This window comes from Lactuca virosa, chromosome 2 (assembly GCF_052849685.1).
Source record: "Lactuca virosa cultivar CGN04683 chromosome 2, Lactuca_virosa_CGN04683_v6, whole genome shotgun sequence".
Classification (NCBI taxonomy): Eukaryota; Viridiplantae; Streptophyta; class Magnoliopsida; order Asterales; family Asteraceae; genus Lactuca; species Lactuca virosa.
In genome coordinates, this window is record NC_136427.1 from 206,539,644 (window position 1) to 206,683,822 (window position 144,179).

At 36.8% G+C, this 144,179-nt stretch overlaps 10 protein-coding genes across 30 annotated transcripts; 6 read left to right on the top strand and 4 right to left on the bottom strand.

Moving 5' to 3' along the window:
• Positions 1–17,017: 17,017 nt before the first annotated feature.
• LOC145156743 (putative protein phosphatase 2C 47) lies at positions 17,018–19,112 on the top strand. The gene is made up of 4 exons (XM_079076003.1): positions 17,018–17,686; positions 17,787–17,972; positions 18,074–18,279; positions 18,370–19,112. The coding sequence occupies exons 1-4, from the start codon at positions 17,483–17,485 to the stop codon at positions 18,923–18,925; spliced, it is 1,152 nt and encodes a 383-aa protein (XP_078932129.1). The 5' UTR covers positions 17,018–17,482; the 3' UTR covers positions 18,926–19,112.
• Positions 19,113–21,734: 2,622 nt separating this feature from the next.
• CHX15 (cation/hydrogen exchanger 15) lies at positions 21,735–24,788 on the bottom strand. The gene is made up of 3 exons (XM_079077103.1): positions 24,582–24,788; positions 23,134–24,129; positions 21,735–23,036 (listed from the first exon to the last, which is right to left on the bottom strand). The coding sequence occupies exons 1-3, from the start codon at positions 24,786–24,788 to the stop codon at positions 21,735–21,737; spliced, it is 2,505 nt and encodes an 834-aa protein (XP_078933229.1).
• An 11,718-nt stretch (positions 24,789–36,506) lies between these two features.
• On the bottom strand, positions 36,507–40,293 carry LOC145160076 (cyclin-D3-2-like). Of its 16 annotated transcripts, XM_079079162.1 has the most exons (9): positions 39,897–40,293; positions 39,261–39,796; positions 38,917–39,121; positions 38,720–38,806; positions 37,967–38,319; positions 37,801–37,882; positions 37,119–37,213; positions 36,667–36,871; positions 36,507–36,584 (listed from the first exon to the last, which is right to left on the bottom strand). In XM_079079162.1, exons 2-4 carry the CDS (start codon positions 39,753–39,755, stop codon positions 38,787–38,789), a joined length of 720 nt encoding a protein of 239 aa, XP_078935288.1. In that variant the 5' UTR covers positions 39,756–39,796; positions 39,897–40,293; the 3' UTR covers positions 36,507–36,584; positions 36,667–36,871; positions 37,119–37,213; positions 37,801–37,882; positions 37,967–38,319; positions 38,720–38,786. The 16 variants fall into 16 exon arrangements, with proteins under 16 accessions (XP_078935288.1, XP_078935278.1, XP_078935287.1 ...); XM_079079152.1 differs by having other exon boundaries at positions 36,667–37,882; positions 37,967–38,063; positions 38,200–38,319; XM_079079161.1 differs by having other exon boundaries at positions 36,667–37,213; positions 37,801–37,874.
• Positions 40,294–45,532: 5,239 nt separating this feature from the next.
• Positions 45,533–47,512, top strand: LOC145160077 (amino acid transporter AVT3C-like). Its single transcript, XM_079079169.1, has one exon. The coding sequence runs from the start codon at positions 45,874–45,876 to the stop codon at positions 47,170–47,172; it is 1,299 nt and encodes a 432-aa protein (XP_078935295.1). The 5' UTR covers positions 45,533–45,873; the 3' UTR covers positions 47,173–47,512.
• A 3,058-nt stretch (positions 47,513–50,570) lies between these two features.
• LOC145160078 (uncharacterized) lies at positions 50,571–55,005 on the bottom strand. The gene is made up of 11 exons (XM_079079170.1): positions 54,535–55,005; positions 53,581–54,307; positions 53,248–53,451; positions 52,890–53,164; positions 52,635–52,805; positions 52,478–52,546; positions 52,287–52,401; positions 52,094–52,162; positions 51,733–52,006; positions 51,552–51,633; positions 50,571–51,482 (listed from the first exon to the last, which is right to left on the bottom strand). Exons 1-11 carry the CDS (start codon positions 54,673–54,675, stop codon positions 50,799–50,801), a joined length of 2,811 nt encoding a protein of 936 aa, XP_078935296.1. The 5' UTR covers positions 54,676–55,005; the 3' UTR covers positions 50,571–50,798.
• Positions 55,006–59,689: 4,684 nt separating this feature from the next.
• LOC145160080 (uncharacterized) lies at positions 59,690–62,241 on the top strand. 2 transcript variants are annotated; one of them, XM_079079178.1, is made up of 4 exons: positions 59,690–60,190; positions 60,562–61,350; positions 61,575–61,622; positions 61,737–61,908. In XM_079079178.1, the coding sequence occupies exons 1-4, from the start codon at positions 60,011–60,013 to the stop codon at positions 61,776–61,778; spliced, it is 1,059 nt and encodes a 352-aa protein (XP_078935304.1). In that variant the 5' UTR covers positions 59,690–60,010; the 3' UTR covers positions 61,779–61,908. The 2 variants fall into 2 exon arrangements, with proteins under 2 accessions (XP_078935304.1, XP_078935303.1); XM_079079177.1 differs by having other exon boundaries at positions 59,691–60,190; positions 61,724–62,241.
• A 4,932-nt stretch (positions 62,242–67,173) lies between these two features.
• MLH3 (MUTL protein homolog 3) lies at positions 67,174–73,194 on the top strand. 5 transcript variants are annotated; one of them, XM_079079172.1, is made up of 26 exons: positions 67,180–67,292; positions 67,359–67,628; positions 67,751–67,933; positions 68,010–68,061; positions 68,152–68,199; positions 68,336–68,490; positions 68,599–68,656; positions 68,764–68,821; positions 68,920–69,012; positions 69,105–69,270; positions 69,340–69,355; positions 69,440–69,651; positions 69,749–69,806; positions 69,890–70,831; positions 70,907–70,991; positions 71,073–71,164; positions 71,324–71,397; positions 71,476–71,670; positions 71,747–71,791; positions 71,863–71,916; positions 72,002–72,108; positions 72,209–72,257; positions 72,375–72,434; positions 72,546–72,618; positions 72,721–72,806; positions 72,910–73,194. In XM_079079172.1, exons 3-26 carry the CDS (start codon positions 67,808–67,810, stop codon positions 73,072–73,074), a joined length of 3,069 nt encoding a protein of 1,022 aa, XP_078935298.1. In that variant the 5' UTR covers positions 67,180–67,292; positions 67,359–67,628; positions 67,751–67,807; the 3' UTR covers positions 73,075–73,194. The 5 variants fall into 5 exon arrangements, with proteins under 5 accessions (XP_078935300.1, XP_078935297.1, XP_078935301.1 ...); XM_079079174.1 differs by having other exon boundaries at positions 67,174–67,628; positions 71,884–71,916; XM_079079171.1 differs by having other exon boundaries at positions 67,175–67,628.
• A 2,532-nt stretch (positions 73,195–75,726) lies between these two features.
• Positions 75,727–81,686, top strand: DAW1 (Transducin/WD40 repeat-like superfamily protein). The gene is made up of 19 exons (XM_079079179.1): positions 75,727–75,977; positions 76,958–77,088; positions 77,167–77,251; positions 77,325–77,470; positions 77,575–77,678; positions 77,756–77,828; positions 77,933–78,302; positions 78,387–79,028; positions 79,101–79,289; positions 79,372–79,618; positions 79,699–79,841; positions 79,959–80,077; positions 80,167–80,290; positions 80,375–80,521; positions 80,610–80,790; positions 80,877–80,978; positions 81,056–81,180; positions 81,260–81,319; positions 81,407–81,686. The coding sequence occupies exons 1-19, from the start codon at positions 75,936–75,938 to the stop codon at positions 81,512–81,514; spliced, it is 3,138 nt and encodes a 1,045-aa protein (XP_078935305.1). The 5' UTR covers positions 75,727–75,935; the 3' UTR covers positions 81,515–81,686.
• LOC145160082 (uncharacterized) lies at positions 81,493–82,700 on the bottom strand. The gene is made up of 6 exons (XM_079079180.1): positions 82,589–82,700; positions 82,392–82,479; positions 82,211–82,301; positions 82,057–82,141; positions 81,840–81,996; positions 81,493–81,747 (listed from the first exon to the last, which is right to left on the bottom strand). Exons 1-6 carry the CDS (start codon positions 82,628–82,630, stop codon positions 81,638–81,640), a joined length of 573 nt encoding a protein of 190 aa, XP_078935306.1. The 5' UTR covers positions 82,631–82,700; the 3' UTR covers positions 81,493–81,637.
• Positions 82,701–91,300: 8,600 nt separating this feature from the next.
• LOC145156744 (uncharacterized) lies at positions 91,301–93,545 on the top strand. Its single transcript, XM_079076004.1, has 6 exons — positions 91,301–91,493; positions 92,434–92,514; positions 92,606–92,700; positions 92,808–92,997; positions 93,081–93,175; positions 93,265–93,545. Exons 2-6 carry the CDS (start codon positions 92,450–92,452, stop codon positions 93,285–93,287), a joined length of 468 nt encoding a protein of 155 aa, XP_078932130.1. The 5' UTR covers positions 91,301–91,493; positions 92,434–92,449; the 3' UTR covers positions 93,288–93,545.
• The last annotated feature ends 50,634 nt before the right edge of the window (positions 93,546–144,179 follow it).

The following is a 144,179-nucleotide window of genomic DNA, read 5'->3' on the forward strand; positions in this document are numbered from 1 at the left end:
AAAAACACGATCGTGTTTATGAAGAAACACGATCGTGCAAGTCCTTCGAGGTCCCGAAAATCGATATTTGTCTTGGAAAAGTTGCGAAGATGAAGCATGATCAAAAACACGATAACATGTCCAAAATCACGATTGTGTAAACTCAAAAATACGCGTTTTGGATGCGAACTCTTCTATTTCAGCAAATCTAACCTAGGTTCCAACTTCCTCAAGTACTTTAGCTCCATTAAGTTCCAAGTATGCCTCCAAGTTGTTTCCAAATTACTAGTCCACTCGAAATATCTGAACATGACATAAAACATGAGTAGTATGAGAATTCTGACAAAATACATGAGCTGAAAATTATTTAAACTAATGCACATGAAAAAACATAAAAAATGATGCAAAACACTAAAAAAAACTACTATAAAAAATGCATAAAATGACATTTAACACTATTGTAGCAATAAAGGGTATTATAAACAAATTTGACTAGTTTATGTGGCAGAAGTGAAGAAAGGAAAGGCTAATGAGACGACACGTTAGACATAAATATATGTTAGATATAACTATATGATATGATTTTCATTTTTACAATTCTTGAGTGTATGATATTGTCATATATTGATATGTTCATGAATGAAGAAGTTTTTATCGATTTCGAAGATGGTGGAGAGTTACCAGTTGTTTATTTTTATTTCAACTTCCTGGTGTTTTTGAAATTGGGAAACTTTTTAAATTTATGTTTGGATGCACTATTTTTTATTAATAGTCATTCGGTTGATTGAAATGATATGTGTGTGCTCAATAATGTTCAAATATATATATATATATATATATATATATATATATATATATATATATATATATATATATATATATATATATTGAACATTATTGTGCGGACGTGTGGACAATGCTATTCTGTGAGAATGACAAAGAAAATATGTTGTTTGATAATATGAATACGTTTAATCTTACATAACTATTGTCATTATCACACATTCTCACTAATTAAATCGTCTATAAGGTTATTATAGAGTTTTTATTATTATTCTCATTCTGTCAGAATGTTGTCAGAATATTTATTGAGTCGTATTCTGTCAGAATGAAAATGAGTGAAAAACGATGTGTGAGAACAAAAATGAATAAGAATTAGTGAGAATGCATGAAAATGACGATATTTTTGTAAGGTTGAACGTATTCGCATTACTAAACAACGTATTCTTTTAGTAATTCTCATAGAATATCACTGTCCACACGTCCGCACAATAATTGTCCATCCACATTATAACCTCGCCCTATATATATATATATATATATATATATATATATATATATATATATATATATATATATATATATATATATATATATTGTTGTTGTTGTTGTTGTTACGAGGGCTTCCGGATACATTTATAATTTACCACTGATGGATCCCCAATATTTCTCTCTGATGCCTAAGTTAGATGCCAACTTGAGGTATAAGAATGATTTCTTAAGGTTTTTTGCTCGAGTGTTCCCCTTACCTGTTTGATGAGTACTTGGTGTTTTTATAGGTGGAAGTCGGTCCGATTTTTTTTCATTCATATCTAGGTGTTGTTTTTGTCCACAAGTTGTAAGGGTAGAACCCTTTTAATAAAATAGCGTTACTTTTTCCATGTTTCCCTGGATAATGGTCGGAGATATATACACAAGACTTTTATCTATTGCTTAATGTGGATCGATACGATTGGTTTGTGTAGTCTTGCTAAGAGGCCTGTGTGGGTATTTGGGCTCTATTGTTGCTGTTTGATTTGCTTTGCATGCATGTTCTTGTGTGTGGGCCTATACCCACACACCATTAAGTTCCCCAACCTAATTGTTAAAAGCGGTTGAAAAGTTGTTTTTAATAATTAAGCTTAAAATGTGTACTAATTTGGCCGGGCAATGAAGCATTCAACGTGTTTGTCATGCGCCTTGTGGTTGTATGGCCTTTGGTTTTCCTGATGTGGTAGCGACTCCTTTTTCCCGCTTCTAATATGTTATATGCTTGTCCATCGGATTGTCTTTCCCCCTTTTTCCTTTGCAGTTTATCCATCATTTTACTTTGTTTAAGTTTCTTTTGATTAGTAGAAGTTGTCTCGTCCGATAATGCCTCCTCTTGTTTCTACTGTCACGGACGAGCGTCTAGATCAGATTTCGTTGAAGTATAATCTTATCGAAGATTATGGTGTCGTTATTCCTAGCACCACAACAGTTATTGGTCCTCTTCTGTGACAACCCGAAAATTTTTGCCTTGCAAGTCCAGCTATTCAATTCAACCGAGAGTCATACTCGTTTCTGCTATCAATTAGCATGGTTAAGGATCATTTTAAGGGTTCTAAGCTCAGTACATTCAAGGATTTGGTATAGGATTGAGTCGCTTAGGTTCTTCGCATTGAAATCAAGCCGAACACTCCATCAAAGGGACTGTACGGCCGTACACATGGGTGTACGGTCGTACACCCATGATGGCCGTCAACTATCCCCCATATATAAGCCATCACCTCATTTTCATTCATTTCTTCAATTTCCCAGTCAAGAAATCGAATTCTCTCTCAACTATCATCAAGCCTTTTCACCTAGATCTTCAAAGAAAGTAAGTATTCTTCCATTGTTAGTTGATTCATTGCTATATCTAGTAAGGATTCATGATTTCATCCATGAAACATCTTCAAAACTCAAGAACATCAAGAGTGTACGGTCGTACACTCTATTTATGGTCGTACACCCTTGTTAAGTCCATAATATAAGGCTTTGAGCACTTGCTAGGTGCTAGTTAACCATTAGAACTCTTGAACCCTTGAACCCCTTTGATTTAAGACCCAAAAATGCATCCATCTTGGAGAGTGTACGGCCGTACACACTTGGTGTGGCCATACACACCTCAAAACCCTCCAAATTGAAAGCCTTGTCCATCATTTGGTTATGCATTTGTCACACTAGCTTCCCCATGGTTCAAACACCCTTATTTGCATGATTTACCATGAGTGTAGGGACGTACACTCCATGGCCGTACACCCCTTGGCCGTACACTCCATGGTGTGGCCGTATACACCCTATAGTGAATCACATGTGATTCTAACACTTAGACCAAGTGTTTCCTAGTCCCTAAGGGTGTTTCCTTGCATGCTAGTTGCTTTTAAACACTAAATTCATGCCAATATATGCCATTATATGTCATTTAGGACTCGTTTGTGTCTCGGGAATTCATTTGTGGAACTCCTCATCCTTACACGAATCTGCAATTGAATCACCCACATAAGGTGAGTTCATACCCCTATAATCAATCTTTTAACTGTTTTAAATACATCTAAGGGGGGGAATACAAGTTGAACACAATGATAATTGTGTAAATGTTTTGTTATAAACATCATTTTAAAGGATTGCTTATGTTTTCATGAGTGATCAAAACATTTCAAAAACTCTTTTTAAGTTATGTTACTTTATAGTTTATAAAACTCCGTTTTTAAAGTACAATCATAACTTAGTAGATAAATGAGTCTTTTATTCAAGTCAGTAACAGTTCAAGTAAACATACTAGTAAACTATAATAGGTATAGTTTAGGGGTTCAGTTTACACTAGAACAGAAAGAACATACTAGACACTAGAACAGAGAGAACATGCTATAAAGAGAAACAGGGAGGAAGATACAATACACTAGAACATAGAGAACATACTATAAAGAGAAACAGGGAGGAAGATACAATACACTATAACAGAGAGAACATACTATACACTATAACATAAGAACAAATCATGATTAACAAAATTATACCAATGATCACTAACTCATTGTTCTAAACAAAAGGTGATAATAAAAGTGGTATACAAGATCAAGATAACTTTAATGTGAGACTATTTCACGGCTTAGCAATTCGTTTGTTGAAGTCGCGTTTTGTAACCAGAGTCTCTTGCAGGGAGAGCGTATAGTATGGTTACAACCACATCACATTATGACCTTAATAAAACAAACTGGTTTTTAAGGTAGTCAGTACTTCAGTATGTCAATTTAAAAGACTACTGTATACTAACATTTTCCCATTACTTTCATATTGTGATATTCTCACTTGAAAGGAAATGCAAACTATTTTCAAGTAAAGATAGTTATAAACTAGGGAAAACTTACATCATTACAAGCGACAAAGAGAACAGTCGAGTTATAGTACATTCAGTAGAAAGGGGCCTATAATGCTAACTTTATGATTCCTTAGTTTATACATCAGAAATATATATTAATCGGATCTGACAGGTAGTAGGATGTGTGCTTTCCGCTTCATTTCATGTTCCTTGTTTGGTTGTGGGTTTAGAGCAGATTCACCCAGCCTACTATCTATCCGATCTTAGTTGTATATATATTCTGTATACACTAAGTAATCATAAGGAGTACCAGGTATGGGTCGGGTCATAGTACACAAATTCAATACACCGTTTTCTAGTACAGAACATACTTTCAAGCAGAAGATTTGGTAAACTAAACTAAAAACTTACTAGTAAAGGGTTTAATCCATTTTATTAAACCAGTATAACTTAAAGGACCTTTAGTGGTTAATTCTATAATACCTTAGTTTATACATCAGGGTTATATATAATTAATATCTGATAGATAGTTGGATGTGTGCTTTCCGCCTCATTTCCTGTTCCTTGTTTGGTTGTGGGCTTAGGGCAGATTCATACAATTAACTATCTGTTCGATAGTAGATTATATATAGCTAGTATAAAGTAAGTGATTATAGAAGGAACTATTGTGGTTACTACTTTTACTAAAAGAAATAAGAGTTTTCTTAAAGAATCTTTTCATCAATTATAAAGTAACTATTACAGTTAACTCCGTGAGTACCAAGTGAATACGCCAGGGTTATATACAACGATGATCTAACAAACAATGGGATGTGTGCCTTCCGCCTCATTTCATGTTCCTTGTTTGGTTGTGGGCTTAGGGCAGATACACACAATCGATTGTTTGTTTACTCTAGGTTTTATATAACTTGTATCTATTTAGTACTCATAGAAAGGATTGTAGAGTCATTTTTACTTATCTTTCATCAAAGCAGGAAATATAGGATTTTCTGGAGGAACATACGAACTTTTCTAAAAGAACTTTCAACTTACTTACATCACTAAAATCTTATGAACTCACCAGCTTAAATGCTGATCTACTCTTTCAAAATAACTTGTATTCTCAGGTAACTAGTAGACATGTACGCGCACTGGGATTCAGAAGATGGAGCATAGTAGCTTCATGTCTTGTTTTGTTAGTTACTTTTGTAGTCTATCTTATGTGAACCACATACTTTGTAAACACTTCTTTCTAATGAAATGGTTGTTTGTTACTTTGATTACTATGATGCATGTCTTGTGATACTAAACATGACGTCCTCTGCCCCCGAACGTTTCCGCCGTTCCGGTTTGGGGGTGTGACAGATTGGTATCAGAGCATTGTTTATAGTGAACTAAGTATATCAACCGATAAAGGATATACAACTATAAATGCAATGGGGCCGAAGTGCTCTGGATAATAATATATTTTAAAAATATAACAATGCCATATAAAAGTATGCATACATGCTTATACATATATACATACTAGAACAAGTATCACAAGAAGAACATAACTGAAGTATATAAAGGTTGAACACTGCGGTCAAACCTGGACAGTTATGTAATCATATCTGGGATCAATATAGCCTGATCAACTATATTCATTTGAGATGTGACCGACATGTGTTTGGGAGTGATGTGGTGTTGCAACAGTCTTAAAACTTACCTAACTCTATTCAAGGGATTTCTAGATCAGAACATCAAGTTAGAATACTATGGGAGTATTTTATGATGCTATAACACGATAACAAGTTTAAAACATACCAAGTTCATTACATTAAAATACTATAGGAGTATTTTAGGCACCATAAATAACTTATGTGATAATTTAAAAGACCCTTACGTATAGGTCTATAATTTTGGAGTGTATACTTCCAAGGTTTTATATAATTGAGATTTTATAGACTTAGAATTTGTGATCTATGCTTCACTACCTGTTCCTTGTTTGGTTGTGGTTTTGGAGTAGGATCACTTATTCGAAGGTCTATTTAATCTTAAATTATATACAACTTGTATACATTGTGCAATTATAGGAGGACTCTGTAAGGATCACCCCATAATGTTTCACTAAATCTCATAGATTCTTTAGACACTTCCATTCTCGCACGACGAACCCAGATAGATGTAACCACTTCCTCATAGCAGTTAGCAGAAGAGTCAAGGAGGAACAAGGGCAAGTTCATGAGAAGTTTTCAAAGAAGGATCAGCCGAAGTAACCAAAATGTCTTATGCGTTACACTAATAAATAATAATCTTGTTTGACTTAGTGAGCTGGTGGAGACACTGCTCACATTTTGTGTTAGGATTATTTTCTTTCGTGCAACTGGTAACAATTATTCAATTCATAGATATTCATTCGAGGATAGCCACTTCTGATTCATAAAGTTTATGTTACATAGACTCTTTTATGAATTGTTTCCAGAACCTTATGAAAGTCAGAACTAGATACACTCAGAACTAGGATAACCTTGTCTTTCAGCTTTTGGCTTATAAACCACTGCTATAGACTTATTTCCATCTCCTCTTTGTATTCTTTTAGCAAAGATGCCTCCTCGCAGATCAAACAGGGGCACTACTCCGATAACCCCATCTCAAACTCCACAGTTCGATCATGCTGCTCTCCAAGCAGCGATATCAGCCGCAGTGGCAGCTGCTCTATCTCATATTAGCGAAAGTGGTACCATCGGATCTGGTAGTGGTACCCACTTAACCGACCCCGGAGTTACCCATGAACACCCACGAGAGTGTTCGTATAAGGACTTCATGAACTGCAAACCCAAATCCTTTAATGGAAATGATGGAGTCATTGCTCTGATGCGATGGTTCGAGAAAACAGATTCGGTCTTTGCAATCTGTTCGTTCCCAGAAGGGAGCAAAGTAAAGTTTGCTGCCTGCACCTTCTCCGACAGAGCCCTAACATGGTGGTATAGACATGTTAAGTCACTGACCCTACCAGTGGCTAACTCAATAGGTTGGGAGAACCTAAAAGAGATGATGTTAGAAGAATATTTCCCGAGGGGCGAAGTTCAAAAGCTGGAACAAGAACTATGGGAGCACACCATGGTCGGTTCGGACATAGTGACCTACACTGACCGGTTTAGCGACCTGGCAGCACTATGCCCCAGGATGGTTACCCCGGAAAGCAAGAAGATAGAAAGATACATTTGGGGTTTATCTACCCCGATCCAAGGAGATGTACTGTCTTCTAACCCAACTACATTCGATAGTGCCAAACGCCTGGCCCAGCGACTCACTGACCATGGAGTCCGTCATGGCGTGGTAGTCCCCGTTCCCGAGCCATCAAAGGGAGAGGACTATAAACGGAAGTCGGGGAACAAGAGGAAGAAGAAGCGAACAACACAGGAAACCCCACAGGAGCAACAAACGGGTACTATATACGCCGCCACAACACCTGCTACTCCAGCATCTGCCAGTCGATATGTTGGAAATCTCCCGAAGTGTGGAAAGTGCAACTATCACCACACCGGAGTATGTCGGGAAATGCAGTGCCTGAACTGCCACAGAAAGGGACACACTGCCCGGTTCTGCAGGGCACCGGCTCAACCGATCTCCCAAGTCCCCGGAGTCGAAGAAAACCAAGCCTGCTATGGTTGTGGTGAGAATGGACACTATAGGAGGGACTGCCCGATAACAAAGAAATCAGGAGCGGATGGACGAATTATGATGATCACCGCAGGAGAATCTACCCCGGAGTCGCCAGCGAGCAGCGGTACGTTTTCGAAATAAAATAATTACTTTAAAAATTAATTTATATTTATATAAGATTAAAACTTGGGGAAAACATTTAAAAGTAATTATAATAATTCACTTATCGGAACAAGTCATAGTATTCAAGAGAACTAAAGGATCCATTCAGAGAAGCTATGATGGCTTAGTATGTACATCAGGGTTGTGCATAGCTAAGATTTTGCAGACTTAGAGTGAGTGATTCCGCCTTAATTCCTGTTCCTTGTTTGGTTGTGGATTTTGGGCAGAGTTACTCAGTCGACTGTCTTATTCATCTTAATTATTCATACTTGTATATTCCAGGTGATCATGGTGGTACCGAGGAGATCGTAGTATAAAGTATCGACACTAGTTATCAAAGAACTTTCATAGTATGTACTCGCTCATCGCGGTACGATACGTAGAAGTGTTAACATCAAGGAGAAAACAGAAAGCACTAGAAAGTATACACAGAGTACATTGTCGAGCACACTAGAGATACATCATCGTATAACACAACGTTTCTTTCAAATCGGCCAAACTTTTGTTCAGTAAAGAGTCTGTTGCTATCATTCATCATGAATTGGTGTGGTCCTCACCATACTAAGTTCATATGTTTCCATCGCCTTGACCGTCAAATTCACGAAACCTTCGTCATTCGTAACGACAGTCCGACCCAGACCTCGGAATTGTCTACCTCGTATTCTAAACCCCGAAGTACTCATGCGAAGAGTACTTTTCCCTCCGAAACCTCTGCACCGTATAATCAGCAAGCCTTCCCGAAATACCACTCGTTCAGCAGACCAAGTTCAGGCACAGAGGCTAAGGACAAATACAGCCCACCTATCACTAATAAGTGTATACGCGAGGCTGGTATATAATTATGATTATGCAGATTTAGTATGTGTGTTTCCGCCCTATCTCCTGTTCCTTGTTTGGTTGTGGACCTGGGGCAGAGTCGCTTAGGTTCATTTTAAGGGTTCTAAGCTCATTTCTGCTATCAATTAGCATTTTAAGGGTTCATTTTAGGTTCATTTTAAGGGTTCTAAGCTCATTTCTGCTATCAATTAGCATGGTTAAGGATCATTTTAAGGGTTCTAAGCTCAGTACATTCAAGGATTTGGTATAGGATTGAGTCGCTTAGGTTCTTCGCGTTGAAATCAAGCCGAACACTCCATCAAAGGGACTGTACGGCCGTACACATGGGTGTACGGTCGTACACCCATGATGACCGTGAACTCTCCCCCATATATAAGCCATCACCTCATTTTTCATTCATTTCTTCAACTTCCCAGTCAAGAACTCGAATTCTCTCCCAACTATCATCAAGCCTTTTCACCTAGATCTTCAAAGAAAGTAAGTATTCTTCCATTGTTAGTTGATTCATTGCTATATCTAGTAAGGATTCATGATTTCATCCATGAAACATCTTCAAAACTCAAGAACATTAAGAGTGCACGGCCGTACACTCTATCTATGGTCGTACACCCTTGTTAAGTCCATAATATAAGGCTTTAAGCACTTGCTAGGTGCTAGTTAACCATCAGAACTCTTGAACCCTTGAACCCCTTTGATTTAAGACCCAAAAATGCATCCATCTTGGAGAGTGTACGGCCGTCAACACTTGGTGTGGCCGTACACACCTCAAAACCCTCCAAATTGAAAGCCTTGTCCATCCTTTGGTTGTGCATTTGTCACACTAGCTTCCCCATGGTTCAAACAGCCTCATTTGCATGATTTACCATGAGTGTACGGTCGTACACTCCATGGCCGTACACTCCATAGTGTGGTCGTATACACCCTTTACTGAATCACATGTGATTCTAACACTTAGACCAGGTGTTTCCTAGTCCCTAAGGGTGTTTCCTTGCATGTTAGTTGCTTTTAAACACTAAATTCATGCCAATATATGCCATTATATGTCATTTAGGACTCGTTTGTGTCTCGGGAATTTATTCGTGGAACTCCTCATCCTTACACGAATCTGCAATTGAATCACCCACATAAGGTGAGTTCATACCCCTATAATCAATCTTTTAACTGTTTTAAATACTTTTAAAGGGGGGAATACAAGTTGAACACAATGATAATTGTGTAAATGTTTTGTTATAAACATCATTTTAAAGGATTGCTTATGTTTTCATGAGTGATCAAAACATTTCAAAAACTCTTTTTAAGTTATGTTACTTTATAGTTTATAAAACTCCGTTTTTAAAGTACAATCATAACTTAGTAGATAAATGAGTCTTTTATTCAAGTCAGTAACAGTTCAAGTAAGCATACTAGTAAACTATAATAGGTATAATTTAGGGGTTCAGTTTACACTAGAACAGAAAGAACATACTAGACACTAGAACAGAGAGAACATGCTATAAAGAGAAACAGGGAGGAAGATACAATACACTAGAACATAGAGAACATACTATAAAGAGAAACAGGGAGGAAGATATAATACACTATAACAGAGAGAACATATAATACACTATAACAGAGAGAACATACTATACACTATAACATAAGAACAAATTATGATTAACAAAATTATACCAATGATCACTAACTCATTGTTCTAAACAAAAGGTGATAATAAAAGTGGTATACAAGATCAAGATAACTTTAATGTGAGACTATTTCACGACTTAGCAATTCGTTTGTTGAAGTCGCGTTTTGTAACCAGAGTCTCTTGCAGGGAGAGCGTATAGTATGGTTACAACCACATCACATTATGACCTTAATAAAACAAACTGGTTTTTAAGGTAGTCAGTACTTCAGTATGTCAATTTAAAAGACTACTGTATACTTACATTTTCCCATTACTTTCATATTGTGATATTCTCACTTGAAAGGAAATGCAAACTATTTTCAAGTAAAGATAGTTATAAACTAGGGAAAACTTACATCATTACAAGCGACAAAGAGAATAGTCGAGTTATAGTACATTCAGTAGAAAGGGCATATAATGCTAACTTTATGATTCCTTAGTTTATACATCAGGAATATATATTAATTGGATCCGACGGGTAGTAGGATGTGTGCTTTCCGCTTCATTTCCTGTTCCTTGTTTGGTTGTGGGCTTAGTTTATACATCATGTTAAAATACATTTTAATTTAGTAATGAAATATAAAAATGAAATATGTTAATTCATTAAATATAACTAAAAACTAAAAACCTAAAAAAATAAATTAAAAATTATTGGTTATGATTTTATAATATCAACCCAAAGATAAAAGTGCAAAAGGATCTTTGTATTATTTATATGACAATTTTATTTATTTATTTTCTTTATATTACAAAAGGATCTTTAGTATATCCATATGCATCAATCACCTTTCAAACTTTCTCATCTATTTGAAACATCATCATACATATTTCTTATAATAGCAGAGTTAATCAAAGAGGGATAATGCATTATTTCATTGTTGGTGTGTGTTGGTTCAGCATCAAGGACCACTACAAAATGCCAAGATTCATTGCTTTTTGTGAACTTAATTCGCATGTTTTCACTTAAAGAAAGTCTTTTATTCTCTTTACCATTTGAAATTGATGGGTATTAATTCGCATGTTTTCACTTAAAGAAAGTCTTTTATTCTCTTTACCATTTGAAATTGATGGGTATTTTAGGTTGGTCACCCAAAAATAAGAAAACTTATTTTAAATAGAAAAATTTGTGGCTACAAGATACCTTAATAATTACTAAATGTTTATAAGAAAAATATATGTATTATATCATATTTTTAAATCTATATATTTTATTTCAAACTATATTTAAATTTTTAGTTTTTGATTAAAGGACATCTATTCGTCAACATCTTGACATACATTGGTTAAACTTAAAACGCAACAGCAGACTACCAATAAAGTCATTATTGGAGGTGTAGGAAAATAAAATCGGGGTAGGAATAACACCATACCTTTATTTCTATTCCATCTCCACTTATCTCTACCCTTTAATCATTTTTCTAATCATTGTTTTTATTAATTTATTTAATGATTACATACTTTACTAATCATTAGTAGTTTTAATAATTAATTTATGATTAATAGTTTTTTTTAATTTACAAATAAATCTAATTATTATAATATTATTTAGTTTAATATAGATAACTTATTAAACACTATTTTTATAAATAAAAATATATATAAATATTTTTATTTTATTAAAAAAATACGACACAACAATAATAGATTAATATTTCGACGTAACAATAATAAAAAAGTTAAAAATTAATGTTTTTTTATAATTTATTTTTATATTTTAAAATTTAAACAATCTATTAAAAACTATTTTAAAATTAATGTTTGTATTTTAAAAAAAGGTAAAGAAAAAAACATGCAAATGATTATATGATTATGAATAAAATGCTTAACGAGATAAAAAAGAAAAAAAAAATTCATCAAACAAAAAGCAGGTTATTAATATTTAATAAGATTGTTATGAGGATATTTACATATAATATGAAATTTAAAAAATATAAGTGTGAGGTTATAAAATGTAATATCATAAAACTAGATAGGCTACTAACTTCATTTCTTCTAACCCTATGTATAAAATTGACGTTTTTATTAAAAAAGTATAAAGAGTACATAAATTATATTAAACAACTTTTTGATAAAAAAAAGTCAATGTATTTTGTTAAAATAAATATATGCATGCAGTAACTATAAAAGATATAAAGCTAAAAGGTAAAAAATAAAATATCGTCAAAATACATTAGGCTCTTAATGTAAGTTTGAAGGGTATAAAAAGTTTGCTTTCTATTAGTGGACTACCAATAAAATCATTATTGGATGTGTAGGAAAATAAAATCGGGGTAGGAATAACCCCACCCTTTTTGTTGTTCATTCTTACACATTCTTCAATATAATCACAAAAATGTTTATGATAAGATTTCTAGGAATCGTTGCATGTAATCCTTAGAATCAAAGAGGTTGTAGGAGGATCTTAGCTATTCAAACCTATCAAACAAAAATGTTTATGATAAGATTTCTAGGAATCGTTGCATGTAATTCTTAGAATCAAAGAGGTAGTAGGAGGATCTTAGCTATTCAAACCTATCAACAATTGTAGTGGGTCTTAAGAACAGTTATATATCTACGCCCTCATTTTTTTACTATTCTATTTTCATACTTTAGTTTTATCGGCATATGTAAGATTGAAAAAATTAAAAAGTACTTTGACATACGATCTCACCAACTATGTCTCATTTTATCAACATAAAATGCTACAAGGTAGTAAAACTTAATATAATAATTATTACAAGTCTTTTATTTAACATCCAAATGATAAAATTATTATGCTTATAATTATAAAAAACGATAAAAATAACAAATGATCAATATGAATTTAATATGTAATATTGAATATTAAAATGGTAAAAATAATCAGATAAACATTATAAAGCTTTAAGTTAAGTAAAATAGAGAAGTAAAATGGAAACATTGTTAAATAAAAGGGGTTAAATGTGTTAAACTTAAAACTAAAAAAAAATCATTTAACAGAATATAAGATGTTAATATTATTGACCGAAAAAAACATGTCACTGTAATAGTAAAAAAAAAAAAAACACTTTGAAATTGATTATTAAATTTTGATCTCTCGATAAAGTTTTCATTGAAGATGCTCCTAATTTAGATGTTTGTTTAGGTATTGTTATGTATAGTCTCCGTACACGACCCATTATCTTAGGCACCATTGAATATTGTATTCTTATATTGGTCCGATTCATTTCTTCATGTGCTCCAACATTTGATATAAATAATGTTTGAGCATGACATCGGTCGCACTGCCACTATCTACATATAGGTTGAGAATTGGTGATTAAACACAGTTTAATGATAGGGGAAATAACATAAATGTCCTATGAGCTTTCTAGGGTTTGTCCATTTAGTCTCTAAACTATTTTCGTGGTTTTATGAGGGAACAAAGTAATTTTTGTTGGGTCGATTACGTCCTTTTGACTAAAGTGAAGGGGTCACCCGGTTACATTGACATTTGTTGACCAATTCTCCCATATTGACTTTGAATTTTGCTTATGCATCAATATTTTTGTTGTCTAGGTACAACCTATTGAAGCACATGACCACTTTATCCCTCCAACAACCAAGCTCACAAACTCCTCTTTATACCACCATTAAACCATCCTTACACCACCCTTGCCAAACCCGTGAACTCCAGCCGAACTCCACCCATTGACCACCGCTACTACCACCCCAGATCAGCCGAACCCCACAACTGACAACCAACTCGACCCACCTGTTCCATATACCACCCCCATCAAAACCCATTTAAACCGAAAACAACAACCACCTTTAACCATCGCATCAACCACCAATACCGCCAGCACCATCGATGGATCTTCACCCCATCGCAGCCCCTCCTTATCTCACCCTTGTAAACCACCATAGTCAAATCCTACCACCTATCGTTCCACTCTCCTCGACGAACACAACAGCCGAACATCTCAACTCCATCGTTTCACCTAGCCACCACCTTCATGGCTCCCTTAAACCAACGCCTCCCAAGAACATCCGTCATCACCTTCGTGAAAAACCACCACCAACACCATAGCCAAACCTCCAAACAGGAAACGACCACCTTATATCACCTGATGTGACCGGAAACAAACATCACTGTGAATTCTATCTCCGCCAAACCAACACCGGTAACCATTGTCGCCTCCGGTTTAACCCAAAGCTACCACCATCAATAAAGCCACCTGTTGCATTCCTGTTTCTCACAAAACGAAACCACCACCTCTACATTCGTTTTCTTACAGTCGGGCATCACCAGACAACCACCACCCTTTCTATCGTTTTTCACAGAACCGAAAACATAAGGCATCGGTTTGTTTTTGAGAAAAAGAGAAGAATAAAGAATGAAATATTTGTCTCTGTGTGTGTTGACAAAACTCCAAATTTGGTCCTTGTGGTTTGCAAAAATCTTTGGATGGGATCCAAAAAGTTTTCAGCTTGCACAGAAGGTCCAAAATCAAGGTTTATCTGAGTTTTTGGTCCAAAAAATTTGAAATTACCGATTTACCCTTTTAATTTCAGTTTTTTTTATTTTCTTTTCTTATTTAATTTAATAATTTATGAAATAAAAATAAGAAAAACAAAAAAGATAGATGCCCACTCCACCCCTACCGACACCCCTCCCTCACACACACACACACACACACTCTCTCTCTCTCTCTCTCTCTCTCTCTCTCTCTCTCTCTACAAAACCCATCTTCATTGTTCTTATTTTCAGAAAAATGGAATATCGCCATTACCATCTGAACAATATGAAGATCTGGAAAAAAAATAAAGATGAAGAAATCAGGGGAAAGATGAAGATGAAGATCTTGTGTTCATCTCATAGCTAATACACAAATGCCAGAATTCAGGGGATAGAAATTGATTTCTTGCCTTCAAACACGAACATACACATACACTCCAGAAATCGAGAACCCTTTCAAATTCTGTCAAAATTTCATTTGTTTCTTCGATCTCTCTTCCAATAGGTTCAAAAAGATGGTGGTTTTCCTCTAAATTCTGCAGTACCAAAAGAACCCCAATGTTGAATTTTAGCTCAATGGCCACTCGATCGAAGCAATCAGTTTACGACTTTACTGTTAAGGTTTGATATCTTCAAATTTAGGGGTTTTAAGTGATTTTGATCGACTAAACATTCATTTCTAGTTGTTAGTGTGAAAAATTGATTGCGGTCTTGTTATCGGTGGTTTGTTTGCTTCGTTTTATCTTGAATTTTAGGGTTTTGAAATGATCTCTATCGATTACGCAAGGGTGAGCACGTTTTGATGTAAAAAAATTGTTCTTGATTTTGTTAGTTGTGTTCTCTTTTAAGGGTATCTTGAAAGATTGTTTCTTGAATCAATTATACCAAAGTATGCATGTTAATTGATGATTATATGAGAACTTCCAGTTGAAGCAAGATTTTCGATTATGTTCCATCAATTTCAGAAAGACTGAACAAAGTTATAAACTTTCTTATGAATATCGTCTTTTTTAATCTGCGTGTTTGACAAATTTTGTTCTTTTTTTCATGATCGGAACGAGATGCAGATCTTAGCACTTACACCAAAACATTGATTATATTCAGAAATCAACGGCCCTTTCATTCATCTATTCATACAAGATCTAGAGAGAGAGAGAGAGAGAGAGAGAGAGAGAGAGAGAGAGAGAGTATCGGCGGGGTGGGGGTGGGCCCAATTCTTTTATTTTTAATTTTTAATTAATAAATTATTAAAGAAAACATAAAAAAAATACAAAAAAGAAATAAAATGGGCAAAACAGTCTTTTCAAGTTCTCCAAGGACCAAAACCAAATGAAAACCTTGATTTTGGACCATCCATGCAAGTTGGAAACTTTTTGGACCCTATCTAAAGTTTTTTGAATACCACAGGGACCAATTTTGCAGTTTTGTGGTGTGTGTTAGATCTCTTTTCGAACCAGAGAAAAGGAAGAAAATGTTGATTGTTTTTTGTTGACTACATAAGAGAGAAAGAGAGGAATATGGTAGTGCACAGTTGTTGTTTGTCATCCAAACCGGCTAAAACGAGTAAATGGACTAAAAGGACAGATTGCCCACAACTTAGTTCCCTCATAAAATTACGAAAAAAATTAAGTGACTAAAATGGTCAACCCTAGAAAGTTCGTGGGCTATATATGTTATTTTCTGTTATGATCATATCAATGGAAGCAAAAACAAGAAGATAGTTTCTAATTTTTTTTTTAATCCCTAAGAACTTTATATTCGGTTAGAAATAAACTAGATCAAAAAAATCAATCATAACATGTTTAACAAACATACTTAAATAATTATATGATTCTTTGATGTTGTTGGAGAAAAAAAATACCAAATATACAACTTCTTTAGTGATCCATGCAAAAGAGAAATAAACACACTGCTAGACTAAAAACAAGATCAACACCTCATTTACGTTTTCCCCTTGCCTTTAAACGTTGCCAATTTACGAAAGACTGGAGCTCTCGTCTGCCTCGAATACATTTCCCCAATTTTGGCAATGGGGCCTATTTTGAGGGCAAAAAAAGTTCTCCGTGTTGGTTGGTTAGTGGTTACATAATTACTTTCAATCCACGCGTCAGATTTCCCTTGCCCTTTCCTATAAATCCGACCTTCCATGAATGAAAAGGGATGCAATCTTGGTACTTTACGCACATAAACGCAAAAGCGCTCTTAAAGATCCTTCGTTTTCTACTACTTTGTTTCCGTAATTGATTCACCTCTCTCCACTTTATTTCCCCATTTTCTTCTTGAATTCCGTAACATTGCATCTTCCCGTTGTCGGGTTTTTCATAATTTCGATTGACAAATCTGTTTTGCTTTGATCTTCAAATAGAAAGATTGATATTGGTCAAGAATTTAATGATCTTTGGCATGTGGCTGTGCTTGACGCTTTACGAATTCCAGGAAATGGAAGGCTACGGTCTAGGATTATCTAATGAATTCGATTCTTGGGCTAGTGTTATCTTTATGATCAAGGGTTAGTTACTTCGAGGTTAAAAAAGAAAGAAAATTGATATGCTTTAGAGACCGAAATGGGTTGTTGATGAACAACTGTCCAGATTGAATAAGAGAAGAAGATTTATTGTATGCATACGATCGATCATGGATTGAGTGAAAGGGAGAAATGGGTCCTGGGACTGATGTGTGGCCTCATTGTACCTCATTGGATAATCGACATTCAAGAGAATGTATGCCTGCTATGATAGAAGATGAAGATCCCGAGGATTTTGATCATTTGAGCGAAACAAAGTTTGCTAAGCCTCCAAGAAATGGTCCACCTGTTCGACATAGTCTCAGCGAGGCTTTATTGGTTGACACCTCTAATCTGGTGAGTAAATAAACGTTCATCGTTCATCAATCATCACCTTTTTTCTATCTTGATCAATCTTTCAGACTTTCTGATTATTTTTTGTTTCCTCTTTTCATAGAAATCACCAAAAGGGCCGCTGTCACCACAGAATGTAAGTTGTATGTTTTTACCTGTGTTTCGCTCAGGAAGCTGTTCTGAGATTGGTCCAAAACCATATATGGAGGATGAGTTTATCTGTGTTGATGATCTTCAACAACATTTACATGCAAAACCGGATCACACTTTAACTGGAGCATTTTATGGGGTAATAATTAATGAAACCTTCTTTAACTTCTTGATCTATATAGCTTCTTGATTCTTGGAGAACATTAATGTTCAAGAACGCTTTTGATCAATCTATTTCAGGTGTTTGATGGACATGGCGGCGTTGATGCTGCATCATTCACAAAACGAAACATTCTTGAGTTCATAATCAAGGACTCTAATTTCCCAAATGGGGTACAGAAAGCTGTCAAGAATGCTTTTGCAAAAATCGATCACGAATTAGCAGATCATAGTTCTCTGGATAACTCATCTGGAACCACTGCGTTGACTGTTCTTATATTAGGAAGGTAAGAAAAACTTTCAAGATCCAAATATTCACATTCATTCACATAAAATAATACTGTTGTACCCATTTATATATGATGCGATATTGACAGAAATATGATAATTGCGAATGCTGGTGATTGTCGAGCTGTTCTTGGAAAACGAGGAAGAGCAATTGAGCTTTCAGTTGACCATAAACCAAGCTGTACATCTGAGAAAATGAGGATAGAGAAACTTGGAGGTGTGATATACGATGGGTACCTTAATGGTCAACTATCAGTGGCACGTGCACTTGGAGATTGGCACATGAAAGGACCAAAAGGTTCAGATTGTCCATTAAGTTCTGAACCGGAGTTGAAAGAGGTAACCCTAACTGAAGAAGATGAGTTTGTGATAATTGGGTGCGATGGATTATGGGATGTGATGAGTAGCCAATATGCGGTGACAATTGTAAGGAAAGAACTTATGGTTCATAATGATCCTGGGAAATGTTCTAGAGAACTTGTTAGTGAGGCTCTGAAGAGAAACAGTTGCGACAACCTGACGGTTGTCATTATCTGTTTCTCATCAGAACCTCCACCGAAGATTGAAATACCGAGATCGCGGAATCGGAGGACAATATCGGTTGAAGGGTTGGATGTTTTGAAGGGTGTTTTGCATCACGTTTGAATGTTTTGAAGGGTGTTTTGCATCACGTTTGAATGTTGATGTGTTTTCTTGTGTAAATGTTTTAGTCCTAGGGTTTTGGCGTTTGTTGATTTCGGTTGTTTTAGGTGGAGATTAGTCGAATTTCTATGCCTAAGTAGCTTCATTTTGTTATTCTTTTATTGTGTTAATTCTACAAAAGCCTTCTTTCTTTTGCATGTTAACTTGTGATATAGTTTCTTAAGGATGTTTTATGTGAAGATAAGGGGTTGTTTTTTCCATTAGTCATTGATACAATGGCTACCGATGAATATAGTGTTGTATGTATAATATTGTTTATTTTTGGATGGGATAAACTGTTTGACTCTGGGTAAATCATTAGTTAAACTTTCTATTTAAACATGACCAGTTTTATACTCTATACCAATCATCATACAAAATCAATCCAGTTTTACACTTTGTATGGATTATCAAACAAATTTGAACCCAAAAAATAAAAATATAAACCCACGTCTATAAAAAAAAGTAACAAAAAAAACTAAACTAATTAGAGGTAAAAAGTTAGGGCACAAAACATTATGGTTTGAATGAGACCTCTTATAAAATCAAGCAACATACAAACTAGGGCTTAAAAGGTATTTATGTTGGATGAATTTTCGGTGAATTTAAAACTCTAACTTTTTTTATGAACTGCAATTCATTCCAAAGTTGAAACATATTGGGCCAACTCCATTTTAAAGTATTTTATACTAAATAATCACCATTACATTATCTTGGTAGTTAATTTAAAATTCCAACTAATGAAGAGTCAAAATTTTATATATAAAATCCAAATAATTACCTCAAAAAGTTTAATCATTCCTCTTATTGGTTATATTGATACCTCTCCTATTGATATAGTACATTAGTACTCATCGCTAGAATTCATTTACTATACATTTTTTTGTCTTAATACAATCATTTGAGAGATATGTATGTTATTTAAGTTTGTTTTATACTATGATATTATGTTTTCTACTAAAGCAAATACCATATGTCAAATCACAAACATACTAGATTGCTTCGTATAAAAGCGTAGTAAGGGTGAAGGGAGTAGAAGTCTCCTAACTTACTCAATCCACTGTCACATCATTTTTTTTCTCTTCTATTTCTTTAATCTTTTCTAACCCACAACATATGAAAATAACATATTTTCCAACTCACTCGATTAAAAACATACAAAAAAAACATAGGATACAAGTTCTTAAGCCCATGGTACGAGAGAGAGAGAGAGAGAGAGAGAGAGAGAGAGAGAGAGAGAGAGAGAGAGAGGGATGAAAGCGGGTGGAGCAACCCGTTGAATTAATTCATTTAGTGGTACCACATATGGCTGGGGCAACCATCTTGGAGGTACCTCGGTTTCTCCAACCCAAAAACAAAACAAAAAAACTAACTACTCTGTGCACCTAAATGAGTAAAAATTATAGAACACTATTGAAAGACCTATATATTTAAAAATCATTATAGAATGATATTTGCTAATAACATATGATCTTATAGGGTCACACCTTATAACAAGCAGACACTTATTGATTATTTATTATAATTTGATTATTAATAAATACTATCAACTCTTGTATTTAATTGGAAAATTATTATTTTATGAAAGTAATATTTTCCAAGAGAGAAAACAACTAATAACTCATAAGGTATGATTTATATGATGTGTACATTATTTTGGACTAGTTATAGTTCATTTATATAATGTTACAAATAAAAAACACATGTTATAAAATAAGATGGAGTAAAAGACAAAAATATATTTCTCTTTCCTTCTTCATGTCGTGAGCTAGTGGAGAGAGTAAGGGGTTTCTTGTGAAGCATAGCCTTACACTTCTATGCTTCTTTCAAGAGCGATGCTTTAACTTAATGGAAGTATGGTCTTAAAGTACATATGTGCTAGTATATAAAGAGAAGAATTGCTAGTTATTTTGTTTAATCTTTCACTCATCAAAAGTTGAGAGCATTTATGCTTCTCCCTTCTTCTCTCTTACATTGTGTAGTATAGAGTTTAAGTCTTAATAAGTACTTCTCTTTAAAACTAATTTGGTATTAGTACTTAATACAACAGAAGACTACGTAAGGGTTAAATTTAAGTATTTAACCCAAATGTTTGCCAACTAAGATCATATGTAGAAGCCACATCAGTTTTTGTTTAGTCAAACAAGTGAGAAACATGAAACACATGAAACAAACTGGTCAATTGGTTAAATTTACTATAAAATTGTAAACTTAATGACTTTTTTTAGAATGACAAACACACACATACTCCCTATTTTACTTCTAAACTATTCATTATGTCTCCAATGAGACTTGAACCCTTAACATATGGCTGAGGAACATTTTTTCTTCAATAGATGATATCGTTGGGCTATAAGCTCTTTGTTACTTAAAGACTTTATTATAAAAAACAAAATGTCAAAATCGAAATTTGTGTAAACTTTGTGTTTTTTATGCAATTTGTCATAATAAATATACAAAAATAATATATAATTTATAGAAAATAATGTAATCAAAAAGCATTCTTCTAAACAATCAAAATAACATAAATATCAAATATTAAAGAAATAATGATCACATAAAATATGAATATTTATTTTGTTACGTCTATGGTGTGCTTTATTTAATTTGGAAGATAGTTGATATGATTATGATCGATATGATGTAAAGAACCATATAACATGTGATTAAAAAATAAATATATTTCCTACTATTATGTAATGTTAATGATTTTTACAGTCGCAAATCCTATAAATTAGTACTCTACTTCATTTACAACAGAAAAAAGTTGAAGCTATTGTGAATTCTGCATATACGTCGCCCTCGGGGATGGCGACGGCCGTTGGTTCGTGTTTGGTGTACAGTTCATAAAGGCTTCATGGTGGTGTCCTGGACTATCCGGCGATAGGTTGAAATCCTCAAGACCGGTACTCACATACTGTTGAATCACTAATACTGACGCCGTTGCTGCAAAATCTGACGATGCTAATAAGTCACCTATTGCTCCTAACTCTGGACATTCACTCCAATCGGTTAGTCCGGCGGTCAACGGGGAAGACGTCCCTTGACCTCTCCCGACAATAAACAAATCATGAACGTCACCAACTGATCGTATCGCCCCCACTGTTTCCTCACCGTTGTTCGCTACCGTTTCAGTATAAACAATTGATTCTTCATTTTCAATCAATGTCCTAAACTGGTGTATAAACTCATCGTCTTCTTGTTTTTCTCTATCACTATCTGTTACCACCGTCAGAATCCTTGGGTCGTTTTCCACCCGGCCGGAAGTACTCGGTTGTTCTATGTCAGTTCCGGCGACAAAACGCATCACGGTGAGAGTGCTCCCTGGATGGCTCGACATACGCCAAGCAAATGCTAAAGCTTCTCGGTCGTCTGGTCCACCAATGAATACCGCCGCAAGGCTATGTGAAATCTGATTTCCAGCTATCCTAGTTGCGCCGCCGAACCCTCGATCTACTAAAATGCCGACTGAGCACGGCGAGTTTGCTAAAACATTTTGATTAATTATACGGTAAGCAGGATTAGTTACTTCCATTCCGCCATCCACCGTTTGTTGCTTATGAAAAGGTAGGATAATAAATGCTACATGCTTGTCCTCTGCAACACTACATATGTCTTCGTGCATAGTGGAATATGGTGAGATTGCCGTTAATGGTTGAACAGATACGTATCCAGCGTGTTGCTCGAAGTTCTCGAAGGCATTGATGATGTGATCAGACTGGGCTTGTGTTCTATTGGCTGCTGGTCTGCCAGACTTCCGACTGTTGTGGACTATGAGCATGGCGGAGGCACGACCCGTGAGTTCTACAAGGTGGAGGACGTGGACAGAGAGTGGAGATTTTTGGTTTGGGTTGGAAGCTTCAAGAAGATTGATGATGGTGGGAACATTTCTTGGTGTGTGGATGCAAACTAGTGTTCGAAAATCACTATCCGGTTTGGTTTTTAGTATGGTTCTACGTTTATAGGGCGCAAATCTTCTTGTGGGTTTGTAGATTATCGTCACCACCGGAGTGATTACCGCCGTCATCACCAGTGCGACGACCACCATAATTGCAAAAGATTTGTCATCCAGAACCTACATATTCATGGCTTCATGATTTAGTAAACAACAAGAAAAAGTAAATTGAAACTTGAGATTAAAAAAAGGACGATAAGAAAGAGATGGAAATTGCCTTTTGATCTTTGCCAACATTAAGGACAATCATCTCAACAAGGCCTTTGGTATTCATGAGCAATCCGAGTGTAACTCCATCGTAAAATGGCATCTGATAAAGAAGAGCAACGAGCAAAGTTCCGGCGACTTTTCCGGCACAGGCAAGTATTATGACAAGCGCCAAAATACCCCATGTGTCAGCGCCATTAATCGCACCAATAGAAGTTTTAAGCCCACTGAGGGCGAAAAAAAGAGGCAACAAAAGCCCTGATACGAAATCCTCCAATCTTTCAATGAGTGTAACCCCTAAAGGTCCATTCGGTATCACCAACCCAAAAATGAAGGCTCCGAACACCGAGTGGGTACCAATTGCATCTGTTATGAAGCCTGAGATCATAACTCCGGTCAAGATTAAACAAATGTAGAACTCACTAACACTTTCACCTTCTGGGGTCTTTTGTATCACCCAAAAAATCAATGGACGAACCACAAAAATACAAACCAAGATAAACCCTGCACTCGATAAAATCACCCAAACGGTAGTTAAATTTACACGCTCATTTTCGGCTAAAGCGATAGCCACTGCTAGTAGAATCCATGCACACATATCGTTTATGAGGGCTGATGACATGGCGATCCGACCAAGTTCTGTGTTAATTAACTTGAGCTCCGCCAAAATTCTTGCAAGCACCGGAAATGCTGTGACAGAGAGGGCTACTCCCAGGAACAAGATGAAAGTGCCTTGTTTGACGAATTGTGTTCCTCGATGTAAGAGGAAGGAGAATGAGATTCCAATAAGGAATGGGAGAATCATGCCGGCGATTGCAATTAAGATGGCTTTCCGGCCAGTGCGTCGGATTACTGCAATATCCATTTCTACTCCGACTAGAAAGAGGAAATAAAGAAGGCCGATGTTTGCCATTGTTTCAAGAATCATAACGCTTCTTAATGGAAATATTGCATTGGCAAAGATTGAAAAACGTCCCATCACTGATGGACCTAATATCACTCCACCCTGCACGTTCCATGAGCAAAATCATCATAAACATAACCAAATCCATCCACAAAATTAGTACATCGTCAAGTATTTTATTCTCTTGTTACTTCATTTTGCCATATACATTTAGAAGAAAATAAACATTTGCTTTAAGTAGTATCAAGTCAAGCATCTCTCTGAATGGGTGTATTCAAACGGTATACGATGAAGAAAACGGTATTACTAGAAAAAGAAGTGACAAAATGTATGATAATTGTGTGATTACACATGAAAATTCGTTTACATAAAAAATATTATTCTTTTAAGAGCATAAAATGTATATCTATTTTGAGATTGCTTCAAATTCTGATAAGTATTTAATGGAATTGGTTCACAATTTCTCTATCCATTCTTGATATTTTGAATTTAGATTATCATTTCTTCTTAAAGATCGGGATTTCGAGGAATAAAACAAATAGAGAAACACTTACAAGGATCTCAGAGATGACACGAGGCTGGCGAAAGGGTTTTAAGAGGAAAACGAGAATACGAGTGGTAACAACAACGAGCGATAGTTGTAAAACAAAAAGAGGAAGCGAATAATCGAGAGGATTATCTCCTTGCCAAATCCCGTGGGACGTGATCATCAATGGAGCATAACAAACGATGGTATCTTGCGAGACATTGTGTGGCGGCATTTTTCTTTAACAATCTCTTACGAAATTCCAGATGCATGCATGCATATGGATTCAAATTAATCCCTAATTTTTATATTAACAGTGAATATAATGCATAAACACGATAGAGAAAGAGAGATGGGTATGAAAAATCTTTGAATCAATTTGACCGAAATTACTGTGAAAGAGAGGAGTTGCAAGCTACCCGAAATTTCATAAATGCAAAACAATGGATAAATGAAACATGAATCCACTTCCATTCATTTCCGTTGGTTCTAATGTGTGCTTCTTTTATGATGCTCAAAATTATAAAAATCTAAAATTTCTATTTTAAATTATTCAAATTTCTTTTATATATATATATATATATATATATATATATATATATATATATATATATATATATATATAAAAGGTTAGGATCAAATGTGAATCATAAATATTGTGTAAATGTATAACCAAATTTTGACCGAAAAAAATTAAAGGATGTGATCTTAGAGTGCATGTTAATATCATAGACTAGCATTTACTATAGAACTACATTTTAGACAAGTAAGTCATATTAATTATGAAAACTCAAAATATAAAAATACAAATACTAGTTAACATTTTTAAACGTTACATAATTCAATCTATGTTTATGTTTTTCATTCTTGAAGAATGAATTTTTATTGGTGATCGTTTCTTATCATTTTAGTTCTTGAAGAATAGGTTTTTATTGGAGATTGTTTCTATTTTTATCTTTCTCATTCTTAAAGAATGAATTTTTATTGGCCATTGTTTCTTATCATTCTCATTCTTTAAGAATACGGTTTTAATGGAGATTGCTTTGAACGTTTGTAACATCCGGATTTCAAGGTATGATAAATTGAGTATTGATTTTGAGATACGAGGAGTGGCTCGACGAGTTGGCGCCTCAACTCGTCGAGTAGGATCGCGACTTGGTGACGTGGAAAATAAATAGACTCGACGAGTCAGCGCTGGAGGCAGAAACCCTAATTTTCCCGGGCTTGGGCCTATTTAAAGGCACTTATGGCCTCCTTGGCCCTTCCCATCAGTGTCTTCGTCCCTTGAGAGAAACCCTAGAGTCATTTGTGAGCTAGAGAGGAAAGAGGCTAATTTGAGGTCATTTCTTTGAGAAGAGGATCAAGGGTGTTGCAAGAATCTCAGAGGAGAGTTGGGGGATCAGTTTCATCTTCACTTCAAGCTTCAGATCGGGTATAAGCTCTTACCTTCCTTGTGTTTGGATAGATTTTCCTTTGGTTGCTAAGTTAGGGCTTGTATCACCATTTTAATGGGGTTTTGGGTGCATCCAAACCCTTTCTCGAGTTATTCTTTAGATCTGGACCTTGTGAGGTCCAGAGAACCAGAAAGTAGCTAGCCATGTCTGGATAACCTTGGGATTTTGAAGCTATGAAGCTTTAAGAGGGCCAAAATGGTATATAGAGCAACATACACCATGCATGAACCCCAAGTTCAGACCTTTACGTAACTTTTGGATACTAGAGGGTCAGATATATGAGTTAGAGTTCCGGATCTGACTTCAGAAGGCCATATGAGGGATGCAATAGACACGACTCGCCGAGTCCATGAGATGACTCCACGAGTCGGGTCGGGTTTGTTCCGCGATTCGTGATCAGTGATTACCCGTCGAGTTGGAGGTTAACTCGACGAGTCATGTGAGGCCTTAAGGGGAATCCAGGGATGTATGCGATTTTTGGCGTATGTGATGGATACGCAGGTTACTGCAGAGAGATCGAGTTCTATCTCCGAGGTCCCGATAGTGTGCGAGTTTCCAGATGTTTTTCCCGAGGAGTTGCCGGGAGTACCTCCCGAGAGGCAGGTAGAGTTTCGGATCGATTTGGTGCCAGGAGCGGCGCCTATTGCCAAGGCACCTTATCGCCTTGCGCCTCCGGAGATGCAGGAGTTATCCTTGCAGCTACAGGAGCTGCTGGGGAAGGGGTTTATCAGGCCGAGCAGCTCACCGTGGGGAGCCCCGATCCTTTTTGTCAAGTAGGGGCAGGTGGTCGAGTGTGAGTATGCTCGAGCGAGTCTCTGATGAGTTTGTGTTGTGTTTCAGAGACATCATGGTGGGGACACGCCACAACCCTGGAGGCAGTGGGAGTAGTGATGAGGAGATACGGAGGATGATCCACGAGGAGGTGGCTGCAGCTATCCGAGCAGAGATTCCAGAGATGTTTGAGTCTATCAAGACCACCTTGATTCAGACGTTCGATGAGTGATACGCTGCTATCACTGAGGCTGCTGCTGTCGCGGCCACTGCAGCCGTTGCCGCTGCTAGGCCTTAGGGAGGTGACGCGTTGCTATTCCGAGAGTTCAGTAACACGAAGCCACCAGAGTTTGATGGGACTCAGGACCCGATTGTTGCGATGAGGTGGATCTCCGATGTTGAGGGGTGTTTTTACACGTGTTCATGCCCCGACCACTTGAGAGTTCGGTTCGCGCTGAACCAGCTTTGCTTGGGAGCGAAGGACTGGTAGAAATTTGTGACAGTCGGTATTACCCCCACAGATCATGCAGCTATATCATGGGAGAGGTTTGTTCAGATGTTTCGAGACGAGTATGTTCCCCCGGTGGAGAGGGAACGTTTGGCACAGGAGTTTCTGTATCTCAAGCAGAAGACAGAATCAGTGACTGGGATTTCGAGGATGTTCCATGAGAGGGCGATGTTCTGCCCTGAACACGTGTCCACTGAGCAGGCACGTGTGAGCCGATATCTGAACATACCGAGGAGGGACATATAAGAGTTCGTGGCGAACTCATCATACAGGACATTGGACGAGCTTTAGGCCAATGCCAGGAGGATGGAGATTGAGCTCGAGTTGCAGACCAGGGAGGAGGAGGAGGAGTCCCGGGGGAGGGACCGGAGGCCAGTTCAGTCGCAGCCGGCGACGAAGCGGGCCAAGCCCGTTGATTCCAGAGTTGGGGGCCAGAAGGGCCGCACTTGTGGCAAGTGCGGTAAGAGTCACGAGGGTTCTTGTCGTTCGGGGATTTGCTACAAATGCGGCAAGGAGGGGCACGTGGCGAAGGATTGACCCAAGGGATTTTCGGTTTGCTTTCATTGCAACCAGACCGGCCACCGGAAGGCCGAGTGCCCTCAGCTCGTGCAGGGTTCAACCCAGGGATCTGCACTTACTTCTGTGCGTGCTACTGAGATTCGGCCAGCGAAGGTCGAGACACCGAGGGTTCGTGGGAGAGCCTTTCAGCTGACAGCGGAGGAGGTCCGCGCAGCACCTGATGTAGTGGTTGGTACGTGTTCTTATTATATTCTTTTGAGATATTATGTGCTTATATTGTGATTATATATAGGTACTTTTCTTGTGAGTTCTGTGCCTGCTTTGGTGTTATTTGACTCGGGTGCAAGTCGGTCCTTTGTATCTTTAGCATTTAGTCGTCACATCAGTATACGACGAGAGGCGTTGAGTCGACCTCTGAGAGTTTCCATAGCCGATGAGCATGTGGTGTTTGCGTCGGATGTGATTTGTGGATATGAGCTTGAGATCTTCGGAGTTAAGTTTCTAATAGATCTGGTACCGATCGCGATGGGGGATGTCTGTGTCATCGTGGGCATGGACTGGTTGAGTCGATTTGGAGCTGAGATCGACTGTGAGCGTCATCTGGTGACCATCTGAGACCCTAGTGGGGGAGTGCTTTCAGTATATGGCGAGGGTACCCGATTAGGGTCGGCATTTTGTTCGGCCGCCAGAGCGAGACAGAGTCTACAGCAGGGATGTATGGGATTTTTGGCATATGTAATGGATACGCGGGTTACTGCAGAGAGATCGAGTTCTATCTCCGAGGTCCCGATAATGTGCAAGTTTCCAGATGTTTTTCCCGAGGAGTTGTCGGGAGTACCTCCCGAGAGGCAGGTAGAGTTTCGGATCGATTTGGTGCCAGGAGCGGCGCCTATTGCCAAGGCACCTTATCGCCTTGCGCCTCCGGAGATGCAGGAGTTATCCTCGCAGCTACAGGAGCTGCTGGGGAAGGTGTTTATCAGGCCGAGCAGCTCACCGTGGGGAGCCCTGATCCTTTTTGTCAAGAAAAAGGATGGTTCACACCGGATGTGCATCGACTATCGGGAGTTGAACAAGTTGACGGTCAACAACCGTTACCCACTTCCGAGGATCGATGATTTGTTCGATCAGTTACAGGGGGTGTCTTGGTTTTCCAAGATCAACCTGAGGTCCGGGTATCATCAGATGAGAGTCCGCGAGGAGGATGTTCAGAAGACGGCCTTCAGGACACGATATGGGCACTATGAGTTTGTGGTGATGCCTTTCGGGCTCACCAACGCACCGGCAGCGTTCATGGACCTCATGAACCGGGTGTGTAGACCCATGTTGGATCGTTCGGTGATTGTGTTCATCGACGATATTTTGGTGTATTCGAGGTCTAGAGAGCAGCATAAGGAGCATTTGAGAGAGGTCCTTGGAGTATTGAGATCGGAGAGGCTTAATGCCAAATTCTCCAAGTGTGATTTCTGGTTACGAGAGGTCTAGTTCCTAGGACACCTCATTAACCAGAATGGTATTTTGGTTGATCCGGCTAAGATCGAGGCAGTTATGAGATGGGAAGCACCGAGATCCCCCACCGAGATCAGGAGTTTTCTGGGACTGGCCGGATACTATCGGAGTTTTATCAGAGATTTCTCCAAGATTGTTGTCCCTCTCACCAGTTTGACCCGGAAGGGCGTTGCGTTTACTTGGGGTCCCGAGCAGTAGACCTCATTTGAGACCCTTCTCCAGAGATTGTGTGAGGCTCCCGTGTTGGCCCTTCCGGAGGGAATGGAGGATTTTGTGGTTTATTGTGATGCATCTATTACGGGCATGGGTACGGTACTGATGCAGAGAGGGCATGTAATAGCATATGCATCGAGGCAATTGAAGCCTCATGAGACGAGATATCCCACCCACGATCTGGAGCTGGGGCAGTAGTGTTTGCCCTCAAGATTTGGCGTCACTATCTGTACGGGGTTCGGTGTACCATATACAAGGACCACAAGAGTTTGAAGTATCTTATGAGTCAGCCCAACCTTAACATGAGACAGAGGAGATGGTTGGATGTGGTGAAAGATTACGACTGCGAGATCTTGTACCATCCGGGCAAGGCTAATGTAGTAGCCGAAGCCCTGAGCCGAAGAGTAGAGAGTGCTCCGATCTGAGACGTGTGTATGAGGATGACAGTGATGAATCCAGTTTTAGATATCATTCGAGAGGTCCATGTGGAGGCCGTGAGACCTAAGAACCACAAGAGGGAGCGGGTGATTGGGTAGGCGTCCGAGTTTGTGACGGACAGCAGAGGACTATTGACCTTCCGAGGAAGGATTTGGGTGCCCTATACAGGCGGAGCGCGGCGTACGCTGATGGAAGAGGCGCATAGATCGAGATTCTCTATCCACCCCGAGGCCACTAAGATGTACTTGGACCTGAAGAGGGATTATTGGTGGCCCTGCATGAAGAGAGACGTTGCGTGGGTAGTCGAGAGGTGCTTGACCTGTCGTCGGGTTAAGGCCGAGCACCAACGTCCTCATGGCATGTTGCAGCCACTGGAGGTTCTCCAGTGGAAGTGGGAACAAATTTCTATGGATTTTATCACCAAGTTGTCGAGGACAGCGCGGGGTGTCGACGCGATTTGGGTGATTGTGGACCGGTTGACGAAGAGCGCTCACTTTCTTGCTATTAGTGAGAGCTCTTCTGCGGAGAAGCTGGCAGAGATATATGTGAGAGAGGTGGTGGCTCGGCATGGGGTACCGATATCCATAGTGTCGGATCGGGATGTGCGATTTACTTCCAGATTCTGGAAGAAGTTCCATGAGGAGTTGGGTATGCGATTGCATTTTAGCACAGCCTACCACCCACAGACAGACGGACAGAGTGAGCGGGCGATTCAGACGCTCGAGGACATGCTTCGAGCGTGTGTTATGGACTTCGGTGGAAGTTGGGACACATACCTACCCCTGGCTGAGTTTTCTTACAACAACAGCCACCATTCCAGTATCGGCATGCCTCCTTTTGAGCTTCTTTATGGGAGGAGGTGTCGGACCCCCATCTATTGGGGAGAGGTAGGGCAGCGAGTGATGGGTGGCACTGAGATAGTGCTCAAGACGACTGAGCAGATTCAGCAGGTCAGACAGAGACTACTGACGGCTCAGAGTCGCCAGAAGAGTTATGCGGACAAGCGACGTTCCGAGCTCGAGTTTCAGGTTGGAGATTTCGTTCTCCTAAGGGTATCCCCATGGAAAGGGGTAATACGGTTCAGGAAGAGGGGCAAGCTGGGGCCCCGATACATCGGTCCTTTCAGGGTGACGGCTAGAGTGGGTAAGGTAGCATATCGTTTAGAGCTACCTGCTGAGTTGAGCCAAATCCACGATATTTTCCACGTGTCCCAGCTGAGAAAGTGTGTAGCTGATGAGACATCAGTCGTGCCGTTGGAGGATATTCAGGTTGATGCGAGCCTGAATTATATTGAGAGACCAATCGCGATTATGGATCGAAAGGTGAAGGTTTTGAGAAATAAAGAAGTGCCCCTGGTTCAGGTTCAGTGGCAACATCGGAAAGGGTCCGAGATGACTTGGGAGCCGGAGTCCGAGATGCGAGAGCAGCATCCAGAGCTATTTGAGGAGCATGACTTCGGTGGCGAAGTCTAATCCTAATGGGGGAGAATTGTAACATCCGGATTTCCAGGTATGATAAATTAAGTATTTATTTTGAGATACGAGGAATGGCTCGACGAGTTGGCGCCTCAACTTGTCGAGTAGGATCGCGACTTGGTGACGTGGAAAATGAATGGACTCGACGAGTCGGAAAGCCGACTCGACGAGTCAGAGCTGGAGGCAGAAACCCTAATTTTCCCGGGCTTGTGCCTATTTAAAGGCACTTATGGCCTCCTTGGCCCTTCCCATCAGTGTCTTCGTCCCTTGAGAGAAACCCTAGAGTCATTTGTGAGCTAGAGAGGAAAGAGGCTAATTTGAGGTCAATTCTTTGAGAAGAGGATCAAGGGTGTTGCAAGAATCTCAGTGGAGAGTTGGGGGATCAGTTTCATCTTCACTTCAAGCTTCGGATCGGGTATAAGCTCTTACCCTCTTTGTGTTTGGATAGATTTTCCTTTGGTTGCTAAGTTAGGGCTTGTATCACCATTTTAATGGGGTTTTGGGTGCATCCAAACCCTTTCTCGAGTTATTCTTCAGATCTGGACCTTGTGAGGTCCAGAGAACCAGAAAGTAGCTAGCCATGTCTGGATAACCTTGGGATTTTGAAGCTATGAAGCTTTAAGAGGGCCAAAATGGTATATAGAGCAATATACACCATGCATGAACCCCAAGTTCAGACCTTTACGTAACTTTTGGATACTAGAGGGCCAGATCTATGAGTTAGAGTTCTGGATCTGACTTCAGAAGGCCATATGAGGGATGCAATAGACACGACTCGCCGAGTCCATGAGATGACTCGACGAGTCGGGTCGGATTTGTTCCGCGATTCGTGACCAGTGATTATCCGTCGAGTTGGAAGTTAACTCGACGAGTCGTGTGAGGCCTTAAGGGGAATCCAGAGGATACTCATGAACTCGCCGAGTCACACGAGTGCACTCGGCGAGTCTGGTCAATATTGGACTGTTGACTGGAGTTGACTTCAGTTAACCGTAGGGTTTGGTCAAACTGATTAAGAGATGTCAGGGAAGGGTGGAATGATCTTCCACCCATTTTCTAGGAATGGGAATGTAAGGAGTGTATTAATTAGAAATTTTATCCTTGTTATAGACGGAGGCTAGATCGAGGAGTTTGGGCATCAGATTTTTACTAGCTATCTTATGAGGTGAGTCTTCTCACTATACTTACCTTGAGTGGTAACTTATGTGTGACCAGCGGGTCTTATGTGTATGTGCTGTGTATTGAGAAATCCTGCTATTTGTTTTGTGATATGCTTACCATGTATTATATTGAGATGCTGAGTTGAGGGACCAGAGGGTCCATCAGAGTTGTGGGGTCGGAGGGTCCCACTGAGACACATTGACCAGAGGGTCTTGTTGAGTATAGCCTCGAGTGGTTGTTGTGCTGTGTGTGGTATTTTGGGGAACTCACTAAGCTTTATGCTTACCGTGTTATGTGTTATGTATTTCAGGTAGTTCCGAGGATCGCGGCAAGGCACCGGCATGATTGTACACACTGGCGAGAGATTGTTTTATGATTCTGGGATTTATGTTTTGTTTGTTGACATTTGAGACACATGTGATTTGGAGAATGATGGAATGAGACATATTTGTTTTTTTATAATGAGAAAAATTGTTTGAAAATTTTACGTCGTTACAACGTTCTAGGGATCCAATTCAATTTCCATTCTTATTATTCTCATTCTTGAAGAATGAGTCGTCAATTATAAGTTCATATATGATATTCTTCAAGAATAATAGTTACATTCTTGTATAAAAAAAGACATTCTTAAAAAAAGAAATTAAATACAATTGGATAAGTAACATTGAATAATATAATATTTTTGAAAAAATAAGATACATTCATATAGAATACTACTGGAAAGAATAAAATAAATTCTAAAAGAATAATATAGTATTCCTCTAACAAGCATGCAAATGATATATTGTTCTTGCACTTTATAATATATTGTTCTTGCACTTTATGACATCTAAGAGAATGTTGGGATCACCACCTCATCTATTGTTCTTGCACTTTGTTACATCATGTGAAGTTTTTGATCACTTAGGTAGTACATGTTCAAAACTTGTTGACAGAAGATATCGTTGTTATCTTGGTGATGCCATCCGCTTTAATCTTAAAAGTTCCCAGCTTTGTTTTCTCCCTGGAATACCATGGTGATGGCATCATCATGGTATTCCAGGGGCACCAAAGTCGCTACACACTAGAAATGACATGATGGAGTAAAATGCTCAATGTATTAGTAAACACTCCCAACCAAAAATATGACAACTATCAACAAACATGCTACAAATCTGAATTTTGATGAAATCTTCAAGCAATGACACCAAAACAGCAACACAAAAAAGATGTCCTTTTATGTAACTGATAGTAACAAAACCATTATAATTAAGATCTAAATTTGAAGTCTAGAGATATGTCATTTGTGTTTGTTCATCTAGAATACCTTGTTCAAGTTAAGGGAAAATCAACAACTTGTGGAAGTGATTATCTCCAAATTGATGTTCAGGCTGCAGAAAATATCAATAAATTACTCAAGAAGATTATCCCTTTCACAAAAAAAAGTGATGATTCTAGACTAAACCATTAATAAAAAGCCAAATAAAACTCTAAATCATCGAGTTTGCACCCAAATTAACAAAGATTCAACATTGTATAAAAATTGTTATAAATAAGCATAACATCCTTATGTAAGTGTTTTACCCTTTAAGGTTCTTAGCCCTTTCCACATTAGCTTTAGCACACAGATTTTATAACCCATTAAACAATTGCCTCTCTAAACATTTTATTGTCTTTGCCCTGGAAATTAGAAAATCAATTTTATTTTCTTTTTACAGATACTATAAGTATGCCTTAAATTCCAAATTAAATATTATTTTGTTACCTAATGTTCTCAAATTTCCCAGCTTTGTTTTCTCCCTGGAATACCATGGTGATGTCATCCGCTTTAATCTTAAAAGTTAAATTTCAATAAATGAGTTTGATAGGGAACTTTTGCATTTGAAATCAACAATAGAAACTGAGTAGGTACTTGAACGAGATAACCAAAGATTTTAGAAGTTTTGGTATCGTTAAAAAAAACAAACAAATTAATCGTTCAGAAAGTGAAGAAGTGTTAACTAAGATGAACAATACCTTATTTTCAATTGTTTGGGAACCACTTTGAACATAAAATTAATATAAGAACTCAAAAGTCTTTTGACTTGGGACTCAAGATAAGCTTATCCTTGGAGATGATGTTGGAACCCACCGGTGTTAGGGCTCACTCGATTTCACCATTAATCAAATTAAGGAGATGAAGGAGGCCTATTATGCTCCCTTTAATTACATCTGATTCCTAGATTTTTTAAGCACAAAACATCGTTAGGTCATGCTGGTAATTAAGGTCATCGTGTCCATTAACAAACTTGCCGTCGGTGAGAGTGGCATAAGGAAGGGAACCAGAACTCCCGGATGGCGTAGTTGGTGCCGGTCCAGATGGCGTAGTTGGTGCCGGATGGCATGGTGGGGTACGATGGTTTCTTGTCGGAGACGATGAGTAACTCCAACGTTTATCCTTGTTTCTTGAATTCATCTTCTTTGCCGGATAGTTTTGTGACCTAGTCTATGGAAACTAAATATTGTTAACGTCTTGCTATTTAATAAGTAATTTATGTTTGAATATTGGTGTCTAATTTTAGATAATACACTAATTCATTGTAAATTTCCAAAATTACATCTATGAAATGATTGGACCATATTTGGTCATACAATCACACAGTTGTTGTTTATATATATATATATATATATATATATATATATATATATATATATATATATATATATATATATATATATATATATACATACTAGCCGTTTACCCGCGCCAAGCGACGGATGCAAATAGTTTTTCAGAAATTGGTTTCGAAAGGCGATTAGGTCTTTTATGTAAATAGGTTACTACATCTAAACAATTATCTATAAGAATCATGCTAGCATATTCGAAATTAAAAAGAATAAAAAATATGAGTTAGGGTTGTTTAAAAATGTGTACGAACACATGATTGATTATACATTAGTAATCGTGAAATACTTTTTTATACACCACATTTGATGTATAGACTTCACTTCTTTTGAACTGTTCGTCAGGATTCACTAATACTTTTGTATTGGCACGTGATATCCTTCGGGATAATGTCACATAACGCTTTAGAAAGTCTCAATATTTTGATCAAATAAAAAAAAAAAAAAAGACAGGATGCCGAATAAATCTACGAAACTGGAGAAAAAAAAAATTTCCGAAGTTTTAATCAGTAATCTGTCATTTTTTATAAAGTAATAATAATAATAATTTTGTATTAAACTATGAACTGACCCAAAATATTGAGACTTTATTGGAGATTTTCCATTAGTTTATCCAAAATTACAAAATCTAGTGATTTTACTATATAGAAAAAATAACATAATAATGTTTTTGAACATTGAGGATAAATATGTTTGTTTTTTACATCCAGGATAAATATGTTTCTTCTAGAAAAAAACCATACTTTCCTGTTTTTATTCCTTCCCGGCCCACAATTTAAAAAGCTTTCTTTAAGATTACAACTTAACCCCAATCTTTCCTCCATCACTAGATCCATCACTACATTAAATCCCGCCTATTGAACAGTCGCGAATAAGGATTACATAACATGGTATTATTAAAGCTCCCTAATTCTATCATTTTCATCAATCACAAACATTATTTGATATGTTCTTAGCTACATTTCCTAGTTCCTCATTAGATTGAGCAACTTTTAAGTATTTAGAATACCATTATAAGGTTTGGGATCGAACAACTATGGTCTTCATATTTAACTGCATTCTACATTCCATTCCATCATCTTACCATTACCATTTGACTATGAGGTAAAAAATAACTTTTAGCTTCAAAATTTATATAAATTGTTATGAATTTTCCTATTAAATTAATAGCAATCTAATGTCAAATTATATAGTAACACATAGAAACGGTCGGTAATTCGTTATAACAAAATAAAAATGAATAAATTGCGTATACCGAAAGCCAAGAGTTTGACTTGAAAAAAACTTTTCTCTACTATATACAATTAAAAGTTGCAGCCGTATTACAATGACAATGACCACCTAGTCTGCATAAATGGATAATTATCTCATAAAAACACAATTGAAACAATTCGCAATACAGTAAACACAAACAAAAATAAAACTTACCAAATGGTACAGTAATTTGGTGTGGCAACACTTACAACTTGATTAATTGGTTGAGTGACAGGCTAAAGCTCACAAAACGAATTTGATCTCCATCCTCCACTTCATAGTTGTAGCATTAGTCACCCATGCAATTTACATTCAACTCTAGTGCAAAATGGAACAATAACTCTGGTGCCATGCTTTAAGCCTCTAATTAGCTTCACAACTGAAATATTGTATGCAAACCAAAAAAAAAAAAAAATTAAACACCTAAACAAAGATGATCTTCATTACTTATTCGTTGTAAGAAAAAACACATGAACATTAAAAGCAACGTCATTCAAATCCACAAGCTTCTCCAATTAAAGACAAAGAAAATTGCAACAGAGCCTAAAAAGTTTCTTTACCTGGAAACATTTAGTCGAAATAAAACACTAAAAAATAGTAAATATACTTTTAGGTAATATATATACATTTCCAACAGTTCAACTTCATGTTTTTGTCATGTGGGTTATTATAGAGGGCATAAGAAGGTGGCATTCTTCCTTTTCTCGTCCTATTGATCTACCTGCACACACACACTAACTCAACTATCAATCAATGAAAATTAATTTAGAGTTTGATAAAAGTATATAAATACCAAACATACCCTTTAAAAAGTTGTATAGATTTTACAAAGAACAAAATTAGCAAATTTGGAAACAATATTTAACTATAAAAATTTGAATGTTATGAATTTCACAGGTTGGACATAAATATTTGTAACCATTCAATTAAGATGTTAAAAATATGAATGAAATTATAAGATAATTAACCAAAATTATACATGCAGCCAGCAAGCTGTTCAGTAAGCGTTTTCTCCGAGAGGTTCCCAATTGACAATAGCCAAAAAAAAAAGACAATAATGCCATTTGTTCTTATTTTCGCACCACACATTCAAAGCACCACACCAACTTGACAGTTGACAATGATCAGAGAAAGACCATATTGCCCTTTTATCTTATTTTCGTAAATGTCATCAATATCAATAAAACAATCAAAATAATCTATTATAAATTTATAATTTTATTGCACTATTCCTTACAAATATCAAACCATTCCTTTCTTTTCTTGTACCAACCATACTCACAGTTCTTGTTGCTAATGTACACAAACCTGATAGTTCGACATATCCCATAAAAAGACCACTTTGACCTTTATGCTTACTTTTGTAGCAGAGCATCCATCCTCTATGGTTCTTCAATAGAAAAGGACTAAACCATATCAAATTGCAACCAATTATATAATTTCAATAATTAGAGGACAAAAGATGAAGACTCACATGCCAAGTTCGTGGTTAATTGATGAAAACTTAAGAGCACGTGCATGAATCATGCCATAAAGGGAATGATAGTTAGATCATCTTTTATTTTGAAAACCTATTTATAGTTTAATAAAATACCTTTAGAGGCTGCATATACAGATATGGAAGGAAGACCCATGACACCAACAATATAAGAGATGAAAACGATGGTAGCATTATATATGAAAGATAAAGGTAAAAAAAGAACATACCCCAGGAGCTTTTTCTATTATTTTGACTTTAGAAAGTATACAACCTAATAAGTTGTCATTCATTAAAGTGGAGGAGAATAAATGCTTCTTATCTAGAATAGCAACAGCTTTTTTCATAACCTGAGTGATAATAAGTTGGAAGGAAAAAGGAAAAGAAAAAAGAGCTGAATATCAAATTCTAATAAATACACAAATAGAAAAAGTTGCAGAAACTAATCGTATCTTCAGCTCTAAAAAACCACTGCACTCTAAAGTAATTTTTATCATCAGATGTTTTGAAAAACTCCACAATCCTGCCAACATGTTTTTGCTTTCCCTCACCCTAAAAATTTTTACTCACATAAATGACCTTCTTACCCCTACAGTGAAGAATAGAAATGGTAATACTAATACATAATGATCTAAACAACTGGTCATACAATTGACCTTGTTATCAAGGAGCTTGTTCACAATTAGTCAAACTAACCTCTGCCTTTTTAAATAAAATAAAAAAAGGAATATAATAATGAAAAGAACAAACCTCATTAATTTCAAGAAAACCTTTGACTCGTTCTTGATAATCTAGTGAGTTATCAGGATCAATCACTTTAAACCAGAGACCTTGAATCTGCATTTCATGTTTATATCAAATACTTGATTTGAATTAAATCAAAATCAAAACAATTCTTTGATTCATGACAATATGACTGAGTTTATGAAGGGTTTTTAGAAGGTTACCATTGACGACAGCAAGAGCAATTCTTTCGCATCTGTTCATGAACTCTGAATGAAGACGATGAGTAATTAAACCAAGCCTCCTCATTATGTAATCGAATATTGCAAGTGGGGTTACTGGTTTCATCTTCCATTGAAGACACGAAAGCACTAAAAGCTCCATTTTCATTGTAGTCTTGGATTCGAATACGTATTTTGATCCTTCGACCTAAATGAAAAAAACCCACAAAAGAAAGAGATGTGTTAATAACAAAATAATAACATTGGCATTTTCACAAACAGTTGGAATGCATTCGTATATATTAGATGTGATGGATGTTGACATGGATATGGATACGGATACGTACTTGCAGGTCCAAGAGAAGAGGGGTATGGATTTCTTCAACTTTATAAGCTAAAGAAAGGCAAGCGACTGCAGCTAACTGATTCATCCACAGCTTATCTTTCTGGAAAGAGTCGCTCAATAGGAATCTATCGAAGTAATTAACAGCCAAAATGGTTGTCATAGCAACAAATCCGTAATGGGTACTAACCCTAATCATCCAATCGACAGATTCTTTCCTTAAACCTATTAAAACCCAATCACTGAACAAATCCCCTTCTTCTGAAACAATATTTTTCTCTTTAGACAAAAGGGAAGGAAGCTCGTCTTCTTCCCACAACAGATCATGTTCAAAATGGGTAAAAAGATGATCTTTTTGTTTCACGATTTGAATTTCTTGTTCAAATAAACCAAACCCAAACCCACATCCAAAATCCAAATCGTTTTCTTGCTCATCACATAAAAGACCATCATCGAAAGAAAATGCAGGGTTTTTAGAACACACATTCTCGTTTTTCATCTCCTTGTGGTAAGTAGATGTAAGAAGCTCCAATTCATTATCTTAAAGAAAACAAATAGGAGAATGCGAGATGAATCAGAAAAGATTGGTCGAGATGATGTGAGAATTAGGTCAAAAAGAAAAAAGATTGGAAAAACTTACCAGGTAAATGTCGATAACGACCGAGGTGTTGCCGAACCTGTACATCGTCATTCTAGAAGGTTTCATGGTGGTCTCATCAAGCCCTACAGTTTTCTGTAACGGAAGGATTCGCTTATGGAGCGTAGTTACGTTCGATCTGATGACAGTGGATGCGATTTTGAAAAGGTCTTCAGTAATGGTGACGCCTCTTATCCCGGCTTCGTTTTCTTCCTGAAAGATGCAGCTGTACGAAAGGTCGGAACTTGATATGTTGGTGTGTACGGTGTGGAGGAGTTTGTATTTGCAATTGTGATGATCGGAGGGACGGTTTGAGAGGAGGATCGTCGCGCCACCAATGTGGAAGACGGCGTAACATGAAGTTTCTCGATGAAGACGACTAATTTATTGTACCACTTAAATTTCAAGAAATGTGGAATATGTTTAATAATATAGTTAATATATATATATATATATATATATATATATATATATATATATATATATATTAGGATTTGAATAGCATTAAAAGAGTTATTTACATATTTTATAAGTATTTATTACTTATTAAAAATATTTAATAATATGTGTTTACGAAATAAAAAATAACTACATAAAAAATAAAAGATAATAATTATATTATTTTGTCCTTGTTATATAATTTCAAATACTAACATCACATAAATTTTCTTGTGAAAAATAGAACATATGATTAAAACGACAAATTGCATATATAATTTTATAAAATATATTTTAGAAATCTTTAAAAAAAATATTAAAAATTAAAGAATATTAGTGATGATAGGTTTTATGTTAAATAAATGTTTAGGTAAAATCAAAAGAAAAAAAAAGACTTAATAGTTAAAATATCATATTTGACCAATTTATTATATCTTATTACAAAATAAACTACTAGATTCATGAATCATATATCTTGAAGTTGCGATGACACATTTCCCAATAAGTGAGCTCGTTAAGGGGTTGTGACACACGTTTACTTTGCATGATCGTGTTTTCCTTCCAATCGATATCAAAAACTCGCAAATCACAACTCACGAGTTTTTGAGCTATATTTTTTAATGACTAACTCACATACCCCTTAATCTACTTCTAAATTTATACATTTGTTAAAAATAAATATCGACCCTGTGACATCCCCTAATTTCTCAGCCAGAAAAGACTGATTTAATTTATGTTTTTTAAAATAAAATCAGAGAAATCCTTTTAAAAGATGTTGCGGAATTGGTCCCCAAAACAAAACATGATAGAAGTTTATCAAAACCTTTCTTTAAGAAATATATAATTTCATTTCATATCAAAACCTCGGGATGTCATGTTCCGATACAGATCAAAAGCATAAACAAGACATTATAAGCCTTACAACAGTTATTTACAACTACCGGCCTATAATCCAAAAATCTCTCGTCATCATCCGACTATGTTCGGGGTCCACTACCTGTAATATAAAAAGCTGAGTGGGTCAGGCTTGGGAGCCTGGTGAGCATATAGGGTTTTCAACCCACAATAATAATAAACTTATTAAGTTCACCAATCAACAATAACCCTGATTACTCATTCCCGTTATCCTCACTTTACGTCCCTAAACACCTATCACAAGAGACCTAGCCTAAGGAATATCATCGGGATGGACACTACTGCTAAGGGGACTCCTCAGCCATACATGTCCTAAAGGCAACCATGAGGGGGATGGAGTACGCCAATGAACATATAGCTCACCAACACCTACAAGTTGCGAACCTGCTAGTGTTCCATTGGACTGTCTAGAAAGGTCCGTGGTCGTCATCTATACTCCGCTAGACGACTACAACAACAACAACATCGAGGCCTCTCACCATTTTAACACACATCGACTATTTCGTCTACCAATGTTTTACCCAACATATTTGTAGATAAAATACATATACAGTTTAAAACTTGTATAAAACATCTATTCAACAGTCACCTCAAATAAACAATTAATATAATTACACATAGCACGTATTTTAAGGTAAATACTTCATATCTATGTGTAAGGTGAAAGTGACTACACACTCACCTGATTTAATGATAATCAAGCAGCACTTCGTTTCCTAAAACGATCGTTTCTAATAAAACCGGGAGTTTTATTGAGAAACCGGGCTCTGCGAGGGTCGGACTTCAAAACCGAAAAGATAAATTTATCGGGCTTCTCGGGCACTTCGGGACGTGTTTCGGGTGTTTGGTAAGTTGGAATGAAAGAAATATGGGTTTAGGGGTGTAAAATGTCAAATTTCCAAATTATCCTCGGGAGGTCTCGCACCCTTCTATTTATAGGGGCGAGGCTTCTGATCGGACGGCTGAGAGGACTCCACGCGGCAGCAGATCCGAAGAGAAGGCAGGTGGCTCGCACGTGCGAGGGTCCAGCTGCTGGCCTCTGATTGGACCGAGGTCTAGGTCCGAGGTTCGGATTCGTGGCACACCATGCGAAGGTCGGACACGTCAGGAGAAGGCATGCGTCGGACTCCTACTGGACCGCACTTTAGATGCGAGGGAATGCGACACGCCTCACCAGCTGGCTTCGGCGACTCAGCAATTTCGGACACGTGGCGCGTTATGAGCGAGGGTGACGTGGCTGAAGTCCCACCATGCGAAATTTCTCGGATTTGGTATTTTTTTCTCGATTTTTATGCCAAAACTTCTAAAATCCATAACTTTCGCATACGGGCTCCGTTTTTGACGTTCTTTATATGCACGCGTAGGTAAAATTACGCTCTACAACTTTAGTTTAGACTTCATCGGCTAATTTTGACTTTAATTTTTATATTATTATTTTTAACAGACCGGGACAGGAAATCCGTTAAAAATTCATAACTTTTTCATCCGACGTCCGTTTTCGTCTGTCTTTTTACCTTTGTACTACTATTTACGAGACCTTCGATTCTCGTTTAGGTTGTGTCGGCTAAAAATCACTCGATCTAAAATTCGAGTTTTTAGCTGTCTACTGCTAAGCTGAAACTTAGAAAAATCATAACTTCCTCATACGAAGTCAGATTTGGGCGTTCTTTTTATATATACTCTCGGTTTGACGAACACTACGACTTTCGTTTAGATCACTAAGGCAAAAAAATAGTTTATCAAAAACTCACTTTTTACGACATTCGGCACCGTGCCGGTTTTGTCGCGAAACTTCGACAGGTCATACCTTCTTCGTTATAACTCGGATTTTGGTATTCTTTATATATCTGTAATCCTTGTCACGACCACTACAACTTTCTTAATAGATATCGGCTTTATCTAATATTTATTTTCGACGCTCATTTTTATTCTTAATTAATTAAATCCTAGTAATTAAGCATAAAACACATAATTCACATAATATTCACATAATTCCTTTTCATTTCTTCAAAATGAGTTACAAAGGTTAACCTAGACTATTATATCAATATTAATGCCTAGCCTAGAAACACGGGCGTTACAGACCCTCAACAATTTGCCAATAAATATTATTATAACATCTTATACTGTTAGATCAAAGGCTCTTCAAATATTAGTTTTACGCAAACTTGTCGTTATTTATCTAATAGTCAATCAATGGATCAAGATTTAGATATGAGTCTCTTTAGATATTACTATTACAAAATCTATTTTCGTTTATTTTGTATATGAAACATTGTCTTTAAAAAATGTCAATGGTGAAAATGAGGACGTTGACTGCATCCAAATAAGTTGTGGAGAAAAGAAAATTATAAAATATAAATTATCACTAAATGTGTATTTTGTAGCCATATCCAAGCAAGTAGAATGATGATTTTATCAAAAATGTTACGGATTTTGTTTTTTCAGAAAAGCAATGTAAATTTTGCGAATACTGTGATCATTTTGTTTAGTAACCTCTAAAATAGTTTTTTATAAACACATAATTTTAGTATTTTAGTAAATAACTTAAAAATATATTTAACAAATAACTATTGTGGTTTGTGAATGCTTAAAAAATGTTGGTGAATGGCGGTGGTTGGTGTTGGAAGTCGTCAGAGACATCATCATAGAGAAACGAGCAAAAGACGAAAATCACGTGCATAATTTATTTTCTTATATCAACATTAACTAGGTGTGAGATCTAAGGATTTTATTCCAAGGATTAGGGTATCCTCCTCAACCTCTATCACTCTCTAACCTCATAAACCCTAACCCTAATCCCTTTTGGTGATTCTTGGCTCATTTTGGTACTTTTGGTAGCTTGAAGAAGAAGAAGAAGAAGGTCTTCTAGTGTGTTGATCCAGCAAGGAAACCTCATCATCATTCTCTTGTGTATATTCTAGACCTTTGTAAGTGTTCATGATCCAAGCTTTAAGTTCCATTAATCAAGATCTAGGTTTCTTGTCCCTTTTCTTCATGATTGTGGAAGTTTGAAGGAATGGATTCCATAAATCTGGCAACTTTATGGACCCTTAAGGTCCATTTGAGGACATATGTTGTAGATTTAGAGCTTCTTGGAGTTTTTCGTCCTATAAATAAGTTTGCGTTTCTTTCTCCAACACTTTTGACCTAAAATGGAAGAAACATGGATGTCCATAAAGCACCAATTTTTATGATCCATTAGGTGTAGGAAAGTCTTCTAGAAAATATGGATGAATGACTTTGGTGATTAAGAACTTAATGGATAAGTCATGTGTAATGAGGCCATTGAGAACCTAGGTTTAGAGGTTTTGTCTTATTGAGATGTCTTAATGGATAAAGTTGGAAATTTTATCCAAAAGAAACTTGGAGGGTATTAGATCTAAGCTTTGGAGCTCTTGAGGTGGAAGGAAAAATACCTAATCCATTAAACTGTTAAGACCCAGTTCCCACGACGTGGCATTTTGCCGCCACGATGTGCCGACTGGGGGATGCCCGACTATTTTGTCGCTTTTCTTCCACCACGTGGCAAATGGGAGGTCATGACGTAGCGACCTGCTGAAGTGGATTTTGACCATTGACCGTTGACTTTTGACCATGGTTGACTTTTGATCAAATTTGAAGAAGTGTTGAGCTATAGTTTGAAATTTAGCTTGTGATTGGTTTAGGAGGTTCGTGTAATCTACTTCTAAATCTATACATTTGTCAAAAAATAAAACTTGACCCTCAACAATTTGCGATGGATAACACTGTATAACAAAAGAAGAAAATGATTCAAAAGATTGATGTTTACAGGAAATATTAGATAGTTTCATTAACACAAAGTTCTGGTACGTTGATCAAGGGATAGTAGCTCCAGATAACGATGTTTCAAGTTCAGGCTCAGGCTCTTTCCTGAAACAACCTCAACGCCACCAAGAAAAGTGTGGTTGTCGGTGTCACGTTTCCCTTCCGATGGCCTTCAAGAGGACACCATGCAACAGTTGATTCACAAACCCAAAAACATAGGGATTAAATGATGAAAAATCATGGTGTGAGCAAAAATGACCATTCTCTCAAGTTTTGAAAACCATAAGGATCATGTTCACCATTTTTTTTTCTTTTTTTAACAAAGACAGAGGTTGTGATATTTGATAAACCATTAGGATTATTTATGTAATTTTGTCTTAATATTACTATATCAATTTTAGTACTATTTTGCATTTTAAACAATAGTATAATAGAAGATACCACGATCTTCATCAAAAGTCATAAATATTTGTTTTATAAAGAATAACTGTAAATGAGTTGTTATCATCATCACTCATCAGATCTCCACCTGAACAATATTTGATTTGAGGGAACAAAAGTGGCCTTTCACGACTGAAACCATTGTTGAACGCCAAATAATCTTTTTCCGTTTGTATTTTAGTGCTCTTTTCCCCCGATTTATATCATGTGTATTTTGAAGTGACGTGTGTGAATTATAGTGCTGTGTAGATAGATATAAATATCGCAGACCTCCGTCTCTACAGATCTGAAAACTCCATTGTTCAAGATTCAAGCAACCTGAACCTCCCCACTAATCTCTTACAATCATTGAAGCTCAATCACTGTGTGTTTTCTGTTTGTAAGCCTCGAAAAGATCATGGTATTTGAAAACGATAACAAGAATTCAGAAGCAAGTTCATCATCCCATGTGTTGAATCTCCCAAGAGAAACAACCCCACTTCTCAATTCAAAATCCCAACATCAATCCTCCCAATTCAAGACTTTCGCTAATGTTTTCATTGCCATCGTCGGCGCCGGAGTCCTCGGCCTCCCTTACACCTTCAAACGCACTGGATACGCCACCGGAACCCTCACTGTATTCGCCGTCGCGTACTTCACCCAACACTGTATGATGCTGCTCGTCAAAACCCGACGGAAACTCGAATCACTCAACGGATTCTCCAAAATCAATTCCTTCGGAGACCTCGGCTTCGTCGTCGCCGGCCCCATCGGCCGGTCATCCGTAGACATAATGATCGTTCTTTCTCAAGCCGGATTCTGCGTAAGTTACCTCATTTTCGTCTCCAACACCCTGGTTAACATCTTCAATTTCACATCACCATCAAATCCCACAACCCCCAACATTCTAGGGTTATCAGCCAAAACATTTTACATCTGGGCATGTTTTCCGTTCCAATTAGGGTTAAACTCAATTCCAACATTAACCCATTTAGCCCCTCTAAGCATATTCGCAGACGTAGTAGACATCGGAGCCATGGGTGTGGTTATGGTGGAAGAAGTGATCATCTACCTGAATTCTAGCCCAGTTTTGCAAGCATTTGGTGGGTTTTCTGCGTTCTTTTACGGCATCGGAGTGGCAGTTTACTCTTTCGAAGGGATTGGAATGGTATTACCAATAGAAACAGAGATGGAAAACAAGAACAAGTTTGGTAAAGTGTTGGGTATAACAATAGCTTTCATTGCTATAATGTTTGCATCTTTTGGTATATTTGGTTACTTTGCATTTGGTGATGAAACAAAAGACATAATCACTACAAATTTAGGGCAAGGGTGGTTAAGCTCCGTGGTTCAATTGGGTCTTTGTTTGAATCTGTTCTTTACTTTTCCCATAATGATGAACCCTGTTTATGAAGTTTTCGAGAGGATGTTTTGTGAAGGGAGGTATAGTTTATGGGTGAGATGGATTACTGTTTTAGTGGTGAGTTTAGTGGCTCTTTGTGTGCCTAATTTTGCTGATTTCTTGTCTTTAGTGGGTAGTAGTGTTTGCATTGTGTTAGGGTTTGTGTTGCCTGCTTTGTTTCATTTAATGGTGTATAGAAATGAGTTGGGTTGGATTGGGTGGGTCAAAGATGGAGCCCTTGTTGTTTTTGGTGCACTTTTGGCTATTACGGGTACATGGACTTCTTTGTTAGAAATTCTTGGAGCCAAAGCTTAAAGGAGAAAGTTGTCATTTCATCATTAAGTCAACAAAGTAATCAAAAGATGAGGCGATGAGATTTTTGAGTGAAGATCGAGGGGGAGAGTGAAATGGTGTATGTCTTTGTGGATATGTATGAGGTTATATACATACAATAATGTACCTTTGGTTTGATCTTGGTTCATGATTGTGAATCATTTGAGTCATGATTGAGAGATGATGCCAATGCAATGCAATGTCATGTTTGAATGATTGGATGCATGAAGGTAAAGTTTGTATTTTGTTACATTACTTACATATAGCAATTATAATGTGTTTGTTGTGAAGGTTCTTTGTTATGGGAAGTGTTTGTTTTGTATTGTCATGTATTCATGCGTGCAATAATTGCATATTCATGTATTAATTGCAAGTTTTTAAGCAATTTTTTGGTGATATATATACTTGTGTATTGTTGTCATTACTATGAACTATTGATGTCATTGATTATGATTGTCGATATATGTGTTTTTATCAAGTTAATATCATGTCGTACTTGCTATGGTTCTATATGCCAAATCAAGAAAAACCAATTTAGATAATGGTGCAAAAAACCTGGTATAGATGAATAGATGAATATTCTGAAGGGTTTTTTCCTAATTTGTTTATGCCCACAATATAGCATACTGCATGCCAACGTCATTGCAACATACATATCGTGCATTTAAGTTCTTGTGAGTTGAGTCTTAAGGGGGTGAATTTGAGAAATAAAGGGAAATCTCCAGAAAAGTTCTAAAATTTTGGGTCAGTATATGATCTAGTCATAAATTAAATTTCATTAATGAAAAAGGACATGAAACCGGTTATTATAATCACTTTTACCCATTTTTACATTTTCAGCAGGTTACTGCTGAGGTGGAGTGCCAAGCGTACTGTGGGACTGAGGTGGCATCTCATGTGGTATGCTATTCCTTTACAAAGTAAAAAATCAGATATTTTTGGGGAAAAGAAGGGGAGGGGGACTCAAACCCTTGACCTTCCACTCATAAATTTGACAACTTACTATGTGAACTAGAAGTAATTATTATTTTGTATTCTTCATATTTTACCATGATCAGAAACTTGTATGGTGAACATTAGCATATTGTGAATTGTGACTATGAGAAAACAAACACATGTTAACAACTCGCAAGTGCAAACATTAATATGTGATTGAACGGGAACACAAAGTGAAAAGTTGATAATTAAAATTGCATTATTGGACAAAATATGGGCAACCCATATTTTTCACATTTATGACCACAAAATGCCACATTTATGACCACAAAATGCTAAGCACAAATATGACCAAAATGTAAGAAACTAAAAGAAGCATTTAAAAAGTGGATTCGAGTGGTGGACAAATTAAGTAAGGCCCCACGGAGTTGTATTAATAGGAACGTTGACATGTCGAGGAATGAAGAAAAATATGACACTATGTTATGTTGATATTTTTTAATGGATGTTATTATAGTGTTCATATTAGGCCATTACAAATTAAACCGTTAATTAATCCAAATATCAAAAGGGTTTTGATTTTTTTTTTAAAAATTTTGTTCTTTTTGTTGTCTTTTCTTCTCAACTTATTATTATTATTATTATTATTATTATTATTATTATTATTATTATTATTATATAACTATTATTTATATTATTTATTTTAAACTTTTTTTGTTGTACAAAGAATTGTTCAAATTTATATACTCGTTCAAATAATTGACACACGTTTGAATAATTGACATACATTTAAATTATTATTTATATTAATTCTTTTTTCCAAAAATAATGAAAATTAGTTAACAATTGACAGACGTTCTAAACTTCGATGGCCATTTATGTGAAATTAGTTAATAAGTGAGTATCGTACACTTTTCATAATTATATCATATACCATTTATGCGAACTACATTGAAAAGGAATCAAATGTCACTAGTTTTTAATTGACGGATGACATTCAAAATGAATCAAATTTCACTAGTTTATAATTAACGGATGACATTCAAATGAATCAAATTCATCTTATAAAATAAAATGATCGAATGGCAATACGGATCATTCAATAAATTTATCATCCATTAAACTGCGATAAGAAGATTTTCACCAAATCAAAGGCTTTCACCATTTTATACATGTTTAAAACTGTGTATATACAACGGATAGTTTTCACACTGACCATGTATTATTTTTTTATGGATAGCTTTAATATGTTTTTTTGGATATTATATGTTCATAAGGCTTACCAAATATTATACTTTGATTTTTTTTTTTTTCATTTGTTAGGTGTTTAGCAATCGTGAAAATTTAATGAAGATGATGCAAAATGTCGAAAGGTCTCTTGGTATGTGGTTGTTATTAAAAGGACAAAGACAAAACCAAGTGGCTATGTGTCGATAATTATTTTAATGTGTGATTGGGGTGGTATGTTTACAGTTATAGAGACATCCACCAGAGATATGGGAACAAGAAAAACAAAATGCCCATTCGAATTGTTTGTTTGTTACTATAAGATTGATGATGTTCGGAGGTTAAAAGTTAAAAATGATCAATATAATATATGGAGGGTCATCCATTTGTAAAACAATTGACCCAAAATGAATCACAAATGGTTGCAAAATTTAGAAAAAACAATGTCTCCCCACGTAACATTCTATCGACGTTGAAGAGTCGAAATGATAATAACGTATCTACAATAAAAACAATTTACAATGTGCAAAACAAAGTTCGAATAGATGAACATAACAAAGTTCGAATAGATGAACATGCATGACGAAGTCAAAGGGTGATTGTATTCGAAGTTAAAGCATCAAAACAATAGACCATATGTCAAAGATTTGTGGGTGTTTTTATTATTGTTATTTATAATGTTTTTTTAATGAATAATGAATAAATCAAATAATTTAAATAATATTTATAAAAGAAAAAACAACAAAAGACAAAATAAACTTAAAAATAGGCAATAAAAACCAAAAATTAAAAAGATAGGTTAAATTAATAATCAAGATATACATATACAATAACCCTTGTTTAATTTATAATATGAACATTCAAGATGTTTTTGTAACCCTACTATAGATACAATAGATGTTTTACCGTAGATACAATAAAATACGAGAGAGATGATGGAAAGCGATACTCATTTTTTATTCATCGTACCAATCAAACCAAAAGGAACCGTAGGGAACAAAATATAAATGCCAAATATGTAGGGTTGGTTTAACACTTTCAAACAGAAATTTACGACTTTACCCCCAAACTAAATAAGAAAAATAAAAAGCACAAATATCCACTCCCCCATAAGCTAGATACGGGTATCAATTATCATCCAGCTTGTTCTTCATACTTTCGAGGCTCAACCCTTTCAACCCAACAATTACGATTTTACCCCAAAGGAAACAAATAAGAAAAATAAAATGCAGAAATCTTCATACATCATTAAATGGGACTATGAATTAGCAGTCTAGGTAGGCTTATTTTTTTATACATGTCCTACATTATTCAATCCATCAACTTTAATTTACATATGTAATTATCTATCTATACATAGAAACAAAGAATTATGACCTCATAATCTCATATCAATCAGGAAAGCCAAAAGCCAATTATGTATAATATGATCAATGTGCAAAAAACTAAAACGCCTTCCAACCATCTACAGAATCTCTTCTTGGTGTTTCACTCTTCAACTGGTTGTTCGATCCAAAAGGATCTGCGTCATCAAAAGATGGGAATCCATGATTGGAATCGGCAGTGCTTCGCATGGAATCAAACCTCGAGAAAGATTCCCGAGGCCGGAATAGCGAGTGACCGAAATCGGAATCAGCAGTGCTGTTCATGGAATCAAATCTTGTAAACTTTTGAGGAGGGAAGAATCCTTGATCCACTTCGGAATCCTGAGTCGTGCTACGGAATGAATCGAATCTTGAAAACGAGTCGATTCCGATTCCATTGTCACGAGTAGTAGTGCTGCTGAAGGAATCGAATCTAGAGAAGTTATTGAACGAATGATCATCAAACATGGGTGTGCTCGGAACGGAATCTGCAAAAAAGGGATTGGAAATGGAATTGCGACGAGGAGAACCGGCATTACTGTAAGCAGGTGTGCTTGGAACGGAATCAGCAAAAGCTGAAAATGGGGCTTGGTTATGGAACAAATTGTTTCCGGGAGGGGAACCGGAATAGCTATATGCCGGAGTGCTTGGAATGGAATCAAACTTTGGGAGTTCTGTTCTTATGGGATTTAAACCCCGACCCCAGTTATCAGAAGAAGAATCAAATAATGTATTATTCCCATTAACACTCTCTTCTTCCAAATCCTGCAAAAAGAAAATCAGCATAAATGAGCATATTTTTTGATAAACAATTGGCAATAAGCAATCAGATACCTTATGGTTTGTAGCAGTAAAATCCCAACCAGCTTCTGAATCATAATTACTGTCAAATGTAGGCTTGTCTGCCTCAGATTCACTGCATCAGTAAAAACATACAAATTCAGAAAATGAACATACAAATATTTAATAAAACTTTATATATATAAAAACCATAGTGACACTAATATTACTTCACCTCTTTACAGCATGGGGTGAGATATCTTCAGGTGGGAAGTCTTGGAATATCTTAGATGGACTCTGTGTTGACTTAATGCTAGCAGGGCTATCAGGTGGTGATTTTACGATTTCACCCTTATCTTGATTGACTGATTCATTGTCCTTGACTCCTGTGGTTGAAGTTGAACTCTCATTTTGGAAGGCAGACTTGTTTTGAACTGGTAAGGACTTTTGTTTTGGAGGAGCTATAACATTTTGCACATCAAGTGTGAGATCTTTCACAAATGTAAATCCTGCAAATTCCATAGATTCATCAGAATGTAAAATATAAGGGTATTAAGGTCATTAACCGAATTCGGTTTAGGTGGTATTTGGTTTACCTTCATCTTCAAAGTTATCCCAATTTTCATCCCAATCAGCTGCTCCTTCTTGAATGCCACCTTGCCAACCTAAATAATTAAAAAAATATATAAATTAACTTGAAGATTTTAACAAAATTTTAAAAGATATATATATATATATATATATATATATATATATATATATATATATATATTCTGGACATGAGATTACCAAAGGGAAGCTCAAGCAACAATGATGGTTTCCCACGCAATCCATACATCTTGCAGCGTTCATTTAGGGTTTTTATTTGTTCCTCAAGATCCGATTGAATGCGATCAACTAAAACCTAGAAATTGCATTATTACAAATGGTTATAACTTGCAAAAAGTTACATAAAAGGTAGCAAAATGCATAAATGATACCTGAATATCATCAGGTTTTCCACCCTGATCTAGCTTCACTATTGCTCGATAAATCTCCATCTTTTTTTCCTAAAGAATACAACTCACATTTAATCTCATCGCCAAGATTATATAAAAAATGGAGTATTCTTTATTTAAAAATTTGTAAAAGTAAAACCTGAATGTCACGAAAAGTGGCCTCCTCAATAGTCAATTTAGAAGCTACATCACCAGCCTGTTTGTATTTGTCTTCATATTTCTTTGACAGTGATTCAACCTCTCTCCTATCAGAAATTACCCTTTCTGTAATCTCATTCAATCGATTATCACACCTGCTTTTGTACAAAACCTGACATTGAAGAACAGAAAATAAAGATGATATAACAATTTTAAAAGATTAAAAGTTAAAACACTATGAAAAGAGAGAACTTACAATTTCCTGCATCTTGTTTCTGTAAAACTCGGTCTTTTGTCTAGCTTCAAGTATCTCTTTTTCAAGTTCACCAACCTTTTTATCTGCTTCAGTTGCCTCCTGAAACTTTGAATTCAATGAACTTTGTTCCTCATTGCTAAGTTGATCCACTAGATGCTTTTCCAATACAGGAACTTTAGGCTTTTGGTGTTTAGGCTGCAAATTTTCATCTATAGGAACTGGAACTGGACGAGGTGGCCTTGCTGCAGGATGAGTGACCTGTTGTTGGTTGACACCTGGCATAAATAGAACATGATTATATGAATCTTGAATTTGGAAACATGACAGGTGTCAGATATATTAGTATCTATCTATCTACCTGGAGCATGTCTCCAAACTTGATTTTCTAAAGGCAATGGTGTGATTGGTGTCCCCTCAAACAGAATGCTAGATGGAAGTGTTTTAGGAAGAGAGTGGCCTTCCCTGTGTCTCTCCATGAGGAAGAGAGCAATACAAAATTCATTCAATGAAAGCATGCTGTCATTGTCTTGATCAGATAAGTCCCATACCTGTTTTAGGATATCTGAAACCCAAGAATAAGTATAAGATGAAGATGAAGATGAAGATGAAGATGAAGATTTGAAGCAAATTGAGAAACTATCAACTGTCAAGTGTCAATAAATTTGTTGAAAGAAAATGATGCAGTGATTACCTCTTGGCAATTCCCAACCCAAGAACAGAGTTCGGGCCTGTTCACCTGTGATTTTTCCATCTCTATCTGTATCAACTTTCACAAAAATCTTGGTGTACTTTTGGACATTGGATTGTGTCATTTTTGGCCATGGTTGAGTAGAAGGAAGGTTTCCACTTCTAACAGGAATTCGCTGATTGTTAGGCTGTAAATGCTGGTTGTGATTATGAACAACATTTGGTTGTTGGACAACATTATGGTTCCCCTGAGATGAAGCTGAAGAATTATCACCAAATGTTGAGCTAGTTGCAAATCCATTTCCTGCAACAGGGCTAGAATCTTTAACTTCTGTAGAAAAAATAGGACCATTTGGTTTGGATGCAACCATGTCTTCCCTTGGTTGTCCATGACTCATGTTAGGAAGTTGTGTCACAAGTGGATGTGGCCTCATGTTTTGATTTTGGTGAGATGGATAACCCTGTGGAACTCTATGAGAAGCTGGTGGAACACTTGCAGGTATCTGTAGTGCAGGTGGACCTGGATTTGAGCTTGACTGAGGTGTAGGTAAGGCTCCAAGATTGATCTGAGGTGGAGGAATTTTAGCAGAAGCAGGTCCATATAATGCTGCCTTCACTATATCTGAAGTAAGCTCCCTCTTACTTTGTGCAACTGTTACAAGTTTGAGAGCATTGTAAAACTCTGGTCGTCCAAGGTAACCAGTTCGGTTTTGATCAGCATGTGTCCATATCTACAACAAGAACTTTGGGTAAATAGAGAGAAACGAGCACATTAACCCTAAATTCACATCATACAAATACATATTGACGTAAAAACCACAATACATCGACGGATGATCGTATATTTACACTCATATATCTTATTATATTATTTATTCAAGTTCAAATGCATTTGGGGTGTTGCAAAATTCTAACAGTACAACATGCAGAACTAGCGGAAAAACAAAAAGATGGTAACCTGGGCGAGAATCGGCGTAGGTAAACCAGAGGCTTGAAAGAAGGAAACAGCTTCGACGCCACTAATCCGACCGTCGTGATCCGAATCTGCTCGTTTGAAGTACAATTCGAATTGATCCATATTTGGTGTCCCACCCGCCATTTATTCCACCGACCACCAATCAATTGGGTCAGAACCAACGAATTGATATAATCGAATTAGATTATCTAAGAGAAGTGTAAGAATAACCGGCATGAACTAATCAAATTCATTACATGTAGCGAAAAATATTTGTTTGGGAATCATATGTAGAACAGAAGATCTGCAGCAAAGGGTTTAGGGATCGTGGAATCGAGAGGATTGTATCAGAGACTTTTTTGGTCTTGGAGGGAAGAGAGTTGGATCATCGACCGAGAAGGGGCTTGAAGGTAATTAGTCTGTTTATGGGATGGAGGCTGCCGCCAGCGGCTGCAACCACCGCGAGTCAGTTTGAGTTTTTGACAAAATAATTAATAAATCTTATATAAATTTTTAACAATATATATTAATATTTAGGCTTTAGTTAATCCTCCAAAGTATATTTATCACACCATTTTTCATTAGATATACTAGTAAAGAACCCGAGGCTATCCCGCTTTTGGGGTAATATGGAAAAAATCGGCAAACTTTAAAAGATATGTGCTGAAATTGTAAATCACCATAAATAGGGAAGAAAGTCGACAACTCCTAAAATTAGATGTCAAAAGTATACAACGAAAAAAAGGGACACTGGTGGAGAAAATCCAAAATGTTGTGACAATAATATTAAAGTTGTTAACGTTGGGAAAATATGTTGGCAAAAATTTAAAGGAGTTTTTTTTGTGTTTTTTATGTCAAAATGTAAAACTTTTGACTACAAGGACAAAAAATGTCAAATTCATTAAAGAATTGTGGCAAAAACACCAAAATGTAATACCTTTGAATATAAGGACTAAAAGTGTCAAAGTTATTAAAGATTTGTAGCAAAAACCTTAAGGCACAAAAACTTAATCAAAAGACAAAAATGTAAAATTTTTGACTTTAGGGATTAAAAGTGTCAAGTTTAGCAAACTTATGTGGCAAAATCCTAAAGGCTAAAAGAATACTATTCCGGATTTAATATATATATATATATATATATATATATATATATATATATATATATATATATATAATTTAAAGATTTTTTAAAGATTAACATCACAAAATAACAGTTGATAATAATTAATATGTTGTTAATCTTTTAATTATATTCATATATAATAGTAGATCATTAAACTTATATTTGATTTTTCATTATACCGCTTACATGGATTCCAATTTCCAACAAGGAAAACTGGTATTAGACTATTAGGTCTTCTCAAAGTTGTCCCTAACTTTAATAAAAAGGTTTTGTACGTTTTGGGGTGCAACCTCAAACATTTTGACCTTGTTGATTTGTTTGACGTTAGTGGTGCTTCTGTGTTGATATTTTAGGAAAATTTTTAAATGGTTCTAATATTTTGAATTTTTTTAAATAAATTCCTAAATTTATTTTTTTAACAGAAAAAACCCGACATTTTTACTTTTTGAATAGAAAATCACTGAAACTCGGTTAATTTATTCACTTTAACCCATTTTGCCCTGCTGTCATCAGACAAAATTGTTATTTTTTCTAAAATAATGAGACTTTTATGTAGATTTCGTCAAAATTTGTATATAATGTATAAACGTAATTTTTACGTATTTATATCTATTTTTACGTATTTCTGTATTTTTTTAATTATATTCATATATAATAGTAGATCATTAAACTTATATTTGATTTTTTGTTATACCGCTTACGTGGATTCCAATTTCCAACAAGGAAAACTGGTATTAGACTATTAGGTCTTTTCAAAGTTGTCCCTAACTTTAATAAGAAGGTTTTGTCGTTTTGGGGTGCAACCTCAAACATTTTGACCTTGTTGATTTTTTTGACGTTAGTGGTGCTTCTGTGTTGATATTTTAGGAAAATTTTTAAATAGTTCTAATATTTTGAATTTTTTTAAATAAATTCCTAAATTTATTTTTTTAACAGAAAAAACCCGACATTTTTACTTTTTGAATAGAAAATCACAGAAACTCGGTTAATTTATTCACTTTAACCCATTTTGCCCTGCTGTCATGAGACCAAATTGTTATTTTTTCTAAAATAATGAGACTTTTCTGTAGATTTCGTCAAAATTTGTATATAATGTATAAACGTAATTTTTACGTATTTATATCTATTTTTACGTATTTCTGTATTTTTTTAAGTTTTTATATGTATATGTTTACGTATTTTTATGCATTTAAAATATATAAACGTTTTTTTTTACGTATTTATATGTAGTTTTAACCATGTTACATATTTTTATATATTTTATGTGTTTTTTTATGTATTACATATTTATATGTATTTTTACGTATTTATGTATTTTTGAAGTTTTTATATGTATCTGTTTACATTTTTTATGTTTTTTTTTAATTTATAAACATATTTTTTACATATAAATATGTATTTTTAGTATTTTACATATTATTTATTTATTTTTATGTGTTATTTTTTATGTATTACATATTTATGTATCTTTTTAAGTTTTTTATTTAGATACGATCTTAAAGCTTCTATCTAAATGAAAATTATAATCCAAAAGTTGTTTTAAATAACTTTTGTAAGATTTTATGGGATTTTATCTCGTGGACTTTACGTTTTTTTTATCATTTTATATCAGGGGTGGGCGTTTGGACCGACTGGACCGACCAATATCGGTTTTGAGAATACGAGTTGGTTATCGGTTCTTCATATGTGTCTTAATCAGTTTTAGGTCCAAACTGGTTCGATGCCACTAGTTCCGGGCAGTGTTGTAAAAATCCCGATTAGGTCCCGATTAATCCCTAGGCGCTACTCGACCGATTAGAGGGCGCCTAGCGATTAATCCCTACATACAAAATGACCGAAACAGTAAAACCCGATGAAATTTTAACACTTTGAAGAAGTTATATCTCAACAGAAACTATTTGATGTATGATTAGTGTTGTATTTATCATATTAACCTATTTTATTATGATATTAGTGGTATTTACGAACTTTTATATGATATTTATCATATTTAATTTTTTAAAATCTATCAAATTAGCAATTAATGGTCCCCGATTAATCCTCCGATTAATCTCCGCCTAGCCGATTAATCTATTAACCCCAGTCCACCGACTATCTAACGTCGAGCGATTTTTACAACATTGGTTTTGGTAAATAATCGGGGGGTTGGCGTGAAATTTGTTTCAATATTGAGTTACAATATGTCATATTTGTAAACATGCATAACTCATTCGTTTGCATTTGAATTAATATAATTTTTTTCAACATGTAGTTTACTGTTTGTGGTTCATTTGACACTATATACACAGTTTATTTATATATGTATTGATTAAGTTATAGGACCCATAACACATGGTATTAAAACTTAATTGTTTTATATTTCAACCTTGAGTTACAATTTGTTTTTTTTAAACATGCATAACTCATACGTTTGAAGTTGGAATTATATGAATTTTTCAACATATATTTTAGTGTTTGTACTTCATTCTGGACTATATAAACACCTTATTTGGTTATATATTGATTAAGTTACAGGCCTCAGAACACATGATATCAAAGCTGAATTGTTTTTTTGTTTCAACATTAAGTTATAACATGTATCATTTTTTAAACATGCATAACTCCTTTGTTTGAAGTCGGAATGACATTATTGTTTTTTAACATTCACTTTACTAATTGTAATTCATTTTAAATTATTTAAACAAAAAATTTAGTTACATATTGATTAAGTTACATGCCTTGAAACACAAGGTATCCAAGTTCTACCGGTTCCAACTAGATAAATAATCGGAAAACTGGGACCAACACCGGAACTAACTAACCGGTCTAATTCTCAATCCACTTGATTCACTAAACCGGTTCATATCCGGTTCGATCCAGATATTCACTCTTATTTTATACATTTGAAAAGCTTACACATATTAATTTTGAGTACTTCTACACAAAACAAAGTTAGATCTTTAGTGCATCTCACGTCTCCAAAAGGTGTGTGATGTGAGCGACTCCATATGGTCCATGGAGCCCATTTTTTTACACACACACACACACACACACACACACACACATATATATATATATATATATATATATATATATATATATATATATATATATATATATATATATATATATATATAGAGAGAGAGAGAGCTAGGTTCATTTGTTTAAACTAAGTATTGTGTTATTGTATTCATAAATGTGGGTCAAGAATTTGTTAACCGTATTCTATAAGAAATAATGTATTTTTTGTTTTTATTCTTCAATTGATTGTTCAAGAATTTGTTATTCTACAAGAAGTTCAAGAATTTATGGTTCAAGAATATTTTTATTTTTGAGTAAATAATTAAATAAATAAACATATTCTGTCAGAATATCCGAATTAAAATAGTTATAATTCGTAAAATCAGATTTTTAAAATTAATAGAATCTATGATCCCTTAAAATATGCAATTTTCCTTTATTAAATCTATTTTAATTCAATAATATATATTAATCATTTTCTTAAAATAAGTAAAATTGATTGGCACACAGTTATGAATACAATAACACAATAATTACTTTGAATAGAATAACATAGGCCTATATATATATATATATATATATATATATATATATATATATATATATATATATATATATATATATATATATATATATATATATATATATATATATATATATATATATATATATATATATATATCGGTTTAAGTTTAATGTGTCCGCGTGGGCCTATATATCATATTGTCCTTCATTTCTTTTGATTGATTTTATAAAACTTACCGATTTATGGTAGTAAATTTTTTTGCTTATATATGAAAAAGATTATATTTAGCCAAGGGTCCCTCAAAATCAACAACGTTTATATAGTAGCTATTTTTTTCAAACATATTTTAAGTTTAAAATTTGATTATTATTATAAACTCCACAGTATTTATTTGAATACGTTTTATGATCGGAAAAACCAATTAAAAACATATTCTTTTTATATGTAGTTTTCTCCTTATTTTTGTCGACAATTCAATTTTCAAATATATGATAAATTATCTTTTGTTTTGTGTAAGCAAGATTTAGATTTTGGAGGGGCAAGTTTGGAAAGGTAATCCAGCCCCATCAACCCTACACATCAACCAAACTTCAAAAAGGCAAGACCTTTGAGAGAACCAAAGAATTTAAGAACGAGCAAAAAGTGGAGAGAGCATTGGATGGATGGATTGAATTTGAAGGCCACTACTTTCCCAAAATTTCTGCCAATTCAATTCAACAAAAGGGAACTACAATTATTTGAATTGCTTCTAAAGGAACATAGGATCAGAGATCAATCGGTTAATCAATCAAATCAAACAATCCAACAATCAATTAAATAATCAATCAATCATGTCGTGCTCTTCGTCGTCGGCGTCTGAGGAAGATGAAGACATGGATTGCTACAGGAAAGGAGGGTACCACGCGGTGAGAGTAGGTGATTCATTCGCCGGAGGTCGGTTCATCGCTCAACGGAAGCTCGGCTGGGGCCAGTTCTCCACCGTTTGGCTTGCTTACGATACCCAAACATCAGTAAGTTTGTTTTTCCCCCATTTTTCTAGGTTTGATCACTTCCATTTTCAGCTTCTAATTGTCGAGATCCGTGATCCAGATGTAATTTTCCACCTAATGATCGTATTCACCAATAACTGATTTCATATCCATATATTAAAAAAAAAAAAAAAAACAAATCCTGTCTTCAATGCTAACAAATGCAGATCATTTCTTCAAATGCGTACATTTCTAATTACTTGTTATGGAAACTACATTACACACTTCGATCGTTTCTATATGATTTACTTTGATTTACTTATTCCCTTCCTCGATTAGCCAAATTAAGCCAATGCAGATCTTCCACCTCAGATTTCATATCTTCTTATGTTGTTAATCTGATTCCCTCCTAGAAATTCGTTGCACTCAAGCTCCAAAAAAGCGCACCAGAATTCGTGCAAGCAGCTGTCCACGAAATCGAGGTTCTTTCTACCATAACTGAAAACGATCCCCAAAACGAAAAATGCGTTGTTCAATTAGTGGATCACTTCAAACACAGAGGCCCAAACGGACAACATCTATGCATGGTTCTTGAGTTTCTCGGCGACAGCATACTCCACCTCATTCGTTACAATCGTTACAAAGGCCTCAACTTGAATATTGTAAAAGAAATCTGCAAATGCATACTAACAGGACTCGATTATTTACACAGAGAGCTTCGTATCCTACACACAGACCTAAAACCCGAAAACATCCTTCTCTTATCCACTGTAAATCCCTCAAAAGACCCAATCAGATCAAAAGCCACCCCAATTCTTGAACGCCCTGAAGGAAGTTTGACCGGTGGGGCGGCGGTCAACGCAATTGAGAAAAAGCTGAAACAGCGGGCAAGAAGGGCAGTGGCGAAAATTGCAGCAGAAAGGCGTGGGGCCATTGGGGCAACGCCAGCTGTCAAACCTGAAAGATGCCTTGATGGGATTGATTTCAGGTGTAAGATTGTGGATTTGGGAAACGCGTGTTGGGCTGATAAACCGATCGCCGAAGAAATTCAAACAAGACAATATCGAGCTCCTGAAGTTATATTGCAATCCGGTTATTCGTATCCTTCTGACATGTGGTCGTTTGCTTGCACTGCTTTTGAGCTTGCTACTGGTGAAATGATGTTTGCCCCTAAGCCAGGACAAGGTTTTAGTGAAGATGAGGTATTTTTTATATAATTTTTTATATAATAGTTTGAATATAAAATATATATAAATTTAAGGGTTTTTTTGATAGTTGTTGATTGAGTTAGATCTGATTGAGTCAAAACCTGAGTAAGAAACATATCGGAGAAGCCTGAGAAATATAGTACCCAGTAAAAAACATATCAAACAGCCCCTTAATCTAAAAAAGATAGCATTAAATGGGATGATATGATATGATGCAGGACCACCTTGCATTAATGATGGAACTTTTAGGAAAGATGCCGCGGAAGGTGATATATTATTGTTGTTTTTTATTTATTATTAATGAAAAAATATATTAATGATACGTTTTTTTTTTTTGGGTTTTTGGTTTGGTTTTAAATGAAAATAGGTATCGGTTGCAGGGACAAAATCAAAAGATTATTTTGATAGACATGGTGATTTGAAAAGGATTCGAAGACTGAAACATTCATCAATAAGTCGTTTACTGATTGAGAAATTTAAGTTTAAAGAAAGTGATGCGCGTGAATTTGCGAAGTTTTTGAATCCGATTCTTGATTTTGCACCGGAGAATCGGCCGACGGCGGAGCAGTGTTTGCAGCACCCTTGGCTCCGGCAAACTGCCGCCAAGACGGAGGCCTGAAAATGGTTGAGTTTGGGAGGATGAAGGTGGGGGAGGAAAGAAGGGATTGAAAGGTGTTTTTTGTTGCAGCTTATTATCCCTCTCCTTTCTCATCTATATTTTGTTTACATATTTTGATTTTTGATTTTTTTTTTATATTTTGTGAATTGGAATAATACTTGATTATGTTTTGATTTAACTATATAATGTAATATAGATGATGATGATAGTTATAGAAATTTGATTGCGGTTTGGGTTTGTTAACCCCTACCGCCGATTTAAATCGATATTCAGTATATTCACCTATGGGCAATGTTATTTTTAACTAGGGGTTATACCCGTGCAATGAAACAGAATTCCAATAAATGATTAAATGATAAAAATATATCAACGTACTTTTGGGTGTATATTATGCAATTTGATTAAAATGTTGATTGTAGTCAGAATTGTAGGTTTGAAATTATTTTATTAATTTATGTGAAAAATATGTCGTATTCTATATGGATAAATAAAAAATGGTCGAACTTTGTAAGAGCATGATTAGTTTCCAAATCACGATATTTATTACAAAGAATTTATTGTTCAACTGTGATTTATTGGGATAAATTACAAGGAATTTATGGTTCAACTTGGTGATTAGTTATCGGAATATATTACAAAGAAATTATCGTTCTACTTAGTGATTTATGACCATTATAACGATATAACTAGTTTCAAAATCGGATAATTTTATCATTTAAAATATCATATTCAATGGAAAATAACTCGCTTCTAGTCCCACTTGTAGCCTAATCGTGACTTCTTTCTCTCTTGCTTGAACGCCAACCAACTTTTCTTACTATGGTTAGTAGTTCTATACTTTCACCCGCTTGAAATACCTCATTCAAAGAAGATAGATGAGTGGGAGCCCCCCCCCCCCCCCCCCCCATCTGGAGGTGCACAACCATTTATGAACATATAGAAAAGGCAAATGAAAAATTATGATATCTGAGAGAGAACAATTTAAGACAACAAGAACGGGTAAAAGAAGTAAGTCACTTGCAAAACCAACTCAACAAACCACTATTACTATGCATTAGTAAATTGTATACTTTTGCAAGGCTTGTTGAGCTTCTTCATGTAATAGCCATCACAAAAGTAGTCCGTTGAACTATCGTAGATAGAAGGCATCGAAAAAGTATATGAATCCTTGTGTGTCGGAGATATAAAGCGGGTGCACCAAAAAAAGAACGAGAAATGGGTCGATCTATTCTATGTCGAAGCATCCAAAGCATAACTGCACACTCACACGATCTTTGTCGACATATAAGAGCATTCAATGGAACCGGTGAACTCACTCATGTAACATGCCTAGCAGTTGTAAGAGCAGCAACAACAACCATGAAAGTCTAGCAACATTTGCTTAGAGGTCTAACAAAACTGACCGAAAACTGTACGACACTTAGTGCTTCAACACCCCTTGTTAGTTGCTAAGCCAATCTAACTTGAGTGACGAGCTAGATCTGTCTTATCTCAAGCATGTGAACAACCTTATCCCATCTAGTAGGTAGAGAGCGAGACTGACCATTAATTCGACTATTCTAAAGCCTATTCTAACTCTATGAATTCGAACTTTTTGGTATTTTCCATTTCTTCAGATGATATGATGGGTCAATCATTTGCTTCATTGGTTCCAACAGTGGCAGCTAGGGAATCTGCTATTGGGTTTCCACCGAATAAAAACATTAAACTAATTTATAAATTCATATGGGTTCAAAATGTCATATTTCTACAGTATAATATACGAAAAACATACTTTATTATGATCCTTTAGGGTTGAAATCATAGATTTTGAAAAATATTTTATATACATGATCCTTGAATTATCTAAGTGAAAGGGTACTTGGTATATATAAATGATAATGTTTTTGCTTGGAGGATGGCGTTGGATCGACTTCCTATGGGAGCTAATCTCGGTAATCGAGGTTTCGACATTTCCTTTGTTGTGTCAGTCGTGTGATGGGAGTATGGATTCAATCTACCATTTACTTTTTACTTGTCATGTTGCTTCAGACCTTTTGAGTCGTTTCCTTCCTTGGTAGGATGTGCGGATTCCATTTCTTCTTTCTTATGGAGATTGTGTAGCTTGATTTATGTTGGTGATTTTAGTGTCACCATGTCATTTTAAGTAACTGGAACTAACATGTGAGCTAAGGGGCTTCATGATTTGTACTCTATTATATGTATGGGGTTGTGCGGAGTGCACACATTTATAAGATCGAATTAGAAGTCGGTTCGACGACTAGTCGGGGGTCCGGGGTTTCCAATGGGGCAACGCCCCTTTGGCGGGGTCTAGGGGCAGCGCCCCTAGCGGGGTCCAAGGGGCAGAGCCCCTGGCTGGGGTCCCGCTGATTATGGTAACCTCACTGAATTTTACATATGAGAACATAATGGAAAATTCAATTTCTTGAGGGTGATTATGGTAAAACTAACGAAACTTGTTAGTTTTTGGTAACCCTAAATCCTCATTAAATCCGGATTAACATTACTTGCTTCCAAAGCAACTAATGACGACCCAACCCCAATGAAACCCTAATCGTGTTTAATATATAAACAGCTATTCCTCTACAGAAGGGGGTTACGATCTTAAGCTCTCGTTTCATCATACTTTCACAGAATCCTCTAGCATATTGGCTTACGTCTTCTGTGCCTAGAAACGTAAGTGTCCACTTGGATTATCCTAGACTGAATTTCTTGTAACCCAGACATAGGGTAGAAATATCAGTTCGGAAAGTGATATCACGATCCAAGTAGGTATCCAGATCTCCACCACAAACCCTAAATTTCCCAACAATTTAAATCTCTATTAAGGAGTTTCTAGAGGATGTGTTATATGTTATGTGGTGGTATGTTTGCTGTTTTTGTAATAAGCCTCATTTTGGTAATTCTCATCCAATAAATGTCTTGTTATTTGATAAGGAAAATCGGATAGAATGGAGTTAACGGAGTTGCTATCCTTTTGAGCACTTAAACTTGAATTTAGCATGTTCCTGTTTTGTTTTTCTCTTTCCATTTCCTTGTAACTTTGGAACCGATTTAGCTCCTTGCCATGGGCGGACACATAATTTCACAGTAGGGGTTGCACGATAATAGAAAAAATAAAAAAATTTCAAAAATTTCGAAATTTTTTCCACTACGACCGGAAAAATCAGGGGTTGCCCGGTGCCACTAGTGACCCCCTCTAAATCCGCCCCTGCTCCTTGCTGTCGTGTTCCTTTTATTTATATAATATATTTGCCTTTTCCGATTTTTTTTGATAGTATAGTTTTCAAAGGCTTTTTTATGGTGTTATCATATAACGAAGAGTCTAGGATTAATTGGAAAGGTTGGATTCGGACCCTTAAGTTAACTATTATGTAATTTTTTTAAATAAAAGCTTTTACTATTAAAAAAATATAGATTGATATTCAAAATCCAAATTATAACATTTATATACTAGATCATAGTTGTAGATTTCACCTTTTTTTTGCATTAAAAAGGTAAAATGGTTTTAGCTAATAATTTTTTGACCATTAGATTTGTTCTAGGTATTTATTGTTTAAATGGTTTAAACAAGCCAAAAATAATTTAAAAGTCATAAATTTACTTATGATATATGCTTATTGTACAAAGCTCATCTAAAAGATTAATTACACAAAGTGTGCATTCATGATTTGCTAACATAAAAAAAAATTGTTACAAGTTGTGGCGTTTTTTAGAAAAATGGTTTTTATTCTAAAAAGATGTAAAAGCAATAGAGAATTAGAAAATGTAAATTTGTAAAAACATATGCAAACACGGTTGTGGAAACATGGGTAATAAATGCAAAAAAAGTTTTTACTTCGACCAAAATCAACAATAATTATAATACTTAGGTCAAAACTGTAAAAAAAAAAAAGTTCGGCCAACATCTTCATCACCTTTTTACAAAAATACTACAGATTTAAAGATGCAGTGGTTCAAACCCACCACCTTCGAATCATTTTTACAAAAGACCTACAAGCTAAAGCTATCAAGTATAGAGGTAAAAGCATGCGTATGAATTCGATGTGGAAGGAGTTCCACTAGTGAACACTGTCGCAAAATATAGTACGTGTCTTGTGGCGTGACCGAGTGAGGGTGATCACAAAACTTCACGGAAGGAATGTGTCTATTCTCGCTAATGAACATCATTTCCACAACCTTGTGAAATGGTTGATGAGGTGGATTGTATAAAGATGTCCCATAGCCCATTCTAACTTAAATTTTGGTTAAAACTTACCAAACAAGTAATATGTAATAACCAAAGGGCTTCTAGCCTAGCGGTATCAGGTGATGCCCTCCCTCCTTGAAGTCGAGGGTTCAAGTCCCGTCGTTGACATAGATGGATTTAAATCTTAGTTTAAGAGTATATTATATATTATATTTGCCGGTTAAAAAAAAAGTAATATGTAATAACATTTGTAACAATTACCAACGCAGTTACTGTTCACATGTTGATAATCATAAGTATTAGATAATATATTAATTATGTGTTATTTTGGATAATGTGATTTACTTATGATGTATTTCCAAAATGACTTATAATATAAGTTTATAATAAGAAAAGATCTGGTTATTAATTTATTATCTAATGAAACGACTGGTCCGTAACTTTTGTTTTGCACTCAGACTATCCTCCAAATTTGTTTTGTTGCACACCAAATCTGTCAATCAGTTTGTCGTCAAATGTGTATGTTAATAAGCCTCACATGCCATGCATGCCAAGGGTAAAATTGTCTTTTTATTCATAACGCTAACAGGAGAAAAACAAAGGTTTGTTCCCCATCCTCGATCATTACACTCGCTTTACGTCAAGTATGTAATAGTTGAAAAACCACGTCCTGAGTTGCAATGCTTCTCCTATCACCGGTAATATATAACATGACTCCACATCTCAAAAATATGTATCACAACGAAAATATATTATTGCGAAAGTTTACCATTGATTTATGTAAGCAGAATGTAATTTCATAAATTTTGCGATTTGTTCTTTGCGAGAATAATGGTCATTTTCTTAAATTTAAGATACAAGTGACTCTTTTGAAACACAATTATATTATTGCCTTTTTAGTGAATAACTCAAATATAGTGATCTAATTCTTTTTTACTAAAATCGTCATCGAATTAGGTTTTAACCTCATATCATCAAGACATCAACACACATTAAACTTCTATTTGGTAAAACTTAAAAGACCTATAATTTGTCTCACGAACGTATACGACCTGGCGCATATTAGCTCGGAACTCATAATCAAACAGGCTATATCACCGACCCGCCAATTTCCAGGCTCTTGAAACTGTAAATTGCTTCCATCTTCTTCAGTCTCACACTCTACTTGTCCACTTATTTTAATTCTACATGTAGCATCCCCAATCACGAGTTTTTCACCAACAATTGCACATACGGAGTGGTTTTTTAGCGTCCTCCAATCATCGATTTTTTCACCAACAATCGCACACACGGAATGACTATCTTCTTTCTGGAAAAATGGGTTTGACGGGAGGAACATTGCTGGAAATAACGTCTTTGGATGATGGGTTTTGTTTTGTTAAGATAGAAGCAGCAAAGTGATGAAATTTGGTGTCTTCGCAATATAACGTTCTTCAATTTCAGGGTTTTTCACCAACATACACGGTATGGCTAAACTTTTTGGGTAAAAGGGCTTGTTCTAGGGTTTGTGAGTAATAATTGGGATATAAATATGTAGTTAAAGATTTTACTAATAAATATAAACTGTATGGTTTTGTTTGTGTCAGACAGAGTAGTAGAGTGATGGAAACTTGGTACTTTTATCTTCTGATTGGGCAAGATCGATGAGGAGCATCAAGGTATTGCCAGAATCTGTTAGAAATTCTTTGCGTTCAGGCATCATTTTGTCAGACTTAACAAGGGTAGTAGAAGAGCTGGTGTTCAACAGCCTTGATGCTGGTGCCACAAAGGTAATCTTAGTTCATAAAGATCTGCTATGCACAACATAGTCGACTTAATTGATTAAGTCAAAAATTGTTCTTTCAGGTGATTGTAGCAGTAGGTGTTGGGACCAACTACATTAAAGTTACAGACAATGGTAACCAACCTCAATTCCACAAGAGTGATATGTGTGACCTATCTCCCATCTTTGTTTCTATCTTTTTATTCTGAAAGGATAATTTTGCAGGTTGTGGCATTACAAGGGATGGATTGGTGTTGTTGGGAGAAAGATACGGTAATTAGAATAATGTCTCATGAATTAGTATATTTTCCATCCACATTATGCTTATGAATGTATGTTCATTACATTAATGCTTTCATGCTTCTTATCAAGTCATATATGATTGTGTTTCTGTTTTCATCATTTGAAGCTACTTCTAAGTTTGAGCAGCTGTCTGGTCTGAACACTGTTCCAGAGAGTTTTGGCTTTCGTGGGGAAGCATTAAGCTCAATTTCTGACCTTTCTTTGTTGCAAGTTGTTACAAAGGCTCATGGAATGCCAAATGGATACTGCAAGGTCATAAAGGTATCACTTCCTTTAATATCTCTATACAGAGTGGAAGAATCACCTGCCTTCTTATATTAGCATTTTTCATGGCAGCTTGCTTTTCCTAATTCTTTTTTCTATTTTCAGTGTTCCAAATGCTTATATCTAGGAATTGATGATGATAGACAAGATGTTGGCACAACAGGTAATGTAATGCAATAGATCATTTCTGAGTATTTTCAAGTGTTTCCTTCCACAAGGATCTGTCATTGTGATAAAAGGTTTGACTTTGACCTTGACCATTTGTTGCAGTTGTTGTTCGTGATTTATTCTACAACCAACCAGTTAGGAGAAGGCATTTACAATCCAGGTTCTTCTTTGTGTTTTTTTTTTCCTTCTCATAACCACAATTTGTTTCAATTATTTTAAATTACTGAACTTGATATGGTATTTTGCATATATTGGAAGCCCGAAAAAGGTTCTTCACTCTGTTAAAGAATGCATACTAAGAATTGCTCTTGTTCACCTTGGAACTTGCTTCAAAGTAATTGATACTGAAAGGTGCTCACTTTCCAAGTTTCCATACTTTTAGCTTATGTCCTTCACTTGCTACTTTTAGAAAGTTAACATATAGAAATATCATCTTCATGCAGTGGTGATGAGCTTCTTTCCTTGTATCCTTCATCTTCCCCTTTGCCCCTATTGGTGAGTAGTTTTGGGACTGAAGTTTCCAGTTCTTTACATAAGTTGGATGAGTCTGATGACAAATTAAAGCTCTCTGGATTCATATCTAGCCCTTGTGAAACTTTCTCTGTGAAGGTATGAACACTTCAAGTTCTCTCTTTTCCTCTGTTTTCATCATCTTATTGAAGGTTGCTTGTTTTGCAGGCCTTCCAATATTTCTGTATCCTTGTTCTTGTATTGATTTTATGCTTTATTGTAATGAGTTTATGGGTAAAGAAAATGTTCTCTTTGACCTTTGAAAAAGATATCAACTCAAGATATATATCAAGAGGTCCAATACATAAGTTGCTGAATCAGTTGGCTACAGAATCAGAGTTGTTGAAGGGTGACATTAGATCTGAATGTGGAAAGAGGAGCAGGTGTCAGGCATGTCTAACCTACATATTGAACTTAAGTTGTCCTCGAGCTCATTATGATTTAAGTTTTGAACCCACAAAGACTTGTGCTGAATTCAAGGTCATAAACTAATATCTATGCATGACCTTTGACTTATGATGTGTATATTGAGGTGGACTATTGTCTTATCATTGAACCATCTTTATCATTGTTTTAGGACTGGGATCCTGTAATTACTTTCATTAAGAAAGCCGTTTCATGCTTTTGGAGTCAAGGTTTTCCTTCTAATAAACTCAAGAAATCACTTTTGATTAATTCAATCATTATTAAATTTGTTTTGAAACATCTTGTGAATCAGATCCCCTGAATGATTGTGGAGTTCCAAAGAAGAGGCGTGTGACATGGTCCCATGAGACTTCTATTGTCCTTTCCTCACCTCAATTACAGATGCCAACAGAATCCAAACACATAAGCCATCTTTCAAATGCCAAATGGAATCCAAACAACAAATTACTTCTCAAAGAATCGCCCCCTATCCAATTTCATTTTGATAATCATCTCATAAAGCCCTTTCTGAGAAGCTGCTCCTCTCACTTAGATCTGTCACCTGTTGTTACAAAAATTCAAGATGATGAATTTGATAATATAATTCAGGGTTCTGAATCATGGCTGGACAAAAATACAACTGTTTGGTCACCTCCTAGAATCATCATCAATACTTCAAACTTGAGTGTAGACTCACCTTTTTTACCAAAAGAGTCATTTGATTCACTTCTGACTAATGAAGACTGCTTTACAGAGAATAATAACAGTCCTTGGGATACTCCAGTTGCATCAAAGCATCAATCTGATTGGTCTCCCCTTATGTTTGATGAATCTAGAGATGATGTTGACTTCAAACTTCGCAGAGACGATTGGTTTGACCTTTTTGCAGATGAAGAAGGGGAGAAGGATATCTTTGACTTTGATAACATGAGATATAGCTCTTCTCAAGAGGGGTATATGAGTTGCAAAGGGCATGTTAGGAACTCTCAAAAGGACACTCTTTTGTGTGATTTCATGAATGGAATAGATTGGGCAAGTCCTGAATCCTATATGTCATCATTATCTTGTGGTGAAAGGGTAAAAAAGACAAAAGTAACTCAATCTAGCTTTCAAGATAAGACGCAGCAAAGAAGAAGAAGCCATTCAGCTCCACCATCTTACAGAGGGAAGAGAAAGTTTATTGCTTTAAATAGTCAGATGAGTGTTAAATCAGGGAACTCCCAATTTGAGACACCTCATAATGCCTCTTTACAAGGTGTTTTCTGAACTTAACCTCTATATGACATAATATGGAAAGCTAACTCTTATGAATTATGGTTTTGGTGTGCAGAAGCTAGTGATCTGAGGCATGTACAGAAATCATCAGGTGTAGATCATTTGCTACTGGAGGAGGGTGAGGGTCCCACTAAGGCTAGGTAAAATCACCAAATCTTGTGTATATGGTGGATTGAATCTGCATATTTGGTTTCATGCAGTTGTTTTTTTTTCCTTTCTAGACACGATAAGAAGAAAGTTATTGATAAAGCTGAGATTTCAGATTATGAAGGGGAGGCTGCCCATTGCCTTGATGTATTCAATACAGATTCAGGTATCTCTGTTGTTAATTTCAGGAATAATTATGAAGAGAAAGCATGGTGATAACAAGAAATCAGAACCAAATAACAAGTAAATAAAAGAAAAAGAAACCTTATATAAAAGTATGGATTATTGATTATTAAAATCTTACACTATTAATCTCCTTCTTCAGACTTCACCTCAAGGGACAATGAAGGTGCATTAGATTTTGGGGAAAAATGGCGGAGGGGCTATCCATGGGATTCAGTTGAGTGCCTTTGACAAATATTATATATAAATTTGGAATTTGTGATTATTATTTGTTTGTTTATTTACACTTGACAGAATATAGAGAAGAAGGGTGATGAGGATAAAATACTTGACATATCTTCTGGGATATTACACCTTTCTGGTGATTCTCTTACACTTACACCCAAATCTATCAGTAAAAAATGTCTGGATGATTCTAAAGTCCTTCAACAAGTTGACAAAAAATTCATTCCAATTGTGGGTGGTGGAATACTTGCTATTATTGATCAGGTATATTAACTCTTCTCAATCTTCTTTTTCACATTCATCTTCTTTTCTTTAACCACTTGTATGGTTACATTTTCAGCATGCTGCTGATGAAAGAATACGACTTGAAGATTTGAGAAAAAAGGTAAAAAAAAAAAAAAACTTGAGCTTTCAAATACCACATGATATGGCATAAATGACAAGCAAAATTTGTAGGTGCTTTCTGGAAAAATGAAGACAATATGCTATTTGGATACAGAGCAAGAACTGGTATGCTCTACTTTGCAATCAATATTTAGTTATGAAGATTTGTTTTTTTTGATTTATTCTTTATAATTTTATATATGTGATGTAGGTTTTACCTGAGATTGGATATCAATTACTGATCAATTATTCTGAACAAATCAAGAAATGGGGTTGGATTTGTAACTTTCATGCTCAGAGTTCAGTGTCCTTTAAGAAGTAATCAAATTCACCTACTTGAATTTGATAAAAATTTGCATTTCTTTTTTAATAATTTCTGAAGGCTTTCCTTTTTTTTTTTTTTTTTTTTGTTGCACAGGAATCTGAATTTTCTACACAATCAACCATCTGTTGCTACACTCATTGCAGTAAGTTGGATTCTTAACATTATTGATATAAAAAAAACTTGGAAGAAAGAAACACTAAAAAGAGGTTTTTTAGTTGTTAACTAAAAATAACATATCCATTTTTTATTTGGCATACAGGTGCCATGTATTTTGGGTGTGAAATTAAACGATGCAGATCTCCTAGAATTTCTAAAACAGGTTTTTATCTTTGAAATATATGGTTGAATAATTCTTTTCATTGTACAATAATTAATATAATATATATATATATATATATCTAATTCACAATTTCTAACCTATATATATCAGCTTGCTGATACTGATGGATCATCTATACTACCACCAGCTGTTGTTCGTGTTCTAAATACCAAAGCTTGCAGGGGTACAGTGTAGTCCTTAACCATTCATAAAATGTCTTAATAAAGCTCTTATAAAGAATCATCAAGATATGTTGTTACTTTTATTAATTATTTAAAATAAATAGGTGCAATAATGTTTGGTGATGCACTACTCCCTTCAGAATGTTCTCTTATAGTTGAAGAGCTCAAGAAGACTTCATTGTGTTTTCAGGTGAGAGTTGATAAGTATTTAAAAAGAAACTTATTATTATAGTTATTCGTTTTACATTTTGGAGTTGTGGTATTTTAGTAAAAATGGTGAAATGTGATTGTAGTGTGCTCATGGAAGGCCAACAACTGTGGCACTTGTGGACATGGTGGTGCTGCATAAACAGATTGGTAAGCTTGGAAATTGGAACCGTGGTTCATGTGGGTCATGGCGTGGGTTGAGCCGACATAGACCAAGTCTCGAGCGTGCAACTCAACGGTTAGGTCAATGATAAAGTATAAACATATCTTTCCATCAAATCTTGTCTTTTTAACAAATGAGTTTCACATGTTTCATGTTTCATGTTGCATCTACTTTTAGAGAAATAAAAACATGTTCAGTACTTTTGGCATTTTCTATTTTTTCATTTCTTATATTAGGGGTTGAACCGTCTATAATCTATAATTGGATAAATCATATTAAGTTTGGATTTTAGCATCATAAGTCACACTTATACGAATGTGATCCGTCTATAATTTATAATTGGATAAATCATATCATCTTTTTTTTTTCTTTCTATTTTGATACATGTATTGCTATATATATTTTTAAATTAATATATTTCGAACATATCAATTGATATTAATTACTGTGAATGTCATTATGCATTCTAAATTGGGAAAGTCCTTATATTCTAGAGTTATTAACGCTAAAGTTGTGACTTAATTTTTTTTAACATAAAATGACAAAATACTGGTAACTGTTTACAGAAAATGACAGTAGTTTACACATTTAGGATTTTAGTTGGCATTTTTTACAAAAGTTTACACATTTTTTTTTTATGATTACCGGTTAAAAACCAAGATTATTGACCAAAATCCAAAATGTGTAAATGATTGTTGGTGTCTTGTAATTCTCTATAAACAATTATCAATTTTTTGTTATTTTCTGTTAATAAAATAAAATAAATAAATAAATGTTTTTACTATATAGTACTTTTCTGAATTTTGTAATTTGTGGTGTGAATGCTTTATTTTTTTATATTTGATTCCTACTTCCTAGCGTATTAAAGATTTAAAGTGAAGATTATGTATGCCAATAAGAGAGATGATGAAGAATTGTAGATATTAACTGTAATGATTCACTTTTTACCAATTCTAATAGGTGAAAGCCACGTTATGAAATTTTGTAAATTGATATACAACTTACGATTTAATAAAGTAATACAAGCTCTCATTTTTGCACCACCAACGAACGAGATTCATCTAAAAGGTGTGTAATGGTTGAACATGATTCGTCTGAGGCTTAGGTGTCCGTCATTATTAAAAGTCATGTGCTTCCAAAGACCAGATCTATTGCAAAAAATAAAAAATGGGTCCCACTTTTAAATCAAGGGTGCCGATGAAGTCCACGTGGCTGGGAGCCACTCTCATCTCTTTACTAATTGGATTTTATTTTGTCGTTTCCAACAGTTGTACCAAATCAGACTCATTAAACCCGGTTTCCTTTTCTTGCAATCTCCGGATCAGCCTCATTGATCGCCATGTGTCTTCACATCAGTGTCTCTCAAGTCTCACCATTTCCCTTTTAATGGCCCCTCGTCTTTTTACATTACACATTTTAGTCCCTCTATTTCTATAAAACTATGCGACAAACATTATAATGGTGAGTTAAGAAGATATTTGATGAATTGACTAGACTGATATGACCAATAAAGTTATCAACTTCAAATATCCTAGATTAATGTGTATTGTGCATTCCACGAAATCAAAGACAGTAATTTTGAAGCTTGGTATAGGAAACTAGAATTTGTAGATTGATCAATAATTAAAATAAATGAATTTCCAGGTGAGTGTGAGTTGACCAAGTCAAAGTCCAATTCAACAACTTTGACACCATGCAGACCATGAGGCGATTTTCTTTGTTCTTTTTTTTTTTTTTTTTTTTTTTTTTGGCATCAAACCATGAACAGAAAGATAGTGTATATTTTATTATTATTATTATTATTATTTTTTGTTTCTTTCTAGTTCTAAATAAATAATTTAGAAGGTTGTATGTATCGAAAATGTATATTTGGGGATACTGTTCATTCCATTTTATTATTTAGGTATTTTTCTATTTTATATTTATGACCTATAAAAGAAAAACTATATATAAAAGCAACAATAACATTACCACAATGACAATCTCGTATAAATGAGGTAAATCCATAAGATTGATAGTCTACTTCCGTAAAAGATCTCAAAGAAAGATTGATAAATCATACAAAAAAGTATCAGAAATATATATAAGTGAATTTAAAATTCTGACTTTATCCATTTGACCATGAGAGTTTTATCATGTGTTTTGTCTATTATTATATCTATCTTGTCCATAAAGCACTTTGATAGAATCCAACTTTATAGTAATGTTATGACCGCAAGATCTATAAATTTTTTTTAAAAGAATTAGTTTTGTCATTCAAAAAGAGATTGTACGCAACTTATTGCTCATTTATCCGCTACGTCTATGTAAACTTTTATGATTTATGAAATACTATAGCACTTTGAATTCAAGGATAAAAGTTCTTAACTCGTTTTGCCAATATGAGATATGGTATTTTTTTAATTTATGAAATTTCTCTTTCCAAAAAAATAATCCCTTTTTAAATATTAAAATGTCATTTATAAAAAATTAAAAAAGTTACCAATCAAAAATCAATCATAACATATTGTAATGGCTACTAATATATACTACCTATGGTAAGAAATAACTTTCTCAATTAAGAAGATATGAGTTCATGTGTTCAGAACAATCATGTAACCTTAGGGCCTTGAAATTAAATTGTTAAAGTGTTGAAGGCACATTATTGTTTATGTATTATACCTAAAGGGGTAAATCGAAACATTTGTTGAAATAAATACAGAATATCTCGGATGCTGTCTTTTTCCCAAATTATAAAATCCTGAAAGCAATTAGGAAAAAAAACTGTAAGCAACCGTTCTACGACTACTTCACGGCGGTTTTCACTAAGCAGCAAGCACACATTCTTCAACTCTCCCTCTCCGCCGGACATCTCCTATTTTTCTCCGGCAGATCGTAAATTAATTGCTTATTTATCAGCAGATCGTCCTGAAGTGCCTTAAATTGAAGTTATTGGTGTTGATTTGGGAAATGTTCGTCAAAAAGCTAGTCGAAAAGGCTTCGTTGAAGAAGGTAACGTTTGTTTATTCGAGCTTTATCTGTTAATTATCAAAAGCTAGTGATTTGTATATTAATCTGAGATGTCGTGATACATATCTGTGTGTGATATACTGAAACGCTCTTGTTTATACTGCCGATTAGTGATTATCTTAGTTTCCGATGAGTTATGAAGTTCTAAATACAGGTTTTTGGATTTAAACTGAGATCCAGAACTTCTCCCTCGTCCTGATCGCTGATCGATTACACTCTCATTTTGTTTGGATTCATTTTTTTTTTTTCCTGTTATGAAAAAGCGTGAAGGATTGTGACTGCTAATTGGGGGAACTATCATTGAATAATGAGTAAAAACACACCGGACAAATGTTAAGGAGCTAAATTAAAAAATTTTCCCCTTGTTATCAACCGGAATTCTTCTTTTCAACATTTTACAGAATTCTAACGTCCAGATAAATTTTCAAAAAAAAAAAAAAAAAAAAAAAAAAAAATTCTGAGGGGAAAAGAGATTGGAATACTGGAACAAAACATTTATTACAAAAAGATAAATCTTTAAAGGAGTAAATCCGTAAATGTGAATGCATTTTGATATATTACTATACTTGGTAAAAGTCTGAGTTAATATTGTTTTAAACAGCAAGAGTTTTAAATTTGTTAGCTAAATGACATAATTGGCCACCTAATAATCAAAACAGTCAAAACATGTCTTTTTCTTTGTTAAAAAAAAACCATTAATAAATCGTTAATCTTTAATTAATCCTCACCTGATCCACAAATTTACATACGAGGAAACGTAAATGATTTTTTATTGGGTAACTTATTATATCATTTTTCACCGACAATTTATTAGCTCCCCACATGGCAATGTCTTAACTCTTAACACCCAAATCAATACTTTTAATATTATTATTATTATTATTATTATTATTATTATTATTATTATTATTATTCTTATTATTTTAAACTCATAATCACTACTATCGATAATTGTACTGCAGCCTGGAGGAAAACCAGATAGTTTAAAATCCGACGATGTAAATCCACGCCCCATTTTCCATTATGGCCTCCCATCAGGATGCAATTTATTTGCTCATGATCCTATTCAGAAGATTCTTGCTATATCCACCATGTAACACTCTTAATACATCAAAATGTTCTTAAAAATTCATTCAATATCTTAATAAATAATTATTTACTTTTTCAATAGAGATGGCCGGATTAAGTTATTTGGACAAGATAACACTCAAGTAGTATTGGAATCTCCAGAGCCACTACCAAGCAAATTTTTGCAGGTATGTAAATTATAAATTACCAAATTACCATTATACCCTCTTGTTTACTAATTAATTACTTTTTTATTTCCAGTTCATCCATAACCAACAGTTTCTTATAAACATCAATGCAAACAATCATATCGAGGTTTGGAACATAGACTTGAACTCATTGGCTCATGTCCATGTATATAAGGAAGAAATTACATCTTTTACAATCCTTCAACATACCTTTTACATGTAAGTATATAACAACTCTCAAAAAGACAAAATCCATAACCATGTTTAGGATTTATACAATTTTATACAATTGTACAAGGTTATAATGATTATGTCATCAACAGGTATGTTGGAGACTCCATTGGTAATGTTTCAGTTCTCAAGTTTGACAAAGAACAATGTAATATAACACAAATGAAATACATAATTCCTTTCTCAGCATCTCATGGTGAGTGTGAGTCACATTTCTTTATAAAAATCCAATCTTGTTACATGTTTTACATTATTATAATAAATTATATTTAGGTAATTCAACAGCGGATCATACCAATGCTGCTGTTATGTATATACTCCCTCAACCATCTGCTGAAAGTAAGAGGTGATTTTCATTTTTCAAAATCAATTAAACTTTTACAAACTCTTAAAAACCTCAAGAAAACAAGAATCATGGCTCACAATCTTGAATCTATTTCACTATTTCAGGATTCTTATAATTTATAGAGATGGATTTGTCAGTTTATGGTCAATTCAAGAAAGCAAACCCATCTTTACAACTGGAGGAACTTTGATTCAGTCACTTAATCATGACATTAAAAAAGTAACAGCTGCATGTTGGGCTTGTCCTTTTGGAAGCAAAGTAGTTATTGGATACAACAATGGAGAACTTCTGATTTGGAGTATTGATGATAAGGAGTTAGGTGGGACCCAAAGTGGCCCTCTGTTTAAACTAAATCTTGGGTATAAATTGGACAAAATCCCAATTTCCAAATTGAAATGGGCTTATGCAGATGGGAAATCAAGTCGATTATATGTTCTGGGCAATTCCGACTTTTCATCTCCAAACTTGTTACAGGTACTACTAATTCATATACTCGATTCAACTTTTTAGGGTTTTATTTGGTGATTGATAGATTAATTGTTTGATTCTGTGTTGCAGGTTATTATAATAAATGATCAGATTGAATCACGCACAACTAAACTTGGAATTGGAACACCTGAGCCATGTGTTGACATGGAGATTTTAGTCTCTTACAATGAACAAACCAAACATAAAGAGGATTGCTTTCTTGTTCTTGGAAAATCAGGCCATGTTTATACATACGATGATTCTTCAATTGAAAAATACCTAATTCAATCCCAAACTAGGTCTCCACCTTCATCACTTCCAAAAGAGATTAAAGTGAAACTACCATATGTTGACACAATCATCACTGTAGCAAAGTTCATCACTGACAATCCATGCATGTTAATGTTATCTTCCAATGAGGACTACATGTTGATGTCGAAAAAGATTCCTTCACTTTTCTCATTTGAGGCTAAGCAAAAAGACGGATCTTCATCTTCATCTTCATCTTCTACATCTGGTTTTACGAGTTTTTCAAATTTTAAAAACATATACATAACAGGACATAGCAATGGTGGTATAAACTTCTGGGATGCATCATCTCCACTTTTGATTCCAATTGTATCATTTAATCAACAAAGTGAAGATGATCAGACTTTAAGTGGTGTTCCACTGACTGCATTGTGTTATGATATGGAAACACGCCTCCTCATATCTGGAGATCAAACTGGAACAGTAAGTATATCTATATATCATATTGTAAAAATATGTTACATTTCAATTTAAAATTAATATTTTATGTCACAGGTTAGAATTTATAAATTTAAACCCGAGCCATATGCCATAGAGAGCAGTTTTTTGTCCTTACAAGCAAGTTCAAAGAAAGGAAGCAATATTGTTCAAAGTGTTAAACTTGTGAAGGTGAATGGAGCAGTGGTTTCATTAACTACAAGTCATGACTCTAAACATATTGCTGTGGGGTCAGATCAAGGATATGTAAGATATCATATATTTTTTTTTCTTCCTTTTTTGCCCTTTTTGTAACTAAATTAACATAAATTAAAAAAAAATGATGAAGGTTTCGGTGATTGACATTGGAGGAGGAACTGTGTTATATGAAAGGCGTATAGCGAGTGAGATCTCGACAGCTGTCATCTCTCTGCAATTTGGGATGTGTAGTTTGCATGGATTTGAGAAAAGTGTGTTAATGGCAGCAACAAAGGATTCATCAGCTTGGGCACTTGAAAGTGAAACAGGAAATATACTCAATAATGGATCAGTTCATCCTAAAAAACCTTCTAAAGCTCTTTTAATCCAAATGTTAGGTAGTAAATAAATCATACTTTTTATTTTTTTTGTATTGTTCTTTATTTATGTGTTACAAATGTGACATATGAATATATAGATGAGCAAGGGACAGCTGGAAGAGGATCTAATGCATCTAAGGGTATAATAGGAAATTCGTTTGATGATGGGATAGTGAAGGACTCATTGCTACTATGTTCTGAGAAAGCTGTTTACGTGTATTCACTTTCACATGCTGTTCAGGTTAGAACTTGAAGAATTAATTTTCTTGACATATTTATATACTCTCGTATACTCAATTTATATATATATATATATATATATATATATATATATATATATATATATATATATATACAGGGAGTGAAGAAGGTTTGCTATAAAAAGAAGTTTAATTCCTCAATTTGTTGTTGGGCTTCAACATGTTGTTCTGATGCTGGCCTTGTTCTTGTTTTTACCAATGGGAAAATTGAAATTAGGTGAGTTATCTTCTTCATAGTTCATATTTAGATTTTGATTGAATAAAAAAGTTGATGAACATGATTTTGATATTATTTACTTTTTTCAGATCCTTGCCTGAATTAACCCTTTTGAAGGCAACATCCATAAGAGGCCTTGCACTTTCAACTTCAAAACCGAATTCTTTACCTGATAGTTCAATCTGTGCTTCACACAGTGGTGATATTATCATGGTAATATGCTTTTCATTTCAGAAATATCAGATTCTTTTAAATGTAACATAAACATTATTGAATTTGAAAACTTTTGTTGTATAGGTGAATGGTGATAAGGAAGTTTTTATTGTTTCGGTTTTACAACAAAGGGAAATATTCAGGCATTTAGACTCAGCTACCCGAGTTTATAACAAGGACCTGATAGTTCCACAAGGGATTCCGCTTGAGCATGTCAAAGAAAAGAAAAAGGTTATTATCATAATAGAGTCTTAGGGCTTGTTATGTATGCACAAAGTTTGAATATGAGTAAATGACCATTTTACCCTAATGCAAACAGGGAATCTTTGGTTCTATGAAGAAAGTAAGCAAACCACAACACGAGCGGGAAACAGAACCGGAAGCTTCTAGAGAAAGCTTTGAAGAACTGTCAACATTATTTTCCATTGCTAACTTTGCATTGGAGAGTGAAAGCCAAGAAAACATCCACACAGATGAAGATGAGGTTGACCTGGATATAGGTAGGTTTGACCTTTGTACAATGTACATTCATTCACATTTTGTTTTTGAATAAATATAAACAACATTTTTAAATCTTTTGTTGTAGATGATATTGACATTGATGGGCCAGAAGAGAAACCAAAAGGAAACACCATGATGGGAGCGCTTAACAAACAAAAGCTCACTAGTAAATTTAATGCATTCAAAGGTTAGTTACTTCAACTTAATATATCTTGAAAATTAAATTTTGGAGATAATTTTTAATTTTTTTTTATATATATACAGGTAAACTAAAAGAGATGAATGTGAAAAAGGAGAAAGTGCAAGTGAAGGAAGAACAACCACGAGACGATCAGAAAACCGGTTCTGTAGATCAAATCAAGAAAAAATATGGATTCAGCTTGACCAGTGTAAGCTTAATTTATGAAGTCCTGCTAAAATTGCATTTTATAGAAATATTATTGATCTGTTTTTTTGCTGACGTGGCAGGAAACAAGTGCTGCTAAAATGGCACAAAACAAACTGAGCGACAACATAAGAAAACTCAAGGTAACTATTGAATTTTAAGTAACATTCAAGACAGTTAAAAGTCAAAAAAAGTCAAAAGCAGAGACACTAATCATATGATTTGTCCAGGGAATCAATTTAAAAACAGCAGAAATGCAAGACAACGCGCAGACATTTTCTTCAATGGCAAAAGAGATGCTGCGAACTGCTGAAAATAATGATCGAAGAACCTCATGATATCATCATATACATGTTTGTGTGTTTTTCTTTTGAAAGGTTTGTGTTTGATTCTTTAGAAACAGAAGTTGGTTTGGTGAATGTGTACAGAGTAAGAGAGAGATGACATTATTTTTTGAAAAGTTAAACAAGGTTGTGAGTTAATTGAGAATATATCTGATTCTTCATATCATCCCTATTGCTTGTTGTTAGAGTAAACACCTTCGCTCCTGGATGATTCTTCAACCTTGCAACTGCAGAAAACAAGAATCATACATTCTTCATACACAACATGAACAAAAGCATTTCCATGTCTGACTTTTTTTTTGATAATTAACAAGCATACCTGCAGGAATATCTCGACCGTATTTTGGAACAGGGATTGTAGCTAGAAACGGTTTGTTAGACTCAAGAACACGCAACACTGTAGGGAAGAACAACGGACTGAAGAGCTCCATCTTTCCAACTTCATCAATCACAAACAGATCTGTATCTTCTTTGACCTGAAAATGAAATCGAAAATCAACTTCTTACTGAGAAATTGGAGATGAAGCTAAACGAACCTGTAACTCAGGCAAAGCTAATGACTCGAATGATGCTACATCGACTCTGTATCTTCCCACAGTAGGCCATCTAATGGACTCTACACTGCCATGGAAAACTTAATTAAACCCTAATTCGACGTTGAATGATGAAAAGATATGAAGAAATGGTTACCTGGAATTGTTAATAGAAGCAAGTGGAGCAGTGCGACCATCTAACGTAACCACCTCAAACCCTACCCTCTCGCCATCTTGTCTGATCTCACCTGTTTTGTATCCCAAATTTCATGAGTAAACGAAGGCGAAAATCAAAACCTATTTGAGCGATGGAAGAATATGGAATGATAGGGCATTACGAGTGAAAAACCCTTGTATTTTCAAATTGGGATTGGAAGTTCTGATATTCTCCAAAACCCTAGCGATCAGAGTGGTTTTACCCACGCCCTGCGGAGTCGAAGGTATACAAACGCGATTCAAACAAATTCAGATTCAATTTGATTCATGAAGATATGGAATCAAATGATGAATGAGACATGGAATCTATACAACTTACAGGGGAGCCAGTGACGAGAAAGCATTTAGCTGGAGCTGCCATTTACTCAACTGTTTCTCCCGGCAAGGCAACACAGAAAGTGATCAGTAACGATTTAAAAAAGGGACATGATATTTCCATTTGTTAAGTTGCTTCCACTTAAATTAAAATTAAAATTAAAATTTTTTCGACATTTTTACCCTTGTTTAAAACTTAAAAATTTAAGCGTTTCCCCCTTATTTATCCTTTACAAAAATTAATTTGTTTTCTTATTTATAAACTGTGATTTTTTTTCCTATTTATCACTTACTATAAAATCTAACAAAAAAAAATTGTTTTCTTATTTATCTATGAAACCTACTAATTGATGCATATCACAATAAGATGTAACGAAAAATAATATGTTTCAAACTAATATATATCATATTAAAATATTCAAACTAATATATATCAAATCACAATAAATATACCAACAAAAATATTTAAATCATAAAAATATTAAAAAAACCAAATAGTTATTAAAGGTTAATGTGAAAACTAATGTTTTACAACAATTTAAAACTATAATCTTTGTAAATATTACTGTTTTTTTTTTCATATTATATATGTATCTTCTTTAATGTATATCCAACTTTTTAAGTGATCATATGAAATTGAATAGGGTGACTATTTTTGTACCGTTAAACATTTTTTTTTAATATTATTATGATTTGAATATTTTTGTTCAGCAATATTTGTTGTGATGTATTGTGATTTGATGTGTATTAGTTTGAACATTTTATTGTGTTTTTGAATAGTTTTAAGTGATGAGATGAAATTGGAGTAGGGTTAATATTTTTGGAATGTCAAACTTTTTTTAACGTGAACATTTTGTTACATATTATGCCTAGTGGATTTGATGGATAAATAAGAAAATGAATTAATAAATTAGAAAATAAATTATTTTTTTGTTAGATTTTATATTCCAAATGAAAAATAAGAAAAAAAAAACTCACGTTTAAATGAATTAATTGTGAGAGGCATCCTTAAGTGTGTTTGATGATAAATAAGAAAACAAATTAATTTTTTGTAATTTATAAATAAGGGAAAAGATAAGAAATGCTTGAATGGGTTAAAGGGATAAGCGGTGGCACTCTCATTTAACCCGTAAAACTCTATCCATACTTTTTTAAAGTTTTATATAAGGACAAAAATGTCAAAACATTTTAATTTTAAGTGAAAGTATTAACTCTCTTTTAAAAAAACTACTAAAGCTAAAACAATGATGTTTGAAGACAACAAGTTTTTTATTGCTTTTTATAAAAAAATAATTTTATTCGGGATTGGTGGTTTTTTTCCATGGTTAGCAGGGGCAGTTTTGTTATGATGTCCGTAGTGGCACCAACAACGCATAATATTTCCGTATGCAGTGCAAAAAAATTTGATTTTTTTTTTACTATCATGCAACTACTTAAATTTTTCGTGTCACCCCTACTATGAAATCATGCGTCCGCCTATGGTGGCTAATTAGCCACGATGGATTACTAAAATCAAAATATAAGTTTATTATTTTTCATAATTTTTATTTAATTTGATGGTATTTTTAAAACATTTTAGATAGTTTGTTATCCATTTATATCATTAATATATACATATTAATGCACAAGAGGTTTAGCAAGTTTTTGCCATAGTTTTTTATTCACTTTCACACTTTTGGTCCATGCAGTCTGTTTTTATACTTTTACCTACTTTTAGTTCACCACCTTAAAACTACATGTCTTTTTATCTTCCATATTCATTTATCGTCTTCCTTTCTCTCACCCGAACACGAAGCCTCCGAAACTACCTACGACGGTCTCTTTTTGCGCTCTATCTATCATCTCCATCTCTCTTGATCAAACGCCATGCGTAGAGCTGTTGACTCTCCTTCGGACGTCCCTACATTAGTATCAGATTATTTTGCTTCTCTACTCTTCCACCGTCGCTTCTCCTCAATTCCTTCTGATGCAATCTCTTGCCGTTACTTTTATGAACAGTAACTTCACCGCCTCCATCTTCTTATCAGAAACCACGCCTTACGAATCTGCTTCGTTCATCTATGTCGTTCTCGAATCATAAGACAACGCCTCTCACTAGTTATTCATAAAGCATGTTCATATGTTTTTGTTTGAGGAAATGAAACAACATAAAGATTAAAAAATAATATATCAATTTCATTGTGTAACTACTTTAATATTTTCTTTTTAGAAAGAGAGGGAGCAACGAGGAAAAAGATAGTAGGTTGCAGAGTATTGTGTTTCTTGCAGTTGTCTTTGTAATCGTCCATGAATGAAAGAAGGGAGTATATTAGGGTGCACGATGAGTTTTTAGATCCAACTATATGAGGGGTCTTGGTGAACCTTGTTAAGGATTAATAAAGTTTTTCACAAGTTAATACATGACCACTATTTAGATAATGGGATAGAAGGCATGTAATGTATTAGGATTTAGTTATGAGTTCTATTGTCCGACAATGTATTTGCGATGAAGATCTAAATGATTTCCCAATAAGGTGTTCTGACATGGTGGGTCAATCTTCTCTCCTAATCTTCCTCCCAAATTAGAGGGATTTGAAGAGAAAGATAGATGTTCCTAATACAAATCTATTATCTTTACACGATTATCCTTTCTAACATGAAAATACAACATATATTCGTTCCCTCCCTTCTTTTTATGTCTTTTTTCCTTTCCCTTCTGTTCTATCCTTTAATAATCTCGGGAACATAGCGTAAATAAATGTTGTTAGAAATTAATAAACTTTTATTTTTGTTTTTTCAAAAAACCATTGTAATCGGGTAAACATTCATGATTAAAATGGTCTTTTAAAAACAAAAACAAAAATTTGTTATTGTTAGGAAATCACACGACACTTGTCAAGATTTGATAACCCTTGTTAGGAAGTAATGTGGAAAACACACAAAACACACACACATACACATTAGACACACTATTTACGTGATTCGGTCAAGGTGACATACGTCCACAGGCAGGATGAGAGTATTCTTATTCACAGAGTTCTCAAACAGAGATTACAAGTACAACCAACAAAGATTCGCCTACTCACTAAGGATAAAATATACAAAGATCAAGACCAATGAATGACTTAACAAACATCCTTATTTATAAACTAAGGATCGGACCTAAAACCCTAATGAGTCAAGCCCATCAATCCATAGGCTCATGAAATGTGTAGACCAATCACAATCTGTCATGCACCTGGTTCTAGAATCTTCAACCTTAAGAGTCATTGCATTGGTCCTAACCATGCATATGATAGCGCATCATATGTCACTACTGGTGCACTAGGTGCCACCACTGGTGCATCAAAGTGTTATGATGACGCATTAGGTGTCATGATGACATACCATTTCCTTTAGTGGTGCATCCCCCTTCTAGTAACACATCAACACTCATTAGCACACCAGGATTACTAAGATGCCACCTTGTGTAACATCCCAAAAATCGAGTGCAAAAATTTCATTTTTAATATATATAGATTCAACATCCATTTACATTTATCCAACATTAAGGTATTCCAAATTAAAAAAATTATAAGAGTAATTCCCAAAATCATACGTTGTAGAAAAACATAGGTGTGTGCGCTGCGATCAAGCCGGGCCCTTCCCTATCGAACCGGAAGTACCTAAAACCATAAACCACAAACTGTAAGCACAAAGCTTAGTGAGTTCCCCAAAACACCACATACCATACATAACCATGAGCCAAACATATCAGCCATATCCAATCAATCAATAAAAGTGCTATGTGTCAACCATAGTCTTGCCATTATGCCACGAGTCGCCTCGTGGTCTTCCTTGCCAAGCTGGGGGTCACAACCCTGGGTCTTACAGACAAGTGCTAGGAGCCACCTCCGGGTCTTCCATGCAAGCATCACAAAGACAACTAAAATAAAATCTACACTACTTAACTAATTAACTGCCAGAGTTTAGACTCTGGTCTTGCATACACTTTGCCACGAGCCGCCTCCTGGTCTTTCATACAAACTGCCAAGGGTTACCCCCGAGTCTTCCTACAATACATAAACCATATGGGCCGGAATTGGTGTCTTCGACCCATAAAACAGTGAGGATACTCACCTTGAATGCATAAGTTCACTGAAAGAAATCCCTAGTTGTTGCCTTGACGATTCCTCCGGGCTATCAATACCAAGATAACACTCAATTAGCAATTGGGTTCCAAACTATGATCCATAATACATACTTGGGGTAAAATTGCAACGTTTGGTCCAAGTATTATTTATTTCTCAACATTTTAGGGTTTTAGGCTAGAAATCGACGAGTTGGGGAGCTCTAACTCGTCGTGTAGGGATTCATTTGGACGTGGGTTAGGGACTTAACTCGACGAGTTGGGGAGCCCCAACTCGACGAGTAGATGCTGGAAAGGAAAACCCTAATTTTTAGGGTTTGCACCTTATTTAAAGGCCTTAAGCCTCATTATTAGCCTCCCTTATCGCCCCTTTGTCCAGAGAAACCCTAGTTCGTGCTTTTCCTACCATTTTGAGTGTGTGAGAGCTTAAAGAGTGCCTTTTTGGTGTTTATGTGAAGAAGCTTGAAGTGGTTGGTGCATAGCTAAAGGGAGAGGTTGTAGATCCGGTGTTTACTCTGTTGTGGCAACCATTTTTAGGTATAAAGTCGATACCTTGGCCTTTTATTGCTTAGATCTTCTCCTATGAAAGTATGTGGTCATTTTTAGCTGATTTTGGGGTCATTCTTGGATTTGAGCATGTCATGAAGCTATGACTTCAAATCTGGACATCTCATGGCCTATTTTGACTTAAAGTTGCCATCTTTATCTAGTCTTGGCCCTCCTTCATGCCCTAAATCCCTTAATAAGCTATGATTGAGTGTTTTAGCCCCCTTAATGCCATGAATGGACTTAAAGATAACAACTTTATGTGGTAACTCATTCCTAGGGGATCAGATCTATAGTTTGGAGCTTTGGACTCGCTTAGAAAGTGGCTGAATGAGTTAATACTGGGCAAACTCGACGAGTTGCCTTTCCAACTCGGCGAGTGGCCCGGGGTTTCCCCGATCTTTTGGACACTGTTTGAACTCGACGAGTTGCTGTGATAACTCGGCGAGTAGACTAGGGTTTTTCCCGGTTTTCTGAGAACTGGTGGAACTCGACGAGTCGGAAGGTGCACTCGACGAGTTGGGTCAACATGGACTGTTGACCTTGACTTTGACCATGGTTGACCAAGTTTGAACTTAAGGGTATCTTTGGTATTTCGGGATTTCGATGAAGTTAGTCATATGGTGGTTGTAGGCAGTTGAGTTCGGAGCTATGAGTTGGGATTTGATCTTACCGGTTCAACATTTCTTGAGAGGTGAGTCTCCTCACCATACCAATGGGTCGAAGGCACCAAGGTCGGCCCATTATATGATATGTGATATGCTTGTTGATTATGTGTTATGTGACACTTGCATGGAAGACCCCAGGGGGGTCCCGTGGCAGTAGACTAAGACCATGTGGGGGGTTGCCATGGCATTTGGTGTAAGACCTTGGAAGGTTTCCATGGCATCCTAGTATGTTTGCAAGTTTAGCTTGTATGACATTTCTTTTGGTTAGCTAAGACCATGTGGGGGTTCCCATAGCAGTTAGTGAAGACCATGTGGGGGTTCCCATGGCAGGTAGTTAAGACCATGTGGGGGTTCCCATGGCAGTGAGTTAAGACCACATGGGGGTTCTAATGACACCCAATGTAAGACCTTGGAGGGTTTCAATGACATCCTTATATGTTTGTATGCATGGCTTCTGTGGTTTATGTAGCTTATATGGCTGATATGGTTTAAGTGATTGTGTGGATTGTGTGGGGTATGCTCTGGGGAACTCACTAAGCATTAACTTACAGTTTGTTGATTATTTTAGGTACTTCAGGACTTAAGAGCAAGAGCCCGGCTTGATGGCGCGGCATGCACTCTCTAGCATTTTATTGGGGATACTCTAATGTTTTGAATAATTTATTTGATGTTATGGATTTTGAAAACAATTGTGATTGAAATTTTATACTTATTGGAAAGGATTTTGTTATTTAAAAATGAAAAATTTTGTTGGAAAAATTTGGACTGTTACAAAAATGACCATTTTACCCCTAACCCAACTTGAACCAAAACTGAGGCCCAAGTCCAAAAACCATAAAGGCCCAAAACCAAAAGTTCCACAAAGGCCCACTAATGGCCCAATTTTCCAAATTGGGCCAACCCATATGGGCCTTATCCTAAAGCCCAAAAAATCCCTTAGTCCAACAGTTGATCTCAGATGGCCCAAAAGGCCCAAAGAAACAAAGCCCAAACAGGTAGCCCAAAACCGATCTGAGAGAGCATAAGAAGGGAATAGTCTAGCCTTTGAGAGCCATTGTTAATTAGAGGTAATCTCTGTATGTGATTAGGCGGAGGCTAGATTAGTGTTTCGAGTTCGAGATCATCCGAGTTTACCCGAGGTGAGTCTTCTCACTATACTTTACCTTGAGTGGTAGTTATGTGTGACCGAAAGGTCTTATGTGCTTACATTGAGTATTATGTTATCCTGTCTTATGTTTTATGCTGTGCATTATTTCTTTGTGATTTATGCCATGCGGAGCTTTACAGACCGGACCAGAGGGTCCAACGATTTATGAGGCCAGAGGGTCCTCAACCAGACCGGACCGGAGGGTCCAACGAGCTATGGGACTGGAGGGTCCCGCTGAGATACATTGACCGGAGGGTCTTACAGAGTATAGCCTCGAGTGTCGAATTTGTTGTATGTGGTATTTTGGGGAACTCACTAAGCTTCGTACTTACCGTGTTATGTGTTATGTGTTTTAGGTTTTCTCAGGATCGCGGGACAGCACCGGCTTGATTGTACACACCAGAGAAGGAATTATGTTTCGAGGATCCTGGATTATTAATTAATTAAACATGGAGTGCGTTTTGTAAATTAAACAAATGAGATTTTATGAAATGTGTTATGAAGATTATATGATTTAAACTGAAAAATTTGTTTTGAAAATTTACGTCGTTACAAATTTATGGCAACCTAGTTTTAGGAAACCGTGTTCAAGTCGGTTCCTAGTTTCCATATTCTAATTCACAAGTCGGTGATTAGAATATATATATATATATATATATATATATATATATATATATATATATATATATCTTGTTTAGCCGTGTAGGGTTAAGGGTTTGTATTCACAAATTGAGTTTTGAGTTATTTTCTCAATTAATCAAAGAGTTATTTTGGTTATTTATGTTTCTTGATCTAGATTTGTTATTTCTGAAAGTAACATGTTATTTATATTTTGCACCTAGGATTCATTGCATACCATATTTATTCTAATGTGCTCAAAACATCACATACTTGTAGGATTCTACTACTCCAACTTGTGTTATAATAATAAAGGAAAAACCACGTTTCAGATTCACACGAAATCTGGGACGGTTTTATCGATCTTTTCCACCTTTCTTTTAAGTTTTATTCAAGATCATTTTAACCATCGACTGACTTTTGGTTTCCTTTGTTAGCTTACCCTTACATTGAAAACACACACAGACCCACATACACACACACACACTAACTTTCATAGATAAAAAAATCCATTTTTCCCTTGTACAATATAAAAAAGTTAAGCAAGCATGTAAGTTTTTTTAATAAAATGCCTTAAGGGGTGTTTGATGGTTTATTTGCATCGTAAGGGGTACTTTGGTCATAATGAAAGTACATTGCAAGAAAACACCCCTAGCAATGTTTACAGTTTTGACAGTAACAACCTTTTTTTAATTCTGCAACTGCAATATTTTTATAAAATTTTGAAATGGCAGTGTACTTTTTCACCATTGCTTAGTCTGCGTGTTTGTGTGTGTATGTGCATCAGCCCCTAATTATTTTAATATTTTCATTTTCTTAAAATGCATCTTTTCTAATCATTGTACTTTGAAAGTACAATGTTATAAGGAAAAAAAATACATGAATAAAAGTACACTGCTATAACATTCAAAAATTTCAATGCTTTATGTAAACCGTCTCTTCTGTGCTATTATGGTTAATCCTCAAAATTTTTACTACAAAATAGTAGATTGATGCTCTCTGTAGATAAAAATCAATTACGATAGTTTAAAAAGTCAAATAACTCTAACTTCAATAAATAGCAATGCACTTTAATGATTGAGGGTAGACATTACAAACTACAATGTCTTAATAAGATTTTTTTTAAAGTATAATGTTACAATAGAAATAAATGGAAGTGAGATGCTATAATACAAACATAACGTAAAGTATATTAGTGTTTTTTGCACTTATCCTTTTCTTCTATAAACTTTGGAATCAGGAAAAAGATGTTCTTCTGATTCTGGACTTTGGCATGAAACCAAGTAGACATTGGACTGAATTCTTCTACAAGACTTTGACACCAACTGATACAAACACATATGGTGGCTTTTTTTTTTTTATCCCGAAGGGCAGTAGAAAAAATCTTTCAACAATTGGAATTTTTTTATTATTTCATTTCCATTTTGTAAATAGAAAACAATATTAAAGTTAAAATTGTACAAAGAGTCGTCAAGTAGTTGACTTTTAATGCAAACACCTTTGACCCTTGCGAAGCAAGGGTTACCTCTCTGGTTATAATTAATTAAATTAATTATCAAATACTATTTAAGTTGAGGAAAGATAATTACGAGTAGAAGCGTGGAAACAATAAAGGAAAAAGATGAGAAATCCCGAAACAAAAAAGGAAAGGAAAAAGTAAAGATAAAGTTTTGAATTAGAAAACAATATAGAGGGGGCAAAGTCAAAAGAATGTAAAATTCCGTTTGCATACAACCCTATAAATAGGCGTATAACCATCCATTCAGATTTCAGAGGTGCGTTTTGCAGTGACATTGCGATATCGTGCAACCTTGCGTTTCCGGTAAGAGTCGATTAACTTTGCTGCGTTTAAATTATTGTTTCGTTTAATGGATTGTTTTCCGGTGGTTACTGATCTCATCGGATTATGAGATGAAGCCCCATGTGTGATCGGTGTTTAGGTTATTGGAAACAGCCCCTTGATGCCACATTGAACGCTCGAATCACCTTGTCTGAACTATCCGATCGATCGTTTTTAGGCCGCCGTCGCCAATGTGTGGCGGTGTCCCCTTGTGTGCGTCTCCATGGCGGATTAATGTTTCTGATAAACAGAAAAGACCGAGGGGAAGACCAATGCATCACCTAGACGTATACTAGTTAAGTCGATTTGACTGGATAACCTTATGAGTTGATGTGCATTATCGTTTACATAGGGTTAAATTTGAGTGTAGAACCTTTTACATTGAGTTGAGTAATCCATGAGAAGACAGGACGACTGTTGATCTCTAATGGTCTATATAGCTATCCTATTTCAATCCTACAATTAAAATTGTGAGTATGATATGTTGATATCATCATGAAGGATTTTGTTATCTAGATGCTACTACGAGCCTATAGTTTTGATATTTTATATGCTATTATTGGGGTTTTAGCTTACATAAGTAATATTAGTTTAAGGTATTAAAGCGTTAATACCTAAGTTTTGGTATGAAGATGAATTTTGTGAATTTACTACTCCAAGATAGTGAAGTTTTGGTTTATTTGATATAATATGAAGTTTGTGTTGTCAAGATAAAGAGAATCAATTGCTTAAAGCCTTAAGGCAAATACAATGATAGTTATAGCCTATAATGTGGTTTTATATGTGAAGTAGTTGTTAAATCCCATTTATGATGACATGAGTAAACCAAGATGATTGTTCTGTTTGTAATGATAGGATCGAGCTTTAGATTTCTATTTTAATCAAAGTCTCATAATTAATTGTGGTATTATTTTTTTTGCAGTTTGTGGGATATAATAATGGATGCCAGCAGTTTATGGGATGTAATGGACACTGATTTGGTTCCTAGAGATGAGATTGAGCTGTGAGTCATTTAAATCTTTATTAATTTTGATAAGCATATATGAATAAGATATAGTTTTGTGATGTGTGAGTTTGTGTTTTTGTATTTTCAGGTTGACACGTTACCTTGTTGACTCGTTGAGGAATGATGGGTTTAGAAAAATTGCTGATAAGTTTGTCAAAGAAGCAAACATTGAAGAAGTAGGAGGTGCGTTTTCCAAGAAACTTGATATACATAACATAACAATAACATACTTTTTTTTTTTTTTTTTTAATTATTGAAATGGAATTTTATATTTCTTTTTTTAATAATAGAGCTGGATGGATCGTACATGGAATACCATGAGATGTGGAGGGAACGCAATGGTGCTGGCATGGATCTTTGGACTTTTTTTTGTAATGAGAGGCTTAAGCAAAAGAGACTCAAAGAAAACACTTATGCTGATGATCAAGTTAATGACAATGACATGATCATCTCTCCTCCAAAAAGACAAGCATTAAGCAAGTGAGTATGAGTCTCTTGAATCTTATTATTGCATCCATCAATTGAATTATAAATTAAATGTAATGTGATTTTGTTTTTGACAGGCTGTGCACATACATCTTTGAATACTTTGGTAAAAACAGGCATTTGGCTGATATTTTTGTGAAAATGGAAGAAACTGATGCAAAACAGCCACATGGTATGTTACACACACATTGCATATTGGAGTCCTTTTTATCTAGGAAATAGAAATATAGTACTAACGAATGTATTATTTTTTTTTTTCAGCTGGTCATTCTGTCGATGTTTGAGGGAAAAGAAAAGGGCTTTCATTTTGTTCTTGTTATGTCTAGAATTCCTTTTCAAGTTTTTTTTTTTTTTTCTTTTTTTTAATCTACCAGACTTTTAGACTTTGAGACTGTTCAGAAATCAAAACCTGTTTAGTCATGGGTCATTGTTGTGTTTTGCTTTCTAAAATCTTCTTCTATATTGCCTTTTTTTGTTCCAAGAAACTAAATCTACACCACTAATTTCCTTTGGTGAAAATTCATGCCATCAGTTACATTGAATTTCTTCTAGTACCTATGTGAAATGATGACAAGTGTATTAAAATATTATTAATGTTATCAAAATATGACATTTATCACAATTTCATATGGATATGGATAGAAAGATAAGTTGGAAGAAAAGGTAGGAGATACTTCTATTCGTATAGTTCACATAATAGAAGCCAGCATTAATTCTCAGATTTATTATGTATTTGAAAGTTATATTCAAGTTAGAAAACTTTAAATGGTTCATTATGAATGCGTAGGTGGTAGAACATGTTCAAAAATAATTGGAAAAACATGCTTGAAAATGATAGGTAGAAGAACATGTTCAAAAATAATATGACTGTCTTTTCTGGACATGTTAGATTTTTCTTTTTTGGGAAAACATGTTCGGAAATTTTAGGTAACAACATATTCGAAATTGTCTTTTCGGGACATATATAAACAAGTTCGAAAAACATAATTAAAATGAAAAAATAATTGTTTGAAACTCATGTTTTAGCATGTTATTAATTTTCTGGTTTTACCAAAAAATTTACGAAAAAAGTTTAGATAAGAACATGTTCAAAAACAGTAGATATGAAGAACATGTTTGACACTCACGATTTAGCTTGTTAATATTATATTTTTACCTGTTTTTAATTGTTAAAAAATAGTTAGAACTTTTTAGCATGTTATTAGTTTTTTGTTTAGCAAAGTTTTCAGATTTTGTATTCGAGTTATCATCAAACTAAAAGGAATAACAAACTGAGCAGCAGCTCCATCTTTCCATCTTCATCAATCACAAACGCATCCACATCTAGCTTCTTGGACTTGAAAATGAAATAAACAATCAACTTCTTACCGTGAAATACTGAAATTGGAGATCAAACCAGACTACAAAGGAATTACAACAATAAATCTATAATATTTATAATTACAAAAAGAAAAAATTGTTGGTTTACAGATTTAAGTATTGAGTTCCATACTTCGATTGTATTACAATTTATCACTTCGTGGTAATGTGTGTCACATGGTTTTTAATAAGCAAAACGTTTGTCGGTTGATGAAAAAAGGTTTGTGTTTCCTTTGTATTTGTCTATATGATTTATGGATGTTTAGAATAAAAATAACTTTGGGGTTTAAAGAACAACATAAGCCCCTGTAGCAAAACAATATAAGAAACAATGACTCCTCTAGTCAGGTGTCCCTGGTTCAAATCCTGGTAGAGGCATCATTTTTTGGGATAATAGAGTAATATATTTTTTAATTTGTACATATTTGGTCACTGAGTTTTTTTCGTCAACATTTACCTCTTCAACTTGTTAAACTGTACACATTCTTATGACCGGTTATTCCAGATTAGCCAGAAAAAATGACATAATAAGGTAATATATTTCTCATTTTGTACACATTTAATCCTTAATGTTTTTGTAGATATTTAGTCCTTAATATTTTTTGTTTCAAAATAAGTCATTTTTGTTTTTGTACTCATGCAGTACTTATGAATGATTTCTTTAGATTTTTTTCTCACGGCATCTAACGCGAGACAATCATTAATGAGGTGTTTGATGATGTTGATGCTTATGTACATCGCGATCTCGACTGTTTGGTTGCGTAGATCTTGTGGTTTGGCTTAAGTATTCTGTTTTGAACGTCGTAACTTCTTCATATGATATCAGATTTTAATGATCTTTATATCCACGTGTTTGTTTTTTGAGTCTATTACAACTTTCGTTAAGATTATTCCCGTTAAAATCTAATATATTTTTAATTACGATTTTATAAAAAAACATCCATACATGCATTTAAAAAAAACATATGGATATAAAGATCATAAGTAAAAATATATTACTTTTTAACAGGAGTAATCTAAACGAAAGTTGTAGTAGACTAAAATACGAACGCATGGATATAAAGATCGTTAAAATCTGAGATCGTATGAAAAATTTATGACGTTCAGAACAAATGACCTAAACAACCAAGTAGTCGAGATCGCGATGGACATAATCATAAAAAGCCCTAAACACCTCGTTAATGATTGTCTCACGTAAGATGTCGTGAGAAAAACCTAAAAAAATCATTCATAAGTACTGAATGAGTACAAAAATAAAAATGACTTATTTTGCAACAAAAAAATATTAAGGACTAAATGTATACAAAAATATTAAAGACTAAATGTGTACAAAGTGATAAATATATTACCCTATTAAGTCATTTTTACCGGCTAACCTGGAGTAGCCGGTCATAAGGACTGAATGTGTACAGTTTAACAAGTTGAATGGGTAAATGTGGACGAAAAAAAAAAACTCAGTGACCAAATGTGTACAAATCGAAAAATATATTACCCTTTTAAGTCATTATCCCTTATTATTATTTTTTTGTACAAAACTCTTTTTTCTCAATATGCCTTTCTTACATATAGTTTTTCCTTTTTAGTTAAGGCAAGACAATCGTAGTAATTGTCAACGAAAAAGCAAGTTCCACATCAGTTAAGGCAAGACAATCGTAGTAATTATAAATGAAAAAGCTTGATATGTGCAAACCCAAGTAAAAAATCTTCTTTGTTGTTCACTTGGAGTTTCAAAACATCAACTCCACTCAAGATCTTTGCAACATTGATTAGATCATTGAGATTCATCAAGGGTGTAACGCCCGTTTCCTGGTTCGTAGTTCAAATAAGACTTTTCCGCTTTTGCAAAGGGACTCGACGAGTTAAAGGACCAACTTGTCGAGTAGGATCAGATGCGGACGCGGGAATTAAGTCACCTACTCGACGAGTCGAGAGTCCGACTCGCCGAGTAGAGCTGCCAGAGTGGAACCCTAATTTTTAGGGTTTGCACCCTATTTAAACACATTAACCAGCCTCCATTCCAGCCTCCATCGTCCCCCTTAGTCCAGAAAACCCTAATTTGAAACCCTAGAGCTTTGTGAGAGTGTGAGGGCCATTCTTGAGGGATTTTATGTGTTTTTGAAGCTAGAGGAAGAAGAAGAAGGAGCTAGAAGGTTCAAGGAAGCAGTAGATCCAAGGTTCAAGCTTCATTTCCAGTCCCTTCAAGGTATAAAGTTGCTTCCTTGACTTCTCTATTGCTAGATCTCTCCATGTTGAGTTTAGGGCCATCTTTTAGCAATTTTGTGAACCTTTTTTTAGTATAGAGTGCGATTTGAAGTTGTAACTTCAGATCCAGATCCTTTTCATCCCCTATAGCCATAAAGTTCACAAATTTATCATGCTTAAGCCCTTCCCTTAGGCCTAGACTTCATTTTAGACTTGAAAATGGTGTTTTTGGCTCATAACACCTTGCATGCACGTAAAGTTTGTAACTTTACATGATATATCGATCCTAGAAGACCAGATCTATGTTTTGGATGCATTGAACTCAGCTAAAGTCGACTGTATGGATTTGGCTTATGGAGGACTCGACGAGTTGTTCTTACGACTCGGCGAGTCGAGTCGTGGTCCCCAACCTTTTCTGGTTCTGAGTGAACTCGTTGAGTCTAGGAGATGACTCAGTGAGTTGGACATGGTTTTGAGCTTTCAGGAGTTGAGGACTCGAAGAGTCCAAGGAAGGACTTGACGAGTTCAAGCGAGAAGTCCCGATGTTGTTGATAGGAGGAACTCGACGAGTTGTGGAAGAACTCGTCGAGTTGGGTCGCGATTTCAGAGTTTTCTGATAAAGGGAAATCTTCGAGTTGATGGACCAACTCGGCGAGTTGAGTCAACCCGGAATGTTGACTTTGACCAGAGAGTTGACTTTGACTTGGACTTTGACCAAGGTAGACTCTTGAAAGGTTATGAAGTACGGAATGGATTATAGAAGGTTGTCCCATGTAAGGGTTTGGGCCCAATTTCCAATAGTGGGCCATTAGTGGGCCCTTATGGATTTTGGAATTTGGACTTGATTTGCTGTGGACTTGGGCCTTAGTTATGTATTTTGCTGGGCCAGGGGTAAAATGGTCATTTTTACCCCAAGTATGGGTTATGGATCATGGTTTGAGACTAAATTGCTAATTGGATGATAATTTGGGTAATGATAGCTCGAGGAGTTGCCAGGACAGCAGCTGAGGATCTATTGCAGTGGACTTCAACAGTATGAGGTGAGTTACCTTCCAGTAGAAGTAGGTCTACGGCCACAATGCCGGCCCACTAGTAGGAGTTGTTTGATAGATGATTGTCTTTGTGATAATTATCTAGGTTTGCTACTACCTGATATGTGTTATGTGCTAGCATGATATGATGTTATGTGTTAGTGGTAGTAGGGGGAATAGTCCCCGTGTTACGGTTGTAAGGACCGAAGGATAGGTCGGGCACCCCAGATATGCCTGACAGTATGTTTATGCTTTGTTATTATGTGGTAGCAGTAGGAGGTGAAATAGTCCTCGTATCTCGGTCGTAAGGACCGAAGGGTAGGTCGGGCACCCTAGATATGCCTGACAGTATGTTTATGCTATGTTATTGTGTGGTAGTAGTAGGGGGTGAAATAGTCCCCGTAGTCGGTTGGGATAAACCGGAGGGTAGGTTAGGCACCCCAGAATCGCTTGGCAGGGTAGGTCAGCACCCCAGAACTGCTTGACATGGGTAGGTCGGACACCCTAGAAATGCCTGGCAGGGTAGGTCGGGCACCCCAAAATTTCCCGTTAGTATGTATGTTGTATGGTTTGTGGTATGATGGGGGAACTCACTAAGCTTCGTGCTTACGGTTTAAAGTTTTGGTTTCAGGTACTTCGTTTTCAAAAGAAAGGAGCCAGCTTGATCGCAGCGCATCACACTATGTTTTCCGCACATGAGATCTTTGGGATTACACTCTGATATTATTTTTATGATAACATGTTTGACTATTGACACTTTGGTTTTGACATGAGGTGTTATATACTTATGGTTTTATAATAACTTATTTAAAAATGAAATTTTTGGCCTTGAATTTTGGGTTGTTACATACCGACCTGCAGTCGGGAGTTTCTCGAACTCCCACCAACACAACCTCAAACTGAAAAACCACTTAATTCTACCCCACTTGGACTCAACGATGCTCTCTCACCTCTTAATCCTTATGGATCTCCAATCCATCTCCTTCAAATAGCATGAACCGCCCATACTCTGCGTTGAACAATACTAGCGTTCCATTGCTAGCCAAACTCAATGATCACCTAACTCTTGAAATCCTGAAGAATACTCTTGAAATCTTAACCAATCAGGTAACCCAAATCTCCCCCATGATACTATACCAATTCCTTGAGTTCTTATGTTGGCGACTGAAAATCATAACCCTTGCCCTGACAGACGAATCTTCATCCCAACTCTCACTCTTGAAGAATCCCCGAATCCTAATCGGCTGCAACCTGAGAGAATATGAAGCTCCCCTGTCATTCCAATGACCAAACAACTCAAGGAACTGACCCATCATCTTCATGCTACCGCTCCCTTCCCAATAACGACAGTGTTTGAACCCTACAACTTTCCCATAGGCAACTGCCGCTCCTACCAGAACAAATACTGAAATCACTGAATCCTGGCGATACTGGAGAGCTAACCCGCTGAATCTTGACCAATGATCTTCCACACCAAAACCCCTGAACCGATCTTGACCAAACCCAAAATAACAATCAAACACATTGGAACCCGCTACACAAAATACAACCTCTCAATGAACCACTAATGATTCATGGCATGAAAAAGACATGAAACAATTCCCTAAGATATAACCCAACGATAACAGAGCAATAACTCGGAGATAACGCTTACCCAAATCAATATAAAATTCCAAGCAACAAGAAAACTGATAACAACCGAAGAAAAACAAAAGACAGCGTACCCGCAATATCACCTGCTGGAGCATTGGCCTCTCCCGGAGCTTAGCAGTGATCTCTGCCTTGGTCTTAGTAGTCTGGAGGATATCCTGAAACTCTCGCGTCAACTGCTGCACCTCAATCTCTAATGCGACTCAGCTTTGAACCTGGTCGAGAAATCATCCCAAGACATAGCTTCAACAACATCATCTCTTATCTTACGACCAATATCTTCCTGCCAATCTCGCGCCCTGATCTTCAATAGGTAGGAAGCATATCTGACCTTCGCCTCCTCGAGCAAAAACTCGTCCTGAACGCGGTAGCCATATCTGCTAACCACCTCCTACTAGTAACGGGGTCCCTCTCCCCTTAGAATGCAGGAGTTCCCCAAGCACGAAACTCACAGAATGAAGGTGTGTGAGCGCCAACGATAGCCATAACCTCAGCATGGAACGCTCCCAGGCCCTCATCCAAGATCTCCAGAAAACCCTCCTTGACCGAACCAAATACCACATGAGTCTTCTCCAAAACACCGCAGGTAATCTTCGACGAGATGAATTCCCACATCTGCTCGCTCGTCGGCTCAGTACCTGCACCTGAGCCGGAACCAGAACCAGAACCTTTTCCCTGAGCACTCATAACCAAACTGAATTACCATCATGCAAAAGATCATAACATACTCAAGAATCCTTTTCCCCAAGCTTCTTAGATTCTCCAAGACTCTCCCCGATTCGAGTATAGATCATGTGCTTTCGGTAGTACGAGCCCAATACTACCTTCTACACCTATCCATACTTTCCTCAAGAATCATCCCAAATCCTCCAAGTCACCTTGTCAAACTGATGCACTAATGCTCACTAAACAACGCGACTACAACCACTGTTGCACTCCCTAGGCTCACCTAGGTTCCCGACCTCACCCTGCCATCAGCTGCTAAATAACTCTTTATAATGCCAGTCATCCACCTCATGAATACCTTCATATTCACTTAGTAGCTGACTCCCATCATCCAAGAGTTCCACAAAGCGCAAAGCAAGCAACATTTGTGCAGTAACACTCCAATCCATAAAACTATCATAGAACATTCAACCCATACACTACTACTTATGCTAGAAATTCTACCCTTACTGCCGGTTGCCTTATGCACGCAAATTATACACAGAATAGGATCAAATAGACTGTCGAATAATAGACTCTACCCTAGAACCACAAGCAGACAAGGAACAGGAATAAGGCCAAGTCAATTATTCTAGGGCTATAAGATCCTAACCGTATACAATTTATAAAGTATACACTTAGCAATTACTGATTCCAATAGATATTCCATCTCAACATAGCATCCAATACACCCAATGCAACAAGGTATCACATATCAGGCCAAACTACCTCTAACTAATTAGTACTAGCATGCATGTCTACCAGCTCATACGATATACACACAAAGGCATCTTTCCTAGCATTGTATCATGCAAGAACTGAGTGAATCCTTGGACCTAACTAGCATGCAATTCACAGATTCATAATCAAATCATAACAGATAACATGTATGGTATTCTGGGAAAACTTACTTGAGCTCGGCTGACTGCATGCACCACACCCTTCTCTTATCTTAGAAACTCTTTTTGTTGAAAAAAAATTTATTTTTATTTTTATTTTATTATTATTTTTTTAAATTAAAAACAACTTTACAAAATCCCCAGTTTGAGTTCAGACACACCCGAGAGTATATCTGAATCCCTCAAACCAAGGCTCTGATACCAACTTGTAACACCCGAAAATCATGACATAATGTTTTTTGTTTTTAATTTAATAGATCGTTAATACATGCCCATCACATATAAACCAGAGTAATCAGGTATTAACAAAACATTGAAAAATCAGAGTAATTCACAGAAAACGGAAACATGTGGTGTGTGCTCTGCAATCATCCCGAGCTCTTCCGTTTGGAAACCAGATTACCTGAAACATAAACTGAAAACCATAAGCACAAAGCTTAGTGGGTTTTCCCAAAACACCATACAACATGTCACACCCCCAAACCGGAACGACGGAAACGTTCGGGGATGGATGACGTCACGCGTAGTATCACAACAATTGTATCATAACAATCATAGTAAACACAACCAAACATTGAATACATATATGAAAAAGGTTTACATCTGTTTGAACATAGTTTGTATACATCAAAAGTATAATAAAAAAAAGAGAAAGACGCGACTCTGTACTCTCCGTCTTCACAAAACTCCAGGAGGTACCTGTCTACTGATTCCCTGAGAATACAAGCAGTTTTGAAAGAGTATCAGCATAAAGCTGGTGAGTTCATAAGCGATGTTTTGTAGTGAAAATCTGTTAACGAATTTGTAGAAATGTTTGTATGTTTCCAAGAAAATCCAATATTTTCTTAAGTAATGAAAAGTAGTCTTAAACCCTAAAGACCAATTGTAAGTTCGTTATTGAGTTCTATTCTTATGTCTGAAGTACTCTTATGAAACCCTGGCTACCACCAGTAATGTAAGTATCATATAGTATGAAAGCCCTGGCTAACACCAGTATGTATAGTAGTTTTATTACTTAAAATAATACCATTGAAGAATGAAATCCCGTAAACAAATGATTAATTTATACTTATTGTGAGTCGTATAACCATGCTTGATATGACCTAGTGACCTTTACAACGTTCTTCAAGTGTTGGTTAAATGACATTTGTCACCTCAGGCATGCCTGCCTAACTGTAGCTAGCAGTTCAGGTGTGGGATTGTCAATCCCGAATAGATCTATTCACAAATCTCACGCTCTCCCTCCAGGAGACTCTGGTTATACTATGATAGGATTTAATTCAGTAGGGTACAATTTTGAAGTAGAGCCTCACAATGTTGTACAATCTAGTTTACATACAGTTCCGTAGTGTTTTCTTGTATTAGAATCCGTTGGATGCTGTATATGGTAATAATTATACTTAAATAATTATGATATGTCATGCCCTGGTAGTAATGTATACAATAAACTAATTCTGCCATAGTTTATGTGTTTAGTGGTGAATAACTCTGAATTAGTAAAAGTTACGTTTTGAAAACCCCAAACTATACCTATTATAGTTTGCATGTATAATGTAGATGATGTGAATATTGAATCTGAAAAACTATGCAATTGTGAATGCAAGTTGAAAACGTCCCTTATGCTCAACATAGTACAAAAGGGGATAAAATATCTAAATACTTTATACAAATATGAAAATCGTTTGTCTGAATCTATGGCATGAGTTTTATACTTGTTAAAAGTCCTTTTGTATTAGTTCACAAAAGCATTTGAGTTTGACTTGTATTCCCCCTTGAAAACGTTTAAAAATCGTAAAAGCGTAGGGATATGAACTCACCATGAGTGAGTGGTTTGTATGAAAGATCGATATGGAATGCTGAGTGTCAAGTGAAGCTTCGAACACAATTGGATCCTATTTATAATGAATAACACATATAGGAGCCAAATTAGGGTATTTCACTACTAGACATGATAAGAAACCACTCTAGGGACTTGGAAACACTTGAACTAAGTGTTAAAACCATATGGGATTGAGTGAAGGAGGTGTACGGCCACCCTAAGGGTGTGTACGGCCATGGGTGTGCGGCCCATGGGTGTGTGGCCGTACACTCATGATGAGATGTGCTTTTGAGGTGTTTCCAAGGTTCCAACTAGCATCCAAGGAGTGTTCTAGGTCCCATGCTTAGTTGTAATGCGAGTTTAAGGTCTAAAATGATCATCAAAGTGGGTTTGCGGCCCTAGGGTGTGTGTGCGGCCGTACAAAGGGGTGTGCGGCCGTACACCCTTCATGTTTATGCTAAAGTTGTTGACTTTAAGGTGCATCAAGGCTAGGGTTATGTCCAACTAGAAGATAGGGGCCAAACTCTCACTTTGGAGAGCCTTTAAGGGGTGTACGGCCAACCTTATGAAGGTGTGCGGCTGTACTCCTTCAAAGGATGAAGATCATGATGCAACTTGATGAATCAAGGCTTAGATCAAGAGGTCTTTCTGTTGGGTTTTGGTATACTACAACATCCTATGGTGCACATACAACCCTAAATACCTTGGATCTATGTTTTCACTAATTATACATGCAAATGGTTTCCAAGGTATTAATCTTACAACTAGAATGCATTTAACATAAAATTATAATATACTAGTTAGCATGACATACCTTTTGATGGAGCTTGAATTCTTGGTGTATTTGGCCTTAAAGAGCTTAGCCCCAATAGTGTGGAAGCCTCAAATGGAATCACAACACACCATGGACAAAGGATGAACTTGAGAGAGAATTCCATGCACACAAAAGACACCATGAACTCTAAAAAGATACAAGTGGCGATTTTGGGCAATGAAGTATCTATTTATATGTGGGATTTCTAGGGTCATGGATATAACCCAAATCCATACCCATGGGTTTTATGATCCATGGTTCATGTGGCCCAACTCTTTATGTATCCATACATAAACTTGGTCCAACATGGATCATAAGCCCAACACATATAAATATAACTAATTATCATAATTAGTCCCCATAGATTTAATTAGTCTCTTTCGACCACTAAATTAATTCCAAATTAATTCTTGATCACTACTAATTAAAACATATGATTTCATATTAATATATTATTACTTATAATATATTAATAAACCATAAATAACCTTCTCTCAAAAGTCCATCCTAACAAATTGTCCTGATGATATGCAACCCAAATGGACCATGCTACTCTCGGGTCGAATACATACCAATAATAGTTATGGGCTTAGACACCTAATCCAACAGTCTCCCACTTGGATAAGTTTAAAACTATTATTCAAGTATGACTCCAAGATCCCGACTAGCAATCGTAGCTCTTAAAGGCGCTGTCAAACTCTAAACAAATCAAATGACATGTCCATTCTAGATATCATATGGACTGAGACATGGATTATAATCATTCTCTCTGTCCATTTGTTGTTTCCCGATTTCCTATTTATGACGACTGACTAACTGAACAAATCAAATCAGTCCAGGCCCGGCCGAGCACTTACGTTTGTCATCACCAAATCATCGAGGGGCCCACATATATCGCTTTTATCCCGAAGGTAAAAGGAATGGATAAACTTCGACTCATATGGCTTGTTCTACTACTTGTTGAATCATACACAAAGGCACGTTTTATAACATCGAGTTACCAATGCGTTTTCGTGCAATCAATGTATAACCAACTCATAGTAACAACTCATATCTCTAGGTTTGAAGAATATAAGATATTATCGTCTCATGATCACTCGTGATAAAATCCATGAAGTGATTCCAATGAGCGCGGGTTGAATCCAATACTCAGAACTTATGAGCACTCATGAGTGTTGTAGCCCTTTGTCCAACATCTTAGACCTCTACAAGCCAACCCATGACAGTCTTAATTCATATCTACTTCCAACATATGACCGAATGTGGATGGTTTGAATAACTTAGTCATCCAGAACAATGACCTAGTTTATTCTGGAAGTCAAAACATGCAAAATGAAACACAAGAATAATTGAATCGAATATGGTATCAAAACCTATGAACATAAATAAAACACCTTTTATTTATCAACATATGATTACACATTATTCATTGTATACTGTTTCAGCTATCAACTTTATTCTTGAATTTAAAACAATAGTTGTCCCATGCTCCAAGCATGTACACTATGTTTTCTAAACACTAGTCATGCCATACACCAAGTATGCATACTATGTTTGTCTATGATCTTTACTTTGTGAAATAGATCAATTGAACATAACTCCAATGATCCTCTTTTCATAGTCCCAAATCCTTACTGCAAATGCAAGAATTCCAAATTCATGCCATTTACTGAAATCTGTTAGATTCTAAACATATATGCATTGATCCTCTTGTAATGATTATGCACAAAGTCAGATAGACTTGACAACAAACATTACAGAGCATTCCAAAGGAGATCAACTCCTTGGAAACATCCTTCTTGCATTAAGTTTCCTAATCTTACACATATTGAATAATTTCTAACTTTGAAACATTTCCATATTCCATTTTGACTATCACCTCTGAACAAGAGTTTCCTCCTTACAGATTATGTCAATATGGTCCTTCCAGAATTATCATTATACTTCCAACTGTCCTTGAGCAACCAATCTTTGGTAAACCTTAGATTGTCCTCGACAATTGTTTAATCCTTTTAGTCATATCCAATTCTAGACCTTTTCCCTTCTTAATGCCCTAGGCATTTGGAAAATTTTAGAAAGGATGAATATAGCACATGCAATCGATCCTATATCCGAAGCATATGGGACACGATTCATGATGTATCACATAAAGACTAAACCAGTCTTTTGCTATAATATTTCCATTTCAATTTGCCAAGTTCTCATAATTCAGATTATGAAAAGGGATGTCGTAATCATAATCGAATTTTAGAACGCAAATAATGGACCCTATATTAGAATTTTCTTATGTTGAGCCATTCCAACATAACATTCATATATATACTTGACTAAATACGATTAAAACCTCAATCTAAGCTTTTAGATTTGAGATGAAGTATAATTTCCTCTCCCTTAATTATAGCAAAACAACTTTTTCCCAATTGAAACCTTTTGTTTTCTATAATTAACATTGCTAACTTGCAACCTTTATCATAATTATCATGCTCCCACTAACATGATGATTATTAGCATAACACTTATGCTCCCACTAGCTTTGACATGTACTCAGAAATCAGTTGAACTTCTAGAAAAAACAATATTTTATTGACTTTCTTACCAAAGTTCAGATTTCTGATACTAGATTGCTTTGATAAAACTTTATCAATATCATACACCTTATCTTAGATAGCTCACAGGTGTGTCTAAACAATTTCAGAACTATGAAAAGGGATGCCGTAATCATAGTCTCAATTGTTTAGACCTTTGCCACTTCTCACAAGTCCATGTTAGTGTGCCGGTTAACCACACAGCTCCACTAACGACTTTGAGAATGCAAATATCATAATTGCTATCTAATTCAAATCTACTTGGTGGAAGTGTTTCCTCACCATCATTTTCATGAATCGGAGAGAAACCTTATGACCCTTAGATTTAATGGTGTATGTGTTCTTATCCATGTGAATTGTCAAAACCATAGTCACAAGACAAGGATAATGACAAATCCAAACTCATATGGACTGAACTCAATCTTAATTTCTTGCCACCTGGCAGCTCAAGGGCCTGCCATTGCTTCCAAGTTGTTGTGCAACCAATTGAGAACTCTAAGAACTCATATGTAAAGCCAACTTTAACTGGAATGGGCACAGAATATGTCAACACGATAGGTTATAAACCTCAAGTCGTGTGCTAGTGAAGAACTTCAGGTTTTATTCTTGATTAGTTCTTGAGACTTTCAAGACCTTTAAGACTCCCACTGTCCTCTTGACATATAAGACTTTCTTGTCAGATATTCAAGAGACAGTGTGGATTCTAATCAAGACAAACACTTCACACAATTGGCCTTAGTTGGTCTTTGTTTTATCCAAAACATCACAACTTACCAATTTCAAATGTACAAGAGTAGAAAACTTTTACTCTTACATTTGATAAGTGTTTTAAACCTTCTTTAAGACATGTCACTCAAGTTACAATCTTAGAGTATAACTCTAAGAATTGTTTTTGGAACGAAGTATGAATCATCTTCTTGATTTAACCACTTCAATAATTCATAACTCCTCTTCTTAACTATCAGAATGCACTTAGAGGATGAATTGTGATAAGGTCTCAAAATCATTAAGATGGTCTTAAAACATGATACTAAAGTACTCTCCCATCTTTTCAGATTTAAGAAACTTTTATCTTTCTGCCTAAATTGATTCTTCTTATTCGCTCTGCCATACATTGGAACCTTTTCTAATGTCTCAGAATTACACTTAAGCTTGTAAGTATAACCATATTTACTGAGCTATAGTAAATTATGACGAATAGTCTTATCGATCTTTTGTGGTGGACTCTGACCGGTGCACAAGAATGTGTACCCGATCCCTTAGTCCTTCACTTGACTCACACACCCTTGTGAACAAGTAGTTAGTCTTAATTTTTCCAATGCTCGAAAGTTCTCATTCATCATGCTATACAACTTGCATGATTCCAAGTTTCTATCCAACTGAAACTTGGGTGATGAGAATCTTTCCTTATTTGGTAAATTTAGACACTACCACAAATGAAAGAATCAAATTCATATTTCCACTCTTGCTCTTAATGGAATCTTATAAGCAACACAGATTTTCACAAATGCCATTGTAAGGATATTTTAAAATAAATAAAATCAAAAGATTTACCTTTTATTTTAAAACTTTGCGGAAAAACTTATCCTTACAATCCATATGAAAACTTGTTGTTATCTATTCCTAAGCAAAATATCATAACTCCTAAGAAGTAGCTCAAGAATCCGATCTTCAAACTATGCGATAGAAATCCATCTACGCGATCAGATTCATCATATTCTTTCTTTAAGTTTCTTCACTTTTCTTTGATTCTTAAAACATCAACATGTGACCCAGTCACATCATGTATCAAGAATCTCAGAATAGAAACTTAGCAGAGTTAGATAGTGGACTTTACCTGAAGTAGAGTCAAACTTATCGACTTTAACATCCTTAGGTAAATTTGGCAGCTTCGCAACCAATGCCCCTTTCTTTGGCAATATAAACATATGGACCCTTTGGTAATGGGACTATCTCAGACTTAGCTTTTCTCTTTACCATTTGGTCAACCGAGTTGACTATGGGCGATCCATTTCCATTGGGAAGAGAATGCTTTTTTGGATTCCCAGTGTCATCATTGTCAATGTCCATAAAGTTTTTAGGAAGTTGATCTTAGCAAATAGATAAGATCATTAAGGGTCTTGTCATAGTCTGTTTCATAGGTGTTCCAAAAGAACTTACTATGTGACTTAGAAAGTAGTTGAGCCACCAACTTTCTCAAGACTTTGACACCCAACTCTCCCGGCTTGTCAATATGTGACTACATCTCCAAGATGTGATCACACATAGACCTTTGCTTGCCAATAGGGCTTGAGTGACCTTAAACTTTTCAGGAACTTGTGGGTTAGGGAGAATAATTGGAGGAGGTGAAAGAAGTATGATTTCCATGGGACATCATCTTCATTTAGGAAAGCTTGTTTCAAGAGATTTGGGAAGATCATAAATGTCTAAACCAGACATCTTTTGGGAGATACTCAAGATAGCTGATTTAAAGTCCTTAATATAACACCCAATATGAAATATTAAGGCTAGGACCCAACACAATACTTTTATAACTTGGAAGAGGGATGCCGTAATCCAAGCTATAAAATATTTGAAGGTAGGCGAATGACGATTCACCAATTTCCACCATGAAAACGAAATGTATATTATTAGGTTTTAATTGGTTTTTGAAACTCCTAGATCTTTGAGATTCATTGAACTGTTCAATGGCATGTTTCAATCTCGAGTGTGCCCTTCAGGTTTTGTAACTGGGATGCCGAGGATCACAAAACAAGGTGTGAAGTAACCATGCAAATTACTTGGTACCCTTAAGTGTTTACCCCTCAATCGATGTGCCGGTTAACCACACACGCTCCATCGATACTATGATAAACGTTAGGTTACCCTTTGCCTACCTTGTTAAATACGAGTTAGTGTGCCGGTTAACCACACACGCTCCACTAACCGACTTAAACAAAGTGCAAAGTGTAATTTCATGGATTAGCACCTTATTCACTTTTTCCTAAGTAACTAAGATTGGGTATTTATAAAAGGTTTAGTTACTTAGTATTTATCATTAATACTTTTAATGAAGGGAGAATTATAGTCCTTGTCTTACCCGTTCGGCTAACGACCCTCCACCAGTCAAGGAAGCGGTGGGTGAGAGTGGACACCCATTAAACTGCCATTTTATAGGCAGTAACCTTATACCCCCCTTATAGACCGGCTTCGTGAATGAGGCCTACTAACGGTAAGACTGACTTTGTTCTTATACATATATATATAAGTATTAACTATTAATATTATAATAGTATAAGGGTGTATTTTAAACATTTAAAATACTTGGTGGTTTAATCTATTATTTAAACTATACTCTTAATTTAATTAAACTTAAACCATGTCTTAATGGAATTATTAACTCTTTTAATTAGACACTTTAATTAATTTAATGAAGTCCATAAAGTTTGAACTTTAACTTTTAAAATTCTTGGGTTTGGAATTAAAGTGTATATGGGGTTTGACTTTACAAATTCCAAAACTTGAGGACAAGTTTTGAACAATTCAAAAAACTTATGGTTTCCATAACTTATGAATTTTAAAGTGGTTTAATGGAAAAAACCCTTCAAGTTCCATAACTTGTAGACAAGTTATGGAAGACTTTAAAAGCATTAAAAATGTGACTCTTCATTTTTTCATAACTTATGGAATTTTTATGGGTTTTAAAATTCATAAATGTGACTTTTCATGTAACTTGAGGACAAGTTACAAAAACACATATTATGAACAACTTCAAGATTAATTTGGATTGAAAACAACTATCTCATAATTTTTCCTATTAATCTAAACAAACTCATAAACATGAACATTCATAATCAACATTTTTCAAGCATCATATAAACATGTATAAAACTTGAAACTTTGATTATTATCCTTTATTTGGATGAGAATAAACATTACCATAGTATCAAAAAACAAATTTTATGAACAAAAACACTTTGCGGTAATGATTCTAATCCAAAACAGGCCAAAAAACTCGAAGATAAGCTGTCAGGGGGTCCAACTCGTCGAGTGCATGAACCAACTCGACGAGTTGGATGAATTTGTTCATGGACTCGTCGAGTCTGCTGTCCCGACAGCAAAAAATTCGATTTTTTTCAGTTTTTTTTTCAGCAACTTGCATCAAGTATAATTGAAAACAACCCATGGCTCTGATACCACTGTTGGGTTTTGGTATACTACAACATCCTATGGTGCACATACAACCCTAAATACCTTGGATCTATGTTTTCACTAATTATACATGCAAATGGTTTCCAAGGTATTAATCTTACAACTAGCATGCATTTAACATAAAATTATAATATACTAGTTAGCATGACATACCTTTTGATGGAGCTTGAATTCTTGGTGTATTTGGCCTTAAAGAGCTTAGCCCCAATAGTGTGGAAGCCTCAAATGGAATCGCAACACACCATGGACAAAGGATGAACTTGAGAGAGAATTCCATGCACACAAAAGACACCATGAACTCTAAAAAGATACAAGTGGCGATTTTGGGCAATGAAGTATCTATTTATATGTGGGATTTCTAGGGTCATGGATATAACCCAAATCCATACCCATGGGTTTTATGATCCATGGTTCATGTGGCCCAAATCTTTATGTATCCATACATAAACTTGGTCCAACATGGATCATAAGCCCAACACATATAAATATAACTAATTATCATAATTAGTCCCCATAGATTTAATTAGTCTCTTTCGACCACTAAATTAATTCCAAATTAATTCTTGATCACTACTAATTAAAACATATGATTTCATATTAATATATTATTACTTATAATATATTAATAAACCATAAATAACCTTCTCTCAAAAGTCCATCCTAACAAATTGTCCTGATGATATGCAACCCAAATGGACCATGCTACTCTCGGGTCGAATACATACCAATAATAGTTATGGGCTTAGACACCTAATCCAACACTTTCAAGTACAACAAGCTGGGTGATGGAAAACTCACATTTTTGAAGCCTTGGAAGGGTTCATGGTTGATGAAGCTTGAGAGAAAGGGAGTAGTGTGCAGCCAAGGGAAGAAAGGAATGAATAGAAGGAGGTCTACTCATATATATAGGGGTGGGTGACCCACCACCTTGAGTGTGCGGCCAGGAGGGGGGTGTACAGCCGTACACCCATGTGTGCGGCCGCACACTCCTCCTAAAGGAGTGTATGGCCCGGTTTACTACTTTATGACTTGACAACTCATCCTTAGGCTCAATCTTGGTTGTACTCAAGCTTAGAACACTTAAACGAACCCTTAAACAGAGCTATAAGATAACTGAGACGAGTTTAACATTGATTGAATTGAATAGTTGTACAAAATAGAAGTTCCGGTTTGTCACATCATCCACCCGTTAGAGGGAATTTCGTCCCGAAATTCAAGAATAGAATACAAATCATGAACTTGAAAAGAGATGAGGGTACTTCTGTTTCATTGAATCCTCATGTTCCTAAGTGAATTCAGGTCCCCGCTTGGCATTCCAGCGAACCTTGACTATCGGGATGCGACTCTGTTTTGTTCGTTTGACTTCTCGGTCCATGATTTCGACTGGTTTCTCTACGAAGTGTAGACTTTCGTCTAGTTCGATCTCATCGAGGGGAATGACTAGTGTCTCATCATACATACACTTCTTTAGGTTTGAGACGTGGAAGACGGGATGTACGTTGCTAAGTTCTCGAGGAAACTGGAGTTTGTATGCTACAGGACCGATCCTAGCGAGGATATCGAATGGTCCAATGTATCTTGGATTTAGCTTTCCACACTTTCCGAAGCATATCATTTCTTTCCAGGGTGAGACCTTCAAAAGGACACGGTCACCAACCTGGAATTCCAAGGGTTTTCGTCTCTTATCGGCGTAGCTATTTTGTCTATCTCGTGATGCTTTTAGTCGTTCTCGGATTTGTACGATCTTTTCGGTTGTCTCTCGGATGATCTCGGGACCCGTGAGAGTACTGTCGGGGACTTGACCCTTGACTAGCTGCGTGTCACCCACTTCAGCCCAACACAGAGGGGATCTGCACTTACGGCCATAGAGGGCTTCAAACGACGCAACCGTGATGCTGGTATGGTAGCTGTTGTTGTAGGAAAACTCGACCAAGGGTAGATGAGTGTCCCACGATGCACCAAAATTGATGACGCAAGCTCTCAACATATCTTCCAATGTCTGGATTGTTCTCTCACTCTGTCCATATGTCTGTGGATGATAAGCCGTCCTCATATCCAACTTAGTTCCAAGAGCCTTCTGTAGTGATTGCCAGAATCTCGAGGTAAACCTGCTATCTCGATCGAAGATAATGGACGCAGGTACACCATGAAGGCAGACTATCTCTCGAATGTATATTCATGTGAGTCTCTCCATTTTGAAGTTCTCTTTGATTGGCAGGAAGTGGGTGGATTTAGTCAGTTGATCGACAATTACCCAGATGGCGTCGTGCCCACTCGGAGATCTGGGTAACTTAGTGATGAAATCCATAGTGATCCTTTCCCACTTCCACTCAGGAATTTCTGGTTGCTGAAGTAAACCTGAGGGCTTTTGATATTCTACCTTCACCTTGGCGCAAGTCAGGCACTTGCCCACGAAGGTAGCGATTTCTGCTTTCATGTTCGGCCACCAATATAGTTGTTTGAGATCCAGATACATTTTATCTGAACCTGGGTGAACGGGGTATCTAGTTTTGTGAGCCTCATTCATGAAAACCTCCCTGTACCCGCCGTACTTTGGGGTCCATATCCGGTTCATGAAATAGTAAACTCCGTCTCCCTTGACATCTAAGTTCTTTTCCATTCCTCTCAAGGCTTCATCCGACATGTTCTCCGGTTTTAAGGCTTCCAGTTGAGCCTCTCTGATTTGTGCAGATAATTGGGAATGGATGGTCATTGTCAGTGCCTTCACTCTACAACCTGAATACTCCTTTCGGCTGAGGGCATCCGCTACCACATTGGCCTTGCCGGGATGGTAGAGTATTTCGCACTCGTAATCACTGAGTAGTTCTACCCATCGCCGCTGCCTCATGTTTAACTCTTTCTGATCGAAGATATGCTGTAGGATTTTATGGTCGGTGAAGATAGTGCACTTGGTTCCGTAGAGATAATGTCTCCAGATCTTTAACGCGAAGACCACTGCTCCCAACTCTAGATCGTAAGTTGTGTAATTGACTTCGTGCGTTTTCAGCTGTCTCGAGGCATAGGCGATAACCTTTCCTCGCTGCATCAGCACACAGCCTAGGCCCTGATTAGATGAATCACAGTAGACAACGAAGTCTTCCGTCCCTTCAGGCAGGGACAAGATAGGTGCGCTGCATAGGGCCTGCTTCAATGTTTGAAATGCAGTGTCTTTCTTTTCTCCCCAACTAAAGGTTAGACCTTTTTGTGTCAGGGTGGTTAAAGGCTTAGCGATTTTGGAGAATTTTCGAATAAATCTGTGATAATAGCCAGCGAGACCCAAGAATTGGCGGATTTCTGTGGGTGTCTTTGGTGCTGACCAATTCTCAATCGCTTTGATTTTGGAAGGGTCCACGTAGATGCCTTCCTTGCTAACCACGTGACCAAGGAAAGTTACATTCCTGATCCAGAATTCGCACTTTGAAAATTTTGCATAGAGTTTCTCCGCCCTTAATGTTTCTAGCACTAGTCTCAAGTGCTGTTTATGATCTTCCTCGCTCCGGGAGTAGACAAGTATATCGTCAATGAACACGATCACGAATTTTTCTAGGAAAGGGCGGCACACCCGATTCATCAGATCCATGAATACTGTCGGTGCGTTGGTTAGACCGAAGGGCATTACTACAAACTCGTAGTGTCCGTAACGAGTTCGGAATGCTGTTTTGGGAACATCATTCTCGTGAACTCGTAACTGATGGTACCTTGATCTAAGGTCTATCTTTGAGAAATAACTGGCTCCCTGAAGTTGGTCAAAGAGGTCGTCGATTCTGGGTAAGGGATAACGGTTCTTGATGGTCAGCTTGTTCAGTTCTCGATAGTCAATGCACATCCGAAAGGATCCATCTTTCTTCTTCAAGAATAAGATCGGGGCTCCCCAGGGTGAGGAACTCGGTCTTATGAATCATTTGCTGATTAGCTCGTTGAGCTGGCTGGATAACTCTTGCATTTTAGCCGGCGCGAGACGATATGGAGATTTAGCTACAGGAGTATGACTTCAGGAACCGATCAGCAATCGTAGCTCTTTCAAGGTCTCTCGGAACTGAGAAGATGATGATACGCCATTTAAGATAAGTGATCATATAATCCTCTATTCTAGATATCAGCCGGACAAATACATGGAACAATGTCTTGCTTATTGTCCAGCAGTTTGTTTCCCGATTTCCGATTTGTTTGACAAAGAACTTAATTGAACACATCAACTTAGTTCTGACCGGGCCCGGTACATAGGTCAAAACAAAATCATCGAGGGGCCCAGATATCAGCTTCTAATCCAAGAAGGAACAGATAAACTTCGACTCATATGTTTGTTCTACTACTCATTGAATTATACACAAGAGCACGTTTTATAACATCGAGTTACCAATGCGTTTTCGTACAATCAATGCATAACCAACTCATAAGTAACAAATCATATATCTAGGTTTGAAGACTTATATGATATTACCGTCTCACGATCACTCGGGATAAATTCCATGAAGTGATTCCAGTGAGCGTGGGTTGAGTCCAATGCTCAGAACTTATGAGCACTCATGAATGTTGTAGCCATGTCCAACAACTTAGACCTCTGCAACCAATCATGACAGTCTTGATTCATACCTACTTCCGACATATGACCGACTGTGGAGGTTCGAATAATATGATATACCAAACATAATTATTCTGGAAGTCAAAACATGCAAAAGAAATATAGTAAACGATCGACAAGAGATAGCAACACTTTACTCATAAATAAAACACCTTTTATTCATCATCTAATGTCAATTACACTTTACAAATTTCAAGGTTATCTAACTACTAAATCTAATATCATCCTTCAGCCCTATGCTCCGAGCATGTTGGAGATGCTTAACCCGAGTCAGTCCCTTCGTGAGGGGATCTGCTGGATTCTCATCCGATGATACCCTCTTTGCCACGAGGAGTCCTTCTTCTATTCGATGTCTAATGAAATGGTATTTTCTGTCGATGTGTCTGGATCTCCCGTGATGCCTTGGTTCCTTGGCTAAGGCAACTGCACTTTCACTATCACAGAAAATTTCCATTGGCTCTTTAATAGCTGGTACAACTCCAAGGTCTCCAATGAAGTTCTTCAGCCATATCGCCTCCTTTGCTGCCTCGCTAGCTGCTATATACTCTGATTCGCAAGTTGAATTAGCCACTGTCTCTTGCTTGGAACTCTTCCAAGAAATTGCTCCTCCGTTTAACGTAAAGACCCAACCTGACTGAGAGCGGAAATTATCCCTATCAGTCTGAAAGCTAGCATCACTATACCCTACAACTCTCAAGTCTTCACTCCCGCGAGGGTAAGGACCCAGTCCTTAGTCCTCCGTAGGTACTTGAGGATATTCTTTACCGCAGTCCAGTGTGCCTTGCCAGGGTTCCCCTGATACCTGCTAACCATGTTCAAAGCAAAGGCTACATTAGGTCGAGTACACGTCATAGCATACATGATCGATCCTACAGCCGAAGCATAAGGTATTCGACTCATTTCTGCTATATCAGCCTCAGTACTAGGGCTTTGTGTCTTACTCAATCTGGCGTTACTCTGGATGGGTAACTCTCCTTTCTTGGAGTCCAGCATGCCGAATCTCTTCAGCACCTTATCCAAGTAGGTACTCTGACTAAGTCCAATTAGTCTTTTACTCCGGTCTCTCAAGATCCTTATCCCTAGAATATAGGCAGCTTCTCCTAGGTCCTTCATAGAGAAACACTTCCCAAGCCAGGACTTAACTTCCTGCAGAGTTGGGATGTCATTTCCTATGAGTAGTATGTCATCCACATACAATACCACAAAACTAACTATACTCCCACTAGCCTTGACATATACACAAGATTCATCTTCACTCCTAGAAAATCCAAATTCTTTGACTTTCATCAAAGCAAAGATTCCATCTGTGAGGTGCTTGCTTTAACCCATAAATGGATTTCTCAAGCTTACACACTCTATTAGGGTACTCTGTATTGACAAAACCCTCTGGCTGACTCATGTAAACATCCTCAGCCAACTTTCCATTAAGGAAAGCGGTTTTGATATCCATTTGCCATATTTCATAGTCATGAAATGCAGCTATGGCTAACAGAACCCTAATAGACTTAATCTTGGCCACTGGAGAAAAGGTCTCATCATAATCAACTCCCGGAGTTTGTGAGAAACCCTTTGCAACCAGTCGTGCCTTATAAGTGTGTACATTACCATCCATATCGGTCTTCTTCTTGAAGATCCATTTGCACCCTACAGTCTTACGACCTGGTACATTCTCAACCAAGTTCCAAACTTGGTTGTCATACATGGACTGTATCTCGCTGTCCATTGCCTCTTTCCACTTGGCTGACTCAGGGCCTGCCATGGCTTCCGCGTAACTGTTAGGTTCATCCATACCTATCAGTGTCACATCACTGATAAGTGTATCACCTTCCGCAGTAATATGGAATCCATAGTAATGCTCAGGTGCATTCCTAACCCTTGTGGAACGCCTCAGAGGTACAGACTTGTCAATTGGCTCAACATGAGTTTCGTCCTCAAGTTGAGTGCTAGGGTTTGAAGTTCCTTCACCACTTGACTCTTGAATTTCTTCAAGGTCAACTTGCCTCCCACTGTCTCCTTGGCTTATGAACTCTCTCTCTCTCTCTCTCTCGAAAGAAAGCCCTCCTAGCTACAAAGACCACATTTTCACTAGGTCTGTAGAAGAGGTAACCAAAGGATTCCTGTGGGTAGCCGATGAAAATACACCTCTCACTTCGAGGTTTGAGCTTATCATGAGTCTCGCGTCTCATGAAAGCCTCGCAACCCCGAATCTTAATGTGGTCTAGTTTGGGTACTTTACCAGTCCCCATCTCATGAGGAGTTTTGACAACTTTCTTTGTGGGAACTAGATTAAGGATATGGATGGCAGTCTCTAAGGCATACCCCCAAAATGAGATTGGTAGCGAAGCTCGACTCATCATGGAACGAACCATATCCAACAAGGTTCGATTACGCCTCTCAGCTACACCATTCAACTGCGGTGTCCTGGGAGGTGTCAATTGTGAGACAATCCCACATTCCCTAAGATAGTCGAGGAACTCTGAACTAAGATACTCACCACCTGATCGGATCGAAGCATCTTAATGTTCCTGCCCAATTGATTGTCGACTTCCTGTTTAAACTCTTTAAACCTCTCAAAAGTCTCTGACTTATGCTTGATTAAGTAGACATATCCATATCTACTGTAGTCATCAGTAAAAGTCAAATAATAACGATTAGCATCCCGTGTGGTATGTTTGAAGGGCCCACACACATCCGTGTGTATAAGATCCAACAAACCTTCACCCCTCTCACAAGAACCTGTGAAGGGTGACTTTGTCATTTTTCCAAGTAAGCATGATTCGCAACTATCATCTGACTTTAGGTCAAATGACTCCAATACTCCATCCTTTTGGAGTTGGCCTATGCGTTTCTTGCTTATATGTCCAAGACGACAATGCCATAATGATGCTTTATCCAAGTTATTATCATTAACAAAATCAATACACAATACATTATTTCCTAAGTTATCAACCACATATACAGTTTCATACACACCATCACAAGGTAATGCTTTAAAATAAAGAACATTATTAAAGAAAGCATTAATCGAACCAACTTCATTATCAAATGAAAAGGTGAAACCTTGTTTATATAATGCATGAAAGGAAATAATATTTCTTGCCATTTCTGGCAAATAACAACATTTATTCAAATCTAAACTAAACCCACTACTTAGCGATAAAGTATAAACTCCAATCTTGGTGACATGTAAAGCTTTCCTATTCCCCATGATTAAGTTTATTCTTCCATGCTCCACATTCTCACTTCTTCTTAGTCCCTACAAATAAGAACATATATGAATACCACAACCGGTATCAAGGACCCAAGAGTTAGAATGGGGTGAGTTATTAGATAAGATAGTGTAAATACCTGCATGGTTGGGTTTAACTTTCCCATCCTTCACATCTTGCTGGTACTTTGGGCAGTTCCGCTTCCAATGTGACTTTTCATGGCAATAGAAGCATTCAGCCTCTTTTGGGTCAGAAGAAGGAGTGACGAAACCTTTCTTGGTTCCACTTGAAGAAGAGCCATCACGGGTCCTAGTCTTGGTACCCTTCGAAGAGCTCTTCCTCTTCTTCCCTCGACCTTTCCCGATTGCCAAAACCGGGGCGGAGTTTGGAGTAGGAGTGTTAACAACCGACTTACCCTTAAGACCTGTTTCTGCGGTCTTGAGGAGTCCCTGAAGTTTGCTGAGTGTGACCTCTTCCTTATTCATGTGATATGTCATGTGGAATTGATCATATCACGATGGTAAGGAGTGCAAAATGATATCTATTGCAAGCTCCTCAGGGAAGTTCACATTAAGCTTCAGCAACCGATCCACATACCTTTGCATTTTCTGCATGTGGCTCGTGACGGATTCCCCGTCCTTCATCATGGTTGTTATGATAGAGCATATGATTTCATACGTCTCTTGTCGTGCACTTTGATGGTATCTTTCCATCAGATCTTGGTGCATTTCAAAAGGGTAGAAGTCCTCATAGGACTTTTGGAGTTCCGCTGTCATGGTGGCCAACATGATGCATGCCACTTTTATAGCATCCCTTTCATGTGCCCGGAAGTCAGCGATCTCCTGGGGAGTTGCAATGGTCTCTTCAATCTCATTAAGCTCCTTGTCAAGGACATATTCTTTGTCCTCATAGCGGGTAATCATCCTGATGTTTCTGATCCATTCATTGAAGTTGGATCCATCAAAAATGACTTTCCCACACAAGTTCATAAGGGTAAAGGAGCCATTAGGATTAGAGCCAGAAGCAGCATTGTTTGAAGACATCTGAAAGAAGAGAACAAGATTAGTTTAGATATTAAGAGAGTCCTTAATAAAACACCCAAATGTAATATTAAGGCTAGGATCCAATCACAATATATTATAACTTAGAAGAGGTATGCCGTAATCCAAGCTATAACATATTTGAAAGGTAGGTGAATGACGATTCACCAATTTCCACCATGAAAAACGAAATATGGATATTAGGTTTTTAATTGGTTCTTAGAAATTCCTTGATTCTTTTGAGCTTCAATGAACTTTTCAAAGGCATGTTTCAATCTCGAGTGTGCCCTCCAAGTTTTGTGACTGGGATACCGAGGATAACAAAACGAGGTGTGAAGTAACCATGCAAATCACTTGGTACACTCAATGTTTATTACTCAATCGATGTGCCAGTTAACCACACGAGCTCCACCGACCTATAATAAACTTTAAGTCACCCTTTACCTACCTTGTTAAGTCCAAGTTAGTGTGCCGGTTAACCACACGAGCTCCACTAACGACTTAAACAAAGTGTAAAGTGTAATTTCATGGATTAGCACCTTATTCACATTTTCCTAAAGTAACTAAGATTGGGAATTTAATAAAAGCATTTAGTCACTTTATGATATTCATCATACTTTTAATGAGAATTTATAAGTCCTTGTCCTACCCGTTCGGCTAACGACCCTCCACCGATCAAGGAAGCGGTGGGTGAGAGTGGACACCCATTAAGTTGCCATTTTATAGGCAACAACCTTATACCCCCCTTATAGACCGGCTTCGTGAATGAGGCGTACTAGCGGTAAGACGACTTGATCTTATACATATATATATATTAGTAACTTATAATATTATAAAGTATAAGGGTTGAATTTTAACTTTTAAAATTCTAAGGGTTGGAACTAAAGTTTTAATCAAGACTTTACTTGTTCCAAAACTTGAGGGCAAGTTTTGTAAACTTCCAAAACTTTTCATTTCTTATAACTTATGAATTAATTGAGTAATAAAAATGAAGACTCTTCATTTTTATAACTCTTGTGTTCTTTTAATGGCTTTAATAAAAGTGAGACTTTTGGTTTTCCATAACTTGAGGACAAGTTATGGACTCCATTAAAACACATTATGATCATGAATTAAACTACCATGAAGGTTACAAACAATTCCTATGATCATCTAATCTTCATAAGTTCAAGAACATGAATATGAACACTTTCAAGAATCAAAAATTACACTTAAAAACTTGTAATTTTGATAATTGCCATTGTAAATGGATTAGCATCAACATTACACCATCTAAAACAAGTTTTAAAACACCAAAACAGTTTAGGGTAATGTTTCTAGTCCATTTCCAGCACCAAAACAGTTTAGGCTTCCAGTTGAGCCTCTCTGATTTGCGCAGATAATTGGGAATGGATGGTCATTGTCAGTGCCTTCACTCTACAACCTGAATACTCCTTTCGGCTGAGGGCATCCGCTACCACATTGGCCTTGCCGGGATGGTAGCGTATTTCGCACTCGTAATCACTGAGTAGTTCTACCCATCGTCGCTGCCTCATGTTTAACTCTTTTTGATCGAAGATATGCTGTAGGATTTTATGGTCGGTGAAGATAGTGCACTTGGTTCCGTAGAGATAATGTCTCCAGATCTTTAACGAGAAGACCACTGCTCCCAACTCTAGATCGTAAGTTGTGTAATTGACTTCGTGCGTTTTCAGCTGTCTCGAGGCATAGGCGATAACCTTTCCTCGCTGCATCAACACACAGCCTAGGCCCTGATTAGATGAATCACAGTAGACAACGAAGTCTTCCGTCCCTTCAGGCAGGGACAAGATAGGTGCGCTGCATAGGGCCTGCTTCAATGTTTGAAATGCAGTGTCTTTCTTTTCTCCCCAACTAAAGGTTAGACCTTTTTGTGTCAGGGTGGTTAAAGGCTTAGCGATTTTGGAGAATTTTCGAATAAATCTGCGATAATAGCCAGCGAGACCCAAGAATTGGCGGATTTCTGTGGGTGTCTTTGGTGCTGACCAATTCTCAATCGCTTTGATTTTGGAAGGGTCCACGTGGATGCCTTCCTTGCTAACCACGTGACCAAGGAAAGTTACATTCCTGATCCAGAATTCGCACTTTGAAAATTTTGCATAGAGTTTCTCTGCCCTTAATGTTTCTAGCACTAGTCTCAAGTGCTGTTTATGATCTTCCTCGCTCCGGGAGTAGACAAGTATATCGTCAATGAACACGATCACGAATTTTTCTAGGAAAGGGCGGCACACCCGATTCATCAGATCCATGAATACTGTCGGTGCGTTGGTTAGACCGAAGGGCATTACTACAAACTCGTAGTGTCCGTAACGAGTTCGGAATGCTGTTTTGGGAACATCATTCTCGTGAACTCGTAACTGATGGTACCATGATCTAAGGTCTATCTTTGAGAAATAACTGGCTCCCTGAAGTTGGTCGAAGAGGTCGTCGATTCTGGGTAAGGGATAACGGTTCTTGATGGTCAGCTTGTTCAGTTCTCGATAGTCAATGCACATCCGAAAGGATCCATCTTTCTTCTTCAAGAATAAGATCGGGGCTCCCCAGGGTGAGGAACTCGGTCTTATGAATCATTTGCTGATTAGCTCGTTGAGCTGGCTGGATAACTCTTGCATTTTAGCCGGCGCGAGACGATATGGAGATTTAGCTACAGGAGTAGCTCCGGGGATTAAGTCGATACGAAACTCGACTTGTCGCTCGGGAGGAATCCCTAGAAGATCTTCGGGGAAGACATCAGGAAAGTTACAGACTTCGGGGATGCTCTCGAGGTCTTTAAATTTTTGCGTTTCATCAACGACATGATCTAGGAATGCATGACATTCCTTCCGCAGATACTTCTGGGCTTTGATGCATGAAATGATACGAATGTTCGAACTGAGTTTATCACCGTAAATAGTGAGGGCTTGGCCAGAGGGAAGATTGAGACGGATAGCTTTCTCATAGCAAAGGATATCAACACGATTGGGGCTCAACCAATCCATGCCAATTATGACTGATGGGTTTTGAGCATTCTAACACTTCCTAAGTGTACATGCAACCCTAATAACCTTGGATCTATGTTTGTCTAATTATCATGCAAAGTTGAATTCCAAGGTTATATTCCTATCTAGCATACATGGGGAACATTTTTAACTTGAATGAAAGATAGAATAACTTACCTTGTTGTTGATTATGATCCTTGAAACCTTGTGAGCCTAGCACCCCAAGTGTGATGCCTCAAATGCTTCACACAACACCAAATGCAAAGGAGTAAACTTTGAGAGAATCTTACACTTGCAAAATCGGCTCTAGCCCTCTTGTTTTTTAGTGTCACCGATTTTGGGGAGAACACCTTTGTTTATATAGTGTGTTGCATTAGGTAAACCCTAATGTAACATGACTCTTCATTTCATGATCCATGGGTTAACTCCATGGAGCATCCATGGAGCATCCTATGGGTGGAACCCAACTTGATAATCCATGGAGCCTCTTAGCCCACTATATAAGATATGGAAGATTTACATAATCTACCCATATATTTAATTAGTTATCTTTTGATCACTTAATTAATTCTAAATTAATTCTTGATCAAACTAATTAAATAATATTATTAATATATTAGAACTTATAATATATTAATAAACCATAAGTGTTATTTCTCTCATTTTAGTTTATCCAATTGCATGGTGCCATGCAACCCAAATGGACCATGCCGGGTCGGGTCAAGTACATACCAGAAATAGTTATGGACTTAGACACCTTATCCAACAATGACATCGAAGCTCTTTATGGAAACTGGCATAAGATCGATGGGAAAGGAATGATCGTTTAGGGTAAGGGTACAACCTATGAATATGTCGTTAGTGCTCTCTTTCTTTCCGTTAGCCATCTCGAGGGTAAATGTTTCGGTTAAGGGTTGGGATTCACATTTGAGTAGATGTTTGAATGCATGACTAACAAAACTCCTCTCCGCGCAAGAATCAAAAAGAATGCATGCATAAGAGTTGTCAAGGAGGAATGTACCCGTAACGACAGTAGGATCAGCGACTGCCTCCTCCTGTCCCAAAGCTAGCACCCTCCCTGTGTTTCCAGCTGTTGTTGCCTTGGGGCAATTTCTTTTGAAGTGCCCAACCTCTCCACAGCCATAACAGGCTTGACCAGCGCCCGCTCCAGGAGCCTGATTGGTTGGTTGGACTGGTGCCTTGCAGAATCAAGCCGTGTGTCCCTTCTTTCCGCAGCTGTTGCATTTCAAATCACAGCAGGGTCCGTGATGATGAAAGTTACACTTGTTGCACAGAGGTAGGTTTCCAGCATAACCTCCGGTAGGAGCTTGGGTGGTCGGAACAGCAGCTGGAGTAGCAGTAGGAGTAGTAGCAGCATGAACTGCCACTGTTTGCTGTTTCTTGGAGGGCTCCTGCGAAGACTGGCCCTTTCGTTTGTTCCAGGACTTTTTCTTTCCACCACTAGCCTTTGGTGGTTCGGGAGCGGCTGTTACTACATCAAGATCAACTCCATGATCTATCAAGGTTTGCACCAGGCACTTGGCGCTGTGAAATGTAGTGGGCTTAGCAGCCAGCACGTTCCCTTGAGTTGGGGGCGTCAGTCCCCAAATGTATTGTTCAATCTTCTTGCTTTCCGGGGTAACCATTCCCGGACAGAGGAGAGACAGATCACAGAATCTAGTTGTGTAGGTAGCAATGTCGAAACCCTTCATCTTTAGGGTCCAGAGCTCATGCTCCAACTTCTACATCTCGCCCCTTGGGCAGTATTCGACGAGCATAAGTTCCTTCAGTCTTTCCCAACCCATGGCATTAGCCACTGGTAGGGTTAGGGATTTGATTTGACCATTCCACCAGGTCCATGCCCTGTCGGTGAAGGTGCAGGCAACAAACTTCACCTTGTTTGCTTCGGAACAGGCGCAAATTTCGAAGATGGATTCGATCTTCTCGAACCATCGAGTCAGGGAAATAACACCTCCGTTGCCGTCGAAGGATTTGGGTTTTGCGTTCATGAAGTCCTTATAGGAACATTCCTTCTGATGTCCCTGGTCACTGAGGTTCTGGGGATGAGTACCACTTCCGAATCCACCAGAGTTTACTTGCGCCATTGCTGCAGTTACAGCGACTGTAACTGCTGCTTGGAACATAATAGGATCGAACTGAGGGGGTGGTGGCGGCGGAGTGTCGTTGTTCCTTCTGGTGGGTCTTCTTCGGGGAGGCATTTTGTTCTAGAACAATCAGGAAGAAGAGGATGATAAGTCCCCTGAATTTAAATCAAGATATATGAAACATGATATATCTCATTCTGAAAGTTAAAGTGTTCTACGAAGCGATATATAAAAGGAGGGTTACTATTGCAAGTAACTATCGCTAAGAGGGAATATGTAGCAACACTTGGAATAAATCTCTATATTGTATTCGGCTCTAGCTAAAATACTCCTATAGTATTTTAAGTTGTATGCTTTGTTTGAACGGTATCTGATGTATATATACTTGGTAAGTTTTAGGCTTGCTGCAACACCACAGTCACTCCCAAGCACATGTTGACCATGTCTCGAATAAATATAGTTGATCAGGCTATATTGACCCTAGACATGATTACATAACTGCCCAGGTTTAACCACAGTGTCCAACATCCAAATACTTTTGTTTTGTTCTACCTATGACTCTGGTTCTGTTATGTATGTATATTTGTATACTTCTTATAAAATACTTATATTTTGAAAGTATACTTTTAGTTTCAGAGCGCTTCAGCCCCTTAGTGTTTATAGTTGTATATGATGGGTTTTAGGTACAACAAGTAAACTAGAAAACAATTCCTAAGTTCACATGCAACCTACTTTGGATCTATGTTTTAACTATTGAACATACAACTTTGAATTGCAATACAAGAACCCTAGAGGAGAGATGCTATTATCGAAAATAGTAAACTAGGGTTTAGGGTTTACATACCTTTCAATTGTTATAGCAAACAATTGATATTCCCTTGATCTTGATCTTGATCTTCTTGGAAGCTTTAGCACCACAAGTGTAATGCCTCTAATGGAGTCACACCCAAACTAGCAAGAAGGAAAGTAGAAGAGAGAGAGAGGAGAGGGAGTATGCAATTTCGGCCAGGGTATTCTTCCAAAGAATCAGTACCCAAAATGTGAGCCAGGAGGCTCCTTAAATAGTTGAGGGAACTAGGGTTTAGGGAAAACCCTAGTTATCCTTTGCTTAGGGCCTAAGCAAGACCCAAGGCCTTATCTTGGAGCCCTTGGACGAATTCTCTAGGGTTTCCCCTAGGGTTTTCGTCCACCCCCTTCCAAGGGGGTTCTGGAACCTTCCACTCAACTATTAGTTAATTGCAAACTAGTCCCTACACTTTATAATTAATTCTTTTAACCCCAAAATTAATTCTGATTAATTTCTGGCTAACAATTAATTAAACATAATGATTTCTAATTAATATATTAATCCATTAACATATTAATAAATCATTTATATTAATTTATTAATCTTATAAATTAATATCTCTCCTTTCATAATTTCCTTGTCTAGTTGCTAGGTTGAGGGCAACCCAAAAGGACTGTGCTGCTATCAATTCAAGTACATACCAATTATAGTTATGGGCTTAGACACCTAATCCAACAGTCTCCCACTTGGATAAGTCTGTAACTATAATTGCTAGTATGCCTTCTAAATTTGACCAGCAAATTGTAGCTTCCAAAAGCTGCTGCCGAACTCTGACCCAGTCAGTTACGTGTCCTAAGATAAGTGATCATATAACCCTTCGTTCTGCTTGATATCCCCAGACAAAAGACATGGAATGTAATCAATCTGTTTGTCCAGAATCTATGTTTCCCGATTCCTGATTTGTGATGATGTAGGACTTCTAATCGAACACATCAATTTAGTCCTGGCTGGGCCCAGCACATAAGTCAACACCAAATCATCGAGGGGCCCACATATATCGCTTTTCCTGTTAGGGCAAAAGGAACGAATAAACGTTGACTCATATGCTTGTATCTTTTACTCATCAAATTATACATGACAATACGTTTTATAACACCAAGTTACTGATGCGGTTTCGTATCACCAATGTATTACCGACTTTGTAAATTACAACTCATATATCTTCGTTTCAAGATTATAAGATATTATCGTCTCAGTATTACTCGTGATGAATTCCATGAAGTGATACTCTGAGCGAGGGTTTATCCAATACTCAAATCTCAATTTCTGAGTACTCATGAACATTGCAGCAATTCTATTGCCATGTCTATCCTTAGACAATCTGCAATCCAATTCATGACAGTCTTAATTCACTACTTACTTCCAAGAGTACGAGCGACTGTGGAGTTTGAATAATCTCATTATTCAGGAAGTAAAACATGCAAAAATGAAACACAATAATAAACAATTGACAAAAGGTAGTAGCCAAACTTATAAATAATACTTTATTATTTAATCACCAAAAGTCAATTACATTTACTTTGTTACAAGTTTCAATAACTAATCTAACTACTAAAACTAATATCATCTTTCAGTCCTATGCTTCGAGCATGCTGAATATGCTTAGCCCTACTCAGACCCTTTGTGAGAGGATCTGCTGGGTTATCTTCAGATGACACCCTCTTTACTATAAGATGGCCTTCTTCTACTCTATGTCTGATGAAATGGTACTTTCTGTCGATATGTCTGGTCTTACCATGATCTCTCGGTTCCTTTATCAAGGCAACCGCTCCTTCATTATCGCAGAACAGTTCCATAGGCTCCTGGATGGTTGGAACAACTCCGAGATCCCCAATGAAGTTCCTCAACCAAGCTGCTTCTTTCGACGCTTCACTTGCTGCTATGTACTCTGATTCACAAGTAGAATCAGCCACCGTATTTTGCTTGGAACTCTTCCAAGTAACTGCTCCTCCATTCATTAAAAATACCCAGCCCGACTGAGAACGGAAGTTATCTCTATCCGTCTGAAAGCTGGCATCACTGTAACCATCTACTCTCAAAGTATCACTGCCACCAAGCACAAGGACCCAGTCCTTTGTCCTTCGCAAATACTTGAGTATATTCTTAACTGCTATCCAATGAGCTCTACCTGGGTTTCCCTGATAGCGACTGACCATGCTCAAAGCAAATGCCACATCAGGGCGAGTACATGTCATAGCGTACATGATCGATCCGACAGCGGAAGCATAAGGTACACGACTCATGTCATCTATTTCAACATCTGTACTCGGGCATTGAGTCTTACTCAATTTGGTATTGCTCTGGATAGGTAGCTCTCCCTTCTTGGAATTTTCCATACTAAACCTCTTTAGTACCTTATCCAAGTATGTGCTCTGACTAAGTCCAATTAGTCTCTTCTTTCTATCTCTCAATATTCTAATCCCAAGAATATAGGCAGCTTCTCCAAGGTCTTTCATGGCAAAACACTTTCCAAGCCAAGACTTAACTTCTTTCAAGGTTGGAACGTCGTTACCAATGAGTAATATGTCATCGACATACAACACCAGAAAAGTTACTATACTCCCACTAGCTTTGATATACACACAGAACTCATCTTCACTTCTAGAGAAACCAAATTCTTTGACTTTCTCATGGAAGCAAAGATTCCAATTGCGAGATGCTTGTTTCAATCCATAAATGGATTTCTCAAGCTTGCACACTCTATTAGGGAACTTTGCATCAACAAAACCCTCTGGCTGACTCATGTAAACATCTTCAGCCAACTTCCCATTAAGGAAAGCAGTTTTGACATCCATCTGCCAGATTTCATAATCATGAAAGGCAGCTATGGCGAGCAATATCCTAATAGATTTAATCTTAGCCACTGGCGAGAAGGTTTCATCATAGTCAACCCCTGGGGTTTGAGTGAAACCTTTTGCAACCAGTCGAGCCTTGAATGTGTGCACATTTCCATCCATTCCTGTCTTCTTCTTGAAGATCCATTTGCACCCAACTGTCTTACGACCTGGTGCACTATCAACCAAATTCCAAACTTGGTTGTCATACATGGACTTAATCTCGTTGTCCATTGCCTCTTTCCACTTGGAAGCCTCTGGGCCTGCCATTGCTTCCTTATAAGTGACTGGTTCATCTAAGTTTACCAGTGTTCTGTCACTTATGAATGTGTCACCATCTGAAGTAATATGAAAACCATACAACTCAGGTGGCACACTCACCCTAGTGGATCTTCCAAGAGGTAATGAGTTATCAATTGGTTCAACAGGAACTGTTTCCTCTGGTTGAGTGCTAGTGTCATCTAAGGTTCCTTCATTGGCTGACTCTTGAATTTCTTCAAGGTCAATAGTGCTCCCACTGTCATCTTTGAATATGAGCTCTCTTTCAAGAAAGACTCCTCTTCGTGCTACAAAGACCATGTTCTCACTAGGCCTGTAGAACAAATATCCAAAAGACTGCTTTGGGTAACCAATGAAAACACATTTCTCACTTCTAGCTGCTAGCTTGTCGTGAGTCTCTCGTCTTACGAAAGCTTCACAACCCCAGACTTTAATATGTGCTAACGAGGGAACTTTCCCTGTCCACATTTCGTGAGGTGTTTTGGCAACCTTCTTTGTAGGGACAAGATTGAGGATGTGGGCGGCTGTCTCTAAGGCATACCCCCAGAAGTGAATAGGAAGCGAAGCCCGACTCATCATAGAACGAACCATGTCTAACAAGGTTCGATTGCGCCTCTCAACTACACCATTTAACTGTGGTGTCCTAGGAGGAGTCAATTGTGAGACTATCCCACATTCTTTCAGATAGTCGTTAAACTCGATACTAAGATACTCCCCGCCTCTATCGGATCTAAGTATCTTTATCTTTCTGCCCAATTGATTTTCGACTTCATGTTTAAACTCTTTGAACTTTTCAAAAGTTTCTGACTTATGCTTGATCAAGTAGATATATCCATATCTGCTATAATCGTCAGTGAAAGTCACATAGAATCGATTAGCATCTCTTGTAGTTGATCTGAAGGGCCCACACACATCTGTGTGTATGAGATCCAACAGACCTTCACCTCTTTCACAAGACCCTGTGAATGGTGATTTTGTCATCTTTCCCAAAAGACAAGATTCACACATATCATCTGACTTTAGGTCAAATGATTCCAACACTCCATCCTTTTGGAGTTGGGCTATGCGTTTCTTGTTAATGTGTCCAAGACGACAATGCCACAAACATGCCTTGTCTACACTATTAGACAAGTCAATATTAAGTACACTATTTCCTAAGCTATCAACACAAGTCACTGTTTCATACACACCATTACAAGGCAAAGCTTCAAACATAAAAACACCATTCTTATAAACAGAAATTGAACCATTCAAATCATTAAAAGAATATGTAAAACCTTGTCTGAACAATGCATGAAATGAAATAATGTTTCTCGTCATCTCAGACGAATAGCAACAATTTATTAAATCTAATCTAACATCATTACTAAGCAGAAGCTGATAAACTCCGATCTTGGTTACTGGTGAAGACTTTCTGTTTCCCATGATCAGGTTTATCCTTCCTCGCTCTATCTCCTCACTTTCCTTTAGACCCTGCAAATCAGAACAGATATGAAAACAACATCCTGTGTCAAGGACCCATGAACGAGAAGATAATGAGTTATTAGCAGAAATAGTGTAAATACCTGCCGAAGATGGCTTCACTTTGCCATCCTTGATATCTTGCAGATATTGTGGGCAAGATCTCTTCCAATGCCCCTTTTGGTTGCAGTAAAAGCAAACTGCCTCTTTTGGATCAGAAACATGGGGAGTGGAACCATTGGGCTTAGCCTTTGGGCCATTATTAGATGACCCAGCCTGAGCCTTGCTCTTCCAGTTTTGTTTGGGAGGACCTTTCCTCTTTTTCCCCTTTCCCTGTCCAATAGCCAAAACAGGGGGACTCGTAGGTGTGGAGGGTATACTTTTACCCTTCATCCCTGCCTCAGCTGTCTGCAACAAGTTGTGCAATTGGGCCAAGGTCTGCTCAGTATTGTTCAAATGGTAAGTTAGAATAAACTGACCATAACATTCAGGAAGTGAGTTCAAGACCATGTCAATGGCCAATTCCTCATCAAAGTGAATATTGAGCTTGACCAAACGCTCTATGTAGCGTTGCATTCTTTGCACATGTGACACAACCGACTCCCCATCTTTCATTTTGCAAGCCATGAGTGACTTGACTACTTCGAACTTTTCTTGACGAGCTCGCTTTTGGTACTTTTCCATAAGGTCCTTGTTCATCTCGAAAGGCCAGTAGTCCTCATAGTACCTCTGCAGTTCTGGGGACATAGTTGCCACCATGATGCATGCCACTTTGGTAGCATCATCGTAATGTTTCTTGTAGGCAGCAAGATCTTCAGGAGTAGCTTCATTCTCATCAAGCTCTTTGAGCTCCTTTTCAAGAACATATTCTTTGTTCTCGAAACGAAGAGCCATCTTGATGTTGCGCATCCAATCGTTATAGTTTGAGCCATCCATAACGACTTTGGAGCATATATTGAGCAAGGAGAAGTTCTGGTTGGAGGAGGATGAAGCAGAAGTGTTTCCAGGAGTAGACATCTTTAAAGAAAGAAAGTTTTAGTTAGATTTCAAGATACCTTAATAGAATAACCCAAAGATATAATATCAAGGTTAGGATCCAACTATGAAGATTCACAACTTAGAAATGGGATGCCGAGATCCAAGTGCAAATTTCATAAAGGTAGGTGAATGACGATTCACCAATTCCACCATTAGACGAAACAAACGAAGTGAAATTCCTAATTCTTTTGAGATACATTGAAACTATTCAATGGCATGTTTTAATCTCAGATTATGCTCTTCTATTTGTGACTGGGATGCCGAGGATCACAAACAAGATGTGAATAACCATGCAAATGTGCTTGGTAACCTCATTGTCTTTATCATTAACTATTGATGTGCTGGTAAACCACACACGCTCCATCAAAATGACAATTATGAGATACCCATTGCTACTCTTTATTAGTGCCTTTTAGTGTGCTGGTTAACCACACACGCTCCACTAACGACCAATAAAGCATAATGTGCAATTTCATGGATTAGCATACTTTTCACATTTTTCCTAAAGTAACTAGAGTTGGGATTTTGAAAATAATGTTCTAGTACTTTCTTTAATATCATTATACTTTTAATGAGAAGTAGTTGTCCTATCAAATCCGTTCTGCTAACGACCCTCCACTAATCAAGGAAGCGGTGGGTGAGAGTGGACACCCATTCAACTACCATTTTATAGGCAGTTTCCTTATACCCCCCTTATAGACTAGCTTCGTGAATGAGGCATACTAGCGATTTGACTGACCATATTCTTATACATATAATATTAAACCTTTAATTATAATATATATAAGGTGTGTTTTAAAACCTTTTAAAACTTCAAGGGTTTATATAAATTTCGAAATTTAAGCTATTAATTTCAAATTTAAATAAACCAATTAACTAGATTTAATATTTATCTATTAATTAACTATTAATCAAATTATTAAATCTTGTAAGGATTATCTAATTAAATTAATCAATTAATTTAATCCTAATCCTTATCCCTCTAATTTCGAAAAATAGGGTAAGGATAATTATCCAATTAATCTAATTAAGTAACAATTATCCAAAAACAAGAAACCCTAGTTATCCTCTTAGCATATTTCGAAATTCATAAGGGAGGAGGCTAGGGTTTTCAAAACCCTAACCCTAATTTCGATTAGGGTTCTTTGGAGGCTAGGGTTTTCGAAAAAACCCTTTGATCCAAAACCCTAGAAATCAAAAGATTGGCCTTTAGGGTTTAATAGCTATAAACCCTAATTTGCAATTCAACAATTGTAGCAATTCAATTTAAAACAACAATGGCTCTGATACCACTGATGGGTTTTAGGTACAACAAGTAAACTAGAAAACAATTCCTAAGTTCACATGCAACCTACTTTGGATCTATGTTTTAACTATTGAACATACAACTTTGAATTGCAATACAAGAACCCTAGAGGAGAGAGGCTATTATCGAAAATAGTAAACTAGGGTTTAGGGTTTACATACCTTTCAATTGTTATAGCAAACAATTGATATTCCCTTGATCTTGATCTTGATCTTCTTGGAAGCTTTAGCACCACAAGTGTAATGCCTCTAATGGAGTCACACCCAAACTAGCAAGAAGGAAAGTAGAAGAGAGAGAGAGGAGAGGGAGTATGCAATTTCGGCCAGGGTATTCTTCCAAAGAATCAGTACCCAAAATGTGAGCCAGGAGGCTCCTTAAATAGTTGAGGGAACTAGGGTTTAGGGAAAACCCTAGTTATCCTTTGCTTAGGGCCTAAGCAAGACCCAAGGCCTTATCTTGGAGCCCTTGGACGAATTCTCTAGGGTTTCCCCTAGGGTTTTCGTCCACCCCCTTCCAAGGGGGTTCTGGAACCTTCCACTCAACTATTAGTTAATTGCAAACTAGTCCCTACACTTTATAATTAATTCTTTTAACCCCAAAATTAATTCTGATTAATTTCTGGCTAACAATTAATTAAACATAATGATTTCTAATTAATATATTAATCCATTAACATATTAATAAATCATTTATATTAATTTATTAATCTTATAAATTAATATCTCTCCTTTCATAATTTCCTTGTCTAGTTGCTAGGTTGAGGGCAACCCAAAAGGACTGTGCTGCTATCAATTCAAGTACATACCAATTATAGTTATGGGCTTAGACACCTAATCCAACAGTATACCATGTAAGGTTCGGTATACTTAGTTCACTATAAACAGGAGCTCTGATACCAATCTGTCACACCTCCAAACCGGAACGACGGAAACGTTCGGGGATGGATGACGTCATGCATAGTATCACAACAATTGTATCATAGCAATCATAGTAAACACAACCAAACATTGAATACATATATGAAAAAGGTTTACATCTGTTTGAACATAGTTTGTATACATCAAAAGTATAATAAAAAAAATAGAAAGACGCGACTCTGTACTCTCCGTCTTCACAAAACTCCAGGAGGTACCTGTCTACTGATTCCCTGAGAATACAAGCAGTTTTGAAAGAGTATCAGCATAAAGCTGGTGAGTTCATAAGCGATGTTTTGTAGTGAAAATCTGTTAATGAATTTGTAGAAATGTTTGTATGTTTCCAAGAAAATCCAATATTTTCTTAAGTAATGAAAAGTAGTCTTAAACCCTAAAGACCAATTGTAAGTTCGTTACTGAGTTCTATTCTTATGTCTGAAGTACTCTTATGAAACCCTGGCTACCACCAGTAATGTAAGTATCATATAGTATGAAAGCCCTGGCTAACACCAGTATGTATAGTAGTTTTATTACTTAAAATAATACCATTGAAGAATGAAATCCCGTAAACAAATGATTAATTTATACTTATTGTGAGTCGTATAACCATGCTTGATATGACCTAGTGACCTTTACAACGTTCTTCAAGTGTTGGTTAAATGACATTTGTCACCTCAGGCATGCCTGCCTAACTGTAGCTAGCAGTTCAGGTGTGGGATTGTCAATCCTGAATAGATCTATTCATAAATCTCACGCTCTCCCTCCAGGAGACTCTGGTTATACTATGATAGGATTTAATTCAGTAGGGTACAATTTTGAAGTAGAGCCTCACAATGTTGTACAATCTAGTTTACATACAGTTCCGTAGTGTTTTCTTGTATTAGAATCCGTTGGATGCTGTATATGGTAATAATTATACTTAAATAATTATGATATGTCATGTCCTGGTAGTAATGTATACAATAAACTAATTCTGCCATAGTTTATGTGTTTAGTGGTGAATAACTCTGAATTAGTAAAAGTTACGTTTTGAAAACCCCAAACTATACCTATTATAGTTTGCATGTATAATGTAGATGATGTGAATATTGAATCTGAAAAACTATGCAATTGTGAATTCAAGTTGAAAACGTCCCTTATGCTCAACATAGTACAAAAAGGGATAAAATATCTAAATATTTTATACAAATATGAAAATCGTTTGTCTGAATCTATGGCATGAGTTTTATACTTGTTAAAAGTCCTTTTGTATTAGTTCATAAAAGCATTTGAGTTTGACTTGTATTCCCCCTGAAAACGTTTAAAAATAGTAAAAGCGTAGGGGTATGAACTCACCATGAGTGAGTGGTTTGTATGAAAGATCGATATGGAATGCTGAGTGTCAAGTGAAGCTTCGAACACAATTGGATCCTATTTATAATGAATAACACATATAGGAGCCAAATTAGGGTATTTCACTACTAGAGATGATAAGAAACCACTCTAGGGACTTGGAAACGCTTGAACTAAGTGTTAAAACCATATGGGATTGAGTGAAGGAGGTGTACGGCCACCCTAAGGGTGTGTACGGCCATGGGTGTGCGGCCCATGAGTGTGCGGCCGTACACTCATTATGAGATGTGATTTTGAGGTGTTTCCAAGGTTCCAACTAGCATCCAAGGAGTGTTCTAGGTCCCATGCTTAGTTGTAATGCGAGTTTGAGGTCTAAAATGAGCATCAACGTGGGTTTGCGGCCCTAGGGTGTGTGTACGGCCGTACAAAGGGGTGTGCGGCCGTACACCCTTCATGCTTATGCTAAAGTTGTCGACTTTAAGGTGCATCAAGGCTAGGGTTATGTCCAACTAGAAGATAGGGGCCAAACTCTCACTTTGGAGAGCCTTTAAGGGGTGTACGGCCAACCTTATGAAGGTGTGCGGTCGTACTCCTTCAAAGGATGAATATCATGATGCAAATTGATGAATCAAGGCTTAGATCAAGAGGTCTTTCAAGTACAACAAGCTGGGTGATGGAAAACTCACGTTTTTGAAGCCTTGGAAGGGTTCATGGTTGAAGAAGCTTGAGAGAAAGGGAGTAGTGTGCATCAAATGGGAAGAAAGGAATGAATGGAATTAGGTCTACTCATATATATAGGGGTGGGTGACCCACCACCTTGAGTGTGCAGCCAGGAGGGGGGTGTACGGCCGTACACCCATGTGTGCGGCCGCACACTCCTCCTAAAGGAGTGTATGGCCCGGTTTGCTACTTTATGACTTGACAACTCATCCTTAGGCTCAATCTTGGTTGTACTCAAGCTTAGAACACCTAAACGAACCCTTAAACAGAGCTATAAGATAACAGAGACGAGTTTAACGTTGATTGAATTGAATAGTTGTACAAAATAGAAGTTCCGGGTTGTCACACAACATACAACCACAGGTTATCAAGCAGTACACATATAGTTGCCATGGGCTCCCCCCATGGTCTTTATCTAGTATGCCATGGGCTTCCCCATGGTCTTTACTTGGAATGTCATGGGCTCCCCCATGGTCTGATATCCAAATGCCACAGGCTCCCCCGTGGTCTTCCATGCAAGTATCACAGAGACAACTAGCATACTACATAACATGTAATGGTCAGCATTAGTGCCTTCGACCCTTGGATATTGTGAGAAAACTCACCTCACACTGCCGAATCACACAGACGAACCCCGACTGCTGGCTGACAGATCCGCGAACTATCAATCATCAAAACAACTCCCAATTAACAATTAGGTGCCAATGCATAACCATAAATCCATACTTTGGGTAAAAAGACTATTTTACCCCTAACCTAGCTTGGCCCAAGACCAAGGCCCAAACTCAAACTCTAGAGGCCCAAAAGCCAAATAATCAACCGAGGCCCAATTATGGCCCAATTTTCAAAATTGGGCCCAAACCCCTTATATGGGCCTTACCTTAAAGTTCATCCAATTTTCCTACTCCATACACTTGTTATCAGATGGCCCAAAAAGAACCCAAACACATAAGCCCAAAAGGAAGGCCCCACTCGAAGCCCAAACATGATTAGGGTTTTCACATAAAATGACAATTAAGGTTAAGTAAGAACACTTAACCCATTAAGGACTTAATCCATTAAGCCTAAAATTGCATTAAGTTAATTGTAGGGGCATTATTAAGTATTATTAGAATTTAGTTAACGGCTTCAACGCGGGTCCGACCAACTCCAAAACTAGGGTTTCCTAACATTTGTGTTTTTTAAACCCTAATTAGGATTTCCAAACCAATTTCGTGACAACTAGGTTCCAGGTTAGGCTTTTAGGTTAATTAGTGTTTAATGAGCCGGGTACCACCCTCTACCACCTCGGGGGGTGGTGGTCAACGACGGTCCGCGGCGGAAGCCACCACCACATGGCGGTGGTGGTGAGTTTTTCTTTGTTTTTTTCTGCTAAAAAGCCCATACATCATGACCTTATAAAAATACGCATTCACACACCAATATACACACCCACAGCCACCCGCACATGGTGGCTGATGGTGGCAACCACCATGGTTGGCTGCCATGGTGGTCTTCTTGTTCTCCAGCCAACAAAACACGCCAAACATACTGAAAAAAGAATCTACACTCCGGAAATCGAAATAGAAACCTCACCGACGGAGGAGGACGACGGTCCGAACGAATGACGAGAAGGCGGTGGCGGCGCCAACTATCGGTGCTAGCGGCGGAGATACAACAGTAGAAGAAAGAGAAGAAGAAGTGGTTGGAAAAACAACAAGGACAAACACAATGTCCAACGATGGCTTCGTCTTCAACGAAAGCGGCACAGCGGCGGCTGGAGATGAGAAACCGGCAGCACTCGAAGGTCGCCCACCAATCCTTCATTGGTCTCGGTATCATCTGTCGTAGAGGAGAAGGTGTCGCCGGTCAGCAAGGGTCCACCGATGGTCTTTGTTGATCGAAAAAACAAGAGAATGGGGTGGTGGCGGCTGGAGTACATCAAGTGGCGGCTGACCTTATAAAAGTTAGGTTTAGGGTTTCGACTTCATGCAATAAAATGAGAGGATGGGGCGCTATGTTAAATCACATCTCCCTCAAACTTAAATCCATTATTTACACTTTAGCCCCCCGCCATCAAAATCCTTTTCAATTTGAATATAATATTTACAAAACAGCCCTTGCTTCCTAAATCTTTTCATCACAAGTCCATATGTTGCCAATTAACCCCCAAAAATCAAAAATTATAACCTTTAAACCCATGGCGAACATCCCGATAAATTAATACAACTTTAGGGCTAGGATAAAAATAAAAATAAAGATACATCTCGAGGTTTTAGGGCTATTATTTATATATATATATATATATATATATATATATATATATTCATTTAATTTTATTTATTTATTTTAAGCAGAATGTTACACTCTGCATCAGGACAACTCCTAATCCTGAAATAGAAGCATTGCAATACACTACAAAATCATCCAATCTCTCGGGTAGTGCTAGAATCGGGGCCTCGCATAATCTCTGTCTCAAGATCTCGAAAGCCAACTGCTGATCCGAGCCCCACCGAAAGGTCACACTTTTCTTGGTCAATCGGGTCAAAGGTACGACGATCTTGGAGAAATCTTGAATAAATCTTTGGTAGTACCCCGCTAGACCCAAGAAACTCCAGATCTCGGATGCGTTCTTCGGAACCTCCCAACGTATTACCGCCTTAATCTTTGCCGGATCTACCAAAATACCCTCTTGGTTAATGATGTGCCCCAGAAACTGCACCTCACGCAACCAAAAATCGCATTTGGAGAATTTGGCATAAAGCCTCTCCCTCCTCAAGGTATCCAACACCTCCTTCAAATGCTGCTCCTTGATCTTAGAATAGACCAAAATATCATCAATGAAAACAATCACATACCGATCCAACATCGGTCTACAAACCCGATTCATGAGATCCATGAACGCTGCTGGAGCATTGGTGAGCCCAAATGGCATCACCATAAACTCGTAATGACCATAACGAGTTCTGAACGCCGTCTTTGGTATGTCTTCATCCCTAATCCTCATCTGATGATACACTGACCGAAGATCAATCTTGGAAAACCAAGATGCACCCTGAAGCTGATTGAACAAATCATCAATCCTCGGAAGCGGATAAGGGTTCTTCACCGTTAGCTTGTTCAGCTCCCGATAATCAATACACATCCTGTATGACCCATCCTTCTTTTTTACGAACATGATCGGTGCCCCCCACGGGGAACTGCTCGAACGAATGAATCCCCGGTCTAGCAGCTCCTGAAGCTGCGTAGACAACTCCTGCATCTCATGCGGAGCAAGACGATACGGTGCCTTGGCTATCGGAGTCGGACCAGACACTAAATCAATACGAAACTCCACTTGCCTCTCGGGAGGCACCCCATGCAACTCTTCTGGAAATACATCAGGAAAATCTCGCACAATCGATACTCTGCTCATATCTTGTGTGGCCTCCTCCCTCATATCCGAAACATAAGCCAAAAACCCAGAACAACCCTGCTGAATGAGTCTCCTAGCCCTCGCAGCCGAATAGAGGGCTGGCCCATGGGAGGCTCTCTCTCCATGAATAACCAGTTCTCTCCCACTTGGGGTTTGGACTCTCACCAGATGATGCTCGCAATCTATCATGGCCCCATTGGGCCCCAACCAATCCATCCCGACGATCACCTTCAACCCTCGCAAAGGAATAGGAACCAAATCGATAGGAATCTCTCACCGAACATATTCAGAACACTCCTCCGAAATACCCTCGCAACGCTTACGGTGCAATTATCCGCAATCTCTACCTCGAGTGGGGAATCCAAACTCCCCGGAGCATCTCGAAACTTCTTGCTGAGCGTAAGAGATACAAATGATCGGGTAGCCCCCGAATCAAAAAGAATATGAGCCGACAAACCATTGACCAAGAAGGTCCCTATACAAGATCATAATAACATAAGCATAACAATAAAATAAACAAGACAAAATTAGATCACATACCATTCATGACGTCTGGCGCTGCTCGGGCCTCCTCTTAGTCAGCTGAAATGCGCGGCTTTTCACCGCAGGAGCTTCCGCCTTGACCAGCGGCCATCAGTAATCGTCATTGTGGCGGGCGCAGGCGCCGCCACTGCTCCTCCTCCTCTAACCATCTTTGGACAATCGACCTTTTTATGACCGGTCTGGTTGCAGTGAAAACAAATCAAACCCTTCTTGGGGAAATCCCTGCTCATGTGGCCTGGCTGACCACATGTATAACATGTCGGGCCTGCCGCTCGACAAGCTCCAATATGCGGCTTACCGCACTTGGCACATCGGCCACGACCCTGTTGGCCCCTGCTGGGAGGATCAGAGATCTTAGGCTTCTTATCCTGACCCACAGCCACCTGAACCTGCTCCGACTTCTGCTTCGTGCGGAGCTCCTACTCAATTTCCCGTTCCCGAGCCTTCTCCACCATGTCATTCAGGTATTGCACCCTGAAAAGCTCACAAACTCCCGGATATCATCCATCAGCATGGAATGATACCTCGTCTTCTTCATCTCCCCATTTGTAGCGTACTACAGGACCAATAGCGCTCTCTCCCGAAACTTGGCGGTAATATCCGCCACAGTTTCTTTAGTCTGCTGCAAATCCTAGATCTTTCTCACCAAACGTTGCACCTCAATGGACGGTGCAAAATCCCTATCAAACCTCCCCACAAACTTCTCCCACGCCATCTCAGCCACCCCCGCTTATCCCACCTCCTGGGTCACCTCCTCCCACCAGTCTCGTGCTCGATCCCTCAACACGCAAGATGGGAACCCCACCTTTGCCGCCTAGGGGATAAATCTCGTGCGTTGGGCATTCTCCATGTCTGCCACGCAGCGTCGACTAGTGATGGGATCCCTGACCCCGAAGAACTCAGGCGCACCACACACCTTAAACTCCTGAAATGAGGGAGCTCGGTCCTCAACCTGGCTTGCAACAATCTCGGATCGGAAACGCCTGAGCCGCTCCTCCATGATCTCCATGATGCCCTCCTTGACGGTACCAAAGATCACCGGGGTAGCGTCAAGGATGCCATGAGTAACCTCAGCTGCGATAAGATCGCGTATCCTCTCATCAATGGGCTCTGCACCGAAGCCCGAACCTGATCCTGATCCTGATCCTGAACCTCGAGTGATCATCACCATCCTCAACTGAAAATACCACATGAAAAAATGATAAGGAAATTTGAAGGGGATTCCTCATCACCAGACTCTTTAGAGCTTCCAGGTCTAACATTGGTTTGGGTACAAGTCCATCGCTTTCAGTAGTACGGGCCCAATACTACCATCCACACCCACATGTACCTTCCCCAAGGATTTACCTGATACCTCTAATTCACCCAAAAACAATAACATGACCCATAGAATACAACATGAACTCAAATCCTAGGCTATTCAAAGATTTCTCAATCCTCATTGAACCAGGAACTCAAGTCAATCATAAAAGGTTGCCCTATACATAGAAATTATACACAAATAGAATCACATAGACTGTCAAAAAAGCTTCTACCATAAACCACAACCAAACAAGGAACAAGAATAAGGCAGAATTCATCATTCTAGGGCTATGCAATCCTAAACATATACAAGTTTGAAAGCGTACACATAGAAAATACCCAATTCATCATCAATTCCCAAATATAACTATATCATGGCTAACACATTGGAAAAATAACACTTACTCGAGCTCAGACGATTACACGCATTGCATTCTCCCTTTTTTACTTACAAGAACCGTTTTCAAGAAACTTCTTATCCTTTGGTTGCTTTTGAAAAAGGGTTTACCATTCCTCAGTTTGAGTTCTGACACACCTGTGAGTGTGCCCGAATCCCTCAAACCAAGGCTCTGATACGAACTTGTAACAGCCCAATTTTTAAAGAAAAAATTTTCATTTATTTAATTAAAAATACCAACCACAATTGTTTCAAAAATCCCATTACATAACCATAGTGTTTTAAAAATCAGAGTATCAAAAACTAAATGCGGAAATACTGGAGAATGCAAGCCACACCATCAAGCCGGGCCCTTGCCCTTAGAGCTAGAAGTACCTGAAACATTCAACAAAACTGTAAGCACACGCTTAGTGAGTTTCCCAAAATACACAAAACACATAATCACATAATGGCATGCACACATACATATATGTTTTCCATGGACTCCCTCCATGGTCTTTATTTGGAATGCCATATGCTATCCCCATGGTCTTATATCCCCGAGCCATGGGCTCCTCCCATGGTCTTGCCAAGTTCCATGGGCTCCTCCCATGGTCTTCACATACGTCCACACATAAATCAAATAGAAAACCATTACATACTCAATTACTAAACATCTCATATCAATTAATGGGCTGGCCTTGGTGCCTTCGACCCATGAGTGTAGTGAGAAGACTCACCTCAGTCTGCTGAACACAAAAGCTGCTCGCCTAACAGTCCGAAACCACACACTGAACAATGATAAAATTAACCCTAAATTAGGATTATAACACAACCTAATCAAAGAGTCCAATCACCTAAGCCTAAGTCCTTCCATAGTGGCCCAAAAGTCTTCCATATGCTAATGGGCCTAAGATCCAAGATAAAAGCTATTAATAGGCCACATGGCCCAATAAGGCCCAACCAATACAGCTATGGCCCAAATCAGAATATCAGCCCAAAAATCTAAATGGGACCAGGACCAAAACTGATTAAAGCCCACTAAGCCTACAAGCCCACACACAAGCCCAAACCCAACTGGAGTGCGTACGCCCTGCGTACCACTCCAGTACGCTCAGCGTACCAGAACCTTAAGCTGTACGTGCTGCGTACACATTATTACGCACGACGTACTAGCAGGACATGCATCAATCGACCATGAAGTGCTTAATACTCTGGATTTTAATGTCAAACTTCAGATCTGAGTCCATTAAGATCTCCTAGGGCATACAGTTGGCAACTATATGCCCTTGCATGCCATGAATGACCCCAATACTTCATTCTTCCCAATAAGACCTCATTTAAGACCTCAAACTTATGCATGGAGTCAAAACAACCTTCAAGATGGCACCTTTATGCATCCAACATGCTCAAGGAGCTTAGATCTAGCTATCCTAGTCTCTAGAGTTGCCCAACTCACAAGAGAAGGTCCAAAGGCCAAAAAGGGACTCCATAACAAAACCCTAGCTCAAACTAACAAAAGAGATGACAAGGTTATGACTTTATACCTGTAGAAGTTAACTTAAAATGAACTAGATGCAGGATCTAGAAGCTCAATGACACCCAAGGCTTGATCACCACTTTCTCCTTCTTGAATGCTCTCTAATATGGCCACCAACACACTTTCTAAGCTCAAGAATCACACTCACAAAGAAATATGAGGTTAAGGGATGAAATGAGGCTATGGAGCCTGATTAGGGTTTGGTCCAAATAACCCACATAAGTATGTTGATGGGGTGTTTGATAAATTTCATCTTGTGTTAATTTTGTGCTAAAATAATTAATTTCCTTTGAATTCATAATATTTCTAAACTGAAAATAGAGATAATTCGATTTTGAACTGCGTAAATTCGATGTTTTGAGTGCGGAAAAGAAGAGTTGAAGAACGTGGAATTTATTGGAGGATGTCCTTTTGAAAACTCAATTTTGGTCGAATAATCTAATAAGCCTTTTTAAAAAAAAACATAAGGTATCTTGAATAACAAATCCCAAACACCCCATCAACATACTTATGTGGGTTATTTTGTTATTTATAGAATTACTATTGTCTTCATACGATTGGCAATGAGAGTTACTGACTCCTTCTCATTGGTTAAAAGTGAAAGATGTCATAAAAGAAGATTGGCGTCAATTTATTTTCCAAAATAAAACACGTATTAATGGGGTTACTTTGTTCATTAGAATTGGAATAAAATAATAAACATAAAATTCTTGTCTTATTAGATTATAGTGAAGTTTTTAGAATAAGGACCTGATCCAAATATGGAATCTGCCACTTTGGGGTCCAGGTTCAATTCCTGGCAGCGGCATTTTACATATTTTTTTTAACAAATCTGTTTTTTCTCTCCGTTTTTTATACTTCTTATATATAATTTTCTTAATTGATTTGTGAATAATAAATAATAATATTAAATAATTTAGATAATTAAATTGTCAGATTCTATTTTAAGAATATATTATCTTAGAAATAATTTTTTAAACAAAACAATTGAGAATGGTGTATATAATGTGAGAAAACTATAAATATTCAACATATCGAAACTTATTTTTTATTATAGAAAAGTTAATACCTTTTAATTTATTTTGGAAAATGAACTTTTCTAACAAGCGTTTCCTGGCCAGCTTCCGTGAATCGACTAATCTCCTCTGCGAATTAATAGAATATTAAATAAGTACTATTGAAATATTAGGAATAGATTGTAAGTTAAACATGACATTATCATATTATGTTGCCTATTGATGACCACTTTAATTAAGAATTATTTAAATATCAGGACTAAAATGTAAACTTAAACATGACATTATAAAATACGATATAATTTTTTCGTTTTTTTGTTTAACCACCTGAGAGATGATATAAAATACATGAACCGGAAAACTTAAAACAAAACAACTGTTTACCAGTCAAAATAGGGAAACTAAGACAAATTAAAGCATCTTAACGTGGTTTGGTTCTATGCTTTTATGGCGCCCTACTTTATTTTCTTTTTCACTACCTGACGTGTGTCCTCCCTCCTTAATAATTAAGAGGGGAGGGGGGGGGGGAGAAATCCCCCTAAATTTTTAAGTACCTTCCCTTCCCCTACCTCGTCATTCTCTCCTCTAGATCTCCACATGCCGGACATAATTCTCTTTGCAAATTCTAAGTCGCCACCTCGCCTTCCTCTATATTTTTTTTGTAAAAATTGAATATCATGATACATAAAAATGTGTGTCGTCTTCCTTTATGACAAAGTCCTTAATGACACGCAATGTGTAGCATGTTGTAAATACATGTCCTAAGCTTACGACACGTAAATGTTTGTCGTACTCCTTTATAATTGGGGGTTTAACGACAAGCATTTGTGTGTCATCCATACCCCATTATGACACACAATACGTGTCATTAAAAGAGTTGTTTTGTAGTAGTGACATATACTATCCTGCATAATTTTAGATGCATCTAAGCTACCAGAAAATAACATATTTTCCTACTTTTGTTTAAACATAAAAAATACCAATGTGCTTTAAATATCATATTTGCCTACTTTTGTTTAAACTCAAAAACTACCAACATTCCTTGCCTTATCTGCTTATCACATCATTCTTCTTTATTTGCTTGTTA

Bases quoted from the DNA above. Each gene is read 5' to 3' on its own strand.
- LOC145156743 (XM_079076003.1), top strand. From the start codon at position 17,483: ATGGGTCCTGGGACTGATGTGTGGCCTCATTGTACCTCATTGGATAAT. The intron at 17,687-17,786 runs GTGAGTAAATAA...CTCTTTTCATAG, and splicing joins TGGTTGACACCTCTAATCTG to AAATCACCAAAAGGGCCGCT. The intron at 18,280-18,369 runs GTAAGAAAAACT...CGATATTGACAG, and splicing joins ACTGTTCTTATATTAGGAAG to AAATATGATAATTGCGAATG.
- CHX15 (XM_079077103.1), bottom strand. From the start codon at position 24,788: ATGCCGCCACACAATGTCTCGCAAGATACCATCGTTTGTTATGCTCCA. The intron at 24,130-24,581 runs GTAAGTGTTTCT...TGGAACGTGCAG, and splicing joins GTGTCATCTCTGAGATCCTT to GGTGGAGTGATATTAGGTCC. The intron at 23,037-23,133 runs GCAATTTCCATC...ATGAATATGTAG, and splicing joins ATGTTGGCAAAGATCAAAAG to GTTCTGGATGACAAATCTTT.
- LOC145160076 (XM_079079168.1), bottom strand. From the start codon at position 39,755: ATGAAAAACGAGAATGTGTGTTCTAAAAACCCTGCATTTTCTTTCGAT. The intron at 39,122-39,260 runs GTACGTATCCGT...TTTTTCATTTAG, and splicing joins CTCTTCTCTTGGACCTGCAA to GTCGAAGGATCAAAATACGT. The intron at 38,807-38,916 runs GTAACCTTCTAA...CATGAAATGCAG, and splicing joins TGCTCTTGCTGTCGTCAATG to ATTCAAGGTCTCTGGTTTAA.
- LOC145160077 (XM_079079169.1), top strand. From the start codon at position 45,874: ATGGTATTTGAAAACGATAACAAGAATTCAGAAGCAAGTTCATCATCC.
- LOC145160078 (XM_079079170.1), bottom strand. From the start codon at position 54,675: ATGGCGGGTGGGACACCAAATATGGATCAATTCGAATTGTACTTCAAA. The intron at 54,308-54,534 runs GTTACCATCTTT...TTCTTGTTGTAG, and splicing joins CTACGCCGATTCTCGCCCAG to ATATGGACACATGCTGATCA. The intron at 53,165-53,247 runs GTAGATAGATAG...TATTTATGCCAG, and splicing joins AGTTTGGAGACATGCTCCAG to GTGTCAACCAACAACAGGTC.
- LOC145160080 (XM_079079177.1), top strand. From the start codon at position 60,011: ATGTCGTGCTCTTCGTCGTCGGCGTCTGAGGAAGATGAAGACATGGAT. The intron at 60,191-60,561 runs GTAAGTTTGTTT...ATTCCCTCCTAG, and splicing joins CTTACGATACCCAAACATCA to AAATTCGTTGCACTCAAGCT. The intron at 61,623-61,723 runs GTGATATATTAT...AAATGAAAATAG, and splicing joins TAGGAAAGATGCCGCGGAAG to GTATCGGTTGCAGGGACAAA.
- MLH3 (XM_079079171.1), top strand. From the start codon at position 67,808: ATGAGGAGCATCAAGGTATTGCCAGAATCTGTTAGAAATTCTTTGCGT. The intron at 71,671-71,746 runs GTATATTAACTC...TTACATTTTCAG, and splicing joins TACTTGCTATTATTGATCAG to CATGCTGCTGATGAAAGAAT. The intron at 72,258-72,374 runs GTAAGTTGGATT...TTTGGCATACAG, and splicing joins CTGTTGCTACACTCATTGCA to GTGCCATGTATTTTGGGTGT.
- DAW1 (XM_079079179.1), top strand. From the start codon at position 75,936: ATGTTCGTCAAAAAGCTAGTCGAAAAGGCTTCGTTGAAGAAG. The intron at 77,829-77,932 runs GTGATTTTCATT...TCACTATTTCAG, and splicing joins CCATCTGCTGAAAGTAAGAG to GATTCTTATAATTTATAGAG. The intron at 79,619-79,698 runs GTAGTAAATAAA...ATGAATATATAG, and splicing joins TCTTTTAATCCAAATGTTAG to ATGAGCAAGGGACAGCTGGA.
- LOC145160082 (XM_079079180.1), bottom strand. From the start codon at position 82,630: ATGGCAGCTCCAGCTAAATGCTTTCTCGTCACTGGCTCCCCT. The intron at 81,997-82,056 runs GTTCGTTTAGCT...TTTCATTTTCAG, and splicing joins TAGCTTTGCCTGAGTTACAG to GTCAAAGAAGATACAGATCT. The intron at 81,748-81,839 runs GTATGCTTGTTA...TGTTTTCTGCAG, and splicing joins CGGTCGAGATATTCCTGCAG to TTGCAAGGTTGAAGAATCAT.
- LOC145156744 (XM_079076004.1), top strand. From the start codon at position 92,450: ATGGATGCCAGCAGTTTATGGGATGTAATGGACACTGATTTGGTTCCT. The intron at 92,701-92,807 runs GTGCGTTTTCCA...TTTTAATAATAG, and splicing joins AAACATTGAAGAAGTAGGAG to AGCTGGATGGATCGTACATG. The intron at 92,998-93,080 runs GTGAGTATGAGT...TGTTTTTGACAG, and splicing joins AAAAGACAAGCATTAAGCAA to GCTGTGCACATACATCTTTG.